At 43.7% G+C, this 133,340-nt stretch overlaps 2 protein-coding genes and 1 non-coding gene across 3 annotated transcripts in view; 1 reads left to right on the top strand and 2 right to left on the bottom strand.

Moving 5' to 3' along the window:
* DHRS9 (dehydrogenase/reductase 9) overlaps nucleotides 1-6,081 on the bottom strand; it is a 13,814-nt gene extending 7,733 nt beyond the window's left edge. Inside the window, exon 1 of the mRNA XM_060257340.1 lies at nucleotides 5,993-6,081. The gene's annotated coding sequence lies outside the window, so the exon portion shown is untranslated. The remainder of the gene's footprint in view (nucleotides 1-5,992) is intronic.
* A 12,237-nt stretch (nucleotides 6,082-18,318) lies between these two features.
* TRNAA-GGC (transfer RNA alanine (anticodon GGC)) lies at nucleotides 18,319-18,393 on the bottom strand. The gene has a single exon. It is a non-coding gene; the product is annotated as a tRNA-Ala (tRNA).
* Nucleotides 18,394-25,439: 7,046 nt separating this feature from the next.
* On the top strand, nucleotides 25,440-127,902 carry ABCB11 (ATP binding cassette subfamily B member 11). The gene is made up of 29 exons (XM_060257326.1): nucleotides 25,440-25,534; nucleotides 33,970-34,064; nucleotides 37,878-37,899; nucleotides 41,738-41,791; nucleotides 46,627-46,675; nucleotides 57,387-57,628; nucleotides 61,936-62,023; nucleotides 65,443-65,576; nucleotides 69,003-69,174; nucleotides 69,787-69,911; nucleotides 71,459-71,633; nucleotides 73,233-73,346; nucleotides 83,470-83,580; nucleotides 83,695-83,820; nucleotides 86,491-86,694; nucleotides 89,679-89,849; nucleotides 90,711-90,912; nucleotides 94,328-94,391; nucleotides 101,166-101,301; nucleotides 104,813-104,971; nucleotides 108,702-108,806; nucleotides 109,146-109,307; nucleotides 110,964-111,167; nucleotides 117,029-117,270; nucleotides 117,505-117,661; nucleotides 121,063-121,260; nucleotides 122,869-123,075; nucleotides 124,317-124,463; nucleotides 126,937-127,902. The coding sequence occupies exons 2-29, from the start codon at nucleotides 33,989-33,991 to the stop codon at nucleotides 127,135-127,137; spliced, it is 4,047 nt and encodes a 1,348-aa protein (XP_060113309.1). The 5' UTR covers nucleotides 25,440-25,534; nucleotides 33,970-33,988; the 3' UTR covers nucleotides 127,138-127,902.
* Nucleotides 127,903-133,340: the final 5,438 nt, after the last annotated feature.

Raw genomic sequence — 133,340 nt, 5'->3', positions numbered from 1 at the left:
ACTTGTTTGGGTTTGAACTGGAGTGAGTGCCAATGAACAGCAGAATACACTGACAAATAAGCTTGCTATTAATACACTTTATGTACACTTAATGCACTTCACATATGTTAATTCACTAACCATGTAGACCAATAAACTCAATTGAACCAATACTCAGGCGGATGATTATGCCGGCAATAAAGTATTTTCTACTCAAAGAATGTGACATTACCTCAGTAAATGCTTACCACAGCTGTATAAGGCAGGCCAATGAACTCAGGTGAAGAAAATATGCAACCACATTATTATCATTATTAATATTATTATTACCCCGCCCTGCACTCCCCGAAGGAGTCTCAGAGCAGCTTACAATCTCCTTTCCCTTCCCCTCCCTACAACAGACACCCTGTGAGGTAGGTGAGGCTGAGAGAACTCTGCCAGAAACTGCTCTTGAAAGGAACAGCTCTGTGAGAACTTGTGACTGACTCAAGATCACATCAGCAGGTGCATGTGGACGAGTGGGGAATCAAACCCAGTTCTCTTAGATAAGAGAACCACACCAAACTGGCTTTTAATACAGTACCTTGGATATATTCCGATCCAGTATATATATTCCTGCAATGTGTACAGGATAGGTCAATATCTTCATATTAGGGGAATTGGGGGATACTGGCCAGCACGTTCATGACAGATAAAATTTGAAACTACTTACACTTTGCCACTGTGCTATCTCTACTCTGTTAAGCTGTAGCACTTTTTAGGATAAATACTGCTCTGTTGTTGGCACTGCTATTATGCCAGTGAGATGGCAGTACAGGATCCAAGTTACAGTTATTCATAGTTCCTCATTCATCCCCACAACAACCCTGGGAGGTAATACATCAGTGTTTCTGTTTCACAGAAGGACAACTGAGGCTGAGAAAGAACTTCTTGACTAAGTCTACCCAGAACCAAGCTCATGCAACAGAAATTTTGGCAAGTTGCTCAAAACATTGCTATCTTTGAGCCGCTCATACAGTTTCAGAATGCTTTGTACAAAGAACAGGATGTGGGCTGAAGACAAATCTCAAACAATGCTACTGAACAAAATCCAGTTTTTCGTTGCACGGTCGCTATGCTCACATGGCTCTGAGACTTAGGAAAGGATGATTCTTTCACATGACCAGCATTGTCCAATATGCCGTGTGCTTGCTGTCTGTGTATCAGCTGAAGTGTCCATTTGCTGAGCAGGATGTTGCACTGCTGGCATTGCAAAACGTGATAGGCAGATGTGGCTCTGCTGTAACTTCCTTTGTTGTTTCTCTTACAGATCTCTGAACTGTCTAGTCTAGTGGTGCAATCACACACCTGCTCAGCAGTATGCTCAACTGAGGAGTGGATTTAAACCACTAACACTATAAATAGCAGCCCTTCCCTCTAAAGAAAAACATGGGGGGAGGGGGAATCATAAAAAGAGTCTTAGTTTTCCAGATAAGGAAATGAAACCTCCCAATGTGTTGTAGCAATTATCTCACAAGCAGATGTCATGGCACAACTGTTATGTAGATGGTTTCTAAGGGCAGCAATCTGCAGTACAACAACTGGATTCGAGTCCACTGGCACCTCAGAGACCAACAAGGTTTTTAGGGTATGAGCTTTTGAGAGTCAAAGCTCTATTCATCTCCTCATTCCTCTCAAATCTTGTTTATCTCTAAGAAGGGGTGAAGAAGAGTTGGTTTCCATACCCAGCTCTCCTCTACTTAAGGAGTCTCAAAGCAGCTTATAGTTGCATTCCCTTCCCCTCCCCACAACAGGCCCCTTGTGAGGTAGGTGGGGCTGAGAGAGTTCTGAGAGAACTGTGACTGTCCCAAGGTCACCCAGCAGGCTTCATGTGAGTGTCAAGCATGCATATTTCTTTGTGCCATGATGGTTCCTTAGATGAAGATCAGATCATCAACCGCTCCTGATCCCTCTTCTTTTTCAACCTAAGGGCAAGTAATAAATCCATCTGGCCCAAGGATGTTTAGGCTGGTAACAGTGTGATGTGCCTCTCCCCCAGATTCACACAGACAGGTCTTATCTGGTCTCAGAGAAAGTGTGAGAAAGGGAGATGTGTGGTGCTACTGGGCTCAAATCTAGTAGTTCTAACCTTATGTTAACATTTTATATATATATATATATATATATATATATATATATATATATATATATATATATATATATATATATATATATATAAACATAAGAGAAGCCATGTTAGATCAAGCCAATGGCCCATCTAGTCCAACACTCTGTGTCACACAGTGGCCCAAAAAAATTATATATATATATATATATATATATACACACACACACACACACACACACACACACACACACACTGTAGCTAATAGCCACTGATGGACCTCTGCTCCATATTTTTATCTAACCCACTCTTGAAGGTGGCTATGCTTGTGGCTGCCACCACCTCCTGTGGCAGTGAATTCCACATGTTAATCACCCTTTGGGTGAAGAAAATATTTCCAGCATATATGGTTTCTTTTCCAAAGGTGTTTCTATGCTATTACCTTTTTAAAAACACAATGTACCATGCCTTATGCAACCATGATTAAATTTGTGGTGAAAATTTCCTTGTCTGGTTTTGAGCTCCTAATATTCTGGCAACCACTAATAGGTTTTTAATAAGAATCTCATGACATATCTGCACATCCCAAGGAAAAAGTGCTCATAAAGATATTAATGGATCATATCAGTTTCCATTAATCAATCTTCATGTTGTGTTGGAGATATAATAACATGCTTGCTCTGTAAAAAGTTTATCAGAATTTACGAGAAAATTGCAGCTGCCACTGAAGAATGGTCTTGAAGTACTAATAGCAGCTCTTCTCCTAAAGAACCCACTGAATGTGGTATATAGGACAGTGATTCTCAGTCTTTTGTATCTTACATCCCACCAATCACATGTTCAAAGAATCTGGGTCTCACCATGGTAGTAAAAAAACCCTCTACTTTCCCCAAAAATGACATTTGTATGTCTACAGGCATTCTGTTATATTTATTATCTATGGTAAATTTTAAGGACATAAAGGATGGTATAGAATTGTCTTCTGTTGTCCCAGAAGGTTGGACAGAACCAATGGGTGGAAATTAAATCAGAAGACCTTACAGCTCAACATTAGAAATAACTTCCTGGCAGCTAGAGCATTTTCTCAGTAGAACAGGCTTCCTCGGGAGTTGGTGGGCTCGCCTTCCTTGGAGGTTTTCAAACAAAGGCTAGTTGGCCATCTGACAGCAATACTGATCCTGTGAATTTAGGGGGATGTATTTGTGAATTTTTTTGCATTTTGCAGGGGGTTGGACCAGATGACCCTGGGGGTCCCTTCCGACTTTATGATACTATGATTCTATAAAAATAACAGAACCACAATAAATGATCTGTGGCAGGTAGGTTCAGCCCAAAGTGCCGCATCAAAGATACCTTCTGGTGGCCAGGGAATCGGAATTAGGAGAGACACTAAACATCAAAAGTTACCACTAGCATGCCAAAAGGACACAGGTGGGCAATCCATGGCAGGTAAGGGTGGCAGGAAATGGCATGACACAGTAGCAAGTGGACTCGAGGATTGACAGAAAGTGAATTCTTTGTTATGAAAACTCTGAGTCCCATGTAAAATACTTCATTGTTCCACTGGTGATACATGTGCAACTGATTGAGAGCCACTGCTGTAGGAGATTTACTGCTTAGTAGATATAACTATTATGCAGTGGTTGTTTCACATCAAGGTTTGGGCCCTATGCTCTGCAAGGGGAACTGCACTGCATCAATAATGGCTTTCTCATCCCTGCCCCCCACCCCCTGCACAGCAGCCTCAGCAGAGGAAGGCAGCAACAACCATCCACTGACTGATTGATTGATTTAATACAATTTATAGCCCACCCTTCCTATAGAATAGGCTCAGGGCAGGTTACATCACAGAAGAAAACAATCAACAGTTACAAATAATTAAAATCTATAAAATCTAAAATTACAGACAAAACATTAGAAGCTAAACATGACAAATTCAGCCTCATAGGCATGGCCTATTGTGCAGGTCCGGCAGGTCCTTCAGTACTGAGACGGAATGGAAGGGGGGCGGCCAATAACAAATGACGTCCACTGCCTCAGCTGAAAGCCTTGGGAAGGAGCTCTGTTTTACAAGCCCTGTGAAATTGGAGTAGGTCCTGCAGGGCCTGGATTTCCAGGGGAAGCTCATTCCACCTGGCCCTCTTCAAGGCAAGTCAGACGTCTCCGGGGCAAACAGGTGTTGGGACACTGATCATAAAGACCTTCGGGGTTTATACAGGGAGATGGAGAGGCAGTCCCGAAGGTATACTGGCTCCTGGCCATATAGGGCTTTAAAGGTAAGTACTAGCATCTTGAACTGGATCCGGTACTCAATAGGTAGCCAGTGCAGTTCACACAGCACAGGATGGATCTGTGCCCGTACAGGAGATAACGTCAACATCCATGCAGCAGCGTTCTGCACCAGCTGGAGTTTCCTGAGCAGGGTTAAGGGCAGCCCCATGTAGAGAGATTACAATAACTTAGCCTCAAAGTGACTGTCCCATGGGTCACTGTTGCCAGGTTTGGGGCGGGGGGTAAGATATGGGACCAACTATCTCACCTGCCTCAGATGGAAAAAGGCAGATCTGGCAGTGATGGTAACCTGGGCCTCCATGGTCAGAGAAGCATCCAAGCGTACCCCCATGACATGAGCACCAATGGAATCCCATCAAAGGATGGGAGCCCAGCCCCCTGTAACCTAGGCACAAGACCTCCATCTTCAATGGGTTCAGTTTCAGTCAGCTCTGTTGCAACCATTCAGTCTTGCAATGTCCTACCCAGCTTGCAATGTCCTACCCAGTTCAATGCTCTCTGTGCGGTGGGGTGAAGGAGAAGGGTCACATTGCAACAGTCTCTGAGATGAAAGATCAGAACAAATAAGTCATATTGAGGCCTGTGATGAGATCTCATTTTTAATTTTTAACTATTTTTGCAAAAAAAAAAATTAAAAAGCTACAGAGGAGGAGATTGGGGGAGGCCACAGCACATGAAGAAGGAGAGTGCTAACCATATCCCACTTCAAATCAACCCTCCAGTTTTGCGCCATGAGGGAAAACACACAGGTACCCCACGCAGCTATTTTTAGCTAAAAAAAACCCAAAACAAACTGCTGGGAGAACTGGTTATGGATCTCAGCTAGGTTCTCCCTATGCTGAGAATTCAGTGTTAATTTTATTGTTAAATTTCTATTCATTGTTATTTTAGTCACAATTCCTCTGTGACCCGCCCTGAGTCAGCTTGCAGGGAGGTCCGAATAGAAAATGAATGAATGAATAAATAAAGTCACCGGAGCATCCAAGTGTGACACTGCACAATGTAATCTGAGTACAATGCAGGGATCCTACCCTCCAGGTGGGACCTGGGGATCCCCTGGAATTACAGCTCATCTCCAAACCAGAGATCAGTTCTGCTGGAGAAGATGGATTTGGAGGGTGAACTCTATGACACGGTACCTCACTGAAATACCCTCCCAGGCTCCACCTCCAAATTCCCAGGAGTTCCCCAACTTGGAGCTGGCAGCTCTACTCCCCACTGCTACTCTCTGGCAGACAAGGGAGACCTACAACCCTCATACAATGAGAATCAAACACAGGCTTAATTTCATGCTGCTAAGTGAGACTGTCCATATAACAATTTATTAGACTAATTAGAAAGAAGAGGATCACTAATTTATGCAAAAAGACCCCCATATTCTCAGAGTTCTTTACACACATAATTTAACTAATCCATTACAACAACCATGTATAGGAGATCGATATTATTGTCCCCATATTACAAATGATAGAGGAGAGGCAGTGACTTGTTGAAGACCACCCAGTGAACTCGGAGTACAGATTTGAATCAGGGACTGCCAGTACGCCTTTTTAACTCTTAGCAACGACGCTCTATCAGTTCTGCTCTTAGCAAAGTATCAACTGAATGGGTACTTACTTAGCCAGTCAAAGACAGCGTAATGCCGAGTTGTTCTTTAAACACAGTTGCTAATGTGTTTGTAGTCAGGGAAGTTTGTTGGTTTGTTACTCACATGCTTCCTTGGAACTGTCAAAAGATCATATGGCAGCCTTTTGACTTTCTAAATTGTTATCACAGAACGGAAATTCTGACTCAAGGCATAAGTTACTTCTCATGTATGAGTCACACCGTTGATCACGTCGATGATTACATAAACTAAGTGTATTACTTTTAGCTGTGAGTCAAACCTGTGTTTCTTGCTCTAGGTAACACGTTCTGAAGGCAAGGGAAAAATTAAGACCTGACAAAAAATGAATGACACTTCTATGTCCTTCAACAGAATCATGCAATAATTCCAAATTATATGTATCTACGTTTCATATAATGCGTTGGATCCAACCAGCTTCTCCACTGGTGAGAGGAGGGGAGGGGGGAGAGAAGTGAGACCTCCTTTGTAGTATAAAAAAGGTTAGCTGAGGCCCAGACTTGGATAGCCGAGGCAAGCCCAATCTCATCAGATCTCAAAAGCTAAGCAGGGCCAACCCTGGCAGCTATTTGGATGGGAGACCTCCTTGAAATATCAGGACTGGGAAGCAGAGGCAGGCTGTATCAAGCCACTTCTCTGAAACCGATTTCCCACTCGCCTTACACCGCTCTCACACTCCTCTTCTCTGTGGGGCTTCTGTCCGATTTCACACTATCTGCCCTGGGGCTGCAACTAGTTTCGCCCTTTCCAGCGGCAAACAGAAACCTCTAAAAACCAGTTTCTGTTTGCTGAGTGAAAAAAGGCAAAGCTAATTGCAGCCCCGAGACAAATAGTGTGAAATCGGACGGAAGCCCCACTGAGAAGAGGAGCATGAGAGTGGCATAAGGCAAGTGGGAAATCAATCTCAGTGTCCTCCATACCTCAGTAGGGGCCACAGAAGGCGCCATGACTTCCAGACATACATGCACCCACAATCATACAGAGAGAGAGAGAGAGAGAGAGAGAGAGAGAGAGAGAGAGAGAGAGAGAGAGGAGAGAGAGAGAGAGAGAGAGAGAGAGAGAGAGAGAGAGAGAGAGAGAGAGAGAGAGAGATCAGTTTAGGAGCTTGGGACCTGCATGGACACAAGCCATGTCTGTGATGGAGGGAAGACTGGGCAAGATTGAACAAAAAAAAGATGGTTGGATCCAACCCAATAAGAAAATTGTCAGTAATTGAAACCTTAAGTTAGAATCTGGATTTCCTTTTTGGCTAGCCTCCTCCCTGCACATTTAACATTAACTTTCCATCCATTTCAGAATAGCCACAAAACTGAACTGTGGGGTCCAGTAGATGATATTAACCAGAAAAGATTTAATTTGTAGTACTACTACATTAGTTGATAGATGGAATGAAATAATTCTGTTCATGTAATCAGAGAAAAAAAAACCCTGGGGCTGGATTCTGTGGATTCGTCCCAGTAATGGTTTTATGTTTTCCTCTGGTGTGTCAGGAAGTTCTTTGTACTGAAGGAAAGTGTTGCTGTTAGCAGAACAGATACATAGTATTTAACCCAATGTAGTCCATACAGTCTCTCAAGAATTAGTTGCCACCTGTTTATGGCAAGTTGTGCAATACACAGCATTGTAAAAAGGAGAGGTTTAGCAGGTGAGTCTTTCTTTCTATGACTTTATCTTTGAAATGGGAAAAGCTCTACCTGCTAAATTTCCTGGATCAAGTTCTAGAAGGGTAGCTGTGTAAGCTGTTGTGATAAAACAGAAAACAGAGTAGGAAGGCTCCCTAAAGACACATACTATAAATGGAAACATAAGCACCACCTTACGTAGGCTACTCACTGACAGGTACATCTATCTAGCACTACCAGTTACCACCCAAAGTACACCACAATCCATTAACAACAGCCAAGCCCTATGACACAATTGCATTTCTTTCCCTTAGTTGGGCAGCGACATACACCACTCCTGAAGGATTCTCATCAGGCACTCTTTAAATTGCTGCACCCACCCAATGAAGTGAAGTGATTTTGTATATTTTTACCCCACACTTCCTTCAAAGGAGTTCATGGTGGCCTACACTGGTCTTCTTACCTCCAGTTTATCTCCACAACAACCTCCATGTGAGGTAGGCTAGGCTGAGAAAGGCCCAAGGTCAACTAGCCAGCTTAACGGCAAAGGAAGAATTTAAAATAATGGGTCTCCCAGATCCTGGTACAACTCTCTGCTATACCACACTGGCTGAGCAACTCAGATTTGGCAGATACCCAAGCAGTGCAGCCCAAAAGAGGAAGGTAGAGAATGCCACTTATTTATGTAAAAGATTTATGTCCTGCCTCTCAGCCTAAACACTTGGCTTCAAGTGCCAACTCAAATTAGTAAGTAAACCAAGCCAGTCAAACCATCAGTGTATCAACAGCAGTTAAAATAGATCAGTGATTAAGACCACACTTCCCAGTAGCATCAGGGGAAGGGCAAGCAGGTGGCAGGGCGACAGGGATTCTGGTGGTGGGCAGAGGAAGGAAGGAGGCCCCATGGTTATTCATTTCCCAGAGCCCCCCTCCAAACCTGGAACTGGCCTTGCCACCCACATTGGTGCCATTTTTTTCTCTTGTGGCGGGGAGCGGTTGGGACAGGTGGAGGAAGAGAAGCGATAGTGAGGGGGCTGAGCGGGCGAGCAGTGGAGGAGAAGTGATGGGGAGGGGGCGGGAGGATGGAGAGAAGCCACGGGGAATAGGCAGGGCGGGCAAGCTACGGAGGAGGGAAAGGGGTGGGCGGGTGGAGGAAGAGGTAAACTAGTCATTTGTCTAGGTCATGGGGAGGGCTGAATTTGGCACACCCACCCTGCTGGCGCCCTAGGCAAATGCCTAATTTGCCTAGTGGGTGGGCCGGCCCTTCTGATGTAATGATATCACACAGAGTGACATTATCGCATCAGGGACACAGTGCTGCGTGCGCACACACCCCACTTTCCCCCAACCATTTAAAGGAAACTTTCCATTTAAATGGTTGGGGGGAGGGGGAAACAGGGGCCGTGCACACCTGCCCTGCAAGCCACAAATTTGCAGCTTGCAGGGCAAGTGTGCACATGGATGATTGTTGGGTCGGGGTTTCCACTCACTGGCCAGCTGGTCAGCATTTGGGGGAAGCCTGAAAAATCAGGGGATCCCCTGACTCCACTTGGTGACTGGCATTCCTACCCTCCAGTGTCATAGTAGAGGAAAATATTCAGGGAAAATGGTGGCTGATAGAGGAAAATGCACAGAAAATTACAGTATGGAAGCTCTGTTGCCAAGACGAATGTTCCGTATTTCCAGAAGTGACATACACAAAATGGAGAATCCTCACCACATGGATGCAGTCTAAAACAGGGACTTGATAGCAATGACGGGCACCCAACAGTGACTCAACCAGGGATCAAAACTAGATGCTAACTTCGTTCCCATATCCACTTCAGCCCTCATTATCAGGGGCTTAATACACCAGCAGATTTGTGCATGTGATATATAGAATCACCCTTTGAATGTGCCCTCCTGCTCTTCATATAGTACAAGTAGAGCATTCTTTGCACAAAAGAGTAAATGGACACCAATTTGGTATAAAAAAGAGCAACATTCAACAAGCCAGTGGGAGAAGATTTCAGTCTTCCAGGACACTGTAATGCTGACCTAAAAACTACTGTTCTTCAACAAAGAATAATAGAATCACAGAGTTGGAAGGGGCCATATAGACCATCTAGTCCACCCCCTGCTCAATGCAGGATCAGCATCCCTGGCAAGTGTTTGTCCAGCCTCTGCTCGAAGACTGCCAATGAGGGGGAGCTCACCACTTCCCTAGGTAGCTGATTTCACTGCTGAACAACTCTTACTGTAAAAAAGTTTTTTCCTACTATCCAGCCAGTACCTTCCCACCCTTAATTTAAACCCATTGTCGCAAGTCCTATCCTCTGCTGCCAACAGGAGAAATTCCTTGCCCTCCTCTAAGTGAAAGCCCTTCAAATACTTAAGAGAGCCATCTCTCCCCCCACCCTGCCCCCAATCTCCTCTTCTCCAGACTGAACATTCCCAAGTCCCTCAGCCTTGCCTCATAGGGTTTGGTCTCCAGGCCCCTGAACTTCAAAGGAAGACGCCCATGGGAAGCCAGTGAAATCAAATTTGGCAAGAAATAGATTTTTTGGGGGGGGGCAAAGACCACATATTAAAAGGACAATGGGCTCTAGAAAGATGCTCTGGGCGACTGCCTCCCTACCCTTGCTGTCTTCCCATCCACCCAAGTGAAGGCATTTACTTCAAGGGGAACTGATCTCTGCTATCTGGAGAGCAGTTGTAATTCTGAGTGATCTCTAGCCCTCACCTGGAGATTGGAGAAGCCTAGAGTTCCACAGGACAAAGCAACTTATACAACAACACAAAAAACTGTGGAAAATAATGAATAAATCATGAAAATTACTTCAAAAATACTTCACAAATATAATTACTATATATTACATGAGGTTTTGTGTCCTATATAAATATCAAGGGACTAACAAAACTCAAAGTGAAATCCAAAGGATATTACCCAGGGAAGAAGCTGCCCTGATCTTTAAAATGAATGCGTTAGAACCCATAAGTTTAAATTCAGCCCTGGATTTATCTTGCTTCTTACAATTTATAGTTATTTTGGTATTTAATTTTCAGTGATGACTAAAGTAAGTGGTACATAATAATAAGGCTCGGGTTCCCAGCCCTTAGGTTTGAATGTCGCTTTAAAAAGTTTTACCAGCTGCTTCTAATTTGTAAAGATAAAGGTCAGATTGTGCGGGAAGATCCTTTGAGGTTTTCTCCAGAGCTAGTGTCATAGGAATGTGATATGCTAGGTGAGTTGTGATGCCCTGGATGATTCAGGTAAATTGTATGACGTGTTGAAATACATGTTAGAATGATGCATTGTGTTGGTTACAGATAAGTGGAAAACGTCTCTCAGATGAATCAGTATCATATCTCTCAGTATCATAATGCCCCTGTATAAATCGATGGTGCGATCTCATTTGGAGTACTGTGTGCAGTTCTGGTCGCCGCACCTCAAAAAGGATATTATAGCATTGGAGAGAGTCCAGAAAAGGGCAACTAGAATGATTAAAGGGCTGGAACACTTTCCCTATGAAGAAAGGTTGAAACGCTTGGGGCTCTTTAGCTTGGAGAAACGTCGACTGCGGGGTGACATGATAGAGGTTTACAAGATAATGCATGGGATGGAGAAAGTAGAGAAAGAAGTACTTTTCTCCCTTTCACACAATACAAGAACTCATGGGCATTCGATGAAATTGCTGAGCAGACAGGTTAAAATGGATAAAAGGAAGTACTTCTTCACCCAAAGGGTGATTAACATGTGGAATTCACTGCCACAGGAGGTGGTGGCGGCCACAAGCATAGCCAGCTTCAAGAGGGGTTTAGAAAAAAATATGGAGCAGAGGTCCATCAGTGGCTATTAGCCACAGTGTGTATGTATATATAAAAAATTTTTTGCCACTGTGTGACACAGAGTGTTGGACTGGACGGGCCATTGGCCTGATCCAACATGGCTTCTCTTATGTTCTTATGAAGACACTTAACAGTATTACAGGCTTTACTGTTAGAGGCTGATGACTATCCACTATATATCAAACTTCTTTAAAGGATGAAAGTCTAAAGTAACGTCTTAAAATCAAAAACTTTTTTCTGAGAAACAAGAACTATCTGCATTTGCAACACGGTTGACACTGGCACTTTATTTGTCCCACGGAGTCGAGTGAATAGTCTTCAAGCGTCTTAAGTCGGCAATGGACATGAATAACTGCAAGCACTTTTGAAAATTTATTCTCTGCACTTTATGCCTTGTATTCATGAATTCCTGATAATATGCAATAATATGTGATGTTGTAGTTTAAAAATTAATTAATTATATTTGTGAAGTATTTTTGAAGTAATTTTCATGATTTATTCGTTATTTTCCACAGTTTTTTGTGTTGTTGTATAACTCACCTGGAGATTGGCAACTGGTTTCCCAGAAAGAAATGGTTGGTTTGGAGTGTGCATTGTATGACATTGTACCTGTCTGAGGTCCCACCCCTCCTCAAACACCACCCTCTCCACGCTCTACCACTTAAATCAGCAGGAATTTCCTAACCTGGAGTTGACAACCCTATCTCTTTCCCTTTATCTGCCCCTCTGACTTAGACTTTCCATCGCCTCCGCCGCCCTGCAGTCTCTACCTAGGAAAAGGACAGTCTTTCTCCATGGATGGGGGGGGGGAACCAAAGCAGCTTACATAAGTCTCCTCTTCCCCTTTTGATCTGAGGTAGGTTAGGCTGAAAGTTTGTGGTTGGTCTGAAATCACCCAGTCAGCTTCTACAGCAAGAACCTGGATCTAGCAGACCCCACTCTGCAACTCTTTCCTATGCCCTACTCAAACTCCATCACAAAATCTCCAGGAATTTCCCACCAACCTGGAACTGACAGCCCTAGTCAGGACTGGCCTCAATGAGTTCTCCCTCAAAGGCCTTTAGTGATATCTTTCAGACCAACACTGTCTCTCTGATAACATTGTTGGTCTTAACCACAGGACTTCAGTCTCTCTGTCTCTCACTTTCGATCCCTCTCTCTCTTTCTGAATCTGGTCCGCTGTTATGGGATGCCATTTCCCCCCCACCCCCATCTCTGGCTGTTTCCCTTCCAGAGGAGGAGAGGGAGGAGCCCTCAGCCAATCGAGAAAAGGCTTTCTCTGGCTCTTTCCCACTTCCTCCCTCCCTCAGCCAATAGAGGGAAGGTTTTCTTTCTCTCCTCTGTGAAGCAGCAGCTCAGTCCTTGTCTGTCCTAGGGCTGGAAGGGTGGGGTTTGCTTTCCACTGAGATTGAGCGACAGGCAGCTCAGCCAGTGGCTGGAGGGTGGGGGTTTCTCTCCATTGAGATTGATCAACAGGCAGTTCAGCCAACTGATATTAGGTGAGCCTGTGACCAGTCTGTCTGGAGAATTATATTAAATTCTATTAAATGATGATGGAGAAGAAGAAGAAGAAGAAGAAGAAGAAGAAGAAGAAGAAGAAGAAGAAGAAGAAGAAGAAGAAGAAGAAGAAGAAGAAGAAGAAGAAGAAGAAGAAGAAGAAGAAGAAGAAGAAGAAGAAGAAAGGCAGGGCAAGCAGATATAATCCTGCTCTCCTCCACATGTACACAGCATACATGATTATGAATGTCTGAACAAGGATATATTACCATGATTGTGAATTGGCAGTGTGCTTAACTTTCACTATATACAATAACTTCACATCCTATATTTCCACCATGATATTTTGTTAACCCTGCTTTCCATTTGAGAATTCACTTCATGCTCCTGATGAAGAAGCCTTGAGGGCATAAAAGCTTATGCTGGAATCTGCTAATCTTTCAGATGCTTTCACTCTGGTTAAAGCCTCTGTGTGTGTGTGTGTTTGTGTGGACATATGATGACAGTTTTTCCTAGAAAAAATGATGTAACTACACAATCAGCTGTGCCCAGATATAATCTCTTCACAAAAGATAGTGATAGAGTAATAATCACCTGATGTCATATCCCAGAGAACTGACAAAAAGGCACACACCCTGAAAGTAATTAATCATTCTCTCTGCTTAATCACAACTCCTTTTTTTTCCTAACCAGTACTGCCCAACAGGCTGATTTTTCATTCCCCACAAAGGAACAACCATAGTATTAAAAAAAAATGTACACAGGGGTCCAGCGGTGCCTTAAAGACTACCAGACTATAACAAACTAACATGCTTAACCCTCTGAACTGTAGCATATATCAGGAGCGGCCAACGGTAGCTCTCCAGATGTTTTTTTGTCTACAACTCCCATCAGCCCCAGCCAGCATGGCCAATGGCTGAGGCTCATGGGAGTTGTAGGCAAAAAAACATCTGGAGAGCTACCGTTGGCCACCCCTGGCATATATCATCATTATCATTATCATCTTATGGCCCTTTCTGCATACACAGCTAACATAACACAGCTAACATAAGAACAAAAGAGAAGCCATGTTGGATCAGGCCAATGGCTCATCCAGTCCATCACACAGTGGCCAAAATACACACACACACAGTGGCTAATAGCTCTGCTCCATATTTTTATCCAATCCCTTCTTGAAGCTGGCTATGCTTGTAGCCGCCACCACCTCCTGTGGCAGTGAATTCCACATGTTAATCACCCTTTGGGTGAAGAAGTACTTCCTTTTATCCGTTCTAACCTGGCTGCTCAGCAATTTCATTGAATGCCCACGAGTTCTTGTATTGTGAGAAAGGGAGAAAAAGACTTCTTTCTCTACTTTCTCCATCCCATGCATAATCTTGTAAACCTCTATCATGTCACCCCACAGTCGACGTTTCTCCAAGCTAAAGAGCCCCTAGCTTACTTCTGATTTTCAGTGAGGTAAAGTTAGTTGGGGTTTACTTTGAATGCTGTGCCTGCATTCTCTCTCTCTCTCTCTCTCTCTCTCTGATTTCTATTGAGAATTGTGGTGTATATATTCTGCATACCAATGAGAAAACCCAGGTAATGTTGTGAAGTTGGTTTCTCCTGATTAGTTAGTTTTGCACTGGCTATATCTTTTGAAATAGGAGATTCTTCCAATTGAATTTACTGTGGGATTGTTATTAGTGTTCTCCCCCCCACCCCATCAATAATCAAGGAGTTTAATGCTAATCCAGGATGGCTGAAGGTAAAAAAATCACTGGCAGGTGATTCATGGAGGGGGGGAGGTGAAGATGTCAATGCTTTGCAGCCCACAACATCAATTTAATCTACTGCTTGTAGAGGAAACGGAGAAAAAAATTAAGTTTTGCCAGACAAAACTTCTTTAAACATGCTAACAAACTTGGAAGGTGGTTGGCCTATAGACTGAGAAAAGAGAATGCCAAAAGAATAATACCGGTTTTGAAAGATGAAAATAGTAAAGAGAAATTTCAAAGACAAGAGATACGTCAGATTGTAGAACAATTTTATAAAAGACTATATGAAGACAAACAAGTCCAAAAGGAAGACTTAGAAGAATATATTAAACAAAATAATCTTAATAAATCCACAGAAGAACAACAAAAAATTTTAAATGAACCAATAACGATAAGGGAAGTGGGAGACGCAATGGCATCTCAAAAGAATGGTAAAGCACCGGGTCCAAACAGCTTATCTGCAGAGTTCTATAAAGCTTATGAGGATTCCTTATTGCTGCCATTTAAACGTCTTAGTGAAAGGATTCAAGAGGAAGCCCAAATACCAGTTTCATGGCAAGAAGCTACAGTATCTTTAATTCCAAAAGAGGGTGCAGATTTGAAAGATATAAAAAATTTCTGGCCAGTTTCTCTTTTAAATGTGGATTACAAAATTTTTGCTGCAATATTGGTACAATGCTTAAAGAAGGTCTTACAGACCACAATACAGAATACATCAGGCAGGATTTCTTCCTAGAAGATATTTGAAAGATAATGTTAGAATAGTATGTAACATAATGGAATACTATGAGAACCATCCAGAGAAACAATTAGCACTAATCTGTCCGGATGCAGAGAAGGCCTTTGACAACGTTCGTTGGCAATTTATGTTGCAACAATTGAGGGGAATGGAATGTGGTGAGAATTTTTTGAGAACAATACAATCAATATATTCCTCGCAAAGGGCGATGGTGATGGTGAATGGTGAACTAACAGAAGCAATTGCTATTCAAAAGGGTACAAGACAAGGTTGCCCACTATCACCACTTCTTTTTATTTTGTGCTTAGAGATACTAAATAACCAAATAAGAGAACATACAAGTATCAAGGGAGCGGTGATTAAAGGTGAACAATACAAATTGAGAGCCTTTACGGATGATCTGGTCTTTATATTAAAGCAACCAATAGACTCAATTGATTGTTTGGTCCCGCCAGGGAAGGTTGGAGGAGAAGTTCGAGGAAATGTGTCTGCTTTTAAAGGCTTGGAAATAAACTAAAGGAATGAGAGGGAAAAACTCCTCTAAAAAGCCACTCTTGGACACTACGGACAAACAGCAATGTGACTGTAGAATGCTTGAAGGAAGGTGTGGAAGGAAAATCCAACTGGAAAGTGAGATGAGTGTGGGAGTGTATTTGGAAACAGATTTTTGAAGTGATGTAAATGCGGGAAGAGATGAGCAGTAAAAAGAAATGCAGAAAGGGCCTATATTTAATAGTCAAGTGTGACAAGATTTGCAGATAATTATATCTGGGGACTGGGGCCACACTGACAGAAGAGAGATTTTTCTCCAGACGTGGGGGCGAGGGGGACCAAGGCTTCTCTGTTGAAGGTGTTAGAGGAAGCCTGCCGCTGCATTTCAGCTGTCCTTTAAAATATATATTTTATATATTCCGTATATTCCATTTTTTATATCGCCAATGCGGGGATTCAGTGGTTAGCCTTACAATGGCTTTCCTCCTTTCTCTGTGATCGGGGACAAAGGGTGGCGATCGGGGGACGATCGTCCCAGAGGCATCCGCTTAATTGTGGGGTGCTTCAGGGGGCGGTGCTTTCCCCAATGTTGTTTAATATTTACATGCGCCCCCTTGCCCAGATTGTCAGGAGATTCGGGCTGGGTTGACATCAGTATGCAGATGACACTCAGCTTTATCTGCTGATGGATGGCCGGCCTGCCTCCGCCCCAGAAAAACTGGCCCCGACATTACAAGCCTTGGCGGGGTGGCTCAGGCTGAGTCGTCTGAAGCTGAACCCAACGAAAACAGAAGTCCTTTGTCTGAGTCGTGGTGGCCTGGGAAGGGAAATCCCCTTACCAGCCTTTAATGTGGCACCACTGATATTGGCGCCTAAAGTCAAGAGCTTGGGGGTGCTACTAGAGCCCACATTGGCTATGGAGGCCCAGACAGCAGCCACTGAGAGATCCGCCTTTTTCCATCTTAGGTGGGCATGACAGCTGGCACCCTTCCTAGAGCACAGCGACTTAGCAACAGTGACTCATGCTACGGTCACCTCGAGACTAGACTGTAATGTAATGCCCTCTACACAGGGGTGCCCATGTCTCAAATCTGGAAGCTGCAGCTGGTGCAGAATACTGCAGCCAGGCTGTTACTGGGTCTCTCTATTCGGGATCATGTGCAGCCGGTGCTGTGGAGACTGCACTGGCTGCCAATAGTATTCCGGATTCGCTACAAGGTGCTGGTTATTACGTTTAAATCCCTATATGGCCGAGGTCCTGTCTACCTTAGGGACTGTCTCTTCCCACATATTCTCCAGAGGGTACTGAGATCTGGATCACAAAATCTATTAGAAATCCCCGGGCCGAGGGAGGCGAGATTGAAGGCTACCAGAGAACGAGCCTTCTCTATTGCTGCCCCCCACTGGTGGAACCAACTCCCTGATGATGTTAGAGCCTTGCGGGACTTTTTTCTCCAGACTTGTTGAGGGGAGGGACCAAGACTTCTCTGCTGAAGGTGTTGGAGGAAGCCTGCTGCAGCACTTCAGCTGACCTGTCAGCCTACGAGATGGGTGAGGTGGCACCCAGTGCACTGAAGGTAAGATGGAGGAGGCAGTGCCTGGCCCAGCTCACTTGAGGCAAGATGGGGAGGTGACTCCCAGCCCTACCAAGGCAAGAGAGAGATAATGCCTGGCCCACCTGAGGCAAGGTGAAGGTGGCACCTGGTCTGCCTAAGTCTAGGTGGGAGGCATCACTTATGCTCAGCCTGCTTAAAGCATGATGGGATAGGTGGTACCCAGCCAATCCAAGGCAAAGTAGGGTTGCCAGGTCTGAGTTGGAAAATATCTGGAGACTTTGGTGGTGGAGCAGGGAGAGGGCAGAGTTTGGGGAGGGGAGGTGCCTCATCATAGCACAATGCCATGGAGTCCAACCTTCAAAGGACCCATTTTCTCCAGGGGGGTCTGATCTCTGTTAGCTGGAGATCAGTTGTAAAAGCAGAAGATCTCCAGACCCCACCTGGAGGCTGGTAACCCTAAGGCAATGTGGGATGGGGAGGTGTTACCCAGTCCAGCCCTCCCAAGGTGAGAAGGAGGTGGCTCCAGGCCCACCCCTTGGCAAGAGGTGCCACCAGGCTTGGTCTGCCTGAGGTGAAGGGAAGCTGGGCTCTGGCCCACCCAACAAGAGGAAGAAGGCAGCACTCAGCTTGGCCCATCTAAGCCCTGTCCAAAACTAAGGAAACAGCCCTTGCCTGAAGAGTGGAAAGTGGAATTATGAACATATGAAGCTGCCTTATACTGAATCAGACCCTCGGTCCATCAAAGTCAGTATTGTCTTCTCAGACTGGCAGCGGCTCTCCAGGGTCTCAAGCTGAGGTTTTTCACACCTATTTGCCTGGACCCTTTTTTGGAGATGCCAGGGATTGAACCTGGGACCTTCTGCTTGCCAAGCAGATGCTCTACCACTGAGCCACCATTCCTCCCCAATTGGGCCCACCCAAGCTCTGTGTGAGGAAAGGACAGTGGGTAGAGGTTACCAAGTGTAGGGAAGGAGGGGAAACTGAAGATAAGGTGCACAGAAAAAGGTGGGTTGGCTGGTGGGTGGGAAAGAGAGAAGGAGGCAGGAAAGGAGGAGAGGTTATGGGGGCTTAGTGGGGGAGGCAGATTTCCCCCCACACACACAAATTGAGGGTTCCCACTTGGGAGGATTCAATTCAAACCATGCACTCCAAGAGCAGAACCTGATCTACTACTTTGCCAAGTAGACCATTCAGGCCTTCATTTCTAATATTGACCATCTGGCAAATAAGAATAAGACACTTACATGCACATGTAGCAGACTGAGTTTTCCAGAATGGCTGTACTGTTCTTTGTCTGGGAGTGGATTGTTCGTATCCTGTTTTGGAGCTGAAAGGGATCACAGAACAACCGTAACACTTCTAAAAAGAAAGTATGACAGAAATGCAATCCACCAACTGTACGTGCAAGCAGCTTATTTTTCTTTGCCTGACGGTCAACAGAGCAGCTCACACAAAATTTGAAAATCAACAAATAATTAAAAATCAACAACTAGTAAAAATATACTTAGCAGCAATTAAATATCACAAAAAGCTTAAAAGCCTGTTGAATAAAAGAAGAGATTTTGTATGTTAGCTCTACTAAACGGGATGGATGGGGAGGGGGGGGGGTTAAGCTGGTACCTTGAGTTGCCAACCTCCAGGTGGGGCCTGATGATCTCACAGAAATACAATTGATCTCCACACTATAAAGATCAGTTCCCTCAGAGAAAATGACTACTTTGGAGGACTCTAAGGGCCTATACCCCACAAAAGTCCCTCCCCTCCCAAATCCTGACCTCCCCAGGCTCCAGCCCCCAAGCCTCCAGAAAGTTCCCATTCTAGAGTTGGCAGTCTTTCTGGTACCTCAGAGAGTTATCAGTCCACAACAGAGCACTCGTAGCTTCTCCCATTCTGGTACTTGTGGATTTTTAAAGGAAAATACAATATCTCTCAGCTGCAGTTTTGCAACACTGCAAGTTAATGTTGGACAGGTAATTATTGTCATGGGCCTAAAATGCCAATCTGATGCAGGTTCACTTGGATGTAAGACCCCCTGGGAACCTACCAGCATGGACTGTGTGGCACACAAAAAATCCTGTATTTTAGAATTTGCTGCCCTTTGCTAGAGATACTGAATTTGGTTACTTATTGTACCCTTGAGCCAGTGTGGTGAGGTTAGAGAGACAAGGTAGGAAACCCAGATTCAAATCTCCACTTAGCTACAAAGACCACTGGCTGAAAATTTCCCTCACAGGAATGCTGTGAAGATAAAGCGAAGGAGGAGAGAGAATGGTGAATTAGCTCCTTGAAGAAAAGCTGAAATGAGCATGGTTCTTAGTTCACTTTCTGTTATTGCAGCTTCCCAACTGTTTTTGTTCTGGGTTTGGGGGGTTGATACTGTATTGCATTGGGGGGGGGGGTATTTGTAAACTGCCCAAAGAACATTTGGGCTGAGGGACAGAACAGCCTTTTTTAAAAAAAAAACCCAACACATGAAATAAACATAAAAATAAAATAAATGCTTAAAGCATTTCAAGGTAACAAACTAAGCCAGGTAAGAAAACTTTAAATCCCTGCAATATCCTAATATTGTCTTTAACAAACTATACTTGAGTTTATTATTTCCTGAGGCTGTTCAATTTATATTTGTCAATTATACACACAGTTTAGGCACAGACATCCATTTCTCTCTTCCAGGCTTCTCAACTGCGTTGTCCTCTCTTTACACAACTGTCATTAACTGTCCCTCTGGCTATAGAATTCTACTTTCAAGCCTGCAAAGCCACAGGCTGTAGATAGGGTTGCCAGGTCTGTCTCAGGAAATAGCTGGAGACTTTGGGGGTGGAGCCAGGAGCAGGTTGTGACAACCCTGACCATCACACTTAAAGGGACCGTGCTCCCTTTAAATGCCTTCCCTTCACTGGAAATAATGGAGGTTGGGAGCATTTTCTTTTGGGGCTCAAAGAATAGGACCCCCCCCCCCGATCCAATCTTTTTGAAACTTGGGAGGGTGGGTTGAGAAGAGGCACCAGATGCTCTGCTGGAAATTTGGTACCTCTACCTCAAAAAACAGTCCCCCTCAGAGCTTCAGATACAGATTGATTCTGAACTCTATAGGGACCAGTCTCCATAGGATATAATGGAGTTCCCAGCTGACATTCAAACCCTCTCCTCGCTTTCTGATAACCCCTCCAAACCAGGGGATCCACTGCCCCCAACTGGGGATTGTGGTTAAGTGAGTAAGAAAAGACAATAGAGAATATTTGTGAGAAATTGGAGGAAGGGATTTCAGTCAAGAAGCGCAGATAAAGCTGTCCAGCGAAACAGGATATTAGATCGGTTTGGCCTGTTGCCGTTTGCTGTTTGTATGCTTTTTGCATATTGAAGGATCTTGGCTGTGAAATTGAAGAATACTGTTTGTGAGCCAATTCGTTGGAGTAGGGACATTGTGCATTGGACATTGTGCATTCCTCTATTCGGATAATTTCTTCACCTATGAGCACTTGTGTGCATATAAAAAAGAAACAGACTGAATATTTGCGACTGATTCTCTTATCGTTAATATATGAAATTGACATTGAATGTGAAGAAGAGGCTTTCTTGACACGAACCATTATGCTTACTCTCCAGTTCCCAACTGGGGATTGGCAACCCTAGCTGTGGATCAGTGGCAGAGCATGTCTTTGCATGCAGAAGCTCCCTCATTCAATCCTTGGCATCTCCAATTAAAAAGACTGGGCAGTAGGAGATAGCATCCGCTTGAGACCCTGGAAAGTCACTGCCAGTCAGAGTAGTCAGTATGCTAATTTAAGCTAAGGGCAAGGAAGGAATCTTTTCTGGATCACCCGGCTTGCAAGCCCTCACCCCTTGCGTCCCAGAGCCAATCCCCAGGTGGGTGCAGGAGACCTCCAGTTTCAAGTTCCTCCTCTGCTTCAGGACTATCAGGAAGTGGGGCTGGGGGGTGGGGGGGGGAGGATGGTTGTTGGAAAGGGATGCTGTATCATCCCTCCCTCCTAGCCTCTATGGAAGGAAGGCAGATTTAAGGATAGACTGTCCCCTGTGTTTAAAAGCTGGACCGCATAGCCTGTGAGCAGTGCATTGAGTAGTTTGTTAGCGAGAGGAGGTAGATTTGAGCTCTGCTGGCCTGGTAGGAACCAAAGTCTGCCAGCTTGCCCACCCCATTCCATTGCCCACCCCATTCCATTCAGGCTGACTGGCTGGCACTCACTTTTCTTTTCAAATTGTTTGTGTGTATGTGGTTGGGTCAGGTTGCGGGGGAGAAGGCAGAGACTTAGAACTTTACTTAGATGCCTGGCAACACCTGCAGAAACACAGCTTGAAAACACAAAGCCAACAAAGTTTAATATTGGGTATAAGCTTTCGAGTGCGGACACACTTCTTAAAGGTGCCACTGGACTCAAACTTTGTTCTAAACCAACTTTGTACGCAGTCCTCAACTCACTATGAAGCAGCACCTAGAAAGCAACTGAATTACTTCTGAGCTAATACAGTCGCACCGTCTCAAGAGGCTTTCTCAAATACCCCTACCCTCACAAAAGTAATTGAGGTTACAACTTTAAGAACACTTTGCCGGGGAGGGGAGCAAGCCCCATTACCTGGATTGAGACTGACTTCTGAGTAGACCTGTTTAGGAGTAGTTGAAAGAGATTGCTCTATGACTGTGGAAGTCCCTGGTTCAACTCCTGCTACTGCCACGAACACAGTAGCCATAACCAAGCCATTCTCTCCAAGCATCTACCCCACCTCTATCCCATCATCCCTCTGAAATATGAGAGCAATACCTGATAGGGTTGTCAGTAAGGATTGCAACAAGATAAGTTTTGTGTAGGGCTTTTCTTGAGAAGGAACACACAGGGATGAAGTTCCAGCTGGCTTGGTTCCTGCTACAAAAAAAGCCCTGAATTTATCAGAGCACAGTTCTGGTGCAGGGAAAAACAGCAACCTTCCCTTTCTCTAACACATGCTCATGTTCATTCAAAGCATGTATATGCCTACCATCAAGGCTGGGAACTTATTTACTGTTTACAACATTTATACTGCAACGATTATGCAGGGGAAAAAACACACACTCCTTTTAGGTGGTGCATCATGCATGTGTTAACTGCATCACTTCTGAAGAAGTATTACCACCTGGGTGCATGCAAGAAGAGGGAATTCCTCATCTGAGGCGGCCATTACTATATGAGGTATGATTTTGACGATCTAGGAAGTATTTAAGGGGGTGATGATAGCCCTAATATTTTAAATTCAAGAACCTTTGAACACACACTGAATGATTTTCCCTGACTATGCCATCCATCCTCACAGCTGGCACGAAGGGCCAGGACTGCCTTCCAGTACAGCCGGCAAAGTTCCCTCACAGTCTCAGGACAACCTCTCTTTTTAGAAATAAATTCTCCCCTCACTTCCCTTGCCAAGTGGTAGCCTGCAGGGTAGGCCCTCACTCTCAAAGGGACTGGGAAGTAAGGAAATCTGAGGCCAGAAGAAGGAGTGAGATGGCATGGCATGACATTCTAGGAATAAATACCATCAGGAGTCATTTTGTAGAAAAAGAGGTGCCGGAGCTCATTAGCACAACTCATTTGCATAACTCATTTGCATATGCCACACACTCACCCAAAATCACCGGAAGGTGTACTAATTAAATCAGCTCAGCATCTACCTTAAAATGCTTCTTCAGTTATAATTGTCATAAGAAAACCATACTTTTTTTGTGGGGGAAAATATTAGCAAGCTTGTCAAATCTTAAGAGTTCAGCAAAATTCTCACAGGGGGGTTAAACAATAGAGCCCAGAAGCAAGTATTTGGGGTGGGGTGGGGAAGTAAGAAAGAAAGAGCACAATAAAATGCAGAGGTTCCGGAGCTCTGCTCCAGTGAGCTCCTGTCCAAAATGAGGCCTGAATACCATAGAAATTGGGGACATTCCTAAAGCATCACTCAGTGTGGTGCTGTCATTTTTTCATTTCATTTATTAGCTTCTATGACCAAAGGTCTTAAACTCAATCAGGATGTAACAATCGTCAAAACATGCATTGGTATACAACAGAACTCACCATATTCACAGAATTCAAATGTTACAGTCAAAATATTCAAATCTAAAAGTGAATAAAATGTTAAAGCAGGAATTTCTAATAAAACCTATCGTACAGTTAAGTAAACCTAAAATTGTCATGTTAACCACGTATATGCCAGATTCCATTACCATCAGATCAATCCAGATTCCTGTCATTTTGCAGATAAGATTATCGTTAAAAATTCTGTAACAAAATAGGTGGTTTCAGGATTAGTATCTGCCAGCAAATAAGCGGCCACCCAAAGTTCAGTTGGCAGTTGGTGTTTAATAAGAATAGGAGTTATCCAAATTGATCTAGGAATCGACCACTGATGGCAATGTAATAGAAGGTGGCCAAGTGTTTCTACAGTTCCAGACTCACAATCACATAAGCGATCTGAGTAGGACACTCTAGAAAAACGACCTGTCAACTCAGCAGTGGGAAAAGAATTAAGCCTTGCAAGAGTGAAAGCGCATCTATGACTAGGTGTTTTTAGGGATCTAGTATATGAAGGAAGTGACTCCGGAGGAGGAATACCTAGGGCAAGAGTGGAACATATGCGTCTTGCTCGATCTAAAGTACTAGCCCGGTCAAGATTAATCACCTTCATTCTAGTCCACTTCAAAGCTTCCTGGTAAGTTAAACTATTCCAGGCTTTTAGATGAAAGCCCAATAACTCAAATCTAGTATCTAGATATGCTTTTGTAATTGTCCTCCTTTAGAAGATGTAAGAAGCCACCTTGGGCATTTGGTGCTAAATAAAAGATGTTAAGTCTCAACTTAAAAGCTGCAATCCAGGCTCTAGACTCCAAAGAGTGTTGGTGCTGTCACTTCTGATTGTTTATTCAGAAATGACTGCCACATTGAGTGCCATTCTTCCTCTCCATGCCCAGTTCCCAAATCTCTCAGGTCACCTTTGTTGTCCAACCTGTAGAAAGGAGATACTAATAGCTGACTACAATACTGGATTGTGTATTTGTCATAAACCATTCTTTCTCAGTAAACTTTCCCCAGTTATTCTATGAGCATACATGACTGAATGAGTCACACATGTTCAGCCACCTTCCCAAGCACTGTGCTTACATAATACTGACATAATAAAACTGACATAATAAAACTGGGCTACATTTCAGGGTTGCTATACACTGCTCTCTCCCAGCATCATCCTACTTGAAATATGGAGGTGATCATCCTGGAATATATTGCAAAAATTGCTGCAAACCATTTTCAGACCAAACTGCCCCTATTTACCCTCCACTCCAGTATAAGGACAAACGCTTTATATTTGTTTGTAGTTAAAAATAAAAGCACTTTGTATTTTTCACATACAAAAAGGCAGGAGTCGGAGGTTCATATTTCTACTCATCCATGATGCTTGCTGGGTTGCCTTGAGTTACCTATTCTCTCACACTTAATTTTGTGTTTGTGAGAATGAAATAAGAAGACATGTCACCCTAATCTTGGAGAAAGGGCCAAATCAAAGCATTATAGGAAGACAATAATGGCATCAAAAGTAACTTGGAGAAGGTACAACTTGCAAACAGAAGAATTATTGGTTTGGGTTTTTTTTATGTTTATGTTTGAGACTTGGGAGCATAGTACTATCCAATCCTTCCTCACACCAATTTATAATCTTCCTTATTCACTGTAGTTTCATTTTACATTGTTGTTTTACTGACATTGCTGTAGATGTGTATATCTTTCTTCTGTGTCTTGGAAGTCATGTCTCAGGCTAATGTCCTAGCTTCTGCTGTTCAGTTGTATGGATATTTTTAGTCAGGTTAAAATTCTACATAAAATGTCAGTGAACTCTACAAATGACCTGAAGGTTACTGACCTGTATGTCAATAGCCAAAGCCCACTTAGTTTAAATCCTGATAAAGGGGTTAATATGTTGAAAACTGCCAATGTGGGAAATGGATGTACAAACTATTGAATAATTTCACTACACAGTGTCTTTGCAGCTCTTTCTTCCATTTGTACTTCAGCTGGTGAGTACAAAAATCATCACAAAAATTCCAGTTTCATATATATTTTTAAATCACATTTTCCAAATTATATTGTGAAAAAGTTTGAATGTTCTTAGTGTAATACGAAAGCCTATGTCACAAATAGTATTAACCTGAATTTTCTAAACCATCTGCTATGTGAAGATCTATTTTTAATAGATTAATGACTGTCACAGGGAATAGGTATCAGAAGTGGCACTTGAAAAATACCTTGTTGAGCATGAATTTTATTCTACTTATTTCAGATCTACTGCTACTTATTTTTACAGTATCATAGTTGTTCTTTGGGTTTTTTTTTAAATAGCCAATTTAGATGTAGTCTTGTAGTTGTGACTTATATGCTTTTTAAAAATATATATATTGGTCATCCCCTCTCTCAGAGACTAAAGGGGATATTTCTGTTAATTTCCTCTCAAGAATTAAATGTACTGTTTTTCAATTTGCTTCATACCAAATAGTGGGAGCAAGATTCTTATGGAATCATTGATTCCAAGTTCATGTTGTAAGATTCCGTCATTCCTGATTCTGCAGGAAAGCACAGGAACCTATGAGCTGCTTGTGAACCTTTTTGGGTAGTTTGAGTAGCAAAAGAGATCTACCATCTGGTCTAAAACTTGAGATGCGTCTTCTTCATACAAGAGTTATATAGACAACTTCACTAGGTCTAGCCTCTCCAACCGTTACTGACATAAGTAAAGCCTGCAATTCATCTTGCCATTCACCTCTGCTGTGTTTACTCCGAAGAAAGTCCCACTCATATTGATGGGATTTCCTCACTTGTAAGCATACCTACACTTTCTTGACTTCAAGGCTTGGAACTTCTCTTAAGGACTGGATGTAGTGATTCACTATAGTTTATGATATATGCCTTGATGTAGCCTTGGTTTCTAACACTTCTGCATTGTAAAGCAATAGACACATAATGGCAGGTCCCTCTAAGTTTCTGTGGCCCTTTCTACACAAGCCATTTGATCCTTTCTTTGTGTGCATTTCAAAGCTACCTACTACATTACATACCAGGTTTGATCCAGATTTTGTGAACACTCAATCTACCTGCTAAAGATCTGTATCACCCAAATTGATTCTGCATTTAAAATTTTGCTTTGCACCTTTCCAAATGAGACAGTGTTATCTGTGGATTTTTACTTCTGCATTTGCATTGTTTAATGGACTTTTGGGCTATGTTTTTCTTTAAAAACTTGCATTTTATGGTGCTGTAGGTTGTGCGCTAGATGGTGGTGCCTCTGCAATATTCCCCTTAAGCTTGATTTGTTTAACAAAACTAACTTTGCCTTAGTTTCTTTAAAAACTAGTATTTTGTGGTGCTATAGGTTGTGTGCTAGAGGTGCTTCTGCAATATTCCCCCTAAGCTTGATATGTTTAACAAAACTAACTTTGCCTTCGTTTCTTTAAAAACTAGCATTTTGTGGTGCTAAAGGTTGTGTGCTAGAGGTGCTTCTGCAATATTCCCCCTAAGCTTGATATGTTTAACAAAACTAACTTTGCCTTAGTTTAAAAGTGACAATTGTTTTCACTCATCAAAAACCTCTACAGTTTCTTCTATGTGTTGAAGATAGGGCTATGTCATGACTGAACTGTGATCCCCATACAAATTAAAATTAGAAGATAGATTGCCATGGAATACACACTGAGATGTAAATTCACACAATAATCTTACATTTAAATGCAAACTACGTAGGTTTGGGGAGAAGTTTAGAAACCTGAAGGAAAAGTTCTACAACTAAGACGTAGATCCAGTTCTGGAGAAAGCTCCAGGCCAAAACAAGTTTTGAGAACTGCAAGGCAACAGCAGAGTGAACATACTGTCAGTACACATTTGCACAAAACAAATGTAGAAGCTAGAAGAAACCATGAGTCAAGACAGGCAGTCAAACAGGGCTCCAACTGCAGCTGAAGATGGGGGCTAAGTTAGGTGTGATAAGGCCACCCTTATTTATGAGTCTGCTTCATTCACCAATGAAGCAAGAGATAAAGGGTCTTATTTGATACTAAAAAAATAACACAACTGGCAAGAGGAATGCTGAACTTCCACATTTACCTCCTTGTAGCCAGATGTTTTTCTCCCTTCTAAGCTCCAATACCAGATCCAGGAACAGAAAACAGAACATGTTATTTGTATGCATTTATTACAGAATGAGCAAGGAAAAAACCTCTGAGAGATTAATATAATATAAACTACTATTCTGTTTTGTTTCACTGGTAGGCCTCCCTACCTTTGTCCTCATAATCTGAGTATTGGAGAGTTGTGTAGTGGTTAGAATGTCAATTTGGGAACTGGGAGACCCAAGTTATTTTATTTGTTTGTCTGTTTATATGACAGACAGACAGACAATGTAAGCCACTTTGGGTTGCTATTAGGGAGAAAGGTGGGGTATATATGAAGTAAATAAGTAACTGTGCAATCCTAAAGGCACTTTCCTGAGAGTAAGACTCATTGAATAGACTTTAGTCAGGGCAGCCGCCCTGAGCTTGCCTTGGCGGGAGAGGGCGGAATATAAAAATAAATGTATTATTATTATTATTATTTAGTAAAATTCAGAGTAGACCTGTTTAAGATTGCTCACTAAATAACCCATTCTACATAAAGCAAGGAAACCAGTTAGGTTTCTACAACACATGCTCTGTCCTTTCCTTCCCACCACTAGTTAACACAGAGAGAGTCCAGGCCTCCTCTTTGTGGTTAATGATTAGAGTTGTTAGGTCCTCCTTAGCCACCAGCAAGGAGGGAAGAGTAAATTTGCCAGAGCCACATTGGGAAATTCCTAGAAATTTGGGGATGGAGCCTGGGGAGGACAGGAACCTCAGTGGGGTACAATGCCATGCGGTTCATCCTCCAAAGCAGCCATTTTATCCAAAAGAACTGATCTCTGTAGTCCAAAGATGAGCTGTAATTCTGAGAGATCCTCTGGAATCCCTATTAATGATGGTCATTTGAGTTGGACTCTGTCTCTCCAATCTCTCCTGTGTATTTTCTCCCCACAGTAAAAGAATGTGCACTGCTTTCCTCAGGCCATGTTTATTTGGATGGTGACATAAGAGAAATATCAATTAGTGAAGACCTTTGGTTGTTGTGGTCTCTCAGGCAACTGAGATTAGTTGATTGTTTGGCAGATGACCCTAGTGAACAGGAAGAGCATCTGACCACGGAGAGCCTTGAGGAGAGAGGAAGAGAGGCAGTTGGTGGACTAAAGAAAGATCCTATGTGGGATCATAACATGGGTGAACTTGAACAGAGTAAAGAAAGCACATCAGAGAAAGAAACCAGATTGGTCTCCTCAGCCAAACATATAGTCACAGAGAGATATGGTAGAGAAAGCCTGTGCAGGAGAGAGGCTCGAACAGAAGAAGTAAGAGGCAAATTATGCCCTTAATGCCCAGGCTTTTTTTTTTTTTTTAGAAAAAGCCCAGCAGGAACTCATTTGCTTATTAGGGCACACTCCCTGACACCAACCCAGCTGGAATTGCATTACTGTGCATTCTTGCTATAAAAAACACCCTGCCTAGAGCCTTCTAGAACATAGCTAAGAGGACCATAACAATTGCACAGGGGGAGGGTTTGGCCCCCTGCATCCTATAATTTGAGCACTGAATTTACATTAACTAAAGCTATATACCAGACCCTGGAAGTATTCTAATGTTCATGAGGTAAACAGCTACTGGAACAAATCCTGCTTGTTAAAGGATGGCTTTATGGAGGTTCAGAGGGCCTATGTTAATGGGATAGGAATAAGGTAAACCAGTGTTTAGCTTGCTAACATGCACCCTGTTCTTAGTAAGCAAACATACAGACTTTTGATTTTAAGAAGACACTTTACAAACAGGTCATACAAATAGCAAAAACTCATGGATAGGGCTTACTGTGGGAACAGAGAATATGCTGAATGGACCAGAGAATGGACTGAGAATTGACTGAGAATTAACCTCACCCTGTGGACTTTCAATTGAAAAAAGAGTTGGGGTTTTGTTTAATACTCTGCTTTTCTCTACCCCAAGGGAGTCTCAAAGTGGCTTACAACCACCAACTGTTCCTCTCCTCACAACAGACACCTTGTGAGCAGTGTTCCCTCTTAGCTGAGTTAATGTGAGCTAGCTCACAGTTTTTTAGCCTCTGGCTCATACATTTTTTTGTCTTAGCTCAGGAAAAATGGCCCCAGAGCAAACTAATTTATACAGTAACCAAATGGCTTGCTCACAATTTTAATGCCAGGAGCTCATGAAGTAGAATTTTTGCTCACAGGACTCTACAGCTTAGAGGGAGTAGTGCTTGTGAGATAGGTGAGGCTGAGAGAGGTCTTAGAGAACTGTGACTGGACCAAAGTCACCCAGCTAGCTTCATGTGGAGGAGTGGTGAATCAAACGCAGTTCTCCAGATTACAGTTTGCAGCTCTTAGCCACTACACCATGCTGGCTCTTAAAATTAGACTGCCTTTGGTTCCAGAAGGGGTCAGGTTGCACCAAAACACACTGGGAGAAAAAATATATACAGAAGATTTCACCATGTCCAGCTTCTGAGTCTGCCTGTAGAGTTAACTGGAACAAACAGGTCCCTTTGTAAAGAAAAATGTAATCATCTTTATGTTGACACAACTTTTTAATTAAAATAGTTCTATGTCATTCTTTCAACTCAAATAAGACCTCAAAGGTGGTGGAAATGGAAACATTTCAACATTAAAACAGCGTTTAAGATAAAAAATAAACAATTCAATAAAACATATTTTAACAAGCACACACATAACACCACCATGGAGAAGCACCAAGAACAGTTAGTGGAGAAACTCCAGACCAAACAAACAAACAAACAATCTCCATCCAATGATAGAGGGAGACTGACACTGTAGGCCAGAAGCCAATGGACAGAGAAGCAGTCCCTCAGCACCACACTCTGAAAGCTATCTCCAAGGTAGAACTGAAACCACTGAAGTAAGAACCACTGTCTCCAGTTCCAAACCCAAAAGGTGATCTAGAAAGATACCATCATCGATAGTATCAGAAGCTGCCAAGAGATCCAGGAGAATTAACAGAGCCACACTGTCCTGACTAATTTTCTGTTGCAGGCAGGCCATATACTAGGGTTACAAAGTTTATTTCAGCCCCATAACCAGGCCTGAAACCAAACTTTAATGGATCCAGACAATCTGCTTTGCTCTGAAGTTGCCCAGCCACCATTCATATAATCACCTTGCTTAGGAATGGTACCGTACCATCCAATCTCAAACGTACCATTGGTACGTTTGAGATTGGATGGTAGTTATTCAAATCTCCTGGCTCCAGAGAAGGTTTCATTAGGAATGGATGCACCACTGCCTGTTTCAAGGCAGGCAAAACAGAACCACAACCACAAAAATAACTACAAAAGAACTTTGAAAAACAATTTTATATTTTATACAGAATGAAATTAATATGAATCGGTAAACAGAAAATTTAAGAAACAGTACAAATTATCAAATTACAAAATACAATGTAAAAATACATTCAGAAAACAAAGCGCCGTAACACCTATAGAAAGATCAATTAATCCTAATACTCATACATTGGGATAAGATTTCAAATGTAGTGTCTTACTGCTGCAAACTCGTGATTCTGCAGAATATCCCAAATGATTGCTTTACTCATAGCATTTCTAAATTGAAAGTTTAATGCCAAACATCAGTTCAAAACTCAAGGTCCAACTCATAGTATTTGCAAGCGAAAAGCTCAGTGCCATCAATCAGCACAAGAAGCAAAGTCAGACTGATTAGAGAAAAACTCAGAATGCAGTGCCTTGCCGCTGCAGATACTTGATCCTGCAGAATATCCAACAAGAACACTTGACTCAAAGCATTTATAAGCACAAAGCTTCATGGCAAACAAAATATCAGTTCAAAATGGAGGGTCCGGCTCTCGGCATTTGTGATATCATAAATCAGTTCAAGATTCGAGATTCAAAGTCTGGCAGATGGAGGCTAGCTGGAACCCATTTCAAAACAGCTTCTTCAAAGACAGATTGGCTTCAACCAACAAGGCTCTTAGAAACTTCAGCATCATGCAAAAAAAAAAAATCTCATTATGTTAATGACAACCTTACTTCTCTTTCAGTGCTTCAGTGATTTATAAAACATGCTTGATGTGATTTGTACCTAATCGGCATTTGTAGCTTTTGATAAACTGTGTGGTACATTTACACCATTGACGGAGGTGAAAGCTGAAATTTGTTTGGTGTTTTGGATGAATTTAGCATGTGTTCTTGATAAACTAGTTCAGTGATAAAATACACATCATATTGATAGATACATATATACACTGGTTTACTGGCTATTTAGCATTTAGAGAAACTGTTTTATCATGTTGTGTTGCTGGTATGCTTCAGATGTGTCTTCATCATCCATGCATCCTACCCTGCTTAATAGTGGATAGATTTTAGTGATAGATTTTAACTATTTTCTATTTTAAAGATTATTATTGTGTCTTTCTATTTTTTTAAAATGCTGTCATCTGCCTCTTCTCCTCCATTTGCGTGATTTTATGTTCTCTTCTCCATTATCTGCCCTGAATCCCATATGGGGGAGAGGGAGCAGGATATAAATTTAATCAATCAATCAATCAATCACTGAGGGAGCTCATTTGATTAGTCATTGTTACTAGTTGGTAAAAAATTGAGATAACAATGTGAGCAGTTATTTATTTATTTTTTATTTCATTTATTTTATCAAATTTATATCCCGCCCTCCCCTAACGGGCTCAGGGCGGTTAAACATTGGTCTGCTGCAAAATTTAAAGGACTGAATTGCAGCTGTTGCAAAACCTTTTGCGCTTATCCGCCGGGACTTCCCGGTGAGATATTGCTCTCAGCCTTACTGCTGATATCCAAAACAGACTCATGAGCTAACATGGATTTTGCTGTTAAGAGTTCCCCTAAAACTGCACGGCTATTGAAGATGGAGATGAGCACGGAAGCTCCAAGACTGCTTGAACTCTTCTTAGATTCAAACAGTTCATCAATCTTTAGTCTTAATTCGTTCCTGGAAATCAGAGTCCGGCTGGCAACTTTTTTTGAGCTCATTTGAAGCAAAGGTAAATAAGTAAAAACAAAACACCAAGCAGTGCGCTGAAGATGAGCTGGTAAGGTGTGCAGAGTAAATGCTCATTAGCATCTTGTGATACCTCTCAGCTCTTGAGATAAGTAGTCAGTTGTTAAAAACGGTGTCTCCAGAAGGTCACCCTAATTTAGTCAGTTCAGTACAGCTGAAGATAAAATTGACCTAAATAATGAAAATAAAGCAAAGGGTTTGGGAGTGAGGCAAGCTGCTAGCCTGGTGCCATCATGATGGAAGTCTTGCTTAATATTATATTTTATTGTTATTTTTAAAGTATACTTCTATTGTTTTTTTATTTACACATTTTTGGAGTTTGTTCACTCAATCCACCTCGTCAGTGGGTACACAGCCTTACCTAATCTTGCTTTAAAAATTTTCTGTGACATGACCGCTTCAAAATCAAAAGAGTTTCCGGCTCAACATTAGGAAGAACTTCCTGACCGTTAGAGTGATTCCTCAGTGGAACAGGCTTTCTCAGGAGGTGGTGGGCTCTCCTTCCTTGGAGGTTTTTAAACAGAGGCTAGATGGCCATCTAACAGCAATGAAGATCCTGTGAATTTAGGGGGAGGTGTTTGTGAGTTTCCTGCATTGTGCAGGGGGTTGAACTAGATGACCCTAGAGGTCCCTTCCAACTCTATTATTCTATGAAATGAAGAATGAGAAAGGGGGAGGATGTAGAAAAGGGACATTTCTGGCTTGTTTTCAATTCAATTTGGTCTCCTCGAGATTTGCCCTGGATGAAGTGGATTTTAAAATGTCCCTGTTCTTTTTCTTGTGCTTCAGTCAGTAAATTTCAGGACTCATCCAACAAACATTTTGTTGTTTCTGCTTATCACACATGAAGCTGCCTTATATTAAATCATCCCCTAGGTCTATCCAAGTCAGTGTTGCCTACTCAAACTGGCAAGGGCTCTTCAGGATCTCAGGAAGAGGTCTTTCATATCACTCCCTACGTTGTCCTTTGAATTGAAAATTCTGCGGATTGAACCTGTGACCTTCTACAATGCTAAGTTGCTCTATCACTTAGCCACAACCCCTCTCATCTGTTGAGATCAATCAGATTCCACAAGTTTCTCTCAGTCTTCACTTACTAGATTTTGCAAGATTCTCTTCCACCTATATCTCCTAAGGTATCAGATGTATCAGGGTTCTTTTAACTCAGTTGGCTTCACTGCATGTATAGAATTAAAATAAGGGCTTTTTCCATTATGTTGAAAAATCCATCTGGTTCAATGAATTTGTAAATATATGAATAGAAGTCAGTCTGGGCTGTATAGTATTGTCACACATCAGGGAAGTCACATTTATTTTTATTTTTCACAGAAAATTAAAGAAGCAGATCATGCCTGAACCAGTTACTTTGTGCAGCATTAAGAAAATTGGAGAAGACAACTATGCTTTTCAGTCAGATGGATCATGTAAGATACCCCGCATTTTAATCATACTTGGCTTCATAAATATGACAGAGAACTTCTTAAATGCATGTTTCTTCACATCATTACAGGTTGATGTTTTGAGGGAATGTTTTGCTTTATTCCAAGCCAAAAACCAGCGACTCCAGTTAAGTGGTTGGAAGAACTTGCTGTATTACATGCCTGCACATTTTTTTAGTTTGTGCTTTCTCTCACAGTAAATGTATGGCAATTTGTTCATGCTCCATTGCAATTTAAAAAAAAAATCAATTGTGCAATGCAAGAATAATACATGTCTGGGGGAAAAATCCCACCTGTCAGCATTGTTGACTGAACTCAGAAATGATAGGGTTCTTCTCCCCAGGGAGTCGTTGGTTCACAGGCCCCCCAGAACCTGCAATTCCCCCTTTGAAACCCTTTAAAAGGCTTTCCCCCTTTCTTTTTCTCAGTTGTTATGTAATGATAAAGAAATTAAAAGACTCTTTGAAGGGCAGAACGGAATGGAATATGGCATTTTGCTCTTCCCCCTTCCCATGGTGACTAAGGGTGTGTGTAGAGATGGAAGTTCATCCACAGCCACCCCCATAGTTTCCTTATTACTTCCTTATTACTTTATATTTTGTCCAGAGTAGAGGAGGGGAGTCATCATCTCGGCCTGTCAATCACATTGATGCTGACCTTTGCTGTGGAAACATTCTGAAGTCCCCGAGGGAGATAGCCTCATTAGACAGCAGCCCCACACTTAGCATTTATAGAGCGCTTTAAATAGTTCAGAGCTTTTAACATACAGCTTCAGTTCAGGCATTATGCAAAACCAATGGCTTACTTTAACTATGGTTGGTGTGTGAAACGAGGATTCGGGTCATTCATATCCTAGTATTTGTCTTGTTAAATGCTGGTTTCCTCACCTTTGTTCTTTTCTCCACATCCCCTGCCAAGGCCCAGTTAGCACCTCTGTCAATTTGCACTGCAGTGAGGGTAGCACCAAGGAACCAGCCAGGATGTGGGCACTCATACCCCCATGCCAAACTGTTGTTAAGATAAACTGTGGATTTAATAAACCAACTTCAAATCATGATTGCAGACTCTGTTCTGATGGAACCTAACTTGCTTTAATTTCCAGCATGGCCTGAGAGTGAACAGTCATGCTAACCGCAGTTAATGTAATTAATCTATGGTTTTGATGTATGGTATCTCTGTAATCTGTGTGATGGATCAGGGTGCCTATCAAAATAATTGTTTGGCTTGCCTATTGCCACCTAGAGAGTTTTTGGTAAATACAAGATTTAAACCAGGAAGTTTCTAATTCACAATCCAGCCCCTTAGACTCCAGTCCTATTCATGTTTACTCGAAAGAAAATCTCCCTCACAGGGTTTTTTTTTTTCTAGCAGAAACTCCTTTGCATATTAGGCCACACACCCCTGATGTAGTCAATCCTCCTTTACAGCAGGCCTTGTAAAAAGAGCCCTGCAAACTCTTAGAGGATTGGCTACATCAGGGGTGTGTGGCCTAATATGTAAAGGAGTTCCTGCTACAAAAAAAGCCCTGTGTATTAAGGGGGGGTTACTTTCTGTGTTAATGTACATAGGAGCACAGTCTTGGCTTTTATGCTTCACTAGTTCTTGTAGGAGAATTCCTGTGAAAAAAATTGCCTCCCATTTTAACAGCTCTTGCTTCCACCTCTACTAACTCTCTCATCTATTTTTTTTGGTACCCTTTTAGAAAATATTGTTATGGTGATGGCAGATATATTGTCACTGTGCAATCCTGTGCACAGTTTCCCCAGGCTAAGCCCATTGATTTCAGTCAGCTTAAACTGGAGGAACTGTGCATAAGATGGCACAATTCATGTTGGGAGGAGCAGCATGTGAACAGATGTCCTCTGCCTGGGGGACAAATGCCTTAACAGAGCAGTTCAGGGGCCAGATCAGGCCCCTGGAAGGCTCCTATCAGGCCCCCGAGCAACTGGCTGTCATCTGCTTCCTTCTCCCTATGCTTCCTTCTGTATCACAGCTTGCTTTGTCAGGCTTGCTCAAATGCATAGGAGCTACAGAGCAAAACCTCTATTTTCTCCATTGGCTAGGGCTCCTCCCTTGGGAAGGAAGGGAGGGGAGTGAGAGTTTTCTTTGTCAGGCTCCCTCAATTGCACAGTGCAGCTACTGAGCCAAGCCTCTCTTACTTCTATTGGCTGAGGCTCCCCCCCCAGTCCCCTGGGGAAGGAAGGAAGGAAGGAGCCAGAGCTTCCTTTGCCCAGTTCCCTGGATCTCATGGGAGAAATACAAAGAAAGCATCTTTAAGACCAATGAGCGCTAACATTTTAAACATATTTTAAGTTTTTTAAAAAATATGTGTTTGTGTTCTTTATAAAATTTGTATCTTTTACCTAATCTTAAATAGGTACACACATGGCTTGGTCCGACATGGCTCGGCCCAACCTGACATGGCCCTGCCCAACAAGGTCTCATTTATGTCAGATCTGACCCTCATAACAAATGAGTTCGACACCCCTGCCTTGGAATCAAACCACATTTCCTGCCCTTCAGAATGTCTAGTGACCAGTGTGGCAGGGGTCAGAATCATGCCTGCTGACCACACTTCACACACTTATCTGAGCTTCTGAACAAAATCTCATAGACTTTCTCCATGTAATATGGATCGCTCATAGACACTGCATGGATGTATACTCTTGTTGAATGAATACAGGGCAGACTCAGCAAATATTCGTAACACACTCATGTTCATTGTACATTTCTGTCCTCACCCAATGTGTGCTGGGTGTCCTTGGAATGCACATTTACAAGGCATTTGTTTTCAAAGCAGGAGAATATTCAAAACTGTTTCCAAGAAACTTTGAATGTATGTATAAGACTGTATACACAGTACATGAATAAGAGTCACTGGGGTGTATCCAGCCATCCACAGACTTTGTCGACTGGGAATTTTCCATTTCTCTGCCCAAGTGTACAGTACTGAGGGGCCCAACCCATTCCTCCTCCCCCCCATCAGCTGACCTTCAAGAACAGCCTCAGGGACCAAAGTGGGAATCTACTGGAATTGCCAGAAATCACAGGCCCTTCTTCCAAAGACTTAAATATCATAAAGTCCTTTGGACAGTGTGGTCCAGTACATGTATAAAAATGTTAGCAGGATTATGGCTGCTTGTACCTCACACACCCTGTATGTGCACTTGGTATAATGTATACGTTACAAGAAGATCTGAATTATGTACACAAATAGAGCTGGATCCCATCTGCAATTTCTTCGTGTGGAATAGGTTTGCTAGGCATGGTCTGGCAACCAGTGGAAGTTGGAAGGGCAGGGACTTGGAGGGCCACCGGCAATAACAAGTTTTACCATAGAGTTGCTGGTGATTTCTAAAGAGGACTGACATCACTTCCAGGTTTTCCCAGGCGTGATGTCATGCTGTCAACCCGATATCCAGGGCTTTTTTCATAGAAACAGCCCAGCAGGAACTCATCTGCATATTAGGCCACACCCCTGACATCACCATTGTTTCATGCAGGGCTTTTTTGTAGAAAAAGTCCAGCAGGAACTCATTTGCACATTAAGCCACACACCCCTGACACCAAGCCAGCGGGAACTGTATTCCTCTGGATTCCTGCTCAAAAAAAGCCCTGTGATATCCATTTTTGTGCTTGTTTTTACTCCTGCTGCTGCTGCTCTGGGGAATGATTACCCAAGTGTTACTTCTGCATATGTGTATGTGCATTTAGATCTTCGTGTGCACAATTATTTGTGAACTGACATGTATTTATCTTTACTGTTAACGAAAGGATGCCTTTTGTATTTCTCAACAGGTAATGGCATCAGCAAGCCAGAGTAAGTAATACAGACATTCACTCATTTACAGACTCGATACTTGGCTATATTTATAGCAACTTCATTTTGTAATCTTTTAGCACTGATGAATTTGCGGTATTGAAAACGTAACCATGTGCTGCAATTTCCTAAACTATAATGTTATGCAACTGATACTCAGTGAGGCAAACATTCCGAAGCCATCACCGTAATTAACACAACAATGAAAGAGGAAAATGCCACAGTTTCAACCAACCGTTCTTATTATTCAGGCGGCATCAAGCTCATGATGGTGTATGATTAACAATTCTGTGTACAGATCCCCCCCCCCCCCCCCGCACTGGTCGCTTTCTCTCCAAAACATGAAATTTGCTTTCAGCAAATCAGTGGATGTTGACTCTAATCTAGCACACAGAAAACTATTAAACAAGATGCAATGAGGAAAAAAACCCCTCCTATGACAAAATTCTGAAAAACCTATTCTGAGCCCACTCAAAACAGAACACTAATTACTTTACGCAGTAGGCTGTTGATGGGGATAATTTAGAAGACAGAGTAGAAGCAGAGTTCTGAAGATCTATACCCCAGCTATATGTCGGAAGAGAGAGAAAAGACTGCTGATTGAAATCACGTTCTGTAATATTTTCCGTTATGTGACTTGAAATCAACTGTCACCAGGGGTGGAATTCTAGCAGGAGCTCCTTTGCATATTAGGCCACACACCTCTGATGTAGCCAGTCCTTCAAGAGCTTACAAAAAAGAGCCTTGTGTGGCCTAATATGCAAAGGAGCTCCTGCTAGAATTCCATCCCTGACTGTCATCAAATTTTGATTCAAAGCATATACGAATAGTCACAGAAACACAGAATCGAAAGGGGCCATGCAGGCTATCTAGTTCAACCCCCTCCTCAATGCAAGATCAGCTTAGAGCATCCCTGACAAGTGTTTGTCCAGCAGCTGCTTAATGACTACCAGTAAGGGGGAGCTCACCACCTCCTTCGGTAGCTGATTCTACTGTTGAACAACTCTTACTTCTTAAAAGGTTTTCCCTAATATCCAGCTGGTACCTTCCTGCCCTTAATTTAAACCCATTATTGCAAGTCCTCTCCTCTGCTGCCAACAACTTCCTGCCCTCCTCTAAGTGACAGCTCTTCAATAGAAATTAGACTTTCGCCCTTCAATAGAAATTAGACTTTAAATGGAAGTTCCTTGGAGTGACCAGTTGGGGCGGCATAGCACAGAGACCCTGTTGGCTGCTTCAGCTGAAGCACTCTTGATTCAGACTTCTGGAGGTTGTGACTAAACAGAGACTCCCTGAAGACTGCTCTTACCATAAGCACTATGCCTACCTGCGGTCGGTGTAGCAATATTAGCCATTTCCTTTGAGAATGAAAATTTATTTCAGCATCCTGATGCTATATACCTAAGACAGCTGCCTATAGTTTAGGAAATTGCAGCACATGGGGAGGGACGGTAGCTCAGGGGAGGGACGGTGGCTCAGTGGTAGAGCATCTGCTTGGTAAGCAGAAGGTCCCAGGTTCAATCCCTGGCATCCCCCCAAAAATGGGTCCAGGCAAATAGGTGTGAAAAACCTCAGCTTGAGACCCTGGAGAGCCGCTGCCAGTCTGAATAGACAATACTGACTTTGATGGACCAAGGGTCTGATTCCGTATAAGGCAGCTTCATATGTTCATACGTTCACCCAGAGTTTCTAAATGTATCTCCGATAATTCATACACAGCACAGGGTTCCCTCTAAGCTGAGTTAGTGTGAGCTAGCTCACGGTTTTTTAGCTTCCAGTTCACACATTTTTGTCTTAGCTCAGGAAAAATGGCCCCAGAACAAACTAATTTCTGCAGTAACTTACAACTTTAATGCCATTAGATCACAAAGCAGATTTTTTGCTCACAAGACCATAGCTTAGAGGTAACATTGACACAGACTACCCTCTCCAGTTTCCATCTGGCTTTTTACAAGACACGAACCGTGATGGGCCAAATTAGACATTAAGCTAAAAGAAGAAATGCACTTATAACAGCAAAAGGACACTTTGAATTGTAATATACTATTATAAAACAACACACATCCAGGAGTAAAGATAGCTGTTGCTTTCTCATGTGATGTCCAGCTACTAAAAGTTTACACAGTAGACCATGGAAACTGAGTGCTACTTTTGATGGAAGTGACACACATCCAGACACGTTGGCTATTTGGTACCAGTGCAGAACAATTTAGAGACCATGTGCAGTTACCATGAGAGAATATCCATGGCCTTCTGTGTAAACTTTTAGTTTGATATTTGGACCATTTCTTTTAACTTATTTCATCTTTTGCTAATGTGTACACCATAATAAATATTTGTATTTTTATATAATTTGTTTAGACAACTTGGCCCTCATATATCACAGCCATATCTTGGGCTGAGTCCTCCCCTCCCTTTTTTCCCCCTCTATAGCATTGTACCTTGCTGAGGTCTCTCCCCTCCCCAAATCCCACCCTCTTTAGGCTCCAGCTCCCAAATCTCCAGGTATTTACTAACCCAGAGCTGGCAACCCTACCTTCCTCCAAACAGCTTATGGTGGTATACAGGGCATTTTTTTTTTGAGCAGGAATGCACAGGAATGCAGTTCTGGCTAGCTCAGCACCAGGGGATGTGGCCTAGTATGCAAATGAGTTCCTGCTGGGCTTTTTCTAAAAAAAAAAAGCCCTGGTGGTATACATGCTTTTGTCTCTGTGCCTTTTATCCTCATGTTGTGTGCTGGACTCAAGGAATGACTGAATTAGGTGTTCCTGCCTGGCTCACTGGAGCCATATGAATGGAGCTTGGGCACTCAGGAACAATGGGCAGCAGGATCCAAATCCCTGCTGCCTGGCACCAATCAGAGACTCCTAGCTGGATTGAATGATCCAATAACGTACTTGCGCGGGAACCCAGAGCTGTATATAGTTGGCCCCTTGGGCCCCGTTCCTCTGTCTTTGTAGTGCAGCCACCGACCACGCTATATTATTAGAAGAGCTGATTATCACAACCACCTCGCCTCTTCAATGCATTGAACCCACTTGTAAGCTTCAGGCTTGGGTTTTCTCCAGAGATACTCGACTCCAAAGTCTACACACGCAAATCCAGCAGGTCAGGCAAAATAGGTTTATTATCATCAACGAGGCAAAATAGCCTGGTTTAGCAATGAATAGCCAGGCTAATGAGCTTCAACATGAAGCATGAATTACAGTAAAAACCAAGCAAAACTTACTCAAATTCAAAAGGCAAGGGAGTGCCCTGCCTCAGATGACGTGGGCATGGTAAAATTTCCCCCCACTTGGCTTTTATCCTTAACGCCAAGCAGTTAACAGGCTGCCCTCTCCTTCTCATCCAGACCAGCTGTTAATCAAGATGACTCAGCTATGCTATGCTGGTCTCGACAGAATAAAGGTCAGTTATCTTTTCCTTACACCACTATATTATGCCTCGCAACAATCCTCAAGGAGAGGGTGACTCCCCCCACCAAGGTGTCTCCCAGTGAAGATCTGAACCAGCTCACCTCCCATTTTGACACTGTAATCACTACACCTCACTGCGTTCAGCGTATGGCTTAACATACTATAGTTCCAAGAGATAATAGACCAAGTGTGATAGTGTGGTAAACTAGGACTGGCATGAAGTTGCCAGTGACTATGTGACATTGGGCTAGTTGCTTGGTCTTATCTGACCTGCATCCTAGGATGAGGATAAAATGGGAAGGGAAAGCGAAGTTTTCAGGCTTGAGGTCCTTAAAGGGACAGCAGGATTAAAATCAAGGGGTATTGTAGTGCGCAGAATCAGACACAGTAAGAAAAATCATATAGGAATCTGTCTTTTACAGGTATTTCTATACCAAAAAGGGGAGTTCTTCAACAGACAATGCAAATGATGATGGGTAAGTCAAACAGTATTTTTGGGCACTATCAGAAATGCTGAAATTCATTCACTTCAAGCTTTTCCTAGGAAAAAATGTACAGATGGTTAAGAAGTTTTAACAGTCCACTCCAAAATTATACACTTGAAGGTGCCTCCTTCTACTTAATGTGTCATTCCAAACCTGGAAACTTTCAGCAACTTTGCAAAACCTCTTTTTTGTCCCTAACATACCTGCCTGTTTAGCTGGCCATATCATGCTTCTGGATGAATACCGACAATTGTGACTGTTTGAGGAGGCTGGTGTTGGTTCTTTATTCTCCTGCTTTGTTAGACTGAAGAACATAAGAAGAGCCCTGCCAGATCAGACCAATAGCCCATCTAGTCCAGCATCCTGTCTCACACAGTGGCTGACAAGTTCCCCTGGAGGGCAAACAACAGGGCACAGAGACCAAGACCTTTCCCAGTTGTTGCCTCCTGGCTTTAGGATTCAGAGGTTTAGTGCTCTGAATGTGGAGGTTCCCCTCATTCACCATGACTGTAAATACTGATAGACCTATCCTACATGAATCGATCTAATCCTCTTTTAAAGCTGTTTATTCCTGTGGCTATCATTACATCCACTGGCTGCGAATTCCACATTTTGATCACTTTCTGTATAAAGAAGTATTTCCTTTTGTCTGTCTGGAGCTTACTGCCCATCAACTTCATTTGATGCCCTCGAGTTCTAGTACTTTGGGAGAGGCAGGAAAATTTCCCTTTGTCATATCTCTACCTCATGCATAATTTTATAAACCTCAATCACATCCCCCCCTTAGTTGTCTTTTTTCTTAACTGAAAAGTCACAGACTGTTCAGCCTTTTCTCATAGGGAAGGTGTGCCAATCCCCTAATAAGCTTAGTTGCCCTCTTCTGTACTTTTTCCAGCTCTGCAATGTCCTTTTTGAGATATGATAACCAGAACTGTACAAAGTATTCCAAATGAGGCTGCAGCATAGATCTAAACAGAATAAATTGATATAGACCTCCCCCTTCTTTGCTCTCTATCTCCCTTCCCTCCACTCTGTTTTATTTCTATTTATCTTGTTCCTTCTGTTTTGATCTTAAACCCCCCCCCTTTTCTTTCCTTTTTCTCCTTCTTTCCAGGGCTTGTTTTTTTCATTTACTGTTGGACTGTGAATTTTTCTGTGCTGGTGAACCACCCCCCCCCACTTGCCCACCTGTGATGGATTGTTTGGGCACCACCTGACATAGTAGATTGATTGTTCTTTTTTATTTAAAAAGACAATTTTATTGAAATTGAAATCAAGTACAATAAAAAGATGCATAACAATAAGTAATGGTGAGCAAAACAAAAACAATAGCGAAGATTTCATTCCTGAGAATAGGCTGTCATGTTACAAGGTTGAACATAAGCCTAAAAAGCACATTGCAATAAACACATTATTACCAAAATTATTATTATGATTAATAATAATACTGCACTCCACAACCTAAAGTACTTTGCAAATCTAAACTAAATAACTAAATAGATAAATTAACAAGGACCAGATACACCAAACTCAAATACAGTACACATATATACCTACATATACATACATACATAAGAATAATGGCTTCAAAGGAATTAAAACATTTATGAAAACAATCAGTGTGAGGTTATTAACGAAAGATAATCATCTTGTGGTAACGTTGAAGTGTGAAGACAGGAACCAAAATTCCTTTTCAGAAAGGGTTCCCATTTGCACAACATAGAAGGAGAAGACTTAGATCCATAATGAGATTGAAAACTAACCAATTTATCTAAAATAAAATATTCCCAAAGTTTTGAAGCCCAAGTTTGGATAGAGGGAGACTCAGGTTTTTTCCAAGCTAAAGCTATAGCATATTTGGCGGCAGTGAATAATAGGGAAATAAATTCCCTATGTGGTTTAGAAATTAGAATATCACCCCAGATATTTAAAAGGATAACCTTAGGGTCAGATGGTAATACAGTGCCTGTTAACAATAAAACCTTTGACTGAATTAAAGACCAAAAAGGCCTAATCAATAGACACAGCCACCAGCAGTGAAGGTATGTACCACGATTGCCGCATCCCTTCCAACAAAGGGGTGAACTAGATGGGAAGAGATGTAACAAACGTACCGGAGTTAGGTTCCACCTAGGTAACATTTTATATTCCTGTAACTTAATATTCATAGATCTCGATTTAAGAGAAGTGGATTGCCAAATGCTGAGCCAAATTGAGTCATCAAAAATGCAACTTAATTCTGATTGCCATGCATTCCTACAAAATGAATTAGTATAATCTTGATTAAGAAGCAAATTAAAAACTTTTGAGATCAGACCTTTGATCTGATTGTCCTCAGAACACAAAAGATGTTCAAAGTCCGTAAACTTTGCTCTCAATGCTGGCTTAAAAGAGTAACAGGCTAAGAAGCTTTGCACTTGTAAGTATTCCATCCACGGCAAAGCGGCAATGGAAATACAATCAAGTGAGATCTTAGGCTTTAGACGTCCATGTAATAGAATGTCAAAAAATCTGGTAAGATTAGATTTATGCCAAATACTAAAAGAATTGATGTTAGTACCTGGTATAAAAGGCGAGTAATTTGTAAACTCCACTAGTAATGAAGTAGGAGGGGCAATCCTAGCTGAGCATCTGTTCCATACCCTAAACAAAACTTTTAAAAAGGGGTTATAGGAAGAGATAAGGCATCTACAATGGCTGTTCCAAAGAGCTTCCCTAAAACTATAATGCAACAGACATAAGTTTTCTATCATCTTCCATTCTGCAACATAGGAGGATCAGTAGAACTTAATTACATTAGTTAACACAATGTCTTCATAATACCTCCGAACATCAGGAACTGCCAGACCACCCACCTGATTGGATAAATGAGGTTTTTTATTTTGCCAAATAAAATTGTTGATATCTTTCTGCCATTTTCTCAAAAGAGAAAGGGAGAGATCAATAGGAAGAGCATGTAAATAAAAATCATTTTGGGCAAGAGAATCATTTTAACTATTAAAACTCTTTCCAAAAGTGACAAGTGTTTAATCAACCAGTGCGCAACAAGGTTAGAAATAGTTTTTGAAAGCTCCTTATGATTGAATTTTAATAGGTCAGACATTGAAAGTGGAATAAAAACACCCAAATACTTCCACTTAGTATTCACCCGACTATAATGATATTTCCTTTTAATGAAAGAAGAAACATCAGGGTCCAATGCATGGTTATAGGATGGGGGAGACATGTCTTAGCAGTAGTATGTGCTAAAAGGATCTAGGGGTCTTAGTGGATAATATGCTGAACATGAGTCAACAGTGTGATGTGGTGGCTAAAAAGGCAAATGCAATTTTGGGCTGTATCAACAGAAGTATAGTGTCCAGATCATGTGATGTGATGGTATCGCTTTACTCTGCTCTGGTAAGACCTCACCTGGAGTACTGTGTTCAGTTTTGGGCACCACATTTTAAGAAAGATATAGACAAGCTGGAACAGGTCCAGAGGAGGGCGACAAAGATGGTGAGGGGTCTGGAGACCAAGTACTATGAGGAAAGGTTGAAGGAGCTGGGGATGTTTAGCCTGGAGAGGAGGTGGCTGAGAGGTGATATGATCACCATCTTCAAGTACTTGAAGGGCTGTCATATAGAGGATGGTGTGGAATTGTTTTCTGCGGCTCCAGAAGGTAAGACCAGAACCAGTGGGTTGAAATTAAATCAAAAGAGTTTCCGGCTCAACATTAGGAAGAACTTCCTGTTAGAGCGGTTCCTCAGTGGAACAGGCTTCCTCAGGAGGTGGTGGGCTCTCCTTCCTTGGAGGTTTTTAAACAGAGGCTAGATGGCCACCTGACAGCAATGAAGATCCTGTGAATTTAGGGGGAGGTGTTTGTGCAGGGGGTTGGACTAGATGACCCTGGAGGTCTCTTCCAACTCTATGATTCTAACTCTTTTGCAAATTAGGCCACACACCCCTGATGTAACCAATCCTCCAAGACCTTACAGGGTTCTTAGTGCAGGGCCTATTGTAAGCTCCAGGAGGATTGGCTACATCAGGGTGTGTGTCCTAATATGCAAAGGAGTTCCTGCTACAACAAGCCCTGGGGGCAGCAAAGGTGAATGGGGTTTCTGACATGTTATATATGCAGATGTATTTTTAAACCAATCGATATCTATGGCATATGAGCAAATTACTGCTCAGTGAACACATCTGGTCTGTGGGAGCATTTCATCCAGTTTTCAGGTTCCTTAAAAATTTGTTGGGTGCTTCTACTTCTCCAGTCAACACAGGATCAGAGGGGTGGGGGACATTATCCTACTATTCAGAACAGGGAAAAAAATCTTTTTTTCTATGTGGAGGATTTCCAGATATCATTGTCACTGCCAATTTCTAGGAAAGTAATTCCTGGCAGTTCCCTGGTTTGAATCGGCAACGTTAATTCCGGAAACTTCCCCCCCCCGCCGCCTCTGAAGCAACGTTTGATTTCCCACCTCCAAACAGTTGGGTGCATTTTCAATGGACCCCCCCCCCTCTCCCAGAAATCACCATCTGATCATGCATTCGCCAAGAAAAGAGCGTGATGGTATTGGATATCTGATCGCTCAACAACAGAATGAGTCACATTCTTGGATGCTCGTCTGATCGGCCCTGCATCGAATCAATATTCAGCGGTTCAAATTTGAGCGCTACACACCCACTTTTAATGTGACGTGTGACCGCAGCCCTAGAGACACTAGCCTATTTGAAACAGAGCTTGCCTTTGGCGGGGGAGGGCGGGATACAAAAATAAATTTACTTTACCTTACCTTAGAAAATGAAACCTTCTAATTCTCTTCATTTTGTTTTGTTCAAAGGGCATCAGAGAAGAAAAAGGATGCTATTCGAGTTGGCTTCTTCCAGCTGGTAATAACATTATTGGTTTTAGTTATTTCTTGTACACTGTGGAGCTTTGTTAGGGAAATTGCTATGGATCTCCCTTTTAGATGGGGAAATTAGCAAGAGACCCTGGCAGAGCGTAGGTGGGATCTTTTTGCCTATTTACGGAGGTGCAGTTTTCATGAAGGAGACTCCAGACTAAATATATTTTAAAATGAAAATGTTTATTTAGAAAATATATAAAAACACAAATACAATCACACATAATCAATAAAACATTCATACACACCAGAACTAAGGAAAAATAGAGATGAAACATATAAGGACATTCAGGAATATTGTAAGGGGGGGACGGTTTGATACAACCTGATCCATGGATCCTTTGAAGCAGAAGACAGGAACATGGAAAGTGGCCCAAACAGAGTTTGGGGGTGCATGTCTGTGGGATGGGGAGACAAAACACACTGACCTGCTTGGCCTTATATTACCTGATTTGTGCCCTTAGGGGATGAGGTCATGGGGTCTGTGACCCACAGGTCAGATGATCTGGGACACTGTGGTGATGTCAGAACATACGATTCCAAAAGGGGCAGACAGGAGGTGGAAAGGAGGAGGCTCCCAGTAGCTTGAAAGGATTAGCAAGTACTGATGGGATTACCCATTGAAAGACCACCCTAAACAAAGAAAAGAAGTTGGTCAATTTAGAGCCAGATTGCTATCTCATTGTAACACCATAGCTATCACAATGGAGGTTGTTCTGCATGATGGCTTAAGTCCGTGGCAACTGTCAGTTCCTTGGGCTTCTCTTTGTCTCCTGCAGTCTTCAACAGCTGACAGAAAAAGTCTTTTTTGTGATGTGTGGGCAGGGCCGGTGCGTAGGAATAGGCGGAGTCAGTTGCGGCCTCAGGCACCACCTGGCAACAGGGCGGCTCCGGAGGGCACCCACACAAAGCCTTGCCCCGCCTAATTGGAGTAATGGAGTCCCACGTGTCAGCTGTGCTTCGCCGCCTGCACTCCCGACCATCCACCGCTGCCTGCCTGCGCCTGCCTGCCTCGCTTTCCCAGGTGACAGCAGTGCTTGGCGCCTCCCACTGTTGTCATCCCATCCTGCAGCGCTGGCTGGTAATTGGGAGAGCAGACACACGTCTAACGCCGCGGCAGCATGATCCTCCTCTCCGCAGGCTGGCTCGGTTCCGCAGCCACACACTCCTGCCTAATTTGGAAGCTGCTGGCTGCTGGTCTCTCTTTCTGCCTGCCTGCCTCGCTCTCCCAGCAGTCAGCAGCATTCAGCACACCCCCTACCCCCGCTGTCATCATCCCATGGCGCCGCTGGCTGGCGATTGGGAGAGCAGGTGCACGCCACGGTGGCAGCATGTTTTCCCAAGGAGGAATCCGCTCAGCTGCCCCTCCTCCTTGGCTGGCTGTTTACCTCCCATTGGCCTTGGGCAGCCTTGAGATGGGGCTGGAGCGGACAATATGGCGCCGGGGTGCAGAGCACAGAGGAAGAGGCTTGGCTTTTCCCACTCTCAGTCCCACTGCCTTATCTGGAAGCGGCCGCCTGCTGCTCTCTCCTCCTGAGTCGCACAGCTGGACTTGGGGCCTGCCGCTGGCTGACGGTTTTCCTGCCTCCCTCTTTGCCGGGGCTCATCCTGCATGCTGTTGTTGCCAGCTGCTTGCTTGGGTGGTGACGTAGGGCAGCTTGGGAGGGCACCACCAGACCAGTGCTTCCTCCTCCAGTCTTCTGAGTTTGGTAAGTACTGCTGGATTTCTGCCAGAGTGTCACTGTTCTCAAGTAAAACAAGCTTGTCCCCAAAGTATTTCTAATGCCACTTAGGAAACAGCTGTCTCAAATATCTGGCAACTTTCTTGGGCATGGAAGTGCCCCCCCCCAGGGTTGCCAAGTCCAATTCAAGAAATATCTGGGGACTTTGGGGGTGGAGCCAGGAGACATTATGGGTGGAGCCAAGATCAAGGCTGTGGCAAGCATAATTGAACTCCAAAGGGAGTTAAAGGAGACTTTGGAGGTGGAGCCAGGAACAAGGGTGTGACAAGCATAATTGAACTCCAAGGGAGTTCTGGCCATCACATTTAAAGGGACAGCACACCTTTTTAAATGCCTTCCTTCCATAGGAAATAATAAAGGATAGGGGCACCTTCTTTTGGGACTCATAGAATTGGACCTCCTGGTCCAATCTTTTTGAAACTTGGAGGGTATTTTGGGGAGAGGCACTAGATGCTATACTGAAAATTTGGTGCATCTATCCCAAAATACAGGCCCCCCCAGAGCCCCAGATACCCACGGATCAATTCTCCATGATTTTCTATGGGAAGAAATCTCCATAGAGAATAATAGAGTTCCCAGAAAACATTTCCCTCCCCTCCCCTCCCCCGCTTTCTGACGACCCTGAAGCAGGGGGAGGGCCTCCAAACCGGGAGATCACCTGCCCCCACCTGGGGATTGGCAACCCTACCTCCCATTAAGGTGTCTTGCGCTTATTTTCAGAAGGGATGCTTCCACAGTCATTCCCCCACCCCTTTTGCATTTGCACAGAAAGCCTGCATTGGTTGCCAAAATCACCCCGAAGTTCTGCCTTTGAGTTAGTGTCTGGGAAATAGTGCATAGAGTTAATTTCACATGTGTTTAAAAATTCTAGAAGTGTTTTTAAAATACATAATAGTGACATATGTGGCACATTCTATGGTCTGCTTAATCTGGGGGGGGGGGGGGCAGTATTTCTGAATTTCCTGCATTGTGCAGGGAGTTGGACTAGATGACCCTTGAGGTCCCTTCCCACTCTGTGATTCTATGTCTGGTCATCAAGAACAATTCCAAAACCCAGGTTTTGTTGCAGAACATTATGTAAAGTGAAAGCTAGCACCTAAGCACTGGAATTGTGTTTGAAGTTACTGTGCTGTGTGCTTGAAATGATGGAGAGATGCATCAGAGAGCCAGTTTGGTGTAGTGGTTAAGTGTGCGGACTCTTATCTGGGAGAGCCGGGTTTGATTCCCCACTCCTCCACTTGCACCTGCTGAGATGGCCTTGGGTCAGCCATAGCTCTGGCAGAGGTTGTCCTTGAAAGGGCAGCTGCTGTGAGAGCCCTCTCCAGCCCCACCCACCTCACAGGGTGTCTGTTGTGGGGGAGGAAGGTAAAGGAGATTGTGAGCCGCTCTGAGACTCTTCGGAGTGGAGGGCGGGATATAAATCCAATATCTTCTTCTTATCAGATCTGGTTTTGTTATAGGAGGGCAAGGACTGATAGTTTGTCATGAAATGGTTTTCTGTGAGCAAACAGAGCTTTTCTGTGTTTGAAGTTACTGTACTGTGTGCTTCTGGTCTGGTTTTGTTAGAGGAGGGCAAGGATTGAACTGTGTCATAAAATAGTTTTCTGTGAGCAAATCCGCATCCTATCCTTCTTGGTGCCTTAGTGAGAAGAGCTCGGCTGGGTAGGGTCAGGGTGAGGCTGCCCAGTCCCTCCTGGCTAGTGGATGGGAGGGTTGCCAGCCTCCAGGTGGGGCCTGGAGATCTTTTAGAATTACATCTGGTCTCCAGTCAACCTGGAGGAGATGGCTGCTTTGGAGGGTGGGTTGTACGGCATTGTTCCCCACTGAGGTCCCTTCCCTCCCCCAACTCCACCCTCCCCAGCCCCCCTCCCCCAACTCTCCAGGAATTTCCCAAGAAATTCTGTTGTGGGGCCTCTCTTGCAACTGGCACTGAGGGCTAGACTGCCTCTGAACACAGAGGCTCCATTAGTCTGGCCTGGAAGAAAACCAATTTTTGTTTGTTTGTTTGTTTGAAGTTTCTGTACTATGTGCTTCTGATCTGGTTTTGTTATAGGAGGGCAAGGATTGAAACTTTGTCATAAAATAGTTTTCTGTGAGCAAATCTGCATCCTATCCTTCTTGGTGCCTGACTGGAGTGAGAGAATGGGCTGCTGGCGGCAACTTTGCTCTTGAGATGGCTGGCCTGCTTTGGGGTCTGGGGGCAGGTCTGGTTTGTTATAGGAGGCCAAAGATTGACAGTTTGTCATGAAATGAATGCACTGAGGTACACAGTAATGTGAGTTAGTCAAATAGCAAAGGTAACACGATATGTACGGTATGTATGCACATAAGTCAGTCTCTATGGTATGCATGTGTCACGCCCCTGCTTGCCCCCGTCACGCCCCGCCGTGGCCGCTGCTTCCCTGGTGGCCTGGTTTGGGCCTGGGCCCATTTAGGCTTCCCAGAGGTCTCAAAATGTGGGAGGACAGAGCTGGGTTACTTCACCCCTTTGTGCTCGTGTCCTCCCTAGCTGTGCTTGGGCTCCTCCCTCTCTCTTGTTTGGCTGCCCTTCTGTCGCAGCAGCCTGCTTCCTCCCTGACCCCTCAGCCTTTTGGCCTTTTATATGCTCCCCGGCTCCCTCCCTTCCTCCCAGATCCCACCCCCCCAGTTTGCTCCGCCCCCACTTATAAGCAGGGACACTGTAGAAGGGCTTCCTGGGGTGTGTTTGCCATGTGGGGGCTGAGTGGACTGAGGCGTTGGGGCTGCGTCTGGGTGCAGCGCCTCTACCCTCTTCGCAGGGCATTGTTCCAGCCTTCTCCCCTCTGCGGCTGCTGCCGCGGCTCAGCCACTCCTCCCTAGCCTGGGGTCGGGCACGCCGGTTCTCTGCTCCAGCAGGCGGACAGGCCGCATTGGGCGGCCACAAGGTACAGTGGGGCCCTGGAGGGTGCGGGGGGGGGGGCTCTTGGTGGAGTCCCGTCTCAGCTGGGCAGTGTGGGGGTGGCTCCCTCTGGAGTCCCGTCTCAGTCGGGACAGGACAGCATGTAAGTCTGTCTCTAAAATCCTGGGTTCTGCACAGACACACTTCTAAGATTTAAGATTCTAAGATCTAAGATTTAAGACACACTTCTAAGATTCTAAGGTGCGGTCTCATTTGGAATACTGTGTACAGTTCTGGTCACCACACCTCAAAAAGGATATTATAGCATTGGAAAAAGGTCCAGAAAAGGGCAACTAGAATGATTAAAGGTTTCGAACACTTTCCCTATGAAGAAAGGTTAAAACACTTGGGGCTCTTTAGCTTGGAGAAACGTCGACTGTGTGGTGACATGATAGAGGTTTATAAGATTACGCATGGGATGGAGAAAGTAGAGAAAGAAGTACTTTTCTCCCTTTCTCACCATACAAGAACTTGTGGGCATTCGATGAAATTGCTGAGCAGTTGGGTTAGAACAGATAAAAGGAGGTACTTCTTCACCCAAAGGGTGATTAACATGTGGAATTCACTGCCACAGGACATGGTGGCAGCTACAAGCATAGCCAGCTTCAAGAGGGGTTTGGATAAAAATATGAAGCAGAGGTCCATCTGTGGCTATTAGCCACAGCACATTAATGGAACTGTCTGGGGCAGTGATGCTCCCCATTAGCCAACTTGGAGAAGGCATTTGTATATTTGTGGGGGTGTCTGTTGTGGGGGAGGAAGGTAAAGGAGATTGTGAGCCGCTCTGAGACTCTTCGGAGTGGAGGGCGGGATATAAATCCAATATCTTCTTCTTATATTTAAAATCACTTATCCAAGCCACCCCATTAGCCAACTTGGAGAAGGCATTTGCATATTTAAAATCACTTATCCAAGCCAAGCTAGCAGATGGCTTGGGAAATGCATTTAAAGTCTTTTTATTTCCACCTCTTCCCATCTCCCCTTCCTGCTTGCTTTCAAAATCTGATGTTCATGTCTTGTGACTCTCAAACATCTGACATTTATTCTATGTGGCTCTTACATTAAGCAAGTTTGGCCATACCTGTTGTAGTCATCCAGAAAGCTTCCACTAAGGTAATTAAGCTTCCAAGTTGGTAATAGCTTTGTTATATTGCACTGCACACCTCTGAGATCCCTCCCTTCTTTCTTTAGGGAGCCATGGCTGATAGAAAGAAACCATCTGGAGCTCAGTTCCGCAAACGAAGGGCAGAAAGAGCCAAGGAGGAAGCAAGGCAGGAAGGGTTCTTCCAGAAATATCTCCGGAAAGAAACTTCAGAACAAGAACGTGAGTCCCTGGAATCTGAACCTGTAGCTCCATCTGCCAGTGAAGCTGCAACTTCAAGTTCTGCTCCTCCAGCTTCCACAGAGGAATCTGAGCCTGTAGCTCCATCTACAAAAAACTGCAACTACTGGTTCTGCTCCTCCAGCTTCCACAGAGGAATCTGAGCCTGTAGCTCCATCTACAAGTAGAGCTGCAACTACTGTTTCTGCTCTTCAGACTGCCACTGAGACTCCCACTGAGAGTACCACAAAGAGTGCTGCAGAAGGAGATGATGATCCACCTGACTGTTACAGTGATCCTGCTAACTGGCCTATGCATTGCAGTGATAATTTGCAACAGTTTATAGTGCTACATGGATCACATCAGGTTGTATCATATTTTTTTTCCCAAAAGACGCAAAAAAAGAGAAAATTTTCTCCTGTGCACTACAAGAGGAGACTAGCAAATCGTGAAGAAGTGAATCGTGACTGGCTGATATATTCCACCTCTAGAGATGTGGTTTTTTGTTTTTGCTGTAAGCTCTTTGGTGAACAAAGCGGTACAACATCAGCTCTTCAAGAACAAGGTTCAAAAGACTGGAAGAATATTGGAAGAATTCTGTCTTCACACGAGAAGCCTATTTTGAAGCCTATCAGGCCTGGAAAGAACTTAGTTTGCGGTTAGCTAAAAGAAAAACAATTGATGAGCTCAACCAGCAGAAAATGAGGGAAGAAGAACAATATTGGTGACGGATCTTGGAACGCTTGATTGGTTTGGTCAGAGTTCTTGGCATGCGGTACTTGGCATTCCGTGACACAAGTGATAAGTTGTTTACTGCTAACGGTAATTTTTTTTGAAGTTTGTGGAATATTTAGCCCTTTTTGACCCTTTATGTATGAACATTTGCACAGAGTTAAGGATGAGGAAACCATGTTTCACTGCCTGCGAAAAGATATCCAAAATGAGCTTATACAGCTTCTTGCAGTTGCTATAAGGCGGAAACTTTTATCATATGTGAGGTCAGCCAAGTACTACTCTGTTATTCTGGACTGCACACCTGATATCAGTCACGTAGAACAAATGACAATGATTGTACGTCATGTTGAGCTGAGCACACCATCAGGTGATTCTGTTCCTGAGGTTCTGATAAAAGAACATTTCTTGGGATTTGTTCCACTACAGGAAACTACAGGTGCCTTTATGACAGGAGCTCTTCTTAAACAGCTCAATCAGATGGGATTACTGCTTGACAATTTGCGTGGTCAAGGCTATGACAATGGGAGTAACATGAAAGGCAAAGAAAGTGGTGTACAAAGGCGAATCCTAGACTTAAATCCACATGCTTTTTTTGTTCCCTGCAGTGCACACTCTTTAAACTTGGTGGTCAGTGATGCTGCTAAGTGTTTCCTGGAAGCAACAAGTTTCTTTGCTTTAGTTCAGCAGATCTATAATTATTTCTATGCATCAACTCAGCGTTGGCAAATTCTAACTAGCCATGTAGAAGGCATAACTCTTAAGCCTTTGAGTCAAACAAGTTGGGAGAGTCGGATCGATGCTTTGATACCACTGAGATTTCATCTTGGTGAGATATATGATGCTTTAATGGTGATCTTTGATGACTTGAGAGCTGCAAATACTTCTCGAAGTGAAGCTAAAGCCCTTGCTGATGCAATTTGCAAGTTCAAGTTTGTGGTATCCCTTGTCACATGGCCCAACATCCTTTCTGAAGTTAATATTGCATGCAAGGCACTACAGTATAAGGAAGCTGATTTGAATTCAGCTACAATCCAATTGCAAGTGACCAAAGATTACCTTGTGCGCTGTAGGTGTCATGGGGGTTTTCAACAAGTTTTAAAAGAAGCGGCTAACCTTGCAGAGGATCTAGAAATAACACCAAACTTTGAGCAAGAAGTTAGAAAAAGGAGAAAGAAACGGCTGTTCAAGTATGAGGCCTCAGAAGAAGCACTGCAAGATCCAACGTGGAAATTCAAAGTAGATTTCTTTTATGCTGTTTTGGGACATGGCAATACAATCTGTGGAAGAGAGATTCCAACAGCTAAAAGAATATACCGTAATTCCATATTTAGCTTCCTGTATGATACATACAGTATCAACCAAAAAACTACTGAAGATGTACTTGAGGCATGCAAGAAGCTTGAAAAAGCATTGAACTACGGTGGAAAGAAAGATATTAAAGCTGGAGAACTGTGCTGTGAACTTAGAGTATTAGCCCGAAGCCTTCCAAAGTCTATGCCACCACAAGAAGTACTTCTATTCCTACTGCAACAGCGAGTCCTGAATAGCTTTCCTAATGTTTCTGTTGCAGTGAGGATCATTCTTACGCTTCCAGTGTCAGTGGCAAGTAGCGAACGCAGTTTCTCAAAACTCAAAATTTATAAAAACATACATACTCTCCACAATGCTACAAGAAAGACTAGTTGGTTTGGCAACTCTATCAATTGAACACACTGAAGCATCAGCACTTGACCTGAAGGAATTGGTGAGAAAATCTGCAAAGCAAAAGGCACGTAGAGTAAGAATTTGACATGCCTGAAATGGAAACATGCAAGAGACTTAAAATTTTACTTCGCACTGCACGTGATTATTTGTAGTTATTTGTGTCCTAAAACTGTTTTCTACTTGAGAGATAAAAGCAAAGATTGATGATGTTGTATTACTTATTCTCACAATTTTTTTAAAAATTAAAAATTTAAAAAACAGTTAATTAAAAATGTAAAAATAATCAAGTTTGGTGTCCTCCATTTTTTTATTTTTTTTAAAAAAGGGGGGGCGTCAGTACAAGTCTTGCGTAGAGTACCAAAAAGCTTAGCACCGGCTAGGCTTCCCAACCCCCCCGCCCTGGCGGGGGACTTTCGAATTTGCAGCCTTTTCCTCCGCTCTCCAAAAATCCAGAAGCGGGGGGGGGGGGGGAGAACATGCGTGTAGGCATCATGTAGTTGTAGAGCTCCTGATCCGTTTGTAAAATGTGTGCATTTAAGGCTGCGCAGGAAACAGGAAGGGCTTCATTGGAAAGGGTCAGTAATAGTTTCCATGGAGAACAGCCCCTCCCTTTCTTTTGCTTTCGTTTTCACAGCAAGTAGAGTTCTGCAGGAAGAAGATCTAGTAAGTATTTGTGTGTGAGAGAGAGGGAGGGGGCAGGGGATTCCCTGGTTTGGAGGCCCTCCCCCCTTTAGAAAGCGTGGGGGGAGGGAAATGTCTATTGGGCACTCTATTATTCCCTATGGAGAACAATTCCCATAGGGAATAATAGGGAATTGATCCATGTGTATTGGGAGCTCTGGGGGGGCTATTTTTTGAGGTAGAGGCACCAAATTTTTAGTATAGCATCTAGTACCTCTCCTCAAAATACCCCCCAAGTTTCAAAACGATTGGACCAGAGGGTCCAATTCTATGAGCCCCAAAAGATGGTGCCCCTATCCTTAATTATTTCCTGTGGAAGAAAGGCATTTAAAAAGGTGTGCTGTCCCTTTAAATGTGATGGCCAGAACTCCCTTGGAGTTCAATTATGCTTGTCACACCCTTGTTCCTGGCCCCACCTCCAAAGTCTCCTGGCTCCGCCCCCAAAGTCCCCAGATTTTTCTTTAATTGGACTTGGCAACCCTAGCACCGGCCCTGAGTGTGGGTGTTGCAGCAAGCTTTATTGTCCAACTGCTGGCTCTTCACATTTGCATCTGCATTGACCCACCCGGAATGTTGTTGTAGCTCTGTCCTCCTGTCTGCTTTTGTAGGCCCAAGATGGAGTCTGGATTTCCCTATCCAGCATGGCTTCTGGTTAAGGGCTGCGCTTACTTTGGGAGCTCCTTGGGGTAGCCTGATCTGAAATCCTTCTATGCAGGAGGAACGCATAGTTACAGCACTGGCAGGAACAAGCAGGGAGGCGTCTTAGCCAAGCTATAATGTTTGCTGTTTGGCCCCACAGAGTAAAATCTCCATATTGAAGTCGGCACAGTTGCCAAATGCTTAAGATCTCCACAGGCTTCACTGCCTATGGACAGTAGGCAAGTAGGTAATGTCCATATTGTACCCAGTGTTTTCTGCTTATCACTGAATGTCCATAGAAGCAGTTTGCCTGTGTTCGCACAATATAAGTTTCATAACAATAAGAGTCTTGTGTCTCTGACACTAGTCCAAAATTAACTCAGTCCATAAAGGGTGATACAAAGGGGGTCCAAGGAGTCTGGAATCAGGGCCAGAGTCAACACAGTCCATTTAAAGATGGAGGAGGAGGCCTTGGGCCTAACAGCCTCTTTGACGCTACTATCCCAGGGAGATGTCAGTGGATTTAGAAGTGTGTAACACTGCTTAGAGTGCATTGCATCGAACCCTTCTGGCACACTCACTCTGTTCCTGTTACTCATATACATTCTCTCCAGGGCTTTTTTTGTAGCAGGAGTACTAAGAGCCCTGTAAGCTCTTGGAGGATTGGCTACCTCAGGCGTGTGGCGCCTAATATGCAAAGGAGTTCCTGCCACAAGAAAAGCTCAGATGCTCGTCCATTTCCTGAACTCTTGCCCTATGGATGTGTGTTGTTTTAACTGTACATTTTGGATAATTTAGAACGTCAGCTTGGACATACGCAAAGCACAAGCGTTATTCCAGAATGGAATTCAGGAGCCCTGCATTAAATTTTAGGGAAATGAACAGTCCGTTAAAGCATCACTAAACGATGCCGAAAAATTACTTGTGAACTCTCTGTACCTTCCCCCTTCCCTATCAGTTTAGATTTGCTTCGCCCTCCGAGACAACGATGATGGTCTTTGGTAGCATCTGTGCTATTCTTCACGGAGCAGCCCAGCCGGGCATGTTGCTTGTCTTTGGGGCCATGACAGACACATTTATACAATATGATATTGAGAAGCAAGAGCTGCAAGACCCGAACAAAACCTGTGTGAATAACACCGTTGCGTGGATCGATGGCTCCTATCTGCAAAGTGAAAGCAACGCATCGATCAGTTGTGGGTAAGCGTGCCTAGCATTTCACTTCTTCAGTAGCGTTAAGTAGCATTGGCTGCTGTCACTTGGAAGGGAGCCAGCCCAACTGGACTCTCAGGTCATGCTGTAACCCTGCTTCAAGTTACTGAGCGACAGGGGTGGAATTCTAGCAGGAGCTCCTTTGCATATTAGGCCACACACCCCTGATGTAGCCGGTCCTCTAAGAGCTCTATGCAAAGGATATGGTCTAATATGCAAAGGAGCTCCTGCTAGAATTCCACCCCTGCTGAGCAAAAGGGGTGTTGGATTTGCAGTGTTTTATTTGCTACCTGTTCATGCCTCCACTGATAATGGCTCCTGGCCATGCAGTGTCCAATAACAATATAGAATGAAGTGCCATCAAGTCGCAATTGACTTATAGTGGCCCCTCCTGTTTTCCCAGTTCCTATCTCTGCATAGCAATCCTGGTCTTCCTTGGTGGTCTTCTGTCCAAATACTAACAATGGCCAACCCTGCTTAGCTTCCACGTTCTGGCAAGCTGAGGCTAGACTAGGTAATTCGGGCTGCTACGTGCAACATCTACAAATTTATATTGCCATTTCTCCGCAACTGGAGGTGTTGCTACTTGCACACCTGCTGATAATTGCTTGTTTTCATATACAGAAATCCAAATCCACTCGGCTGCAGTCAGGTTACACTCAGCAAGCTGTCAGCTTTCACCATCAGGGTAAAAATTGAAATTCCATAGTCGCCCTTCTCTGACTTGCCCTGTCTTGCGGGACTAATCCGGATTTTTTTGAGGTTTTGAACTATTGTGCCTCTCCCCACCAGGGCACTTCAAAATGTATTAAGGATCCCTTTGGCTTCTGAGGTTGCAATTCATAAACTGGTATTTGCAAAAGACTCTAGTTTAAGACAACTGAACTAAGTATTTTTTATGTAGAGATCTCACTTAAGCTGCTTTTTTGTCCGCTGAAACCTAATCCAGCTAAAGACCACATAAAGATTTTTCCTTTGGAGCTTTGAAATGAACCAAACTTCCACTCTGAGTTTTAAAAGTCTCCCCCCCTTTGGGCAGAGAACAGGCAGGAAGAAGGGAAGTCAGTTCAGTTGCTTTCCAGACTTACCTCAGTTTACCTGCATACAAATGCTAATAGGTCTAGCTAGAGACAGCAGAAGGGTCCAGTCCCCCTCCCCCTTCAATCAGGGAACCGAGATCTGGAGACATCAGGAAAAGCTTCCTTGACATGGCGTGATGGGATCAGTGGGAGGGGGAAAGAGATATGATAAATCTCAGGGCAGCAAGGAGGAAGCTGTTTTCCTTTGGGTGCTGAATCCATGAAAGCAGACAGAATTCTCAACTGAGGAGGCACCCATCGTCCATATGGTGCCCTAAATAATTGGAGAAAGCTGCAAGGTACTGATAACTCTGTGAAAATCTGTAACTTCCTAAGCTAAGGAGTCTGTCCTATTTTAACATCTGATAGGGCATGTATAGAGAGAGGGACAGAGAAATTGTGTTTTACCTGTTTCCTTTGAATCCCTTGCTCACTGTGGTGCTGTGCTACAAGTATTCTTGTGAACATTTTCTTTGTAATAAATCCTTTATAACTTTTGATACAGTTAGTGGTTCTCTGTACCACACAAACTTCCATTGTCTCAGACATGCTATTTTAAAGGAACGCTGGGGGAAAGCAGGTAGTTGGCAAGTGTCTATTTCAGGGGTGGCCAATGTTAGCTCTCCAGATGTTTTTTGCCTACAACTCCCATCAGCCCCAGTCATTGGCCATGCTGGCTGGGGCTGATGGGAGTTGTAGGCAAAACACATCTGGAGAGCTACCATTGGCCACTCCTGGTCTATTTCTTCAGGGACGCACAAAGCAATAAACTGTCCCCATAGTGACCAATGCTGAGCAGTGGGAGACACAGATACAAGGCCTCAGAACTTGGAAGGGAAGCTGGGAGCCCTGACCCTCCCAGTGGTGATTCCTACAAAAGGTCAAGTGGTGGTGATGGGTTACTGGAGAGAGAGAAAGGCCTCTCCAGGTAATGTGAAAACCTTGGAGGGCAGGGTGGAACAGGGTCTGCAGGCCACAGCAGGCATGTTCCACCACAGACCAATTGAAATCAACAGTACTAGAGTTGGTCCATTGACATATTCCTTTAATCTCAGTAGACCTCAGTCAGGAATTGTTTTAGCTTGACTGGAATCTATGCGAATGCCCCATGTCTTAATGACTGTTTCCGCAACTAGTAGCATACCACTGGAAAGGGTCCTCTTCTGTTACCTTGTGGTAACTCATCACCAAAACTCAACAAGGTGTATTGAACCAACAGACATGTAGATGGGGAAAGGCAGCTAAGGAGTGGAGCCAGCCCACATTTCTAATAATCCTTACTCACATTCAGATACTCCTCAGCTTAATCTCTAGGGAGAACGGATCTGTCTTTCTTTTGATCCCTGAAGTTATAAGTGCTTAAACAGAACTGAATGTATCATTGCCGTCCCATGGATTCATGAAGTCCATAACAATGTGAGCTTCTGTTAACATCTGAATACTGCAGTTCTTTGCAGGTATTTTATAAAACATGAAAAGCGTTGCAAGGAAAGTTATTATTTTATTGGTATTTGTTTCATTTGTGGCTTGCTGTTATCACTGGGAATGCTGGTGGATTACAAGTTCAATAGAACTATTTCAGAATTTTTATCCTGTTTTTCTCCCCAATGGGGACTGAACCAGCTTATAGGATATGAAATACAAAGATACAATTTAAGTAGTCAAACAGGCCAAAAAACAAACACAGGGGGGGGGGAGATGTACACCACATCCTGTGTTAGTCCTTGATCTGCTGGCCTGGCTCACTTAGGGTCTCAAGCTACAAGCAATAACCATCTCTGCCCAACAGAAATGTGCCATACCCAATTGTCTCCTTACTGTGTCCTGGTATTATGTTTCCAGTGCTCCTATCTAGCGTTATGGAAGAGTGTGGCACGTGTGACAGACTTGCCAATCCCCTGGTCCCAGCAGAGGTTCTTCCAGTTTCCCAGGCTCCTTCCTGCTCCCAGTCAGCTGGCCAGTGGGAGGAAGCCCCACCCCCACAGTCACCATGTGCCTTTCTTCCTCTGAAGGCTTCTGACTCCGCTTGGAAAGGCTTCCTCTTGGGATGGTGTGTCTGTGTCTTTAAGGCTGAATGGGGGCAGGGAGTGGGGAGAGTAGGCAGAAGTGGCTGTGAAAGCAGCCTTGGTTGCACAATCTTTTCAGAGGAAAGGTAAACTTGAACCTTTGGTTGCTCTGTGTTATTTTAAAGAAGTTGGAAGTTCAGCAGCTCGTGAGTAGAGATACCAATCCTCCACTTCAGAGTCGTCGGAAACGGGGGTGGGTGGGGAGGGAGGGAAATGTCTGCTGGGCACTTCATTATTCCCTATGGAGATCGATTCTCATAGGGTATAATGGAGAATTGATGTGGGGGTATTTGGGGCTCTGGAGGGGCTGTTTTTTGAGGTAGAGGGACCAAATTTTCAGCATAGCATCTGATGACTCTCCTCAAAATGCTCTCCAAGTTTCAAAGTTTCTATGAGCCCCAAAAGAAGGTGCCCCTATCCATTATTTCTAATGTAGGGAAGGCATTTAAAAGGTGTGCGGTTCCTTTAAATGTGATGGCCAGAACTCTCTTTGGAGTTCAATTGTGCTTGTCACAACTTTGCTTATGGCTCCACCCCAAAGTCTCCTGGCTCCACCCCCAAAGTCCCCAGATATTTCTTGAATTGGACTTGGCAACCCTAGTGATCACCATTTTGTGTGTGCCAAGCAATGCAGCATTTTCCAGCCATGGTACCTGCTACCTGAAACCCAGATTTTCCAGGGTGTGCATTTGCATGTTCCTCAGCTGTAAAATATGAGCATTGCCTGTTTATGCACAAAATGGTGGCCATGCTTAGTGTATTCTCTCAGTACACAAGAAAGGAGGACCAGAAACATAATGGCTGAAAAGTGTGGCTATGTTTTCATTAATTCCATCATCTTGTATAATTCCATCTCCTCTAAATCCATAAAAAACTGATGGAGCAAAAAAGAATAATATGGATATAAATGCAGGGAAAGATGAAGGGTTCCATTTGTTCCAGTGTTAAAGCTCATTGGTTTTCATTCCTGTGCCTTGACACAAGATGTTTGGATTCACCAAGGTCAAAAATGTTCATGTTCCAATCATTAAATCACTTTTCTGTATACACGCAGAGTTCTATTAGCATGAAACTAAAACAGACTTTCAAGTAGAAGAATTCTTGGGAATTGAAAATAATGCTTTGTAATTCTCTCTTTTAAAAAAAATAGATTGCTGGATATTGAAAAGGAAATGACCTTGTTTGCAAGTTACTATGCAGGAATTGGCTGTGCAGTTCTTCTTCTTGGATATCTCCAAGTAAGTATTCCCTTGCCCGTATTATTTTCCATAACGGAAAAAATAATGTAATGCTTTCGTATACATCATACGATCGTCTATACATCAATGTAAAATCTTCCAGACATAGGTATCATTTCTACAAATCATATGATCATATGACACCCAGCTTTATCTGTTGATGGATGGACAGATGGACTCCGCTGCAGATATTCTGGACAGAGCATTAGGGGCCATGGCTGGATGGTTACAGCAGAGACAGCTGATTAAATCCAATGAAGATGGAGGTCTTATACTTGACTTGTGGGGGGGTTGGGATTGGGAATCCAGCTCCCAACGCCTGGCGGGGTGCCACTGACATCAGAGCCAGTGGTGATCTGGTTGCCTCACTTTTGATGGAGGCCCAGGTCACCGCTGTTGCCAAGTCAGCCTTTTATCACCTTCAGCTGGTCAGGAACTGGTCAGGTTTCCTATCTCATCTCCCAGGATTTATCTACAGTGATTCATGCAATGGTCAGTTCCAGGATGGATTAAGAGCCTTGTGCTCTGCAGATCAACATCTACTGGCAGTCCCTGATCTGGAAGACATCCACCTTGCCTCAATCAGGGCCAGAGCCTTTTTTGCCCTGGCCCTGGCCTGGTGGAACATGCTCCTATCTGAGATCAGGGCCCTGCAGGACTTGTTATAGTCCTTCAAGCTGTTCCACCAGGCCTTTGGCTGAGGCAGCAGATGTTTAACCATCTTGACCTCCCCTGCTCACAGTAATTTATTATCTGACTAATGTCTTGCAGGAGGCACTATGGACTGTCTCTCCACCAAATCAGATGGGCTAGGGGAATTAGGGGGACAAAATTCCAGGGCCCAGGGTCAGTCTGGGAACCTATGATGCAGGCAAGTCATATGACTTATTTTAAAATAATGTTTGAGTTGAGTTTTGGTAATGGGAGGGGGACCCAGAGGTAATGCAGGAGAACTCATGATAAACAAAAGTTCTTATACAGAACAACATATAACTAACTTGCTAGATGTAGAGGCAGAAGACCTGTTAGAAATATGGAAAGCAGGCAAAGTCTTCTTCCGCCTCTTAACTGTCTGAGGCGCTGCCTCTGAATAAACCTATATATATTAGCAGGGGCGTCAAACATACAGCCTGTGGGCTGGAACCAGCCTGTTAAGGGCTTTTATCCAGCCCATGAGCAACTGGTCCTTATCTTTATCATCAGATGACAGAGGCTATGCATTATGTCCCTGTATACTGCCATAAGAACATAAGAGAAGTGTCAAGCATCGATATTTCTCAATAACCAGTCTTTTGTTATTAAATCAAAAGTTGCTTTATTGTAGAAACTCAGAAGCTTTACCAAGGACAGAATCTTTGGAAGTAATGACGTATACATGGGTACATAGTTGCTATATAGGATTACTTCAAAGGATAGTATAAAGATGCAATTTGAGTCACGGGTTCAAAGGTTACTACACAGTATCTCTTTTATTACTAAGGAATTTAGGCTATTAAAAACATCTCCCTTTCTCACACTTCTAAGAGACCTGATAAGAACTGTCTGTGTGAATCTGGGGGAGAGACAACTCACAGCTTTACCGGCCAGGCTGTAGCGTAAACATCCTTGGCCTAGATAGATTTACTGCTTGCCCAACCGTTGTAAAGAGGAGGGGGGGCGGTGGATACTAGTGGCCTGCTCTCTGTCTAAGAAACCATCATAGCACTTAGAAATATGCATGCTTGACAAGAAGCCATGTTGGATCAGGTCAATGGCCCATCCAGTCCAACACTCTGTCACACAGTGGCAAAAAAACCCAGGTGCCATCAGGAGGTCCATCAGTGGGGCCAAGACACCAGAAGCCCTCACCCTGTTGCCCCTCCCAAGCACCAAGACGACAGAGCATCACTTGCCCCAGACAGAAAGTTCCAACAATACGCTGTGGCTAATAGCCACTGATGGACCTCTGCTCCATATGTTTATCCAATCCCCTCTTGAAGCTGGCTATGCTTGTAGCCGCCACCACCTCCTGTGGCAGTGAATTCCATGTATTAATCACCCTTTGGATGGAGTACTTCCTTTTACCCATTCTAACCCAACTGCTCAGCAATTTCATTGAGTGCCCATGAGTTCTCGTATTGTGAGAAAGGGAGAAAAGTACTTCTTTCTCTGTCCCAGAGCTAATGAGTAATGGGCAGTGGAAGTGGGAGGGCGGACATCAAGAAGATACTATAAGGAAATACTGTAAGAGTGTTAAAGTTTTAAGCATGTTTGTATTAAATTAAAAAATGATATCATTAATTGGGTTTGCCTGTGTCCTATAAAGTTTATATCTCCCATAGCTGGCATTACATTTTATGGCACACGTGGCCCAGACCACCAAAGTGACATTTATGTCAGATCCAGCCCTCATGACAAATGAGTTTGATATCTCTGTTTGATACATCTACTTATAGTAACCACCTCTTGACTGATTGAACCAATGTGGACGCTCCATAGAAAATATGTTCATTCACTGTTATTCAGTTATTGTGTTTGGGATGGCACACAGGCCATCCAGTGATAACATGGGTTGATGGAAATGGCAAAGGTGGCCACCAATATCACCAGTATGAGATAACTCCTTGGAATCAGAAGACAGACTTGTAGAAATTTGGCTTCTGTCCATATCCAATGGAGAGCCAGTTTGGTGTAGTGGTTAAGTGTGCAGACTCTTATCTGGGAGAACCGGGTTTGATTCCCCACTCCTCCACTTGCACCTGCTAGCATGGCCTTGGGTCAGCCATAGCTCTGGCAGAGGTTGTCCTTGAAAGCGCAGCTGCTGTGAGAGCTCTCTCAGCCCCACCCACCTCACAGGGTGTCTGTTGTGGGGGAGGAAGGTAAAGGAGATTGTGAGCCACTCTGAGACTCTTCGGAGTGGAGGGCGGGATATAAATCCAACATCATCATCATCATCATCATCATCATCTTCATCATCATCTTCATCATCATCTTCATCATCATCTTCATCATCTTCTTCTTCTTCTTCTTCTTCTTCTTCTTCTTCTTCTTCTTCTTCTTCTTCTTCTTCTTCTTCTTCTTCTTCTTCTTCTTCTTCTTCTTCTTCTTCTTCTTCTTCTTCTTCTTTCCCCAGTCTCTAGATTCATGTATCTACATATGGGGCCACACTGAGAATTTAATTTTATTAATGCCCTAGGTATATCTGCTAATGTAGTATAACTTAGGTAGATTCTTTAATCAGTTTATAAAACGATTTACTTTCATGGAAGACATAAAATCAACGGCAGGTAGACTGGGAATTGGGATATATGATGTTCAGCTGGTTCCACCTTCAGTTTCAATGATACCTTTTAGCACTTGATAGAAAGCCGTTTCTCTTTCTTGTTTAATGGTGGCTTTTTTCATCTCTGCTTCTCTCCCGCCCTCCTGTTTTCTTTCAGATTTGCTTATGGGTAACAGCGGCTGCTCGACAGATACAGAAAATCAGAAAAGCCTATTTCAGGAAAGTTATGAGGATGGATATAGGCTGGTTTGATTGTACATCAGTGGGGGAACTCAATACACGAATTTCTGAGTGAGTAATCTGAGATGTCTATTCCAGGCATATTTTTTTGTGGTGGGGGGAGTGGAAAGGGAGACGACAGGGCAAAAAAAAAAGTCTGCTTAAGGTAGAAGAAAAAGCTATGGTTGGTTGTTTTTACCAGAGCTGGACTTGAGTTTGAATGTACACATTCAAAGCAGTTTCAAGGTTTCCTGGAGGATACTTCTACCCTTGATCCCTTTCAGTCCAGCTTCCGCCCTGGCCATGGGACGGAGACTGCTTTGGTCGCCCTCACAGATGACCTTAGAAGGCATCTGGATCGAGGCAGGTCAGCGCTGCTATTGTTATTAGATCTCTCAGCTGTATTTGACAAGGTCGATTATGATCTTATGACCCACAGCCTTGCTGATGTCGGAGTTCAAGAGGTGGCCTTACAGTGGTTTTCCTCCTTTCTCCATGGTCAGGGACAAAGGGTGGCGATTGGTGAGCAGACCTCTCGGTGGCACCCACTTGAATGTGGTGTGCCGCAGGGAGCTACTCTCTCATCAATGATGTTTAACATCTACATGCGCCCCCTTACCCAGATTGCCCAAGGTTTTGGGCTGGGTTGTCACCAATATGCAGATGACACCCAGCTCTATCTGTTGATGGACTGCCATTCAGCCGCCGCCCCAGACCATCTAACCAGGGTGTTAGAAGCTGTGGCAGGTTGGCTGCAGTTAAGCCAGCTGAAGCTAAATCCAACTAAGATGGAGGTCCTGTACCTGGGTCGGGAGGGGGAGGACCAAGATCGGGCATCTGACTACCCACCTTAGATGGCACCCCTTTGGTGACAGCTCAGAAGGTGAGGAGTCTGGGGGTGACACTGGATGCCTTCCTTTCTGTGGAGACCCAGGTCACAACAGTTGCGCAATTTGCCTTTCACCATCTGTGGCAGGCCAAACAGCTGATGCCCTATCTGACATCCCAAGACCTAGCTACAGTGATCCATGCAACGGTCACTTCCAGGTTGGACTACTGTAACTCACTTTATGCAGGCTTGCCCTTGAGGCTGATCCGGAAACTTCAACTGGTGCAAAATGCGGCAGCGCAGCTCCTAACTGGATTGCCTATATGGGCAAGCAGTCGACCAATGCAGTACGTATTGCACTGGTTACCGTTGAGTACTGGATCCGTTTCAGGGTTTTAGTATTGACGTTCAAAGCCTTACACAGCCTGGAACGAACATACCTGTGGGACCGCCTCTCCCCATATGAGCCCCGAAGGGCGTTGCAATCGGCCAACCAACACCTTCTGGTCCTTCCTGGCCCCAAGGACGTCAGACTTGCCTTGACTAGGGCCAGGGCCTTTTTGGCCCTGGCCCCAACCTGGTGGAATCAGCTCCTGGTGGAGGTGCGGGCCCTGCCGGATTTGTTACCCTTCCGCAGGGCCTGCAAGACAGAGCTGTTCCGCTAGGCATTTAGTTGAGGCAGGTGGGCGTCCTCTACTCTGCTCACTATACCATCGGCTGCACCCTCCCCTCCACAGTGATCTATCATCCGAACTTTTATATTCAGGCCACTGAATGATTACACCTAAAGTTACACTATGTGCCGCCCGCCTCTGCCACTTAATGTTGATGTAATGCTGTTGTTTTAAATTGTATTTATTGGTTTTTATTGATTTTATTATATGTGACTGGTTTTTATCTGTATGTGATCTGCCCTGAGCCCGTCAGGGAAAGGGCGGAATATAAGTTAACCACATAAAATAAATAAAAAAATAAAAAAATAAATCTGTCCACTGGGCAGAGGGCAAAATACACCTGTTCTCAAGACCGATTGTCAAGAAACCCAGGCCTGAGTCCCTCTGAGCCATGGCCTCCCAGACTAGTAAGCAGTGCTCGAACTTTTGGGTTCCTGAGGTTAAAAATGCACAAGAAGACCAAAGCCTTTAGAAAAATACACATAGGTTCATTGAGCAAATAAAATTAAGAATACTACTAGGCAACACACTCTAGAGTTAAGTAATAGCAAAAACACAACAAAAGCTAACTTTTTATTTCTGACTCTTTAGTACTTGGCCTTAACTGGTGCACCATCCAAAACTGCAGAGTCCAGGCTAGAAGCTTATGTGTCAGTCCTGTGGGATCAGAAGTTAGCATAGTGTCACATTTTCTAGGGCCCAATTATAGTTTCTTCCTCTCTGGCCTCTGGTGGTCTTTAGAATCCAATCAGAGTGCTTGTTCACTGGATCCCTCCAAGAGAAGATGTAACTTGCTCCTGGCTTCCCCCTCCCATGCAGTTACTGAACTGAGAGTAGATTTGTCACTTGGGCAATTACCACATTCTGTTATCAGGCCTTGAAAGAGATAGAGATAGCATCTATGAGAAAGGCTAATTACAACTCTCGCAAGCTGAAGCATAAGAACATAAGAGAAGCCATGTTGGATCAGGCCAATGGCCCATCCAGTCCAACACTCTAGATTTCGCACAGCAAACTCCGCTTAGTGGATCCGGAGGTTTTCGGAAACTCCGGCAGCATGCTGAAAAACATACTCCGGCGTAAAATCCCTGCAGCGCCGGAGCAAACCGCAGCGCCGGAGCAACATGTGCGAAATCCAAGAGAAGATCCGGAGGTAAATGGGGCGCTACGCTGGAGCAAACGCTAGTGCGAAAACGGCCTCTGTGTCACACAGTGGCCAAAACAAAAACAAAAAATAAGTGCCATCAGGAGGTTCACAAGTGGGGCTAGAAGCCCTTCCACTTTGCTCCCCCGCCCCCCCCCGCAAGCACCAAGAATACAGAGCATCACTGCCCCAGACAGTTCCAATAATATGCTATGGCTAGTAGCCATTGATGGATCTCTGCTTCATATTTTTATCCAATCCCTTCTCGAAGCTATGCTCGTAGCCACCACCACCTCCTGTGGCAGTGAATTCCACATGTTAATCACCCTTTGGGTGAAGAAGTACTTCCTTTTATCCGTTCTAACCCGACTGCTCAGCAATTTCATTGAATGCCCACGAGTTCTTGTAGTGTGAGAAAGGGAGAAAAGTACTTTCTCTAAGCAGACCTGCTATTATTTGTGTTACCCCTTGGTGCTTTCTCTCACACCGAGCTTGTTTTAAGCAGATGTACCTGGCAGCTGTGAACAGATATCAAAGGAGAAAAACACAGAGCTGCTGGACTACTTATTGTCTTAAAGGGAAACAGTGTCTGACTATAGTGCAATCACTGGATTGGTATCAGGTAAAAACCTGGAGGGGAAGGTACACCAAGCAAAACATCTGTCCTGGAATCCAATGGGCTGCCATCAGTTTGGTGTGTCTTCTGCCTAGTAGAACAACTGACTATAGGCAAATAAATACGTAGCCAAACAATTATCCTCATGGTTTCCCAACTCAGAAAAGTACGTCAAAATTAATGACCGTCTTTAATTGTAATTAATTAATGTACCTCCTTTTCTTGTTCTCCACAGTGACATTAATAAAATAAATGATGCTATTGCTGACCAAGTAGCAATCTTTATCCAGCGCTTCACCACCTTTATTAGTGGATTCCTGTTAGGGTTTGTCAGCGGATGGAAGTTGACCTTGGTCATTATTGCCGTCAGTCCACTCATTGGGGTCGGAGCTGGAATAATTGGCCTGGTGAGGAGTTGATGCTCTTCAGTTCTGTATGGTTTTTTAGTGGTAGTGTGGTGATTGAGAATTAGGGTCAAGTTTTTGAAGTTGGCGACCATGACAGAAACTCAGAACTATTCCATAGGACTTTGCCAGATTGTTTACTAGAAGTCACTGGCTTAATGATCAATCCCACATGTAATGTTTTAAACCCCAGTGGAACAGACTGAATACACACAGGCTGGTTGGAGGTCTGCTACTTCATTCTGTTGTGTCAATGATGCAGTAAAATTACTTTAGACTCTGGATTTACAGTGCAATCCTGTGCAGTTACATCCATGGAAGTAACTAGGTTTAGAGCAGGGGTGGGCAAACTCGCTTAATGTAAGTTTGAGATGTTTGAGAGCCGCAGGACTTGAACATCATATGTTTGAGAGCTGGAAGGAAAAACTCTATGGTAGGATTGCAGTGTGTGTGTGCGTGTATGTGTGCATAGGTATATATATACCTGGGCTATATAGATCTTCCCTGCATAAACATACACTATATCTGGCATGAAAGCAAAGAGTTTGTTTTACTAAGTGTATTATCCAAATAAGCCCCTCCCCATATATAACGACACTTCTGGTGGGTTTTTAGGCTGTGGCAAAGCTGACAGGTCAAGAATTAAAGGCTTATGCAAAAGCTGGTGCCATTGCTGATGAAGTGCTCTCATCTATCCGAACTGTGGCTGCTTTCGGAGGGGAAAGAAAAGAAGTGGAAAGGTCGGTTCAGTTATAAAGCGTGGGTCGCATGCCTAAAACCAACAAGCAACGCAAGCTATTTTATGTATGTCCTGTTTGTCTAGGTGTTACAGGCCAGAATTTATAAATCGCAACAACTGAAAATGAGCTTCAGTTTTACCGATAGCCTTTGGCCAGGTCTACTGAAGGGGAGGTCATCTACTCCCCTGCTATCCCTTCCTGTGCCACTAGTGGGCCCCTGTAATTTGCTGGCACAGTCCGCCTTTCCCCTTGGAATACCCGGACAGTAGAGCATTCCAGTTGAGCGTTTCCAGGGATGGAAGGATTTCAGTCCACTACTTTGTTACCTCCACCTTTCCACAGCAGCCCCAAACATCCTCCCCCCGCAATGCTGCTTCCAGGGCAGCATTTGGAGGGGAGTGTTTTGGGGTACAGCAGGAAGCAAGAAGGCTGTGCTCTGCAAATGGAAATACTTCCAGCACCAGAAACTCTCCACTGGACCCAATCCAAGTTTTGTAGTTACTAATTAAGCATAGCATGTATTTTTAAATGCTGTTCTCACTATGTGTGATTAGAAGTTGGAACAGACCAGGTTTTAAACAAATGGGTCTGCTACCGTCACATCTCATTTCTGTCTAAATCTAATGAGGTGGGACCGTCACTGCTGGCAGTGCAATGTTTTGTTACCATGGCAGCGAAGCGAGCACAAAGATTTGTCCCTGCCATCTGAGTCTGTGCTGTTCTGTCACACTCTGTTCTTGCTAAGCCCTCCACTTCCTGCTTTTCTTAAGTAAAACCTCTTCCTTCTGAAAGAAGTACAAATGCTTCTGCTCTGGATATTGATGGAAATCACAGTCTCTGTGTTGTCCATCTTCTTAGACACATTCCTAGTCTTGTGTTCAGTTGCCTGGACTTTTTTCTTAATTACAAACCCGTACAAGGATGGAGCTTTTGCACCACTGCGCCCCTTTGCTCTAAATAATCCTTTATTTCCTCTGCCAGTATAGACAAAATCCAACAGCTTTACCTGCCCATTTCATGATCTTGTCTCAAAAATCCCCGTCCCTGCCCCCCACCCCACCCAGCATGCTGCAGCAAATTTATTGGGAACAGTCTTGGTGCATGGGCACAATGATGAAAATTCAGCTTTTGTTGTTTGGGGGGGTGGGGGAGAAACAATCATTGTTCAATTCTGAAAGGAGGAAGTAGGAATTTATGACAAATGAATTCAGATTAGTACTGAGGCAACACTGGAATGAAATGTAACAACAGTTAGGGATACAGTCCCTAACCCTGTCCTGTTCTCCCCTGCATTGCACGAGCTGCATTCTTACATTAGCAACTGCATCTGCATGAGGGTCAGTCAAGGCACAACATACTTGCAGCGCTCATTCAGAGCATAGAACATCAAGGGGTTCAGCCAAGGGGAGGGTGCAAGGGACGGTGCTCATGCAGTGCATTCCTCCCCTGCACTGGCATCACCCCCCCCCAAACATTGGATCGAGTTGTTTTATTCCTTCCCTTTTATCAAATGCATTCCTTCAATGTTCCTTTTCTTCCCCTTGCAGATACGACAAAAACCTAGTTTTTGCCCAGAACTGGGGAATCAGAAAGGGAATAATCATGGGATTTTTCACTGGTTACATCTGGTTTATTATTTTTATGTGTTATGCACTAGCCTTTTGGTATGGCTCAAAACTTGTCCTTGAGGAACGGGAGTATTCTCCTGGCACACTTTTACAGGTAATGGCTTTCTGATGCCCCTTCTCCCCTGTTGTTCAGCCTCTGGGTATGCATTTGGGGGCAGGGGATCAACTATCAGGACTGGAGTATTCAGATCTCTGGCCTACTCACATATTTGATGCACCAACTAAGAATTGTTATAGGTTATTTAATAGGCCTTTGCAATGCAGGCTATGTTGGTAATAGTTGTTAAGAGATATTAAAAACTAACAAGAAGCACTCTTGAAATATCTTTTTATAAAGTCATTGGGTTGAAATATATTGGGTTGACAACTTGGGGGGGTGCTAAATGCCTCCTTATAGCATCCACTTGTGATGATCCTGGTTTGCTGACAAACAAACGGATGGGGAGACAAGGGCTGCACTTGGCTGGAAACGCAGGAATCCTGCCAAACCTCAGTGGTGCCAGGACCTCAGGCTAGAGTTGCCATTTGCCTGCTTAAAGAAGGTGTGTGTGATTGTCTTGGGGAGAAAAGTTTTTTAAAAGAAAAGGCATGGTGTATTTACAGGAAGTTTTGACCATAGAGTTCCTGATAATTCCTAGAGTTATCCAGAAGTCACATGGGTAGCTCTATCAATCTCCAGAAACTCTATGACAATAAGAGTCATCAGGTCCCTCAGAGCACCTGACAGGGAATGGGGTGTACACTTACTGGGAGGAATGCCAAAACTTAAGGTGATCTGTCTGTGTGAGGTGGAAGAGAAGTAGGCGCATTGGAGGAGTGGTGCTCTGAGTTTTGGGCAAAGCTCTACAATAGAATTAGCTTCTACCATAGCGTTCTGCCCCAAAACCAGAGTGTTGGCTCACAACATCCCCAACAAGCCTATATCCTTCTAGGTCACATAGGTGCATTGGATTAATTTCCAGTGTTCCTCCTTGTTTGGGAAAGGGGGCAATTCCCTCTTTATCAATTTCCATAGTCTCTGTGGTAAAGAACACAGAGACATTGTGAAATTTATATAGCATCACTATGGAGGCCATTTTCAGCCCACCCCCACCCCCGCAATTCCTCAGTTTCTTGAGGGTGGAGGTGTTGGGTGAGTGAGGGGAGGGGTTTAACTGGCATGGGCAGACAAATGGAAGGCCTATTCAGTTGTTTGATTGGGGAATCAGCCCAGCATACTGAGGAAAACAATCTGATAATCTGCTGTTCAGAAAATATGGCAGTGGTTGTTTACCCTTGCTTTGAACCGTGCTGTGAATCTTGCTCAGTCTTATCACAGTGAAATCTGAAACCCAGGGCTTTTTTTGAGCAGGAATGCACAGGAACATAGTTCCAGCTAGCTTGGCATCAGGGTGTGTGTGGCTTAATATGCAAATGAGTTCCTGCTGGGCTTTTTCTACAAAAAAAGGTTCTGCTGAAATCTGTCTGTTATCATTCTGTACCTTTAATTGCTTTCTGTGTAAAATGACTCTTGTTTCAGTTATACTTCCATCTGTACCCTCCTTAATATTTTCCATGAGGTCCAAGCGTTTGCCTACGTCCCACAAATAATCCCTGATGACTCCCACTGCTTTTAATTATAATTAAGATTCTGTATTAAAGCATTTTTTTAAAAAGCAAAGATCCAGGGGAAACAATTCTGTGTGCTTTTCAGGTTTTCTTTGGTGTTCTAGTCGGTGCCCTAAATCTTGGCCAAGCTTCTCCTTGTCTGGAGGCCTTTGCCACTGGCCGTGGGGCTGCAACAAACATCTTTGAGACAATCGATAAAGTGAGTAGCCAATGGCACAGGGCTGACAACTGTGCTCTGTCGGGGGGTGGTGAGTGATTAACAATATTTTATGTATTCTAGGCTCCAACCCTCAGTGCAAATGAGAAATATTCTGGTGATTAAGGGAAGGGAGGAGGGAACTGATTGCTGAAATGGGAGCGAAGTAGCATCCTGCCAGTGAATCCTGAAAGAACGCATTCATCCAAGTGATGCTTCTAAATGATTAGCTGATGAATATTCACAAGTATCTCTGATTCATAATATTTCTCTATTAGGCCAGTCAAGCCATTTGCAATTGAGTGGCTTCGGTAACTAAGACGCTACACTCTCTCTGGCACTTGAGTCTAAGGAATGAAATGAGACCGGAGGAGGCTCAGATAAGAATTTTAATATTCTGGGTAGGAATAGAACAGCGAAATCAAAATGTTCACCAGATCTTCCCATGTAATCCCATCAGCATCAGTGAGCAGCACTTGTAGAAGCTGGCCCAATTTGTCTGTTTTTTTTAATCCTGACTTAGCCAAAAGGGTTTTTTTTTAATAATAAAAAAGCATGATGTAAATAGAGAGCTCTGTGTATGCAGCGGGGGAGGGGGGGAAATGTATGCTGCCATGTACTTAATATTCTCTTTGAACTGCCAACAGGGCAATCATACACAGAATGACACCCTTCTAAGATCATTGACTTCAATGTGCTTAAGACTGTGCTGTTAAGAGGCATCTGCCTTGCAAATAATGGCTGTTCCAGATCCTCACCGGCTGGCTCCCTCCAGATGGGGTTTAGAGTTTTCCTAGGCAGGGCTTTTTTTTGTAGCAGGAACTCCTTTGCATATTAGGCCACACACCCCTGATATAGCCAATCCTCCAAGGGCCTACGGGGCTCTTATTCCAGAGCCTACTGTAAGCTCCAGGAGGATTGGCTACATCAGGGGTGTGTGGCCTAATATGCAAAGGAGTTCCTGCTAAAAAAAAAAAAAGCCCTGCTCCTAGAGAGGCCAGCCTTCAGGTGGTACCCAGGGATTTCCCAAAATTACAGCTCAAAACTACAGAGATCAGTCCCCCTGGAGAAAATGGATGCTTTGAAGGATGGACTTTATGGCATTGTACCCCACTGAAGTCTCTGTCCTCCCCAGGCTCCATCCCCAAATCTCCAGAAGTTTCCTAACCTGGATTTGGCAACCCTAAGTAATCTGGACTCCAAAGATCAGAGATCAGTTCCCCTGAAGAAAACAGACATTTCAGAGGCCAGACTCTATGGCAGGGGTGTCAAACTCATCTGTTATAAGGGCTGGATCTGACATAAATGAGACCTTGTTGGGCCAGGCCATGTTGGGCCGGGCCATGTGTGTACCTATTTAAGATTAGATAGCAGAGATATAAATTTTATAAAGAACACAGACAAACACAATTAAAGATTAAAAAAAAACTTAAACCATGCTTAAAACCTTAGCACTCATTGGTCTTAAAGGTGCTTTCTTTGTATTTCTCCCATGGGATCCAGGGAACTGGGCAAAGGAAGCTCTGGCTCTTTCCTGCCTTCTCCAAGGGAGTAGGAGGGAGAGGAGCCTCAGCCAATAGAAGGAAGAGAGGCTTGGCTCAGTAGCTCTGCTGTGTGATTGTGATAGCCTGGCAAGCTCTTCCTTCCCCTCTTTCCTCCCCAAGGGAGGAGTCTCAGTTAATGGAGAAAATAGAGGTTTTGCTCTGTAGCTCTTGTGTGATTGAGCAGGCCTTGCAAAGCAAGCTGTTAGACAGAAGGAAGCAAGAGAGAGGGAAAAGGAAGCAGATGACAGCTAGTTGCTTGGGGGCCTGATAGGAACCTTTCAGGGGCCTGATTCAGCCCCCAGGCCAGATGTTTGACAGCCCTGCTCTATGGCATGAAGCTCTTTCCAAGTTCCTTCCCAAACTCCACCATTTCCAAACACTCCCCTCACATCCCCACATATTTGTTATTGAGGCAAACTGGGGATTTCACAGTTCATAGCTTATCTCTCAGCTGCTGCAATATCCACAAACTCCAGATAATGCCTGGATTTTTTGTTTTGCTACTAGAGGTCTTGCTATAAGGTCTATACTATACTTCCATTGGTGTAACTACGCCTCTTTTATCTTGCTAACCCTCCACAGGCAAGTATACTAGTACAAATCAGGCATCCGTGTCATCCTAGCCATGGTAGGGCACTAAGGGGTGATGCCCCCCACTGATGAGCCCTGCCCAACCTGGGAGGATGCTGGACCCATCCAGCCACCCACTGACACCCCCGGTGCACCATGCTCCTTACCCCAGTTCATGTGGCCTAGCTGACTCTTCCTTTGTCATCCCAGGAGGTTATTTAAAGAGACACACATCTCTTTAAATACCTTCCTAGTCTGAGTGGGAGGGCTTCTAGTGTCCTAGCCCCACAGGTGGACCCCCTAATGGCACCTGGGGTTTTTTTGGGGGGGGAGTTGGAGGGGGACACTGTGTGACACAGAGTGTTGGCTGGATGGGCCATTGGCCTGATCCAACATGTCTTCTCTTATGTTCTTATGGCGGTGGTTGTCTACCCTTGCTTATGACTTCTCGTACGTTCTTATGGCAATGGTTGTCTACCCTTGCTTGTGACTTCTCTTACATTCTTATTGCGGTGGTTGTCTACCCTTGCTTATGACTTCTCTTACGTTCTTATGGCGGTGGTTGTCTACCCTTGCTTATGACTTCTCTTACGTTCTTATGGCGGTGGTTGTCTACCCTTGCTTATGACTTCTCTTACGTTCTTATGGCGGTGGTTGTCTACCCTTGCTTATGACTTCTCTTACGTTCTTATGGCGGTGGTTGTCTACCCTTGCTTATAACTTCTCTTACGTTCTTATGGCGGTGGTTGTCTACCCTTGCTTGTGACTTCTCTTATGTTCTTATGGCAGTGGTTGTCTACCCTTGCTTATGATTTCTCTTACGTTCTTATGGTGGTGGTTGTCTACACTTGCTTATGACTTCTCTTACGTTCTTATGGCGGTGGTTGTCTACCCTTGCTTATGACTTCTCTTATGTTCTTATGGCGGTGGTTGTCTACCCTTGCTTATAACTTCTCTTACATTCTTATGGCGGTGGTTGTCTACCCTTGCTTGTGACTTCTCTTATGTTCTTATGGCAGTGGTTGTCTACCCTTGCTTATGACTTCTCTTACGTTCTTATGGCGGTGGTTGTCTACCCTTGCTTATGACTTCGCTTACGTTCTTATGGCGGTGGTTGTCTACCCTTGCTTATGACTTCTCTTATGTTCTTATGGCGTGGGTTGTCTACCCTTGCTTATGACTTCTCTTACGTTCTTATGGCGGTGGTTGTCTACCCTTGCTTGTGACTTCTCTTACGTTCTTATGGCAGTGGTTGTCTACCCTTGCTTATGACTTCTCTTATGTTCTTATGGCGGTGGTTGTCTACCCTTGCTTATGACTTCTCTTACGTTCTTATGGCGGTGGTTGTCTACCCTTGCTTGTGACTTCTCTTACATTCTTATAGCGGTGGTTGTCTACCCTTGCTTGTGACTTCTCTTACGTTCTTATGGCAATCGTTGTCTACCCTTGCTTATGACTTCTCTTACGTTCTTATGGCGGTGGTTGTCTACCCTTGCTTGTGACTTCTCTTACGTTCTTATAGCGGTGGTTGTCTACCCTTGCTTGTGACTTCTCTTACGTTCTTATGGCAATGGTTGTCTACCCTTGCTTGTGACTTCTCTTACGTTCTTATAGCGGTGGTTGTCTACCCTTGCTTGTGACTTCTCTTACGTTCTTATGGCAATGGTTGTCTACCCTTGCTTGTGACTTCTCTTACGTTCTTATGGCAATGGTTGTCTACCCTTGCTTGTGACTTCTCTTACGTTCTTATAGCGGTGGTTGTCTACCCTTGCTTATGACTTCTCTTACGTTCTTATGGCGGTGGTTGTCTACCCTTGCTTGTGACTTCTCTTACGTTCTTATAGCGGTGGTTGTCTACCCTTGCTTGTGACTTCTCTTACGTTCTTATGGCAATGGTTGTCTACCCTTGCTTGTGACTTCTCTTACGTTCTTATGGCAATGGTTGTCTACCCTTGCTTGTGACTTCTCTTACGTTCTTATAGCGGTGGTTGTCTACCCTTGCTTATGACTTCTCTTACGTTCTTATGGCGGTGGTTGTCTACCCTTGCTTGTGACTTCTCTTACGTTCTTATGGCAATGGTTGTCTACCCTTGCTTATGACTTCTCTTACGTTCTTATGGCGGTGGTTGTCTACCCTTTCATTATGACTTCTCTTATGTTCTTATGGCGGTGGTTGTCTACCCTTGCTTGTGACTTCTCTTACGTTCTTATGGCGGTGGTTGTCTACCCTTGCTTGTGACTTCTCTTACGTTCTTATGGCGGTGGTTGTCTACCCTTCTTATGACTTCTCTTATGTTCTTATGGCGTGGGTTGTCTACCCTTGCTTATGACTTCTCTTACGTTCTTATGGCGGTGGTTGTCTACCCTTGCTTGTGACTTCTCTTACGTTCTTATGGCAGTGGTTGTCTACCCTTGCTTATGACTTCTCTTATGTTCTTATGGCGGTGGTTGTCTACCCTTGCTTATGACTTCTCTTACGTTCTTATGGCGGTGGTTGTCTACCCTTGCTTGTGACTTCTCTTACATTCTTATAGCGGTGGTTGTCTACCCTTGCTTGTGACTTCTCTTACGTTCTTATGGCAATCGTTGTCTACCCTTGCTTATGACTTCTCTTACGTTCTTATGGCGGTGGTTGTCTACCCTTGCTTGTGACTTCTCTTACGTTCTTATAGCGGTGGTTGTCTACCCTTGCTTGTGACTTCTCTTACGTTCTTATAGCGGTGGTTGTCTACCCTTGCTAGTGACTTCTCTTACGTTCTTATGGCAATGGTTGTCTACCCTTGTTTGTGACTTCTCTTACATTCTTATGGCAATGGTTGTCTACCCTTGCTTGTGACTTCTCTTACGTTCTTATAGCGGTGGTTGTCTACCCTTGCTTATGACTTCTCTTACGTTCTTATGGCGGTGGTTGTCTACCATTGCTTGTGACTTCTCTTACGTTCTTATGGCAATGGTTGTCTACCCTTGCTTGTGACTTCTCTTACGTTCTTATGGCAATGGTTGTCTACCCTTGCTTGTGACTTCTCTTACGTTATTATAGCGGTGGTTGTCTACCCTTGCTTATGACTTCTCTTACGTTCTTATGGCGGTGGTTGTCTACCCTTGCTTGTGACTTCTCTTACGTTCTTATGGCGGTGGTTGTCTACCCTTGCTTATGACTTCTCTTACGTTCTTATGGCGGTGGTTGTCTACCCTTGCTTATGACTTCTCTTATGTTCTTATGGCGGTGGTTGTCTACCCTTGCTTGTGACTTCTCTTACGTTCTTATGGCGGTGGTTGTCTACCCTTGCTTGTGACTTCTCTTACGTTCTTATGGCGGTGGTTGTCTACCCTTCTTATGACTTCTCTTATGTTCTTATGGCGTGGGTTGTCTACCCTTGCTTATGACTTCTCTTACGTTCTTATGGCGGTGGTTGTCTACCCTTGCTTGTGACTTCTCTTACGTTCTTATGGCAGTGGTTGTCTACCCTTGCTTATGACTTCTCTTATGTTCTTATGGCGGTGGTTGTCTACCCTTGCTTATGACTTCTCTTACGTTCTTATGGCGGTGGTTGTCTACCCTTGCTTGTGACTTCTCTTACATTCTTATAGCGGTGGTTGTCTACCCTTGCTTGTGACTTCTCTTACGTTCTTATGGCAATCGTTGTCTACCCTTGCTTATGACTTCTCTTACGTTCTTATGGCGGTGGTTGTCTACCCTTGCTTGTGACTTCTCTTACGTTCTTATAGCGGTGGTTGTCTACCCTTGCTTGTGACTTCTCTTACATTCTTATAGCGGTGGTTGTCTACCCTTGCTTGTGACTTCTCTTACGTTCTTATGGCAATGGTTGTCTACCCTTGCTTGTGACTTCTCTTACATTCTTATGGCAATGGTTGTCTACCCTTGCTTGTGACTTCTCTTACGTTCTTATAGCGGTGGTTGTCTACCCTTGCTTATGACTTCTCTTACGTTCTTATGGCGGTGGTTGTCTACCCTTGCTTGTGACTTCTCTTACGTTCTTATAGTGGTGGTTGTCTACCATTGCTTGTGACTTCTCTTACGTTCTTATGGCAATGGTTGTCTACCCTTGCTTGTGACTTCTCTTACGTTCTTATGGCAATGGTTGTCTACCCTTGCTTGTGACTTCTCTTACGTTATTATAGCGGTGCTTGTCTACCCTTGCTTGTGACTTCTCTTACGTTCTTATGGCGGTGGTTGTCTACCCTTGCTTGTGACTTCTCTTACGTTCTTATGGCGGTGGTTGTCTACCCTTGCTTATGACTTCTCTTACGTTCTTATGGCGGTGGTTGTCTACCCTTGCTTATGACTTCTCTTATGTTCTTATGGCGGTGGTTGTCTACCCTTGCTTGTGACTTCTCTTACGTTCTTATGGCAATCGTTGTCTACCCTTGCTTATGACTTCTATTACGTTCTTATGGCGGTGGTTATCTACCCTTGCTTGTGACTTCTCTTACGTTCTTATAGCGGTGGTTGTCTACCCTTGCTTGTGACTTCTCTTACGTTCTTATGGCAATGGTTGTCTACCCTTGCTTGTGACTTCTCTTACGTTCTTATAGCGGTGGTTGTCTACCCTTGCTTGTGACTTCTCTTACGTTCTTATGGCAATGGTTGTCTACCCTTGCTTGTGACTTCTCTTACATTCTTATGGCAATGGTTGTCTACCCTTGCTTGTGACTTCTCTTACGTTCTTATAGCGGTGGTTGTCTACCCTTGCTTATGAGTTCTCTTACGTTCTTATGGCGGTGGTTGTCTACCCTTGCTTGTGACTTCTCTTACGTTCTTATAGTGGTGGTTGTCTACCATTGCTTGTGACTTCTCTTACGTTCTTATGGCAATGGTTGTCTACCCTTGCTTATGACTTCTCTTATGTTCTTATGGCGGTGGTTGTCTACCCTTGCTTATGACTTCTCTTACGTTCTTATGGCGGTGGTTGTCTACCCTTGCTTGTGACTTCTCTTACATTCTTATAGCGGTGGTTGTCTACCCTTGCTTGTGACTTCTCTTACGTTCTTATGGCAATTGTTGTCTACCCTTGCTTATGACTTCTCTTACGTTCTTATGGCGGTGGTTGTCTACCCTTGCTTGTGACTTCTCTTACGTTCTTATAGCGGTGGTTGTCTACCCTTGCTTGTGACTTCTCTTACGTTCTTATGGCAATGGTTGTCTACCCTTGCTTGTGACTTCTCTTACGTTCTTATAGCGGTGGTTGTCTACCCTTGCTTGTGACTTCTCTTACGTTCTTATGGCAATGGTTGTCTACCCTTGCTTGTGACTTCTCTTACATTCTTATGGCAATGGTTGTCTACCCTTGCTTGTGACTTCTCTTACGTTCTTATAGCGGTGGTTGTCTACCCTTGCTTATGAGTTCTCTTACGTTCTTATAGCGGTGGTTGTCTACCCTTGCTTGTGACTTCTCTTACGTTCTTATAGTGGTGGTTGTCTACCATTGCTTGTGACTTCTCTTACGTTCTTATGGCAATGGTTGTCTACCCTTGCTTGTGACTTCTCTTACGTTCTTATGGCAATGGTTGTCTACCCTTGCTTTTGACTTCTCTTACGTTATTATAGCGGTGGTTGTCTACCCTTGCTTATGACTTCTCTTACGTTCTTATGGCGGTGGTTGTCTACCCTTGCTTGTGACTTCTCTTACGTTCTTATGGCGGTGGTTGTCTACCCTTGCTTATGACTTCTCTTACGTTCTTATGGCGGTGGTTGTCTACCCTTGCTTATGACTTCTTTTATGTTCTTATGGCGGTGGTTGTCTACCCTTGCTTATGACTTCTCTTATGTTCTTATGGCGGTGGTTGTCTACCCTTGCTTGTGACTTCTCTTACGTTCTTATGGCAATCGTTGTCTACCCTTGCTTATGACTTCTCTTACGTTCTTATGGCGGTGGTTGTCTACCCTTGCTTATGACTTCTCTTACGTTCTTATGGCGGTGGTTGTCTACCCTTGCTTATGACTTCTCTTATGTTCTTATTGCGGTGGTTGGCTACCCTTGCTTATGACTTCTCTTATGTTCTTATGGCGGTGGTTGTCTACCCTTGCTTGTGACTTCTCTTACGTTCTTATGGCAATCGTTGTCTACCCTTGCTTATGACTTCTCTTACGTTCTTATGGCGGTGGTTGTCTACCCTTGCTTGTGACTTCTCTTACGTTCTTATAGCGGTGGTTGTCTACCCTTGCTTGTGACTTCTCTTACGTTCTTATGGCAATGGTTGTCTACCCTTGCTTGTGACTTCTCTTACGTTCTTATAGCGGTGGTTGTCTACCCTTGCTTGTGACTTCTCTTACGTTCTTATGGCAATGGTTGTCTACCCTTGCTTGTGACTTCTCTTACATTCTTATGGCGGTGGTTGTCTACCCTTGCTTGTGACTTCTCTTATGTTCTTATAGCGGTGGTTGTCTACCCTTGCTTGTGACTTCTCTTATGTTCTTATAGCGGTGGTTGTCTACCCTTGCTTATGACTTCTCTTATGTTCTTATGGCGGTGGTTGTCTACCCTTGCTTGTGACTTCTCTTATGTTCTTATGGCGGTGGTTGACTACCCTTGCTTGTGACTTCTCTTATGTTCTTATAGCGGTGGTTGTCTACCCTTGCTTATGACTTCTCTTATGTTCTTATGGCGGTGGTTGTCTACCCTTGCTTGTGACTTCTCTTATGTTCTTATGGCGGTGGTTGTCTACCTTTGCTTGTGACTTCTCTTATGTTCTTATAGCGGTGGTTGTCTACCCTTGCTTATGACTTCTCTTATGTTCTTATAGCGGTGGTTGTCTACCCTTGCTTATGACTTCTCTTATGTTCTTATAGCGGTGGTTGTCTACCCTTGCTTATGACTTCTCTTATGTTCTTATGGCGGTGGTTGTCTACCCTTGCTTATGACTTCTCTTACGTTCTTATGGCGGTGGTTGACTACCCTTGCTTGTGACTTCTCTTATGTTCTTATAGCGGTGGTTGTCTACCCTTGCTTATGACTTCTCTTATGTTCTTATGGCGGTGGTTGTCTACCCTTGCTTGTGACTTCTCTTATGTTCTTATGGCGGTGGTTGTCTACCCTTGCTTGTGACTTCTCTTATGTTCTTATAGCGGTGGTTGTCTACCCTTGCTTGTGACTTCTGTTATGTTCTTATGGCGGTGGTTGTCTACCCTTGCTTATGACTTCTCTTATGTTCTTATAGCGGTGGTTGTCTACCCTTGCTTATGACTTCTCTTATGTTCTTATGGCGGTGGTTGTCTACCCTTGCTTGTGACTTCTCTTATGTTCTTATGGCGGTGGTTGTCTGCCCTTGCTTATGACTTCTCTTATGTTCTTATGGCGGTGGTTGTCTACCCTTGCTTGTGACTTCTCTTATGTTCTTATAGCGGTGGTTGTCTACCCTTGCTTGTGACTTCTCTTATGTTCTTATAGCGGTGGTTGTCTACCCTTGCTTATGACTTCTCTTATGTTCTTATGGCGGTGGTTGTCTACCCTTGCTTGTGACTTCTCTTATGTTCTTATGGCGGTGGTTGACTACCCTTGCTTGTGACTTCTCTTATGTTCTTATAGCGGTGGTTGTCTACCCTTGCTTATGACTTCTCTTATGTTCTTATGGCGGTGGTTGTCTACCCTTGCTTGTGACTTCTCTTATGTTCTTATGGCGGTGGTTGTCTACCCTTGCTTGTGACTTCTCTTATGTTCTTATAGCGGTGGTTGTCTACCCTTGCTTGTGACTTCTGTTATGTTCTTATAGCGGTGTTGTCTACCCTTTCTTATGACTTCTCTTATGTTCTTATGATTAAGCTCCCTGCTCTCAGTGTTTGCCCCACCACTGAAAATGTTCTGGCTACAGGGGTGCTTTGGATTCATGACTACGTATTATCTTGCCCTCTCTTTTTACATCTGCTATCAAGTAGATTCCACAGCCATACCAGGGAAAGGATAAGAAGGTACCATGGTGTGTGCTATGTATTTCAGGCAGAAAATGTTTTCTTTTACGAGGACAACAAAGTAACATACTTCATTCTGCCTCAGGAACCCACCATCGATTGCATGTCAGAAAGTGGCTACAAGCTGGATAAAGTTAGAGGGGACATTGAATTCCACAATGTGACATTCTACTATCCCTCCAGACCTGAAGTGAAGGTCCGTGGTCAGTCTTGCTGTTGTAGTACAATCTTCAGATATTGTTCCCAGGACTAACAGTAATATTTTCCAAATATTGTATCCCACCAACCTCTTTTTTTCTTACATGACCAGATTTTAGATAAACTCAGCATGGTTGTCAAGCCAGGGGAAACGACAGCTTTTGTGGGCCCTAGTGGAGCAGGGAAGAGTACGACCTTGCAGCTCATCCAACGATTCTATGACCCTAACGAAGGCATGGTGAGAACTTGTAATTGCATTTCCCTTTTAATCTGAAAAACTTCGGGGTGATATCCAGGGCTTTTTTATAGCAGGAACTCCTTTGCATATTAGGCTACATCCTCCTGATGTAGCCAATCCTCCAGGAGCTTACAGTGCTCTTCTTACAGAGCCTACTTTAAGCTCTTGGAGGATTGGCTACATTAGAGGAGTGAAGCCTAATATGCAAAGGAGCTCCTGCTACAAAAAAGTTCCTGGTGATATCAATTCTCTGATTAATTCAGCTGGACCTTTGTCATGTGTGCAAAGTGACATGTGTCCTTGGATCAGGGCAAGGAAGAGACGGTTAAATGTTTTTTTTAAGCAGGAACACACAGAAACGCAGTTCTGGAAAACAGGCAAATGAGTTCTTTCTACAAAAAGAGGCCTAGTTAAATGCATATATGGAAGAGAAAACTGAACCCTTCCATTGAAAGTAATGTGGTGTGCACATAGCTAAGGGTCAGCTCTGGATGATGGGGGGAGAGAAAAGGAGATAGCTGGACCTGCAATGAGATAGATGTAGTTCCTTGTTTTTTTAAAAAAAATACAGAAATTACATACCCCTTTGGAGAGTGGCTGTGGCTCAGTGGTAGAACATCTGGTGTGCATTTCAAAAACAGTTTGCAATGTGATATAAGGCAGGGAGATCAATGAAAATGGAAAATCCATTGGATGAATACAGGCCTCTTCATAGGGTTGCCAGGTCTGACTCAGGAAATAGCTGGGGACTTTGGGGGTGGAGCCAGGAGACTTTGGGGATAGAGCAAGGAGCAAGGTTGAACCCCAAGCATGATTGAACCCCAAAAGAAGTTCTGGCCATCACTTTTAAAGGGACAGCATTCCTTTTAAACGCCTTCTCTCCATTGTAAATAATGGGGTATGGGGGTACCTCCTTTGGGGGCTCATAGAATTGGACCTCATGGTCCAATCTTTTTGAAACTTGGGGTGCAGTCAGACGTACCATTAGTGGCGACACAGCACTGTCTCGCTGATGGATTAAATGTGTTCGTTCAGACATCCACATCTGGCAATCGAGCGTCATCCAGGGTCATCCCAACTTGCTGTGCCTCAATGCCACATTAATTTGACAGCGCAGAAAGTCCGGCCCATTTTCAAAAAAGCGACACAAGATCGGCTTTTTCCTGTTTGGACAGCTCACGCGCGATACTGCCCCTTGGAATGTTTACCGCCCCTCCCACCTTTTTTTTTTTAAAAAAAAGCCCCAGCAGACATGCGCATTGCCAGATCATCCGGGAATCTGAGGTGACACTTCTGCTTCTCCAATCAACACAGGATTGGAGGGGGGGGGGAATGTTATCCCACTATTCAAAACAGGGAAAAAGATCTTTTTTTTCAATGTGGAGGATTTCCAGATATCATTGTCACTGCCAATTTCTAGGAAAGTAATTCCTGGCAGTTCCTTGGTTTGAATCGGCAACATTAATTCCGGAAACTCCCCCCCCCCTCTGAAGCAACGCTTGATTTCCCACCTCCAAACAGTTGGGCACATGTTCAATGGACCCCCCCCCCCTCCCAGAAATCACCATCTGATCACGCATGCTCCAAGAAAAGAGTGTGATAGTATTAGATGTCTGATCGCTCAACAACAGAATGAGTTGCATTCTTGGATGCTCGTCTGAATGGCGCTGCATCGAATCAATATTCAGCGGTTCAAATTTGAGCGCTACACACCCGCTTTTAATGTGATGTGTTACTGCACCCCAGGGGGGTTTTTTAGGAAGAAGATGATGATGAAGAAGAAGATATTGGATTTATATCCCACCCTCCACTCCGAAGAGTCTCAGAGCGACTCACAATCTCCTTTACCTTCCTCCCCCACAACAGATACCCTGTGAGGTGGGTGGGGCTGAAGAGGGCTCTCACAGCAGCTGCCCTTTCAAGGACAACCTTTGCCAGAGCTACGGCTGATCCAAGGTCATGCTAGCAGGTGCAAGTGGAGGGGTGGGGAATCAAACCCGGTTCTCCCAGATAAGAGTCCGCACACTTAACCACTACACCAAACTGGCAAACAGGAGAGGCATCAGATGCTATGCTGAAAATTTGGTGCATCTACCTCAAAAAAACAGCCCCCCCCGAGCCCCAGATATCCACAGATTGATTCTCCATTATACCCTATGGAAACTGGTCTCCATAGGATACAATGGAGTGCCCGGCAGACATTTTCTCCCCCCAGTCACTTTCTGATAACCCTGAAGTGAGGAGAGAGCCTCCAAATCAGGGTATCCCCTGTTCCCAATTTGGGATTGGCAACTCTACACTTCCATGAGCTCCAACCAACTTTCCATATGAATTATGTATATAGCTGGATATGCTGATGGACAGAACCACATCTTTGGAAAGGATCCACTGCTATGTGAAATAATAACAGTAATCCATGCTCCCTCTAATCTGTGACGTTTTGTGAGCAAAAATTCTACTTTGTGAGCTACTGCCATTAAAGTTGTGAGCGAATGATTTGGCTACTGTACAAATTAGTTGCTCTGGGGCCATCCCTGAGCTAAGACAAAAGCCAGAGGCTAAAAAAATGGTGAGCTAGCTCACATTAACTCAGCTTAGCGGGAACACTGACAGTAACCCAACAAATATGTGGTGATGGGTGTTTTCCCTATACTTTCTCTTGTTGTGTAGGTTACTCTGGATGGACACGATCTCCGCTCCCTTAATATTCAATGGCTGCGTTCTTTGATTGGCATAGTTGAGCAGGAACCAGTCCTGTTTGCGACCACCATTGCAGAGAACATTCGATATGGTCGGGAAGATGCGACTATGGAAGACATCATCAGAGCAACTAAAGAAGCCAACGCCTATAATTTTATCATGGGTTTGCCTCAGGTAAAATGCATTTCATAACATTACAATTTTGCATGGGGCTGCTTGCCTTTTACATGCTTCTCTTTTCTTATGTATTTATTGGGTTGTCATTTCCGGTTGGAAAATTACTTGAGATATGGGGGTGGAGGCTGGGGTTTTGGAGGGACCTCAGCACCAGGGGTGGAATTTTAGCAGGAGTTCCTTTGCATATTAGACCACACACCCCTGATGTAGCCAATCCTCCAAGAGCTTACAAAAAAGAGCCTTGTAAGCTCTTGGAGGATTGGCTACATCAGGGGTGTGTGGTCTAATATGCAAAGGAGCTCCTGCTAGAATTCCACCCCTGCTCAGCACAGTATAATGCCATAGAATCTACCTTCCAAAGCTGCAATTTTCTTTCAGGTCTGGAGACCTACAAGGGCTTATATGGAAGTTGGCAACCCTACACCACAAGCAGTGTTCATGGCATGTAAAAAAGTCTAAGATCCTGAGAGTTTCATTTGCAATTTTTTCAAAAGGAGAGGGAGAAAGAGCAGGATAGGGTCCCCCAGCTTACTGGCTGCAGTTCAGTGGTGTGTGCATCTACCATCTGCATATCCATTAGATCTCTCCTGAGCATTTCCCTCTCAATAGCTACCTCTGTGGAATCCTAAAACTGCTTTTTAATTTCCCTTTGAGTTTGAAGCAGATTGAGGTTTCGATGTGGGAACCGCTGAGAAAGAAAGTATGGGTGAGACAAGCATACTTATGGGACATTCTCCATTTGCCTTAAGCTTCTCTTTCAGATGGCTGGTAGAGAAACTGAAAAGGTGATTTGTTTGTGTTTAGGACAGCAGAGAGGTAAACCTTCAGAAAACTATAATGAGTGTGTGCTTTGATGATGTGTCCTTGGATTATAGTCATTGTGGATAGTAGTTGGTAGTAAAGAACATATAAAGTGATGTGTATGTGTATGTTTGTGTGCATGCACACACACACACAAACAGATGAAAAGACAAATCCAAAGTCAGGTGGAAGATACCTGTAGCTTTTTCTTGTTGTCCGCTCATTCCATCCCAGTACTCTACGACCTGCTGGACCTGGACAATAGGCCACGTTTGTGAGGCAGAGTCTGTCATTTTAGTCTCTACTGTTACCCTGTAATTTTAGATTTTATGTATTTTAATTGGTTTTAGCTGTTGATTGACTGCATGATGTAACCCGCCCTGAGCCTGTTCTGCAGGAAGGGTGGGCTAAAAATAGAGTAAAACAAGCAAATAAATAAACTCACAGTTAAACTTCGGACTACCTATGCACGGGCCTTCTCTACCGCGGCCCCATGTTTGTGGAATCAACTCCCAGAGGAGGTGCGGGCCCTGCGGAACCTTGATCAGTTCCGCAGGGCCTGCAAGACCACCCTTTTCAAACAGGCATTCATGAACGGCTGACCAAGTCCACAAAGAAACATCAAAATGGTCCAGTCTGGAGATCCGCCATCATTACACAAATTGACAGGCATAGCGTCGATTAATAACGGTACTGTCAGATTTAACTTAATGTTTTTAGACTTAGTAACTGTTTTAACTAATGTATTAATCGGTTTGGGGTTAATTTAATGTTTTGTTAAATGTATTGTTATTTTGCTGTTGTTAGCCGCCCTGAGCCTGCTTGGCGGGGGAGGGCGGGATATAAATAAAATATTACTTACTGACTGACTTACTATTTATGGCAACCCCAAAGTGTTTTCAAGGCAAGCGACATTTAGAGGTAGTTTGTCATTGCCTTCCTCTGCACAGTGACCCTGGTATTCCTTGGTGATCTCCCATTCAAATACTGTCCAGAGCCAGCCCCGCTTGGCCTCTATGATACAACAAGATTGGGCTAGCCTGAGCTATTAAAGTCAAGGTACCAGAGTCGAAATATCTGAGTCCAATATATCTCACATTCCATGTTCAAACTTGAGTGGGAAAGTGGTGGAACATAGGTTCAACACCTGGCATCTCAGTCAAAAGACCCTTAGGTAGAAAGGCCAGGAAAGTTTGCTATCTAAAAGCTACTGCCTGTCAAAGTCGTAAAATTTTTTTTTACTTGGTTAAATATACCATTGGCCTTATTTGGTATAAAGCAGTACCCTAATATTTTGGAGAAGGGCTCCTCAACCTTGTTGAGCCTGTGAACATTTGAGAGATGTAGTAGGTACCACCACAAAATGGCTGACATGGGAAACAATCACAAACTTGAAAAATGAATGCGCAGCACACAACAGTGCTTCCCTTTCTGCCTTCTCCTCATCCTTTTTGCTTTCTCCCTAGTTGAGGTTAAACACAACCACGCTCTAGAGAAAGAGTCAAATTATTATATGAGGACACCAGGAAACATGAGAGATACCATGGGTCACGCAGGCACCATGCAGAGTATAATTTTCTTAGGCCGTTTTCGCACTGACCTTACTCGGCAGCGACGTCCCTCTTCACCGCACAGCATCTGCGCGGATTTCGCACACGTTGCTCCGCAGAACCTGGAAGAGCCACAAAGTCCTGCGGCTTTTGCGTTGCAAACGTAAACTGGCCAAAAACCAGTTTACATTTGTGACGCAAAAGCCGCAGGACTTTGCGTCTCTTCCGGGTTCTGCGGAGCAATGTGTGCGAAATCCGCGCAGACGCTGCACGGTGAAGAGGGACGTCGCTGCCGAGTAAGGTCAGTGCGAAAACGCTCTTAGTCTTTTTCATGTTCTAAGGAAATGGTATAAAATCTGTCAACAACTCTTTTCGCGTGTCCCTTGAATTTCATGAACAGGACAATTTGCTTTTTTCTTTAGTTGGGAAATCTGTGAATGATATCTTATTTAACAACACAATTCCCACTAGAGAGATGTTTGAGTTTTCCCTTCACACTGTTACCGGAAGCAAGCAAAGATGATGGACAGGGTACACAGTTACTACTTCCTTGTATCGAGCATTGGGCTGTCATGCCATGGGAGCAAGATACAGACTTTGTTACTTGCTCTCATGTTCTCACCTTTTTAGCAATTTGATACCCTTGTTGGAGAAGGCGGTGGCCAAATGAGTGGAGGCCAGAAGCAAAGGATAGCTATTGCTCGAGCCTTAGTTCGAAACCCCAAAATCCTGCTACTGGACATGGCAACTTCTGCGCTGGATAATGAAAGTGAAGCTACAGTTCAAGAAGCTCTTCATAAGGTTTGCCATATTTCTGTGCTACTTCAGTAGGGTGCAGTTCAAGGTCAGAAATCTTTTTGCAGCCATCACCTAACCCTAAGGAGCAAGGGTCTGGCTTTCTCTTGATGAAGTTCTTTAAGCAGAGGCTCTTGGGGGTGCTCTAGTTTTGTGTTTCCCAAGTGAGGGGGAAGGGCTGGACCAGGTGACCCTTCCGACTCTATGATTTAATGAAGATTAAGTCTTGAAGTCAGTCTTCTCACTGGTTTTAAAAGTGATGGTCCAAGATGCAGAAGCTAATTCAGCAGTTCATGCTCTGATGCACAAATGGCCTCCCTTGGTGCATGTAGCTTCGTCTCATGTGGGCCTTGGACCTCTGGTCTCATAAGGAATTGGAAAATTGGTGTATTTGAACCTTACATGTACCCAGGGGTGGAATTCTAGCAGGAGCTCCTTTGCATATTAGGCCACACACCCCTGATGTAGCCAATCCTCCAAGAGCTTACAAAAAAGAGCCTTGTAAGCTCTTGGAGGATTGGGTACATCAGGGGTGTGTGGCCTAATATGCAAAGGAGCTCCTGCTAGAATTCCACCCCTGCATGTACCCACTGTCTAACAGATGTGCATATGGGAAGGAGGTGGCAAATGCCTTTCCAAACATAGCTTTAAATTTGTTGTTGTTTGGGAGAGACATAAAGGGACATAAAACAGAAGCACCGTAATGAGTAACACAGCTACTCTTTGTAATGTCATGTTTGCAAATCTTTTAAAGCAACTTAAAAATGGGAGTAAAGGAAAATCTTTTCTGTTTATGGGAATATGAAGACTCCATGTGTCAATGACACTTTTTGTCATTTTTTGCCTCTCTTATTTCTGCTGCTTTAGGTTCGCTTGGGACGCACTGCAATCTCAATAGCTCATCGACTGTCCACCATCAAAACAGCAGATGTCATCATTGGTTTTGAGCATGGGAGAGCCGTGGAAAGAGGAACACATGAGGCGCTATTAGAGCGAAAAGGGGTTTATTTCACACTGGTGACTTTGCAAAGCCAGGGAGACAAGGCGCTTGTTGAAACATCTGTACAAGGCAAGTCCCTTAATTGGCACTTTTGAGGGGGGGGGTGTGTGGAAAGAGAGATTTGCCATTTTAGAAAGATAAATCACAAACACACACAACAATTGGTTTAGAGCTTGATTCTTCTTTTCCTTTGATTCCATCTGGTATTAATGTAATACACTGACCACCCCTCCCTCAGCCAGGTGTATTTCAAACTGTTTGCTGTTCTATTCTATATTACTACATACTTTTGAGATCTCTAATACAATGTTGGAGCATGCTGACATTACTTGATATGTCCTAGAACTCCTCCAAAGTAGAATTTCTGGCCTTTTGGGGGGGTTATACTGGTCTGAAATAATAGAGAGTGGATATATGTAATGTTAGGAATTGGTGATGGGAGAATTCTCCATCTCCTCCTCAATCTCATGTTAATATTTTTCTAAAGCTTTTCCAGAGGAGGTTGGGTCTTTCTGAAGACTCAAATAAGAGGAAAATCACATCTTGGTCTGTCCATGCGATACACATTGCAGCCTTGAGAAGCCTCAGTTTGCCTTGAGGCTGCTCCAGGAAGGAAGAAGTGTGTGTGTGTGGGGGGGGGGGAATTAGCCCTTCATTGCCCACTTCTGAAACTAGCTCCCATGCTCTACTATTTGTTTTTGTTTTTTGTTTTTTTTAAAAAAAAGATGTACCCAGATATTCCTTCCCCCTCTTTGCAATACTTTTGCTAAGCAAGGAAGCCAGCTTAGTAAAACTGAGTGGATATTGCAGGGTTAAATCCCTTACCTGTGTGTTCCAGGCCTGGAATATGTCTGACCTTTGAGTTGTTTTCCAAGGAAACCTCAGAAAAACACCTGTGAAGGAAGATAACCCCTTTCCTACCACCACCAGTACTAGGTGGATCTTGGAATCCTTCCAAAATTACAATTGATTTCCAGACTACAGAGATTAGTTCCTCTAGGAAAAAATGGCAGTTTTAGAGGTCAGACTTTATGGTGTTACATTCCCACTGATTTTCATCCCCTTCCCAAATTCCTCCCTCCCCAGGTCCTGCCCCCAGATCTCCAGGAATTTCCCAAGCTGCAGTTGTCAACCCTAAATTCCACCATCCTTTTTTTTTAAAAAAAGGAAGTCTAGGACTTGCAGTTTCCTTTGTCTCCCAAGTCAATATAACAAGACTTTCCAGTTCTCCCAGTTCAAACACTTATGTCTCCAGTCATACCACAGTGTAGTTCATGACTGCCAATGCAGTTCAGAACTGTCTTGGTGAGAAGAAATGTGTCCAAATTCCGATTACAATTGCAAGATCACTTGTTTGAATGCCCCCTGTATACAGCTTTTCCTGGACTTGCGGATTTAGAGAGCAGTTCTAAGCAGGTCTACTCTAGGGTTGCCAGGCCCCCACCCCCAGTGGAGGAGGGCCCCACTAAACTGCTGCCAATCAACTGGCCAGCAAGGGGGGGGGGGTTACCTAGAAAAAGAACAAGGCCCAGTTGACATTGTTGCAATGCGTCTATGTAACTTCCAACGTTACCTGGAAGCTTGTTAGCAATGTTGGGCGACACTCTGGTATTTGGGCAAAAACTCTGTGGTAGAAGCCTAATTTACCATAAAGGTTTTGCCCAAATACCAAAGGGTTGCCCTAATGTCGCTAGTTGATGTCACTTCTGGTTCGTGTTGAAAGTGAGGTAGACATGTTGCTACAACGTTGGCTGGGCCTCTTTCCTGCTTCTGTTAAGTCCCCCCTCATCCCCTGCCAGTTGCTAGGAGGAGCCTAGCAACGCTGGTTTACTCAGAGTCCTATTCAGGTCTATTCAGTGACCCTAGATAACCCTAGGTCATCCTTGGGGCCTCTTCCAGCTCTATGCTTCCATGTTTCAATGGGGTTTACACCTAGGAAAGTGTTCTTAGGATGACACTTGCCAGTCTGTCACGATAAACAATAATAATTCAGCTTTCACATCTACATACTAGTTTTTCCTTTGCAGGGGATATTATGAAGGGGGGATGCAACCCCCCCATCAACAGCGTAAATTGGTACAGCCCAACAGAATCCCTCCCGTGTGTCTGCTCAAGCTATTCCTAGTCTTTTGGGGACATCTTTTTGTACAGTTTCCTGCATGAGTGCTTTACCATACACAACACCTGTGCATAAAAGCCCAACCACCGCCCAAGTGCAACTGGTTTCTTTCTAACCACGCTGCTTCTTTTCTGAAGCACACTGCGGGGCCCATGATGGCAGGTGGGTGCAGATGGGGCATAAAAGCAGGCTGTGTGTGTGAGGCACATGGCTTGCTGAGCTTACTCACTCAAGACTCTCGACAATCTCTCTGCAGGAAAAGCTCTTCGGTTTAGATCACACGTTTTCTCTAAGCTTTCAGTCATCAGGAGAGAACACAAGTGATTGAATCGGAGCACAAAGTGCTCTACAAAGGCTTTTAGTTTTTAAAAAGTTTTATTGATTTAAACTACTACAGAACAGCAGCATTGCAGATAATACATAAAAGAAGGGGGAACGCAACAAAAGGGAACATACAGAATGAGAAAAAACAGAAACCAGAAACCAGTACAAATATATCAATTATAACTCCACCTCTCAATGTACTACTCTAATGTTTCTACCTACAAGTATAAAAATCTCCATTAGATGTTACCTTCCTTTCTTCTTTTACCAGGACAAAGAAGCAAAAAGAATAATTCTTTTAGTAAACTAGTAAAGCATTGTGCAACTAAACAATTCTTCTTAAACACAAATCAAACTGTCTCATCCTCCAATTTTACTAAATTAATTTGCAACTATGGCTAGCACAAATTAGATTATTAATTTAACCAAAAGCCTAACCAAAAAAGCACATGAATATTTTTTTCTTTATTCATAAGAAATTGCATAACGTATCTCAAGTATAATCAAATACTTTATCAGTCTTTAACTAAAACATTTCTCCTACAAACATGTTAAAACAAATCTACCAGACTGATCTCTCTAAATAGGCAGACTGTCAATATTTACCTATTCACCAGGAAATATACAAAGGCCGTTTTTCCATTGAGCTTATCTCGGAGCAACGTCCCTCTTCACTGCACAGCGTCTGCACGGATTTCCCACCAACTGCTCCGAGGCTGCTCCGAGTAACCAAGTAGAGTCGCGGCTTTTGTGTCGCTAACGTAACTGGTTTTTAGCGGTTTCCATTTGCGATGCAAAAGGTCGGGAACTTCCTGGTTCCTCGGAGCAGCCTCGGAGCAGTTGGTGGGAAATCCGCGCAGAAGCTGCGCGGTGAAGAGGGATGTCGCTCCGAGGTAAGCTCAGTGGGAAAACGGCCACTGGCTTTTAGTCTTTGTAACAGATCTGTAAATAAAATCGTCGCCTTAGAGAAATTACAAATGAAAGAAAAAACTGATATGATTTTCTTACCTTCTCACAAGCTTCTGTGGGTTTTTTTTATAGTCTCTGAACCAACACTTGCGAAAGTGCAGTCTTTCAGCAGAGGAAGCTACCAGGCCAGCTTGAGGTAAGCCTTTATAGAATCATAGAGTTGGAAGGGACTTCCAGGGTCATCTAGTCCAATCCCCTGCACAATGTAGGAAATTCACAAATACCTCAACCCACATACATGCATCCCCAGTGACCCCTATTCTATGTCCAGAAGATGGCAAAAACCTCCAGGATCCCTTGCCAATCTGGCCTGGAGAAAAAACTAGAAACCTTGCACATTTACCTGTGATTGTTTGTTCATGATATCTTAGCTCAGTACACACAGCTGGCAATAATGGCAGTTTATAGAACCCACAGCAAGAAAAATAAACACAACATGATGAACAATGAAGAGTTCCAATTTACCATGGTGGATATAGCTCGCAAACTGCATCTTTATCAGATTGCACAAGATTTTGTAGCCCATGCAATAGGAATTCAGCAGTGATCCATAGGATGTATTGAAGGGAATAAGAGCCCCATGGCACAGAGTAGTAAAGCTGCAGTACTGCAGTCCGAGCTCTCTGCTCACGACCTGAGTGATCCCAGTGGAAGCTGGGTTGAGGTAGCCGTCTCAAGGTTGACTCAGCCTTCCATCCTTCCAAGGTCCGTAAAATGAGTACCCAGCTTTCTGCGGGGGAAAGTGTAGATGACTTGGGAAGGCAATAGCAAACCACCCCGTAAAAAGTCTACCATGAAAACATCGTGATGCGACGTTACCCCAGAGTCAGAAGAAACGACTGGTGCTTGCACAGGGGATTACCTTTACCTTTATTGAAAGGAATATCCCAGCCCCCACTGCTAAATATGGCTGAATGAAGAAGGGGAGGCAATGGCTTTACTGGTTGGCTCTAGGAGGTGATCGTAGCGTTTTCAGGCCCATACCACAGCATTGTGGGGGTGTGCAGCTATTGAGCAGGTAATGGAACTTGGGGTGAGCACAGGGTGATGTTGTCACTTGCTGACACTGGTTTCTTCTAGCCACTTTGAAGCTGCACACTGTTGTTGCCTCCCATAGCCAACCAGTAAGGTCACCAGCTTACACACTCAAAGTGAGTGGGATATCTCCTATGTTTGTCATATTCTCCATTGACACTTAGTAGTGAGGGATGGGATATTACCCACTCCATAACCTACTTGCAATTATGTTTGACTTGGACATTCTCTACCTTGTAAGTACACATGGCACACAAATAATACATGAGTACAGCAAAGGCAAATGATAAATGTTTAGGCACGGCCAGACTTTTTTTGTAGCAGGAACTCCTTTGCATATTAGGCGACACACCCCTGAAGGAGCCAATCCTCCAAGAGCTTACCAGGCTTTTAGTACAGGGCCTACTGTAAGCTCCTGGAGGATTGGCTACATCAGGGTCTAATATGCAAATGTGTTCCTGCTACAAAAAAAGCCCTGGTCATGGTCTCCTATGTCAAGTTTTGTATGTTAGGAATGCAACAAATATTTACATCTGATGAAGAGAGCTGTGTTTCTTGAAAGCTTATGTTACAATAAAAGTTGGTAGTCTTAAAGGTGCTACTGGAATCTATTATTTTGCAGCAACAGACTAACATGGCTAATGGCTGTGAATCTACAAATATTTGTGACTTCCATTTTTCTGACTGAAAGCACGTAATTCCACTGATGGATATGTATCCCAAATATAGCAACTGGTTTCCAAGGGTGGAGTACATCAATATAGGTAATAATAAAATCACAATAAGATCAGTTACAATAACTAGTTAATAGTACAGCAGGATCGTCCAGCAGGATGGTATAGTAAGATGGTACAGCACTGTGGTAACGCAGGGGAGGCCAACTCATCTAACAAGTAGATGCCTGCCGCCTCATCCAAAAGCCTGGCGGAACAGCTCCATTTTACAGGCCCTACAAAAGGCTATCAAGCCAGGTAGGGCCCGGATCTCCATAGGGAGCTGATTCCACCAGGTTGTGTTGTCTGGTCCTGGTCCTGGTAAAAGCCAGACAACACAACATCCAGACAACACAATCACTGGACCTAACAATATCAGCTACACCATCTCAGACTCATTAACTTGCTCATCTCCTAACACTGTATATGCCATTAAATGCCAACAATGCCCTTCAGTTCTCTACATATGGCAAACAGATCAAACCAAAGGATAAATGGACACAAATCTGATTCAAGTATCACAAAACTGAGAAACCTGTAGGAGAACACTTCAGCCTTCCTGGACATTCAGCGGGAGTCCTCAAAGTAGCTGCTTTATTGCAAGGGAACTTCAGAAACAGACTAAAACAGGAGATTGCTAAATTAAAAGTTATAACACTCAGGACAATGGAACCCACAGGGCTTAACAGAGATATTGGTTTTTTTTATCTCAATACATGCTAATGTCATTCAGTTCTCACATCATTTTGTAAACTTCTTTATTATGCTGTATGCAGATTTGCTGCTATTCATGGGTCTTACCAATTGCCATCCAGTTTTAGCTATATTTACTGCTCAGTTACTTATGCATCTTGACTCTAATTGGCCCTTCCTGGCAACATCCTCCTCATCCGTGTCCCATATGTAATGGTTGATAATTTCTGTCGAATGTATCTGAAGAAGTATGTATACACACAAAAGCTTCAAGTACCCACTGGACTCAAACTTTGTTCTGCTACTTGGCTACCCACCTGAATACAAAACCCCCATACAGCAAGGTCTTCTAGTACAATGCAATGTGACAGTTTTGACATGTAAAGTCCTGCATACCCATGGTGTGAGAAGGACTATCTGTCCCCCATGAACCTACCCAATCATTAAGATATGCCCTGAAGGTCCTTTTCTGGGCTTCCCTACCATCTGAAGTCAGAGACAGGGCCTTTTTGGCACTGGTGCCACATCCTTGTAATACTTTTCCTGAGAAGTATTCCATTCTGAGGTTTATTGACTCTTAGGCTCTAGGTGAAGACTCCTCAGGTGTTTGTTGGATTGTTCTGATTTGATCTATCTTCTGTTTCAGTTGATATCTGGCTTTATTTGATCCACTGAGTTTTGCTTCTGGCTTGTTAGATATACTTTTATTATCATCTTAAATCTTGTATTCCTGATTGTGTCCTGTTCCTGTGCCAAAAACAGAATGCCTATGTGTCCCAAGACCCCCTAGCAAAACAAATAGAATCTATAATCTCACTAGCACTTAAGCACAGAGTTTTTTATCATGTGCAAGCTTGATTTTAAACATCATCTCCACAGCCAGAGTTATACTCCTATCATTACCAGCCAAATAATATGGCAGATGGAAATCATGTGAGCAGCAGTGAATCCTGCTCAATAAAGATGGTATAAAACTGGCTCTTACAGAAGAGTACTGATGACAACTAAAGAGGAAAAAATTTCAGTTACTTCTCTGCCACAAGGGCAGAGTCTCGGGGGGCAGCTAATACCCTCACAGCGACCTGACAGTTCTGCAAGTGGCAAAGCAATTGTTCTAGCCAGGAACAATAGCTGGCAAAAAAGTGAGACCATTAAGAAGGTAGGCAAAACAGGGAAAAGAGGGGCTGGAAGAAGAAGAGTTATAACCCACCCTTCACTACCTGAAGGAGAGTTGGAGCAGCTTACAATCACTTTCCTTCAGTGCTGGATTAAACCCTGTGGAGGCCCCTAGGCAGTCAAAATCTCAGGGGCCCATTCACAAATTATCTCAGAGCACCCACCCTGCAACCAATGGCCCCCACTGCAGCCTGCAGGCCCCTTCTCAAAAGCCCCTTTGACAAAGCTGTGGGGGAGAGGCAGAGAGGGGCAAATTTGGTGATGTTGGCAAGCTGGGCATAGTGCAGCTCCATTGCTGGCTGCACGTGCAGGCTGGGAGGGCTGCAAGCAGGGGGGAAACTGGCAGGAGGAAAGTCAGCCTGGGGTCCCTAAAGGTGTGGGGGCCCATTGGCAACCCTTGTGAGGTAGGTGGGGCTGAGAGAGTTCTGAGAGAACTATGAATGGCCCAAGGTCACCTAGTGGGTTGCATGTGGAGAGTGGGGAATCAAACATAGTTCTCCAGGTTAGTATCTGCCCCTCTTTAGCCACCACACCACAGCTGGCTCTCAAGGTCCCAGAAAACGAGAGGAGCAATGTATCTTGACATCTAAGTTAATAGCCTCCTGATCTAGTCTCCTCAGCACATTGAGAGACTTCTTTCTAATTTCTGAGACATCTGTGGGTACAGAAGCTGATTAAACCCTAGACTTAGCATCTAGTCTTCCATTAACTTATGCCAGGATGATTTATGGGACTCACTGAGTTCATTTTAAAAGCTCAGGTGGAGATGTTGATCATTTTATTGATGCGTTTCTGAATTCTGTTAGGTCGTTTAGTAAACTGATTTTTTGGAACAGCAGGGTGAAAGAAAAAAGAATTTTAAAAAGTGGATCTCTTCCAAAATCCACCTTTCCTGACAAACCTTTGCCTAAATCATACCCTCTAATTGAAACAATAAGCCCTAGTATGCATAACTGTAACTGCATAGATTCTTTAAATGTGAGGGAGCCAGTGTAGCATACGGCTGCCAAGTCCAATTCAAGAAATATCTGGGGACTTTGGGGGTGGAGCCAGGAAACTTTGGGGTGGAGCCAGGAGCAAGGGTGTGACAGGCATAACTGAACTCCAAAGGGAGTTCTGGCTGTCACATTTAAAGGGACCGCACACCTTTTAAATACCTTCCTTCCATAGGAAATAATGAGGGGTAGGGGCACCTTCTTTTGGGGCTCATAGAATTGGACCTCCTGGTTCAATCTTTTTGAAACCTGGAGAGTATTTGGGGGAGAGGCAGTGAATGCTATGCTGAAAATTTGGTGCCTCTACCTCAAAGAACAGTCCCCGCAGAGTGCCAGATACCCGCGGATTGATTCTTCATTATTTTCTATGGGAATAAGTCTCCATAGGGAATAATGGAGTTCCCGGCAGACATTTCCCTCCCCTCCCCCTGCTTTCTGATGACCCTGAAGCAGGGGGGGGGAGGGCCTCCAAACTGGGGGATCCCCTGCCCCCATCTGGGGATTGGCAACCCTTTATAGCGGTTAGAAAGTGCTTGACTGGAATCTGGGAGCCCTACATTCCAACAGAATTCCATCCTATCAGCAGAAATGACCCATGAGTTCCAAGCCATTGAGTTGAAGGCCTTGAACAAAATCTTCTGTTTTGTACTTGTAGAAACTTAGAACTAAGTCAAAGATATGAAAAAAAATGTTATTTGAATTCCTTTCAGTTAGCATAAAATCCAGAAAGGCCTGTAGCTGTAAATATGAAATGTTTTACCTTTATAAAACCTTCATGTAATGAAACAGTTCGCCTGGCATTTCTTGGGGGTATGATCTTTTTAAAAATAAGAATGAGCGCACCATGGGAACTGGCGCTTTACAGAGGGCCATGCAGTGGCTACTCTTATTTAGTATTAGCCGGTATATGTTTGTCTTTATACAGACTTAGCGAAGCATTCTTGAATGTCTCTCTCCAGTTAAGCTGAAACACTTGGCTACAAGCCAGTTAGGAAAGTGAACAACCTCTCAAGAGGAAGAATATCTAAATTTGTATGTATTCACTTCTGCTGAGTTCTGAAAAGGCAATTGTAAGCACGGTTTCACAAAAGCAGAAATAATCTTGCAGCTCACGCTGTTCAGAAATGCATGAGCCTCTAATGGCCACAATGGTCTTGTTTATATGCTTTATAAGTAGACTTAACAAGACACTGTTGCTCTTTTCTCCTCTGTTGCTATGAAATCCATTATGAAAAGATGCGAGGATGTCTAGATTTTTACCTCTGACTGTTCTGCATTTGTGAAAAACTCTCTCCAGGGAGCTACATTGGAAGTTATGTTTTCCTTCTTGTGCTTTCAAGATGCAAGTATTGGGGGGAGGAAAAAAAAAATACTATACCCAGGTATCTCTGCAACAGCTGAACAGTCAGATGTGAGTCTGAAACGCTGACTGGTAAACCTGAGCCAGGCCAGAATTATATCCAGCCCCTGCTAAACCTACAGGAACAGCTCATAAAAGGGGATTACACATCCAGGCTTCTGAGTGATTATATATGTCAAAACCACAGCAGTAGGAAACCAAATTTCAAATTATGGTGCCATTTTATCCCACTCTCTTCCATGTGACAGTGTTGGGTCCTTAGAATGCTGTAATGGGGTCTAATGACATTTTGTCCCCCCCGCCCCGGGTTGAGGGCTGTATGAGTACTCAGAGCTTTTTTGGTAGCAGGAACTCCTTTGCATATTAGGCCATACACCCCTGATGCAGCCAATCCTCCAAGAGCTTGGGGAGGGATGGTGGCTCAGTGGTAGAGCATCTGCTTGGGAAGCAGAAGGTCCCAGGTTCAATCCCTGGCATCTCCAAAAAAGGGTCCAGGCAAATAGGTGTGAAAAACCTCAGCTTGAGACCCTGGAGAGCCGCTGCCGGTCTGAGAAGACAATACTGACTTTGATGGACCAAAGGTCTGATTCAGTATAAGGCAGCTTCATATGTTCATGTTCAGCTTACAGGGCTCTTAGTACAGGGCCTACTGTAAGCTCCTACTGCTACAAAAAAAATGCCCTGTGTGTACCGATGCAGCTACATGTTGCTCTCCCCAGTGGAGCAAAGAGCAGCTTTCTGGGACTATTTCAGAGTGGGAAAATCAGAGTGGTTCTATACCTCTGCCACACACACTGTGATCCAAATCCAAATGAGGGGCCTTGCAAACCTATGAAGCATGGAGTTCTTGGAAATGTCTGTTACTCAACCAGAGGATGCATCTGGAAAACTGTGAAGTGTAAGACTCTAAGAGTAGTCCTTTCTCCTCTGTTTCATAGAGCCTCCATTCGGCAGCGTTCCAGGTCTCAGCTGTCCAATTTAGTACCTGCTCATCCAAGATCAATCGCAGGAGACCATTCAGAGCCTATCTATAGCGCAACCGAGTATGAAGACAGCTCTAGCCTATTGAAAAAGGTTAGTCATGTTCTTCATTAAAGATCATCTTTGTCATCTTTCCTGTTTTATGGTCCTGATGAGCTTCTTTATTTCACATGAAATAAAATTGCACTAAAGTGAAATCTTTTCTTGAGGCCCATGCTGTGCAATGCAAAAAGCAGAATATTAATATACAAATTAAATGAACATGAAAGAGAATATTGGTCATCAAAGAGAAACTGGAAAGAGGGGAGATTGTTCTTATTATGCAGCAAGTCACTGAGTGGATAGAAAGAGGAACAAAGCAAATCTAAGTCTTTGAATTTATTTCATCAGAAATTATTATGACAGGTTCAATTGTTTTTCAAGGACAGGGAAACTGATACCTTAAAACATTCAGCCGAGAACTAATTAAATAGAAACCATTTTGGCATTTTTAAAAATACATTAATAAAATGGTTGCAGTTTCCAAGTTACATTCAGGCAATTAGAACATGTCTTTGGATTAAGCGATAGTGATTTTCTAAATTAAAGCTGATACATTTACTCTGCTTTAATTTCTTTCTTTGGAGTAAGCTTGCCAAGTCCCTCTGCTACTGTAATGGGGGACTCTTCTCTCTCACACATGCTTTGCATGCATGGTGTGATGATGTCACCCAGAAGTGACATCATCACCCTGGGCATGTCGCGCCAGGGACACTCTAGGATTTGCAGTAAAACTCTATGGTACCATAGAGTTTTATTGTGAATCCTAGAGTGTCCCCGGTGTGACATGCCCGGTGCGATGACATCAGTTCCAAGTGATGTCATCAAACATGGCATGTCATGCAGTGACAGGGCTCTTTGGGAATGGGAATCCTCTGGCGGCCTGCTCCATGCCAGCAAGTTGGAGCCCTCCAAACCAGGGGATCCCCTGACCCCGGTGGAGTTATCCAGTCCGATTTCTGCTTTGGAGTTATCCAGTCCAATTTCTATGGCATGTCTGGATTACTTATTCCTTAACATATTTAAACCATGCATTCATAGGCCTAGTTCACTGAACAGCAGATGAAGGCCACTGCACTAACTGTTCAAGAGGAATAGACAGGTTAGTTAGGATGTCAAACAAGGCCCTGAAACTATTATTTGAAGTCCTAACTATGGTTTCATGTGACATACAAATGCAGACTAGGGAAGTGCACCTGAAATTGTCTTAGTATTTTTTCAGATCTGGGCTTCAGGAAAGGCATAAAAGCCGGTATCTGGATTATTTAGGTCCCTCAATACGATTTCACCATTTGGATTCAGGATTTTTGTGGGGGGTTTTGAATTCTGAAAATTTGGGGGGTTCATTATTCCCCATTGGGGACGATTTCCAGGGAGGTGGACTGGCTGTTTTTCATGCACATTTCACCAATATTGCAGGGATTCTAGTTCTGCTTGTTTACTAAAGTTTCAAGTAGACTGGATCAAGGGGTCCAGTTCTACATGCCTCTGAAGAAGGTTCCTTCAGCCATCCTACTTGTCCCCATTGATTCTTATGAGGAGAAAAATCCATGTTTTCTCTAGGCTGAAGCAGCCAATAGCGAAACAAACAAGAGCAACTGCAGGCCAAAAGCCTCCAAATACTGGCAGAACCAACAAGCCCAATGGAACCAGTGCTGAGCCAGTGAATCTTAGCAAAACTATTGGCCAATGTGGCAAGCCCAACACAACCAGGACTAAACCTGAACATCTAAGTCAAATTCACTGAAGCAAAAGACACTTGCAAGCCTAACAGAACCAACAACAAACCAGAGAATCTCAGCAGAACCACAGGTAAATGTGAAAATCCCAACAGAACCAATGTCACACCAGAGAATCCAAGCCAAAAAAACCTGGGAAACCAGCATCAAAACCTGCCATAAAGACAATAACACACTCATGGTAAAATGAAAAAAAACAAAACCCAGTCTTGGGAGCCTTAAAATGCCAGTCATTAACATTCTCCTATGGTCCCAAATATTGCCAGAATTTTTGAAACTCATTTACTGATATCCCCAAAACCCCAAATATCATCTGCATACCCAAATGTATCTGAAAAATACTGATAAGGTATTTTTTGATATATATGTGGACTGGGTATATCCGAACATACATCTCTATTGCAGATCATCTTCTTTGCTCTTCAGTACTATCCTCACTGAACTCCAATGACTTTTTAAAAAAGGAATGTGCATCAGGAAAATATTGACAAGGTATTTCTATTGCAGATATTTTTGTTTGCTCCTCAGTGCTGTCCTCACTGAATTTGCAAGCTGAAATACCAGCTGGGTCTATACAGGGAAGGCAGAGGAAAGACTGCAGGCGATGAAATAAGCATTTGTCAAGACAGACCAGGATTTAATCGACCATTTGCAAGCTGAATCTTTATTTCACAAACTAACAGTAGTTGAAATATATTATGGCCTTGCATTGTGTCTGAATCAAGATGTTGTGTAGTTAGCTGCGGCACCTGGCTTCTAAGAAGGATGAGAATAGGAACATGAGAAAGGGAGAATTGTGAGAATAGTTCACTCTGCTCAGGTAACTACTTTTAAAGGAGATATCACATTACCTTGACTCCTCTTCATCATCACTTCAGCAAAACCATGCCCTAAAGCATAGGCTTACTATGAGCTGTCCTGGCAAGCTCAACACATTAATATTCCCTAATATAGCAGGGCTTTTTTGTAGCAGGAATTTCTTTGCATATTAGGCCACACACCTCTGATGTAGCCAGTCCTCCAAGAGCTTACAGGGCTCTTAGTACAGGGCTTCTCTATTGCAGATCATCCCTGAGGATGTAAAAGGAAGATACAAATGATCTTAAGGGACCCTTCACATCCGGGCCACTTGCTATTTGAGATCTTACCGTCAGGTAGGCGATATAGAGTGTTGAAGGCTAAGACAAATAGATTCAAGGGCAGCTTCTATCCAAGTGCCGTGGTTAGGCTAAATGCAGGGTCATGAATGGTTATTTGTTTTTAGATGCATTTAAATGGTCTATGTATATGTCCTTTTTGGGGGTGTTGATGCGTTGGTATGTTTGTGGAAGAGCACCTCATTTCGTTGCTCTCATTTTCTTTGAGAACAATGACAATAAATCTATCTATCTATCTATCTATCTATCTATCTATCTATCTATCTATCTATCTATCTATCTATCTATCTATCTATCTATCTATCTATCTATCTATTACTGTGAGCTCCAGGGGGATTGGCTACATCAGGGGTGTGTGGCCTAATATGCAAAGGAGTTCCTGCTACAAAAAAGCCCTTATTATAGCTATTTGGAAATTATGAAAAATGTATTGTCATTGGTGCATGGTTGCATTGCTTTCCTGAAGCACTCAAAGGGGAGATGTTTAAGGACGGAGATGAACCAATAGCTTACACAACATCACTCTATGTACACTTGCAGTCACTCTGTGTACACTTGCAGTTTCCCCTTGCAACGGTAAAAAACAGAAACACAAGGTGTTCAGCACATCTTAGGTTTGATGCCACTATGGGATGAATCACTTAGTGACAGAACACTTCTTTTTTAAAGGAAGGTATTGCTGAAGAGGATGTAGAACCAGCTAATGTTGCCAGAATTTTGAAATACAATGCTCCAGAATGGCCCTACATGGTGCTTGGATCCTTAGGGGCAGCCGGCAATGGAGCAGTCAACCCACTCTATGCTTTGCTGTTCAGTCAGATTATTGGAGTAAGTATTTCCTTGCACTGAGTATTATTAATGTTATAGTATACAGTATAACTATACTCAAATGAATGGTTCAGCACTAACATGCTAATTTCATTTGAGTGTTACACTCTATTTCTCATGCTATGATATTTTTTGCTGCCATGATGACGTCACCCAGAACTGATGTCATCATGTTGCCGCCGTTGGGGGTGATGCCCAGCCCCGTAGCAGAGTCACAGGGGAAAGGGGCCACAGGCAGGCGGTAGGAGGGGGGTATGGGGGTGAAAGCAAGAATCTGGGGAGGCTGGGGGCCACCCCTCTCCCTCCCCCATCCAGTGTGATTTAAATTGCATGTAAGCTCCGATTCCCCTTCTATCTTTCTTGGAGCTCAGCCTGCAGCGATCAACTTCCAAGTCCGAAGTTCAAAAGAAGGCTGATTTGTATCTCTGTGCTCCCTCCTCATTTCCTGCTTTCCTGTGCTCTTCCCCACCTGGGAGCAGCAGGGAACCGACATGGCTTATACACACTGGCTGGGGAAGACATGTTCTGGCCGCTTCCCTCCCTCCCCACCCTGAAAGGACTCTAGCTGCCCTTGCAGCCTGTACAATCTAGGGGCCTCTCCTCCCACCCACCCAAGAACTTACAGCTTTTCTATAAATACTATATGCCAGTAGCTCCCCAGTGGACTTGGCAGCTGCCAATTGTGTTCCAGAGGTTCAGCCATTAAATCTTTGGTGAATAATGGTTCCTTCCAGAGTCCAGTCATGAAAGTAATAGAATCCAGCTGGTGGTAGAATTAGAGATTCCAATCATGTTGGCCTACCCAGGTCCCAATCAGTTGATTTTCCACAATTTGCCATCAACACTGACCAAAACTAAATTGCCTTTGGATATACATAGTCACAGAAAATAGACAAACACAAGCTGTTTCTTATGAACGCAGTGGTTTTTTTTTAAATTTCAAGCTAGGTCTGGAAGACTCAGTTAACATGTATAACTTGAGAGCAATTGCTAAAGGTTGAATACTTGGGTTTGAGCCATTCTGTTGTCAGCATGCCTATCTGTTGGTTGGCCAAAACTTGTTAGAAAGACCGGGGGGGAAAGGATAAAATTAATGTAGAAAAACAATAGCTCTTTGTTGAGCTCTCATTATCTTTTTGCCAAAGTTAGCAGGAAACTTGTTTTCCTCTCAAAAGAATGTTTCAGTTGTGGCAAAGAAGAGCCATATTTCCCTACAAAGCATGCCTACAGTCTGTTCGTACCACTCACGTGGGTTATTATACATGTCTGAGAAATATTCCAGTTATATATTTGAGTATGTGCCCTAGTACAGATTTAACTTTGCATTTTGAGATTCTATTAATGAAGGGACTATTTTAATAAATGCTTTTATCTTTTAAAAAGGTTATTTATTGGAGTTGTTGTTTTTTCTCCAAAGACTAATTGAATTGTAGGATGTATATGGATGTTCAATGGGTGTGACATTTTGCAATGACTCATAATCTGTAGTTGCTCTTCTCTATTGTATTACTTTTTTCCCCTTCAAAGCTTACATAGAATAGGATTTCAGCTGAAGATCTTGATTAATGTGCTTTAACTAGCCACACACATATCTTGATGCCTAAATACCATTTATATTTTTGCAATTAGATGGCTTCTGTTGTTGCTTTTTCATCCCAAAATGTCTAGAATTCCAGTAGTACCATGTGTGCAACCTGATAAATTCTGGGTTGGGGGATTCCTGGAGATTTGGGAGCAGAATCTGGGGAAGAAGTTCAGTGTGGTGCCATGGAGTCTACCCACTAAAGCTACCATTTCCTTCAGGAGAACATCCCTGTAGACTGAAAATCATTTGTAATTCCTGAAGAACTCCAGGGCCCACCTGGAAGTTGGCAACCCCAAAATGATAACATGTGCACCTTCTTGGACTCTTTGAAGTCAGTAGAACAAAGAGATAATGAATCTCATGTTCTAAAAGGTCTCCCCTTTTATGGCAAGGTATAAGCTTTTGTGAGTCACTCATGAAAGCTTATATCCTGCAACAAATGTTGTCAATCTTAGCTACTGGACTCTTGCTCTTTTCTACTCTTACTGACAGACTAACATGGCTACTCATCTTGATCTATCCCCTTTTTTATATTTCTAAGTATTTCCAGCCTGCTGAAGAGTTCTAAAAACTCAAAAGCTTGCACCCTGTGTTTTGTTGTTTTGATTAGTCTTAGCCAAGACTATCATACAGCTTTTGCTTTGAGGTCGAACTCTGAATGGATGTGGTTAGCTCCAATGGAATCATTAGACTTTCCTTCTCCTGTTTTACTTGTGGTAAAACAGCTCCATGATCTGCATTCCACTTCCACCCCTAGGGACAACTTCTGCTTTTAGCACGCCATTGAGTTCTTGGATCAAAAAGCTGGAATGTGTTTGTAAAAGCAATCTGACAGTCTTTTCACATCATTAGTAATCAAATGTGGCCCAAAAGATTTTCATACAGAAGATTTTCATGCAATTTGGATGTCAACCTGCAGCTTCTCCTCCCCACAAGCTTCCTCATGTCCCCATTTTCCATTCGTTATTTTTCTGTGTTTTCCTTCTTGTTAGCCCAGGCTTTCTCAAACCACCTTTGATCTAGTTTGAGAAAGCATGGCAAAATGATGCTCATGGAAAGACAACAGATGGAATATGAAGATTTGAGGAAGCTTAGATACCACTTCAGGTCAGCACCCAAAGCCTCCATGGGCAATTCCACACTAGAACTTTAAACCTGGTTCAACTCTGTCCCTGAAATTACATTCTGTACTAAACTTGGGTTCACCCCTAGTTTTATCTTAGGTTATTTTTTGTTTCTATACTAAAGTCAGATCACCCAGTGTTCCCCCTTGTTGTCCTGGGTTATCACGATGGTGTTTGTACCAGGGCTTTCGCACTCATTCACAAGCTATGCTGTTATGCTATATTAGTGTAAACGCGTAACTCAGTTTTTAATTCTTTTAGCCTCTGTTATCCCTCCACCCATACTTTCACCAAATCGGTCACTTGTCAGTGGATGTAAGGTTTTAATTCTGTAGGAGGGTTCTATTGTATATTTTCCCCTTCTTTTCTTTGTCATCCATGCAGTTGTTACCAACAACCCATCTTCTTTTATGTTTGGGTTGCAGCTCCATCAGAAGTGGGTTGGGGGGGAGACTGGCATCTCCCCCCCCATCCACATTGGATGGATTTGAGAGACTAAAATGTGGTATGGGTGCCCCCTCCTTCTTGATTGTGGAGGAGAGAGATGAGTGGGCAGTATATGTCAATCTACCAAGATATTCTTTTTCTCCTGTTGGGAGGCCGATGCTTTTCCCCATGAAGCTCTCCTGGCTCGTTTTCTCCTATGTTGATCCCCAGGGTTATGTGGGCTGGGTCTCAAGTCTGGCTGCCCCTTGGTACTCTGTAGTGCCCTCTACTAAACAGAGAAAGTCTTCCCCTTACTCAGCCTCCAATCTCCTAGAGGGAGAGCTGTTTCTCTCTCCCATTTCTACCTTCCCCCTCTTTTGATGACTAGGAGCTTGAATGGAAAACTAATAATCCAGGACAGTCAGGCAGTTTGAATTGGGACAAACATGGATGTAGAAAAAAATAATAAGGGAAGGTAAATACCCCCAAGTTGAACTCTGAAAAAACCTGGTTTTAGGTGCTAGAATCACCCCATGAGAACTTTGCACGGCCTGGTTTGAAATCTCCCTAATGTTTTCTTTTCTTTTCTCCAAAGACCTTTTCTATTCCTGATGCGAAAGAGCAAAGAACACAGATTGACAATATCTGCGTGCTTTTTGTCCTTGTCGGAGTGGTATCATTTTTCACACAGTTCTTGCAGGTAATGACTACTGGATGTGCTGCTTAACGACTTTGTTCCACTACTTGTCTTTTTCACATTTATAACATTATAGCTTAATGTTTATGTGTATTGTGTACCTCTTATGGGCTCTAGACCGTGAAAGTTTAAGCTGCGTAACGGTGCAATCCCAAACAGAATTATACCTTTCTAAAGCCATTGAAGTTTAGGGGATTAGAACGATGCAGTTCTGTTTAGGACTGTATCATAAATTTGTTAGTCTTTTAGGAGCCATTTGTATTTACTGCAACAAATGAAGATGGCTGTACCACTCACCAAGGTATTTTACCATTTCTTTTATGTATATAACACACATTTCAGGGATATACATTTGCAAAGTCTGGTGAACTGCTTACAAGACGGTTGAGGAAAATCGGTTTCCAAGCTATGCTCGGTCAAGAAATTGGCTGGTTTGATGACCACAAGAACAGCCCTGGTGCCTTGACTATAAGATTAGCAACAGATGCATCTCAGGTTCAAGGGGTAAGGCATTTTACATAAAGATGAATTCACATGCAAGAAAGTGCCAAATCAGCCTAGAGCTAGAGTTGCCAAGTCCAATTCAAGAAATATCTGGGGACTTTGGGGGTGGAGCCAAGAGACTTTGGGGTGGAGCCAGGAGACATTGGGAGCGGAGCCAGGAGCAAGGGTGTGACAAGCATAATTGAACTCCAAGGGAGTTCTGGCCATCACATTTAAAGGGACAGCACACCTATTTAAATGCCTTGCTTCCATAGGAAATAATGAAGGATAGGGGCACCTTCTTTTGGGGCTCATAGAATTGGACCCCCTGGTCCAATCGTTTTGAAACTTGGCGGATATTCTGGGGAGAGGCACTAGATACTATACTAAAAATTGGTGCCTCTACCTCGAAAAACAGCCCCCCCAGAGCCCCTGATACCTTCAGATCAATTCTCCATTATACCCTATGAGAATCAGTCTCCACATAGAGAATAATGCTCAGCAGATGTTTCCCTCCCCCCCCCTTTCTGGCGACTCTGAAGCGAGGGATTGGCCTCTCTACTCACAAGTTGCTGCCAACTTCTTCAAAGTAACACAGACACACCATCCCAAGAGGAAGCCTTTCCAATCGGAGACTGACGCCTCTGGTGGTGGAAAGGCACATGGTCCTGTGGGGGCGGGGCTTTCCCCCCACCGGCCAGCTGACTGTGGGCGGGAAGGAGCCTAGAAAAGCAGAAGAACCCCCGCTGGGACCTGGGGATTGGCAAGCCTACTGAAAGCAGATTTTTTTTTAAAGCATAAAATCAATACACTTGTGACAAGATGGTGGTTTGAAGAGATACAGCACAGAATCAGGTTTACTAGCCAACTGAGCTTGGTTTAAAAGGAGCAGAAGGGGGAATTCTATTTGAGTCTGGAACTAGATCCACATGGGTAGCTGTGTTGGTCTAAAGCAATAGAAATCTGAGTCCAGTGGCACCTTTAAGACCAACAGAGTTTTATTCAAAGTATGAGCTTTTGTGTGCATCTGAAGAAATGTGCATGCACACAAAGGCTTTTGAGTCTGGAACTGTCATTTTGGTAACAGATTTCTAGAGGGAGATCATTTGCTTTCCTTGAAGGTGGAGACCTCTTGGACTGGGGAAACTAGAAAAACTGAGGAAGAGAACTGTGAAGATGACTTAGTCACTCTCTGGGCACGTTGCTGATGAGCACATTTTTATGAGCACATTTTTACAGGTAGTGATACTTGATGCTCAGCTTCCTAGGCAGGAAGAATCAAGGAACTATGGCTATTCAGACTTCTCAGTCTCTTTGGAACTGCAGACAGCAGAGGGAAATTCAGAAAATTTTGCAGGGCAGGATGGATGAAACTTGGAAGGAACAATTCCAACGTTATGAAGGTTTCTGAGCAACGGTCATATAGTTTTGAGATAACAGTGCCCAGGGCTTTTTTGTAGCAGCAATGCCTTTGAATATTAGGCCACACACCCCGATGTAGCCAATCCTCCAAGAGCTTACAAGGCTCTTAGTACAGGACCTGCTGTAAGCCCCAGGAGGATTGGCTACATCAGGGGTGTGTGGCCTAATATGCAAAGGAGTTTCTGCTACAAAAAAAGCCCCGACAGTGTCCCAGTCTTTTTGTAATCTCTTTTTTGTTTTCCTTATTTTTTTCAGGCAACAGGAACTCAGATAGGAATGATCGTGAGTTCCCTCACCAACATTGGTGTGGCCATTATCATTGCTTTCTACTTCAGCTGGAAGCTCACTTTAGTCATCCTCTGCTTCTTGCCTTTCTTGGCCTTGTCTGGAGCCATGCAATCCAAAATGTTGACAGGGTTTGCCTCTCAGGACAAGCAAGCTATGGAAATTACCGGGCGGGTAATGTCATTTCTGAAACGTTATATAAAACGAATGAGGATGGTGGGTAATAACTCAAGCAGGCAGCTTTGTCAGTAATGAATGCATTTGAGGCCTGACAGGGCCACAGAGGTTGAAGTTTTCTTTTTTCAGTTTGTCAAGCAGCAAAAACATCATGGTGATTTCCCCCCAGCTTTTAAAATCTCTGCTCCTTAGAAGGTGACTTCTTTCTTAGAATTTCAGGTGGCAATGCCATCCTACAAATGGGATAATATCACTCTTTCCTTCCAATTGGATTAAGCAGAGGTGAAAGTAATTATCCATGATACCCAAGACATTGTCAGGGTATGTGTGGCATTGGAGTTCTGTATCTGGAAACACAAAATCTAACTTTGGATCCTTAAAAAATCCTTAAGAGATTCTTAAGTGGTGCCATGATGGGGAGACGTCTTGATTTCAACTTTTGGCACCAGCAAAGAGGAATTTAACTCTTCCTGCTGTGTCATTTCCCCAATCAAAATGCCCCTCTTTGGGCTGTTTTAATCCTGGAAAGAAAAAATGACATACTGTGTAGATAGCTGTCTTTTTTCTTACGGGGACATAAAGCTGTTTGGAATGGCTTTTTATTTCCTTTAGAGCCAAAAGGCATCACTGGGAGCTCCTATTATAGAATCAGGGTTCCAGTAATAGAACTTGAGTGGGAGACCTCCTGCCCCCTTTGCCCATTCCCAGTGCCACTCAGCTGGGCAACGGGAGAAAAGCGAGAGGGGGATGCAGCCATCAGCGTTGCTGGAGACACTCTTGTACTTGGATGCTAGAGAGTCCTCCGCGATGTGATGATGTCACTTCCAGTCACGCTACAAGTGATGTCATCACATTCTATCTGACAATGTTGGCGAGCCTCGTCAACTGTGTGAGTCTTGCACTAGCAACCATATACCGAATTCCATGTAGCTGAAGCCTGCTTTAAGTGACAGAAGCATAGACAAAAGTTCACAGCTCAAGAAATGTCTGAAGCAAGGGTGGCCCACCCACTAGAAGGGCAGGGGCACCAGGCAAGTAGTAACCCCAAGTGGCACCTCTGGTACCAACGTTGCCACTAGGGGCCTGCTTGCTGGACTGCCTCCCCTGACCCCCACAGAGGGAAGGAAGAAGGAAAGAAAAGCAGGAGGCTGGTAGCTCTGTCACCACTGCCAGGCTCCACATCCACTAAGCTCACAGTGTGGCAGTGCCTGTCTCCTTCTTTCCAGCTGCCTACTCAGTGAGTGTCCAGCTCAAGGTCTGCCTCACTTGGGCACAAGAGCTCAGGTAGTGTGTATGTCTGTGTGCCCTCAGCTTGAAGAACATCAGCTTGGCTCTGGGAGCAGCAGTTTGGCACACACCCAGACTGTGTCACGGAGGGATCCCGAGCTTGCAGCTGGTTTAGGGCTTCAAAGCCCCTTGGGTGAAACACATTTAACTGCCCCAGTTCCCAACCAAGGAATCTTGGGAAGACACAATTCCAAAGTAGATGTTATGCTTGACATGTGACCACAGCGGGCGACTGGCAGCAAGACTGCAGCTGTGAGTTCCAAAGGACATGGGGTCTGACTTGCATTGCAATCGTGACATGAGGGGGAAGAAGGGGCTTCAGCCTAATCTATGCACCATTTCCCCTTCCAGAAATGGCCCTGGGGGTGCTATTTGTCTAGCTGGCATGTTTAGCATAGCAGTATGTGTACTAGGAGGGGGAGGTGCAAAACCAAGGAACTATGTAGGCAATAGAATTTTAGCTCTAGCTATTGGGCTGCTGTCACAGGGTTCTGCTGTATGTTTCTGTTTTGCTCAATAGCCCTGAACTGTTTGTTCTAAAAGATTAAGGGGGAAGCCTTTAAAGGCTGATGTCCTCTGAATTTTGGTTTACAATAAATCTCAACAATGCTTTCCAATTGTAGTGCTGTCACTAGGCACTTTTGATGAATAGTTGGGAAAATCAGCCATTACAGTGAAGGTACACAAACCAGAAATCAGTGCTATTGGCAGAGATTGTAGCTTAGCATCCAAACACAAGTTCTGTTCAGCCTCTTTCCCCTCCCTAACAATGTCACTCTATGTAGCTGGGATAACCATAGATTGAATATTCCGGGAGATCACAAGCACTTTGTGTTCTTTTCTTCAAGAGACAAACAATTCTATTCATACTGGGCAGGGAGATGTTCATATAGTGGTTATTACACACACACACCCTCCAATAATAGGAACTGTACTTTGGAGGCTGTGATAAAAAATTCTGTCCTAGTGCTTAGTTCAGTGAAAGGAAGTGATCACACAGGAGATTTGGCCCAACCTAGCCACGCCTCCCCTCTGGATTTAATGTGCACAATCACACATGCACATCCACCCCCCACCCGAGTCCTGCCCATACCTACCTTGTCTAAGAATGGGCTGGGACCAGATTAAATAGCTACCAGGAACTTCCCAGTAGCAAACCTCTAAAACTTATGCACTGTGCATTTCCCAGCTGTCTGAACAGCCAGGCGTGCACTGTACCCGCTCCACACCCACCCAGCACGCACATGAGCAATCTGAACGCTCCTCTTGCATATAGGCAGCCAGTGCCTCTCCCAGCAGCAGGGCAGGGGCTGTGTGATTGGCGCAGTATGGATCAAAGAGAACTGGCTTTTTCGGAGCCGGGATACTTGTGTGATCTCACCCTAAGTGTCAACCTAGTGTGCTGCAGCAGTGACAAAGGCAAACTACATTCTGGTGCAGAGGTGGCCAAACTTGCTTAATGTAAGACCCACATAGGATAAACATCAGATGTTAGAGTCACGAGACGTGAACAAATACCACACACACACATTTTTATTAAAACACTTAAAACTGTTTTAAGTTTTTGTTATGTATTGAACATAAGTGATCAGGCAGCATGGCGATCGCTACTGAAGGCGACCCCTGGGTCCCCGGATGGAGCTCGCCAGGCGCCCCGCCCATCTAGGTCTGTGGCGGGAAGTTTGACTGACCAGGATTGGCCTGGTCAGATGAGGGGGCAGTTCCGGGTAATGTATATAAACGGGGCCCAGCCCGCGTGCTCTCTCTCTTGTGATGTGCTACTGAATAAACTATGTTGCCTTCCAACCATCTCAGCTCTCAGTACATTACAGTTTTAAAACAGCAGCTTCCCTCCCCTACGTGCTTGCTTTTCTCCCTCAGCTCTTGGGCTTTCTTTCACTTTTGCAGGTGACCTCTACAGTGGAGGAAAAGAGCTTGCAAGCCTGCCTATTTCCCGCTCCTTCCCTGCTTCACACACAGCAGAATTTGTCACTTACCTAGGGGTCAGCTTTTAGAGGCTGTCTAAGGTCCTAATGCTACACATGCTTATTCAAGAGTAAGCCTGCATTAAGTTCCTCCTCAGGAGTTGAACAATATGTGGGGAAGAGCCGCAAGTGGCTCCCATACTGCAGTTTGGCTACGCCATTTCTGGAGATTATTAGGAAAAGTATTGAAAATAAAACAGCCAACATTATTATGCTGCTATATAGATCCATGATATGGCCTCACTTGGAATAATCTGTGCAGTTCTGATGTTTGTATTTCAAAAGGAGGGAAAAACTAAAGAAGAGGAGCTAAGGTGATTAAGAGGCTGAGGCATCTTTCCTGTGAGGAAAGGCTCTGAAGCGTCTGGGCCTTTTCAATTTAGAAAAGAGACAACAAAGGGGAGATAGGAAAGAAGTTTATAAAATTATGCACAAGACACAGAGAGAGAGAGAGAGAGAGAGAGAGAGAGAGAGAGAGAGAGAGAGAGAGAGAGTAGACAGGGAGAACTTTTTCTCCCTTTCCCAGAATACTAGAATTTATTGGCTTCCAATGACATTGATGGGCAGTAGATTCAGAACAGACCAAAGGAAATACTTCTTTATACAGTGAAGGATTAAAATGTGGAATTCACTGCTAGAGGGTGTAGTGACGGCTACAGGCAACTTTAAAAGGGAACTGGATAGATTAGTGGAAGATAGGTCTATCAGTGGCTACTAGCCATGGTAACTAAAGGGAACGTTCACATTCAGGGGCAAAAACATCTGAATACCAGTGCCGGGAGGCAACATCAGGGGAAGACCTCAAACTTTATGGCTCTTTTTTTTTTTGGGTCCCCCAGAGTAACTAGTTGGCCATTCTGTGAGACATGATGCTGGACTAGATGGACTACCTGGTCTGGCCCAGCAGGGCTCTTAAATTCTTAAGGCACCAACCCACTGAAAACGTTCCTATAAGTTTACTCCAGAGAACGCATGACAGTTTCCTAATGTGTGGGTAACTGAGGCGTGCATGATGGTGGACAGGAAAACACTCTCCAGGAACAGATGGAGCTGGCAAGCCAGCATAAGCTGATATAAAGGTCTCCCAAACAATACCTCCACATTCTTATCCAGGGATGGTGAATTCAGGAGTATCTCTAAATGGAAGCTTCAGCTTGCAATAGGTTGTACACCTGTTGCCATATCCAGCCCACAGAACCTCTGTGTTGTCTGAATTACATTTCAGTTGGTTTGCCTTCATTGAATCCTTGCATGGCCTCCCTAGAATCAGGTGGCAAGTAGAGATGGAGAGGTGTGTATACTTACAGCTGATGCCAACAACTTGAAAACTCAAGGAAGAATAAGAGAAGAACAAGCTAAGGCAAACACAGCCATTCGTTTGCTCAGCTCTGTGTGGCTATGATGCTTATTTAAACAGGATGAACTTCACCCAGACATGAGAGACCATGACTGGCTTCTGGCTTTCAGCAGCAAAGGAATTGGCCTTGCCTAGTATGGGAAAACGTGTCATGCCATAAGTAACGTAAAAGGAACAATCATATTTCTCAGAACAGGAAATCTAAAGAATCTCATGGAGAATATATATGCTAAGATAATTTTTTTTTACTCCATCATTAATTATATACCACCCTGAGCCCTGTTTGGTGGGAAAAGGACCAGGATAAAAACCAAATAAATAAATAAAATAGTGCATTCTGCTTAAATTTTTGCATACATTCCATGTAAGCAGCTTTTGGGGGGTCCAGCTGCCTGTTCTTCATGTTGAAGATTCTGTGGTTCTGTTCAGATGTTAAATTCATGGTTTAATTAAGCTATGGGTTAGTGAGTTGGATAGCCCAGGCTAGCCTGATCTCGTCAGATCTCAGAAGCTAAACAGGGTCAACCAGTATTTCGGCGGGAGAATACCAAGGATTACCAGGGCTGTGATGTAGAGACAGGCAATGACAAACCACCTTGCACTGAAATCTCCGTTCGTCTCTTGCCTTGAAATCTCCACCGGGGATTGCCTTAAATCAGCTGTGAGTTAACACCAAAAAGGGGGGTGGGGTTACTTTGATAGTCCCAAAACAGGCCACTCCACTCTCTAGGGTTATTTAAGGTACAATAAATGATAGGCAGAAATCAGAGTTTGAAGTTGCTTTGTTATCCCGTTTGTCTTAACTGTGGTTGTACATGATGTGTGAACGTGGACATGTTAGCTTAATCTTGGTTTGTTCCTCAGTGCTTTGCTCACTCCACTGGGATACTAACTGGAGTACTAGTCATGTAGTTGTAGGAGAGATGGGGAAAGAGTGAAGACAATGAAACCTGCATTTAAACAGTTGTGTTCCTGCCAAATCTTGATTTCATAAAGCCACCATAGTTTCACATTATCTCTGAAAGGAGTCTAATTGCCTCTACTTGGCTATGGGCTTGTAGATGTTAAGCCCATAGTCAAGCAAGCTAGCTGAAACTGATTTGAATAGCACCTGCTCCAAGCTGTAGATGTTAATGAATAAGGCAGCTCTCAACATAGGTGGCTCATTTCTTCAAAACTGACATTTTAAGTTCTCTTTTTCTCCTGTTTTTTTTTTTATTTTTGGCTAGATTTCGAATGAAGCACTCACGAATATCAGAACTGTTGCCGGGATTGGGAAGGAGAAGAAATTTATTGACGCTTTTGAGAAGCATCTGGAAATCCCATATAGAGCAGCAATCAAAAAAGCAAATGTTTATGGGGCTTGTTTTGGTTTTGCTCAGTGTGTGGTGTTCATAGCCAATTCTGTCTCTTACCGGTTTGGAGGCTTCTTAGTAGACCAAGAAGGACTTCATTACAGCTATGTTTTTAGGTAAGGGGACAGAGACATAAGAATGCCCTTCTTTAATGGGCAGCCATCCATTTATAGGTGCTGATGGGCAAATTCATGGCCAGTGAGTCCATCAATAGCTCAGTGGAGCTTCCCCGCCAATGTGGGAGGGCTGTTGCTATCACCTGGACTTTCTGGGCCTACTGCAAGCAGGTCTAATCCAACAGGGCTCATCTTAAGAAACCTGCAAAAAGAAAACCTTCTTTTTAATTTCAGGGTGATCTCCTGCATTGTGACCAGTGGAACCGCTTTAGGAAAAGCTTCTTCTTACACCCCAAATTATGCCAAGGCAAAAATAGCTGCAGCACGATTTTTCCAGCTGGTGGATCGAATTCCTCTCATCAGTGTTTACAGTCATGTAGGGGAAAAATGGGTATGGGCAAAGATGTCTGTTGTTACAGTGTTGTGCACTGCACTCCTGTGTACTCAAACAAATGAGTTTATAGTGGATCAGGAACAGAGAGTAAGTGAACTTCGATGATACCCTGAAGATGCTGAGAGTTTAGTAAAATCAACCCAAGTGGCTTCAACAAATAACATGTGTCCAGGGCATATGGTGCTAGCAAGGTGATTTGGTTGCAGTGACTTTCTGAATGAAGTTTGCCATAGATACCTTAAATGATCTAACTTCTTTGGTGCAGCTGTTACTTCAGTGATTACTGTTCTCCCTTCTCAAGTTCTCTCTCCCCTGTCTCCAGATTACCCTTCTAGTTCCCTGCCCAGATTTCCCTACACACTCAATTTTGTTTCTTCCACTCATCTGTGAATATTGACACTGATTCATTTAATCCAAATTTCTAGGCTTTGTTACAACAAAATTGCTCCTCAAGGAAAGGAAAGGTCCCCTGTGCAAGCACCAGTCGTTTCCGACTCTGGGGTGACGTTGCTTTCACAATGTTTTCACGGCAGACTCAAAAGAGCCTACAAAAAACATCCATTGTTCAGTGAGGGTTCAAAAACAACTACCTCATAGATTGGCAAGCAAAACTGCCACACAGTTAAGACTACATAAAGTGGCAGTTAAAACTATATGTTACATTTTTATTCCACTCTTTCTCCATGGAGTTCAGGGCAGTGTACTTGGATTTATATTTACAACTGTGTAAAGTAGGTAAGGCTGAGAGAGAGAGAGAAGCTGGCTAAAGGTCACTTAGGGCTTTGACTCCAACCACTACACCACACTGCCCCTCAATAATATTAGTCAGTTTCTTTCATGTGGTCTAAAGTTTTTCTTGGAAGAGGGGTAGCACCTGTGCTGTCAGAGTCCTTAGGAACCTGGAACTTATAATAATGCTGGATCTGTATTGGCCATGCCCTGGTTGGAGCTCCATCTGTGTTACTGAGAAAGAAGAAAAACTAACCCTTCAGGGCCAATCAGACAGGATGGAAACTTTTCATCTGAAACCAAATATAGAAAAGCAAAGCTATCACCTGAGCAGCTGTATGAGGAAATATTCTTAGATCTCTAGTGAATGTCCGCTCCACTGATATTTCATTAGACTTATTTATAGGGTTACTAACTCTGACTTTGGAAACTCCCAGAAATTTGGGGGTGGTTCCTGGAGACTGTGGAGTTTGGGAAAGGGTAGGGGGCCAGCAGGAAAATAACATCACTCTGGAACTTCTGTCACTAAACTCCATGGTACACCATAGAGTCCACAGTCCAAAGTTGCCCATTCCTCTAGGCAGGGCTTTTTTGTGGGAAAAGCCCAGCAGGAACTCATTTGCATATTAGGCCACACCCCTGATGTCACCGTTGTTTCACAAAGAGTTTTTTTTAAAAGAAAAAGCCATGCAGGAATCATTTGCATATTAGGCCACACACCCTGACACCAAGCCAGCCAGAACTGTGTTCCTGTGCGTTCCTGCTCAAAATAAAAGCCCTGCCTCTAGGGAACCTGATGTCTGGAGCCTGGAAAGCAGTTGAAATTTGGGCCCTACCTTGAGGTTGGTAACCTTATATGTGGTAATGGCAACTGTCACACAGTTGCTCAGTTTTGTAACTATTGGGTTCTTTATGTTTTTAATAATAATGTATTATCCATTTGTCATGGCTCAGCACATAGATGAAAGCTGGGACAAATTTGATGTGAAAGAAACATAAAGATTGCTGTCAATTTCAGCTTGTCCCCAATAGGAGCCAAACGTTTGTCTTTCAGTATATTTTAAATTAGAGATTCCCTGTTGCAGTGCATTCCCATGTTAATGCAATAAGTTTCAGCAGAGTTTTTTGAAATCATGAGCTTGTTACAAGCCAGAAGCTGTGGTGAATGATTCTTCATGTACTACTTTGGAGATACAACAAAGCAAACCATGGCAAAAGGGGTATCTTTTCTATTTGATTCTTCTTTGTAATAATGCAAATACGAGGAGGAAGCCAGGCAATGCTTACAGTAACAGTGTAATAGAAATCCTGCAGCACTTCCTTCTCCCCCCCCCCCATTGAATGCTGAGTATATCATCAGAAGGACAAGAACGACTCACAAGATGTAGTAATGAGAGTTCACCTTGTTCCAGTGAGGCCTCAGCAAAAGCTATAGAAGGAGTGTCACAACACATGTTAAACTGAAAACGTCAATACCATTGAATATCTTAATCTAGAGCCTGACATTTTCCAATGAGGAAGCTTTTCTTGACAGATCCGATTCTGTGAGTTTGTTCTTTATCCCCTTGTGGTTTAGCGGGCTCCTATTTTCTTTAGAATCATATCAGCCACACCCATACAAGGAATGGGGAAAAGCATTCTCCTTCCTTTTGCTTGCTTCCCCCTGCTGCAGTTCTGTAGAACACTCAACCCCTACTTGACGTGCAACAATGTTTTGAGAAGTTGGGTTGGTTGGGAGTTCAAGTTTTAGTTGATTAGTCATGGACAATTACTTTGGAAAGTTAGGCCCCAGATTAAATTGTAGGCGTGACAACAAGCAAAGACCTCAAGAGGTTCCTTAAGAGGTCAGTGTGATCCAATGAGGCCTAAATAAGGAATCACCACATCCAGACAGAAAACCTCTGAATTCCAGAACTAGGAGGCAGCATTATAAGCAGGCTTTGGTCTCTAGGTCCTGCTTGTTGGCCTTTCAGGGCAACTGGTTGGCCACTCTGTGAAATAGGATGCTGGACTCTGGTAAGATCCAGCAAGGGTACCTCTTAGGATGCTCAAAAAGTCTACAGCTCTGAAGGTTCAACAGACCTATGCAGGCTGCTACTTTCAGGTAACAAATTTGATGTGAAAGAAACATAAAGGTTGCTGCACCCAATAGGAGCCAAACGTTTGTCTTTCAGTATGAGGCAGATAAGTCACTCCTCCTAATGGTTTTAACACCGTTGGCAGTGATCAGGGTAATGAATGTCAACATAGCACTTAAATCTGGATTTTTCCACTGCACCAATGGGGATTGAATATGTTTTTAAAATGATAGTGGGTCTGGGTTGTTACTGAAAAGGAAATATTGAATATTCCCAAATCTGTTGAAAAGAATATATGAGTGATAGCCTGTCTTTCTGCCACCAAGCAGTAGTACGGATTATTTAAGCAATTGCATTAAAGCAAAGCCCTGTTCTTTCAGAATTCTCAGTAAGGGAATGTCATTGAGATTTTGCTACATACAAAATGTTTTTCAATTTTATCTATTAATCTTTTTGAAGCTACACAGCTAATTGATCAAAAGCGTTAATTGGTTGAGAGCTCTAGGAACCATAACAGCATATTAATTTCCTTTTGTAAGATTCATTTGTATATCCAGTTAGAGCCAGCATTTCCACTCTTTGTATCATCAGGATAATTTCCGTGGAAGCATCGATTTCCTCAACTGTAAATTTACATATCCTTCACGGCCTGACATCCAAGTGCTAAACGGCCTCTCCGTGTCTGTGAAACCTGGACAGACCCTTGCCTTTGTTGGAAGCAGCGGATGTGGTAAGAGTACCAGTGTCCAACTTCTGGAACGTTTTTATGATCCTGATGAAGGAAGAGTGGTAAGTAGACCTGCCTGTAAAATAGCAGTATTAGACTAATTACAAAGCCAATCTACAATTCTCCATAGATTTCAAAACAGGGATTCTGAAAGGAATGACTAAGAATCATATGCCATATCTTTATACAGTCAAAAAGAATAAGAGACATCTTGCTTTTCCCTTTTGATTGCCTGGATGAATGAAATTACGTATCTGTGTATAATGAAGAATCTGGATTTCGATCTGGATTCAGTATACCTTTTAGTCATTTTAACTTCTGTTAATTGAATGGATTTGTTCTGGTCGTTGACCGTTTTAACATTGAATTGAATTGATCTGGATTCAGGCCTGAGTTTGGGACAAAAATGGCTTTCGTCATCTTGACTGTTGATCTTCACTGAGAGAGTGACAGGGGGAGTACGTCATTGTTGATTGTTCAGGATCTCATGTAAATTGGCTTTGATACAATTAACCATGGTACTGCCCTGGAGAAGTGGGTTAGGAGTAGAGGGCACTGTGCTTTGATGAGTTCTCTTTTACATGACTGGTCAACTCCAGAAATTGGTACTGGGAGACTGCTGCTGGCTCTATGTATCCCATGTTGTTTAACATCTACATGAAGGACCAGGGGGTTTGGTGTGTGGTACCACCAATAGCTCTGTTTCCTTAACAGTTCAGTTTGGTGAGTCTTTGGAAGCCCTGAAAAAGCGCCTGGAAAAGACAGTGGGATGGATGAGGGCCAATAAACTGAAGCTCAAGCCAGTCAAGATGGTTGGTCAGTGACCAAGCTACTTGAGGATTGAGGAGTCAGCCTGAGGAGTCTCCCCTATCCTGCCTTGGATGATTTTTGCACTCTTCTTAAAGAAGCAGGTTCATAGTTTAGGGATGCCACTGGATCCTGGCCTACGGTTGCTCAAGTCTCGTCCATGGCACTTAGCACCATTCCTCAGCTGTGGTTGATAACACCAGCTACAGACTGTCCTCATGAAGCATGACCTGGCCCCAGTGATCCATGCTCTGGTCACATCCAGGTTAGATTACTGTAATGCAATCTACATGGAGCAGCTTTTGAAGACTGCTCAGAAACTGTGGCGGCCAGGCTACTGCCAGGGCAGCAATACCATGATCATATCACTCCTGTGGTGAAAGATCTGCACTAGCTGCCCATCTGTTTCCAGGCACAATTAAACTGTTGGTTACTAGAAGAAGAGATTGGATTTAAACCTCGCCCTTCACTTGGAGTCTCAGAGCAGTTTATAACCTCCTGTCCTTCCCCCTCCCACAGCAGACACCCTGTGAGGTAGTTGGGGCTGAGAGAGCTCTGACAGAAACTGCTCTTTCCAGAACAGCCTCTGACAGAGTTAAGACTGGCCCATGGTCACATCAGCAGTTGCATGTGGAGGAGTGGGGAATCACAACCATTTCTCCCAGATAACAGCTCACTTAACCTCTACCCAAACTTTCCCCTAAATGACTTTGGGAAAAGGGTATGTGAAGGACTGTCTTCTCCCATATTGTCCAGCCTGCCAACTAATGTAAGTTACGATACACTTAAGATTTTCAACTGTGGATTTTTTTCCCCCTTGGAGTTCAGAAATAAATATTACGTTTCATGTTTTTAATGTGCAGTTGATTGATGGACACGACAGCAAGAAAGTCAACGTCCAGTTTCTCCGTTCTAAAATCGGAATCGTATCTCAGGAACCTGTGCTGTTTGACTGCAGTATTGCTGACAATATCAGATACGGTGACAACACTAGAGAGATTTCTATGGATAAAGTGATTGCAGCTGCTGAGAAGGCTCAGCTTCATGACTTTGTCATGTCACTTCCTGATGTAAGCATTTCCCCTCCCCCCTTAATCCTGGTAGTATTCAGTGTTGTTTAAAAAGGATTTCAAGACATAAGAACATAAGAGAAGCCATGTTGGATCAGGCCAATGGCCCATCCAGTCCAACACTCTGTGTCACACAGTGGCCAAAAAACTCAGGTGCCATCAAGAGGTCCATCAGTGGGGCCAGGACACTAGAAGCCCTCCCATTGTTGCCTCCCCAAGCACCAAGAATACAGAGCATCACTTGCCCCAGACAGAGAGTTCCAACAATATGCTGTGGCGAATAGCCATTGATGGACCTCTGCTCCATATGTTTATCCAATCCCCTCTTGAAGCTGCCTATGCTTGTAGCCGCCGCCACCTCCTCTGTGACAGCGAATTCCACGTGTTAATCACCCTTTAGGTGAAGTACTTCCTTTTATCCATTCTAGGAAAGCATTCCACCTAATATGAACCATATTCCTAGATCTACTGTGTGTGGTAACGTGTGTATTAACACAGCAACATGTTTATGAGTTGAGAATATTTGGGAAAGAAACTGCAAGGTGGAGAACCAGAGAGCCAAATCCTACCCTACAAAGTGTTGTTGACAAGTCTCATTTCCATAGTACTGGTCCCTCCACTCCTGCCTTTTATTTCTGAGATGGTAACCAGAAGACAAGGAACCATTCTTTCAGATTTGACCCGTGCAAGCAATTTTAGATTTTGCTGTATGGCTTGGCACATGGAGTTATTTACTCTGCAAAGAGAGACATTGTCCAAGTCCACATGTTTGTAGGTACACTGCGGTCAGTATTGTGCAGGCTGTACTGAGAGAGGCCTCATGGTTCTTATCTTTTGTTAGGTCGGGCTGGACAACCAGTTGCCTGTGTGGTCCAGGTCACTGACTATGACCTAGGTCAGAATGGGCAATGTTAAGGTAATTAGCATACAATAAAACAAAGGTCTACTTCTAAGCATAGAAATATATATGCAGAATTTATGGTTAGAGACTGATTTGTATTTTCTACACTAATAAGCATAGATATATCCCTTGTTAAATGAGCCATTGAATTACACCCACAAGAATATTGCTCCAGTGACAGTTTTCCAAATCCTAAGGAGCTTGCATCACCAATATAATAGGAATAAGAGCTCTAAGGACTCAAGTTCTATTTTCTGTACATGTAATTGTTTTCCAGCTCTATGCATTATTTCAGTAATTAATGTAGCCACTTAAAATTCAGCCAGCGTTTGCCTTCCAGAAATATGAAACTAATGTTGGTGCTCAGGGATCCCTTCTCTCTCGGGGGCAAAAGCAGCGCATTGCTATCGCACGAGCCATCATCCGAAATCCCAAGATCTTATTGCTGGATGAAGCCACATCTGCACTGGACACGGAAAGCGAACAGGTAGGAATTTAATTATGTTGACTGAAAATCTTAGACCAAGTTGAGTCATACTTTTTATTAAAGCCATCTTAGGGTGGTTCACGCGAATGTGTTTATTCAATAACAGCAAATATCAAGCGGCAGTATGAGTCAGTCAACCAGCTATCACAAATGAAGCCCTGCAAGTAGAGCTATCATGACAACCTATATTCCCTAGTAAAAAAAAAAAAGAGTCTGGTGGTACCTTTATAGGCCAGCAACATTTATTTCATAAGTTGGGCTCATCTGCCTGATGGATGGTCAGGGCTGGCCCTGCCACTAGGCGAATTAGGCATTTTCCTAGGGTGCTGGCCTTGGGGGGAGCACAGAATTGGATGCCTCCCATGTGACCAGGCCTTTTTTTTAGTTGGAATGCAAGCATTCTGGCTCAAAAAGGGTCCTGCAGCCACAGGCCTCTAGGCTTGGGGGTGGAGCTGCCCAGCTTGCTGGCTGGACTCGGTGGTGGAGCCGCACGGCTGCATAGCTTCCCCAGAGCCTGGCTCGCTGGCCAAGCTTGGGGGCGGAGCAACAGCACTGCTGCCTAGAGCAGCAGATCGTCTAGGGCCAGCCCTGTGGATGGTTGCCTCATGCATCTGCTGAAGTGAGCTCCAGCTCACAAAAGATTATGCTGAAATTTGTCTGGTCCTGTGCAGAGTGATTCCAGTCTAAGCCCATTGATTTAACAAAACTTAGGATGGAGTAACTCTACATAAGACTGCATTGTAAAATGTTGTTCATCTTTAAATGTGCAACTGTTTTATTTTGCTTCAGACTAACATGGCTACCCATTTGGAGTTACTGCATCCCCTTAGATTATTTCTCAGCAAATTGTGTTTGCACATTCAACTTCAAGTCATTAGGTACAGAGTAATCAAATTATGACAATCAAGGGATGTGTTATGTGAACCGGCTCCACTCTTCGGAATGCTGTGGTCTTCATGCTAGATATTACAGTAAAGGGGAAGGAATGTTTTTGCACCAGAACATTTTAAAAACTCATTCTCTTCCTTGTCTTGAAGATCTTGAATGTGGAAGAGCTCTGTGTATCTCTAAAGGCTGCATACTGGAGAGCCAGTTTGGTGTAGTAGTTAAGTATGCGGACTCTTATCTGGGAAAACCGGGTTCGATTCCCCACTCCTCCACTTGCAACTGCTGGAATGGCCTTGGGTCAGCCATAGCTCTGGCAGAGGTTGTCCTTGAAAGGGCAGCTGCTGTAAGAGCCCTCTCCAGCCCCACCCACCTCACAGGGTGTCTGTTGTGGGGGAGGAAGGTAAAGGAGATTGTGAGCCGCTCTGAGACTCTTTGGAGTGGAGGGCGGGATATAAATCCAATATCATCTTCTTCTTCTTCATACTGAACTTTGCAACCGAATAAAGGAACCTTAACATAATCAAGGATCCAGTTTGTCTCCTAAGATTATGATCTATATGAATGTTTAGAACTAATAGAAAATATCTGACCTGAATAGGCCAAACTAGCACGGTCTCACCAGAGCTTGGAAGCCAAGCAGGGTCGGCCCTGGTCAGTATTTGGATAAGAAATACCAGGGTCACTACACAAAATGCCTGTCATGGAGGTTGGGGCCAGTCACAAAATGTTGGGAAGTTTCAAGCCCAACATCCTCTTATGATACAGCCAGCTTTTTCCAGAATGGGTGCTCTCTGCAGATACAAAGGTGATGATTACTGAATTGTTCTGAAGTGCCTTGTGCTCCAGAGAGGTGGATGAAAGGCTTGATTCTTTGCTTTGGGAAAGATATACTGTCATACAGCAGGGGCCTAGGAGGGCCTTCTACTAGCTGCCACCACTCTGGTAAGGGTCTGTAAGGAAGTGTCCAGAGCACTCGACCATCCCTGAATTCCTTATTACCAAATACCTCTTAACCGTGACGAAGGAGATGTGAGGACCCAGGCGGTATAACAACAAAAAGTTTATTATTAGTGCTTTAAAACAACAATAAATGTGGTAAAAATGTGGTAAAACATTTAGTGCAACAGTGAATCTATAAACAGTAAAGGTTGGTGCAAATAAATAGACGTGCCTCCTGACACGTTTAGCTGGGCATTCCCTCTTCTAATACCAAAACTTACCCCTAGGGTAAGGGATCTCTCCTGTTGCCTTCTCCAGCTCAGCCTTCCAGAGAGAGCACACACTCTGTATGTGTGTAGCCTTTTTATGCTTCCCTTCTAGATCCCACCCCTCTCTGAGCTAAACCTTGCCACCCAATCAGAGGGACAGAAGGGATCCTGGGAAATGTAGGGCCTCTGTAATAACTCCTAAGCAAGCTTCTCTGGAGCCTGTAGGCCTCACTAGGTCTTGGATCATGATAGATACTTTGGGAAAGGAGATAGTGAGCACTAGGAAACCCATCAGTGGTGTCCAACATGACACTCATAGAAATTACTATGATTTACCTTCCAGACCTTCACTCTATAACCTTGTTCTTTGTCCTCAGACCGTACAAGCAGCCTTGGATAAAGCTCGAGAAGGGCGAACCTGCATCGTCATAGCCCACCGTTTGTCTACGATTCAGCATTCTGATATCATAGCTGTCATGTCACAAGGAGCGATTGTTGAAAAGGGCACTCATGAAGAACTGATGGCCCAGAGAGGGGCATACTACACGCTTGTCACCACTGGGGCACCCATCAGCTGAACTACTGCAGAAACCCTGCAATGAAGTCAAGATACTGTTCTTAAGGGGTACACTAAAGCTAGTATGAAAATGTCAACAAAGAAGACTACGCAGTTCTAAACATTTACACAAACAAAAACCCTTTCTGGACAAGTTATGTCTGAATTCTTCGGTATGTAGCTTAACCCATTGAGGGCTGCATCCACATAGCAAGGGTTCCCTGTTTTCTAGTTATCAATGTTGCAAATGCAGAGATATTGGCAACAGAGCTCCATACTCCCATATGAGGAGTTTTGTTTGAACTTGCCTCTGTTAGCCAGAATTTCCCCTGTGTTCCCCCATCCCTTCCCGCCAGAGGGTATTTTGAAGATGTTAAAAGAAATCAGTAATTCTATGCACTATAGCATAGAAGTATGAAGAAAGCCATATCTACTTGGAAACTGATATGCCAGTGGGTGCCAGTGGAGTGTAATGGTTAAAGTGCTGGACTAGGATCTCGGAGACACCCCTAGGTTGGAATGCCCACTCTGCCATGGAAGCTTGCTGAGTGACTTCAGGCCAGTCACAAACTCTCAGCCTAACCTACCTCACAAGGTTGTTGTGAGAATGAAATTGAGGGGAGGAGAACCACGTAAGTTATTCTGGGTCCCCGCATAGGAGATAGGTAGGGTTCAAATGAAATAAATAAATAATGCACACATTAATAAATTATAAATCCACTAATAAATAAATGTTAATAAAATGTTAATACTGCTATTTATTAATAAATTAACATCTTTACATTAATGCTACAGAAATTAAGTCATTGGCAGTAAAGTTTCTTTGGGTGCTGAACCAGATACAGTGAAAACAACAACAAATAAGGCAAACATTTATATATATATATGGCAAATGTGTAAGCCTTTTGAACTAGAGAATGGTTCTTATGGCATATTTGTAGAATGTCGTAACCCAGTGGGCAACCTGATCTAGATGCTGCAGTAACAGCATGACAAGAAACCTAAAAGACTAAACAATGAATAGCCAGTGTGGTGTGATGGTTAGAGGATTCAACTAGAAAACCGCCTGCTGCCATGAAATGAAATGGATGCCTTTGGACCAGTCACTCGGGGCTATCATGAGGGTAAAATGGCGGAGGAATGAAGCCCTGGCTCTTTGAACAAAGAGTGCAGTCATGATAGATTAGATAGACAGACAGACAGAGGGGGAGTCGATGACAGACAGATGGACTGGAAACTAACTGTACCATTCCCAGACTCTGTCCCAAAATGTCCAGGAATTTCTGTTATGGGTAGTGCCCTTGATTTTTTTTTTTTTTTTTGTAAGCTACTAATCACAACAGTGGCCCATTTGGCCCCTCCCTCATTTTGATGAAGAGCTCAATAAGCAGCAATGGATGTTTAATCAAAAATGTCCAATGTGTTTTGGAAATCTTCAAAGGAACTGTTTAAACAAACATAGAACATCTTCTGATAAGGCACAGAGGAATTGTGACTGTAGATATGACTGTAGATACACAGAGGACAATTAAACCTCTATTGGCTTTGCTTACAATGTCCTTTGATAGTTTTCAGTGGGTCTCATTTTTATAAAAATCAATTGGCAGTTCGTGAGTCCTGAATAAAGGGCATCTATTGTACAAACAGAATACTCTGAAGTAAAGCTCTTTTTAAAAAAGAGTTAAATAATTCTTTAAATAATAAGCATACAGCCACCACCACTCCTTTAAAACTTGTGGGGGGGATCTTTCTGTAAACACAATCCGTTAATTATTTCTCATTTCATTTGAAAACAGTCACACAACTAAATGAGATTTAAAATAACCAGAAATCCCTTGTGTAGCTATTAGCCATTTACAGATAGCACAGCCAAGACAAAAAGGATAATTGGGACTGTGACTGGCAAGATCCAGAGAATATTCCCTAGTTCCTTGGCCTGAGTCAGAACTCTTCAAGCACTGCAAATTAAATTTGCAAGGTGACATTCCAGCCCCTTCTGAACGAGGTGTTCTCACTGCTTGCCGAAGGATGTGTGGCATCAACTTTTTTGCAAGCATTGTCAAAAATTCGCTTGATAACAGAATATCAGAAATGAGAATGTTACAGACATTGCCATTAAGGGATAGATTTTTTTTTAAAGTAGATTGTTAAACATGTCTCTGTAGATTACAGCTGCAACACTTACATTGTACTTCTAAGTGAAGCATACCTTGACCTGGGTAATCCAGCCTAGTCTGATCTTGTCACATTTCAGAAGCTCAACAGGGTTAGCCCTGATCAGTACTTCGATGGGAGACCCCCAAGGAAGTCCAGGGTTGCTATGCAGAAGCAGGCGATGACAAACCGCCTTGGAACATCTCTTGCCTTGAGAACTTTCTGGGGTTGCCATAAATCAGCTGTGACTTGGTGGCACTTTCCACCACTCAGCCTAAGCCCAGTTCTACCTTTCTAAGTACATTAAAGTGTGCAGCTTTAACTATCAGCACAGTTCTAATTTTAAAAATCTCGAGCATTTGAAAACAGTGCCCACTATTACACATGAGTACATGAAGCTGCTCTATACAGAATCAGGCCCTTGGTCCATCAAGATCACTATCATCTACAGTGACTGGCAGCAGCTTTCCAAGGTCGCAGACAAAGGCCTTGTGTCATCGCCTACTTTTGTTTGTTTGTTTGCCATCAAGACACAGCTGACTTAGCAACCTTGTGGGGTTTTCAAGACAAGAGAGGTTCAGAACCACTGCTGGCCTCTGCGTCACAACCCTGGACTTCCTTGGTGCTCTCCCATCCAAATACTAAGCAGGGCCAACCATGGGCTTAGCTTCCAAGATCTGATGAGACTGAGCTAGCATTCAGATTTTTCACTTATGCCCAGGGGTGGAATTCTAGCAGGAGCGACTTTGCATATTAGGCCACGCACCCCTGATGTAGCCAATCCTCCAAGAGCTTACAAGGCTCTTTTTTGTAAGCTCTTGGAGGATTGGCTACATCAGGGGTGTGTGGCCTAGGGTTGCCAAATCCAATGCAAAAAATATCTGGGGACTTTGGGGGTGGAGCCAGGAGACATTGGGGGCGGAACCAGGAACAAGGGTGTGACAAGCATAATTCAACTCCAAGGGAGTTCTGGTCATCACATTTAAAGGGACAGCACACCTTTTTAAATATCTTTCTTCCATAGGAAATAATGAAGGATAGGGGCATCTTCTTTTGGGGCTCACAGAATTGGACCCCCTGGTCCAATCTTTTTGAAACTTGGGAAGTATTTTGGGGAGAGGCACTAGATGCTATACTGAAAATTTGGTGCTTCTATCTCAAAAAACAGCTCCCCCAGAGCCCCTGATACTCGCAGCTCAATTCCCCATCATTCCCTATGGGAATTGTTCATGGAGGTGCATGATGACTGTGGGGGTGAGGCTTCCCCCGCCAACCAGCTGGCTGGGGGAAGGGGGAAGCATGTAAAACCGGGGGATCCCCCTCTGGTACCTGGGGATTGGTAAGCCTAGTGTGGCCTAATATGCAAAGGAGCTCCTGCTAGAATCTCACCCCTGCTTATGCCCTTCCATGAAATTGAGGGAAAACAGAAGCCATGTTGTCCATCTGAAGAAAAGACAGCTTCAAGAATATGACCTGGAACTGAACAAGTACAAACAGATGGAAAGTGAGGTCTAGTAATGCCGGTCTCCTGCTTAATCTGCCTGTCTTTTAAGGATATCAGAGAGAGATCAAATTTAGACCCAGAGGGAAAAGATGGCACTCATTACTACCACTCTGAAATTTGTTTTATGGAAGGTACAACGAGAGCTGCCCACACATAGATAGCCCAGGCTAGCCCAATCTCTCCAGATCTCCAAAGCTAAGCAGGGTCAGTTCTGGTTAGTATCAAGATGGGAGACAGGGTTGCCAGGTCTAACCTGCCTGCTGGTGGGGGGATCCTGGCACTGCTCTGATAGTCTTCTGGCATGCATGCTTTGCACATGCGGCGTGATGACATCACTCTGAAGTGGCATAATTGCTTTGCTGACTTAGTGCACAACCCTTTATGTTTAGGGCAAAAACTCTATATTTTTTTTTGCCATGAAACCAGAGTTTACCCAAAATCAAAGCATCATTGCACGACATCAGTGGCAAGATGGCATCACTCCTGAGTGATGTCATCACGTCAGGGATGTCACGCCACGACATCTCTTTTGGAGGTGGGGTTTCCCTCATTGGCTGGCTGCGGGGCAGTAGATTGGAGCCACCCCAGACCAGAGGATGCCCTGGTTGGACCGGCACATGAAACAGGAGTTGTAGCAAAGAAGGGAATTAGGTGAGACAAGGAGAAAAAGCTGGTTGGATCCAACCTAGTGCTTTCTTTCTTCAAAATGATTGCAGAATGAAACAGCTCGTCAATGAAACTCACACTATTAAGCGTTCTTAAATCAGGAGGGAGATGTAACAGCAGCTATAAAAGGCCTGATGTATCTTTCTCAAAAAGTAGATTGTTTTTGAGCACAGAATACAGTGCAGTTTTATATTACAGCCATTAACAGTAAAAAAGAATTGCAAGTTACTATTAAATAATCATACTGTTAGTGTACGGTTCTGTGCCCCTCAGGCTATTTCTGGTGTATCTGCAAATTTCTAAACAGATAAGGGAGGATTAAGTAAGTACATAGATGAAAAAGCTCAGAAGAAAGCAAGATAAGCCATGTTTTTAATATTAGCATACAGATGAAAATGCATCTGTAAATATTTGCAGGTTTTATAGTCTTTAAATCAGATTGTGGTATTAAAATGTGTTTGAAGGGTGCATACATAGATGCAAACTCTCTTTTTTTATCAGTATAAGATCGAGGAAGGATAAAGCTTCATCTTACTGGTTGCCCCAGTGAGACTAAACTTTTTTTGTGTTGCTAGCAAGTACGAGGGTGGTTTGAACGAAAACCTTAAAATGGGGATGAAATTTAGAAATAGTGTGCCATTGTCTGTAAGTTGGCAGTATTTTTACCAATGACGTAAGGAATGTCCTTATGGTAAAATTGTTTTTTTTCCCGATTTTGGTAAAATCTTACAGGTACCTTATTGGTAAAATCAAAGTTGCAATTTGGTGATGCGTGTCTTGCGATTTACCAACGAAGCTGCAATGAATGAACTTGCAATTCGGTGATGTAAGTTCATTCGTTGCAACTTCCTTGGTAAAAATGAAGTTGCAAGAAATGAAGTTACAATATGGTGATGCATGCCTGTCACTGCAGCAATTGTTTGAGTGGAGAAGGAAGTACAAAAACGGTGTGGCTTCCACGACAGATGCTTCTTGACTGGGTCAGGCACACTGATGTGGCTGTTTCAGTTCTGGGTTCAGCTGGCGTGGGACCCACCTTGCAGATACTTTGTGAAATCAGAGCAGATCATGAATGATGTGTGCTGAGTAGGCTTGCCAATCCCCAGGTCCCAGAGGGGGATCCCCCGGTTTTACAGGCTTCTCCCCTCCCCCAGCCAGCTGGCCAGCGGGGGAAGCCCCGCCCCCAAAGCCATCAGGCACCTCCATGAACAATTCCCATAGGGAACGATGGGGAATTAATCCACGGGTATCGGGGGCTCTGGGAGGGCTGTTCTTTGAGATAGACACACCAAATTTTCAGGATAGCATCTAGTGCCTCTCCCCAAAATACCTCCCAAGTTTCAAAACAATTGGACCAGGGGGTCCAATTCTATGAGCCCCAAAAGAAGGTGCCCCTATCCTTCATTATTTCCTATGGAAGGAAGGCATTTAAAAAGATGTACAGTCCCTTTAAAGGTGATGTCCAGAACTCCCTTGAAGTTCAATTATGCTTGTCACAGCCTTGCTCTTGGCTCCACCCCCAAAGCCTCCTGGCTCCACCCCCAAAGTCCCCAGATATTTCTTAAATTGGACTTGGCAACCCTAGTGCTGAGCCGTGACTAATCTTCAGAACGACAGCTATTTCATTCACTGTCACTTGGCGCTTTTCCATTACTAAGCCTTCAATTGCTGCAATGGACTCTGGTGTTATAACTCAATGTGCGTGACCTAGTTGAGAAGCATCTGTCATGGAAGTCATGCCATTTTTTTTAACTTCATACATCTGCTGCAGTGACAGACATGCATCGCCATATTGCAACTTCATTCGTTGATGAATTGCGATAGGTCTCAGTCATTCACTACTCAAAAAACGGATGATGGAATGCTGCTGCTCTTTGGTGCATGCCTTGCGGGGCAGCCAT

Source organism: Heteronotia binoei, chromosome 16, assembly GCF_032191835.1.
Source record: "Heteronotia binoei isolate CCM8104 ecotype False Entrance Well chromosome 16, APGP_CSIRO_Hbin_v1, whole genome shotgun sequence".
NCBI lineage: Eukaryota > Metazoa > Chordata > Lepidosauria > Squamata > Gekkonidae > Heteronotia > Heteronotia binoei.
This window is presented reverse-complemented; position numbering and strand designations above follow the sequence as displayed.

What these genes read in the sequence shown, in the direction of transcription:
- ABCB11 (XM_060257326.1), top strand. Translation starts at nt 33,989, where the DNA reads ATGCCTGAACCAGTTACTTTGTGCAGCATTAAGAAAATTGGAGAAGAC. An exon ending in AACGCATCGATCAGTTGTGG is followed by an intron (nt 57,629 to 61,935) that starts GTAAGCGTGCCT and finishes TAAAAAAAATAG; the next exon opens with ATTGCTGGATATTGAAAAGG. An exon ending in TGGACACGGAAAGCGAACAG is followed by an intron (nt 124,464 to 126,936) that starts GTAGGAATTTAA and finishes CTTTGTCCTCAG; the next exon opens with ACCGTACAAGCAGCCTTGGA.